Source organism: Fundulus heteroclitus, chromosome 6, assembly GCF_011125445.2.
Source record: "Fundulus heteroclitus isolate FHET01 chromosome 6, MU-UCD_Fhet_4.1, whole genome shotgun sequence".
Taxonomy (NCBI): domain Eukaryota; kingdom Metazoa; phylum Chordata; class Actinopteri; order Cyprinodontiformes; family Fundulidae; genus Fundulus; species Fundulus heteroclitus.
In genome coordinates this window covers 13,662,259-13,775,734 of record NC_046366.1, presented here as the reverse complement: position 1 = coordinate 13,775,734, position 113,476 = coordinate 13,662,259, and the positions used below count along the sequence as shown (strand labels likewise).

At 40.5% G+C, this 113,476-nt stretch overlaps 5 protein-coding genes across 9 annotated transcripts; all 5 read left to right on the top strand.

Annotated features, from left to right (window-relative positions):
- Positions 1-11,446: 11,446 nt before the first annotated feature.
- Positions 11,447-63,781, top strand: kcnab1b (potassium voltage-gated channel, shaker-related subfamily, beta member 1 b). 4 transcript variants are annotated; one of them, XM_036138101.1, is made up of 16 exons: positions 11,447-11,937; positions 19,593-19,742; positions 20,323-20,859; positions 37,392-37,435; positions 42,261-42,298; positions 42,966-43,045; positions 43,771-43,815; positions 45,371-45,415; positions 48,705-48,748; positions 54,202-54,288; positions 59,630-59,715; positions 60,171-60,291; positions 60,383-60,477; positions 62,687-62,807; positions 62,972-63,060; positions 63,173-63,781. In XM_036138101.1, the coding sequence occupies exons 3-16, from the start codon at positions 20,645-20,647 to the stop codon at positions 63,260-63,262; spliced, it is 1,200 nt and encodes a 399-aa protein (XP_035993994.1). In that variant the 5' UTR covers positions 11,447-11,937; positions 19,593-19,742; positions 20,323-20,644; the 3' UTR covers positions 63,263-63,781. The 4 variants fall into 4 exon arrangements, with proteins under 4 accessions (XP_035993994.1, XP_035993995.1, XP_035993993.1 ...); XM_036138102.1 differs by lacking the exon at positions 19,593-19,742; XM_036138100.1 differs by lacking the exon at positions 11,447-11,937 and having other exon boundaries at positions 19,305-19,742.
- Positions 63,782-65,260: 1,479 nt separating this feature from the next.
- On the top strand, positions 65,261-78,660 carry pask (PAS domain containing serine/threonine kinase). Of its 2 annotated transcripts, XM_021311187.2 has the most exons (21): positions 65,262-65,605; positions 65,714-65,882; positions 66,047-66,261; positions 66,355-66,525; positions 66,888-67,022; positions 67,964-68,098; positions 68,277-68,499; positions 70,674-70,846; positions 70,937-71,066; positions 71,194-71,365; positions 72,192-72,424; positions 72,564-72,681; positions 72,791-73,347; positions 73,461-73,603; positions 74,837-75,004; positions 75,098-75,223; positions 75,329-75,463; positions 75,556-75,755; positions 77,580-77,713; positions 77,796-77,945; positions 78,023-78,180. In XM_021311187.2, the coding sequence occupies exons 3-21, from the start codon at positions 66,073-66,075 to the stop codon at positions 78,178-78,180; spliced, it is 3,450 nt and encodes a 1,149-aa protein (XP_021166862.2). In that variant the 5' UTR covers positions 65,262-65,605; positions 65,714-65,882; positions 66,047-66,072. The 2 variants fall into 2 exon arrangements, with proteins under 2 accessions (XP_012709105.2, XP_021166862.2); XM_012853651.3 differs by having other exon boundaries at positions 65,261-65,882; positions 78,023-78,660.
- Positions 78,661-80,210: 1,550 nt separating this feature from the next.
- On the top strand, positions 80,211-87,177 carry mterf4 (mitochondrial transcription termination factor 4). The gene is made up of 4 exons (XM_012853649.3): positions 80,211-80,353; positions 80,611-81,028; positions 83,476-83,660; positions 86,668-87,177. The coding sequence occupies exons 1-4, from the start codon at positions 80,327-80,329 to the stop codon at positions 87,082-87,084; spliced, it is 1,047 nt and encodes a 348-aa protein (XP_012709103.2). The 5' UTR covers positions 80,211-80,326; the 3' UTR covers positions 87,085-87,177.
- A 96-nt stretch (positions 87,178-87,273) lies between these two features.
- LOC105918540 (probable G-protein coupled receptor 148) lies at positions 87,274-92,601 on the top strand. Its single transcript, XM_012853650.3, has 2 exons — positions 87,274-87,735; positions 90,150-92,601. The coding sequence occupies exon 2, from the start codon at positions 90,232-90,234 to the stop codon at positions 91,186-91,188; it is 957 nt and encodes a 318-aa protein (XP_012709104.2). The 5' UTR covers positions 87,274-87,735; positions 90,150-90,231; the 3' UTR covers positions 91,189-92,601.
- A 1,480-nt stretch (positions 92,602-94,081) lies between these two features.
- klhl24a (kelch-like family member 24a) lies at positions 94,082-109,082 on the top strand. Its single transcript, XM_012853647.3, has 8 exons — positions 94,082-94,466; positions 96,046-96,137; positions 96,224-97,059; positions 98,423-98,607; positions 101,308-101,426; positions 105,146-105,334; positions 106,875-107,063; positions 107,159-109,082. The coding sequence occupies exons 2-8, from the start codon at positions 96,090-96,092 to the stop codon at positions 107,381-107,383; spliced, it is 1,791 nt and encodes a 596-aa protein (XP_012709101.2). The 5' UTR covers positions 94,082-94,466; positions 96,046-96,089; the 3' UTR covers positions 107,384-109,082.
- The last annotated feature ends 4,394 nt before the right edge of the window (positions 109,083-113,476 follow it).

The following is a 113,476-nucleotide window of genomic DNA, read 5'->3' as shown; positions in this document are numbered from 1 at the left end:
CTTGTGACAGTCCACAGTTATTCTGTCGAAATTGTCGTCCAGTGCTGCCCGTCCTGCTCACTGCTCCTGGGTCGGTGCACAACATCCCGTTGACTGGCAGAAATAGGCACCAGTGACCCTGCAAGGATTAAGCGATTATAAAACAGACGCTGGTCATTGCTTTCAAAGCAGTTGAAATCATGACATTTTCATCTGCTTGTTGTGTAAAATGTAACAAAATCAGTCAGCTTAGCATCCATGGATTCATATTGGCAGAATGAAACACTTCTTTAATCACTGATAAAAGAAGTCAAATATAACTTCCTTATTTCTTGAACATACATCAGATTACTTCAGATTTATGGCAAACAAAAATTTAAACCTGATCCCTTACCGCTAAAACTGTTTGATCAATCAAATAATCATGAAGCCAATTAAAGTTTCCAGTTAATCATTTTTGTGCTTTTCCAGCCTGCCTTTTATAAAATGGTTGTAGAGACACATATGTACATATCTCCTATTTTGTTTTCTCTGAGCCCTATATATGGGTACTTAATGTCTGTATCCTGGATGTGAAACCAAACTCCTTGTTTGACTTTTGGTTTGATTCCGACTGACATAGAGATGATACGTTGTGAGCAGAGGGACTGAAGTAATGGACTGCTTTGAGAGGAGCAGGAACCAGTTTCATTGTTAAGTTAATTATTAGACAAAAAACACATTTTTTATCCTTTTTTTTCCACAAATATGAAATAAATATGAGAGTAATTAAGTATTAATTCTCTCATTATAAAATGTTGATTTTTGTCTTTGTTCTTGAACCTAAACAAAAATAAAACAAAATAAAATAATTGTTCTTTATCTACAAAACAAAAAATGTATAATGAGCTAGAATTTTTTTCTGGGTCATGTAGGTTTTGTGGGTCTGGACAAATTCTATTCAGCAGGAGTAAGGGCGAAAATGACAAAATGGTTTGCAAAGGTTGCTGACCCCTGATTTAGAGACTCTTAAAGGAGCAATAAGCGATATTTCTCCACTAGGTGGTGCTTGAGCGCTGTCTGTAGTCCAAAACAAAAGCCCTCCTTTCCTCTCTCACCTGTGGTGTTCTATGCGTCTATTTGTAAAGGACAAAAACACAGCAAAATAGCATCATCTTTCGGAGGAACATTTCTAGTGAAGAAGTAAGTAACTCATAACTTTATAATGCTGTTAGTAAGATAACATTTTGATCTGCTGGTTGCTCTCCGCCATGTTGCTCCAACACTGCACTGCTCTGATAGTGGTATTTTAGGGCAGGGAGGGGCTAAGCCCTAAGTGGCAGCTGTTCACATGTACGTACACGCACGCGCACACATGTACACGCACGGTCCGGCCCGGCTATGTAAACAAGAGACTGGAGAACATCGCAGAGAGCTGCGGTGTGCCGTCATACCATAGTCCATTTGAAACATTACCTTTAGTTCTTCACATCATTATTTTTTAGTTCTTTCTATTTAAAATATTGAAATTTGGCTCATACCTTTAAAGGTATAGCCACATTATATGCTTAGGAAAAGACCAAAAACCATTTGATTATGATAAAATAAGGTTATATACACAAAGCTTCCAGTATGTACATCCGTTAAAATCGTAAATAAATACTAAAGGCTTTATTCACTAACAAATTGAGCAAAAACAAAGCATAAAACACCAAAATACCAACTAATGTGCAAGCAGGAGGTGATAATCTTTCATAAAAACTTTGTCTGACGTATACATTTAAAAAAAGTCAAATAACGTGGCTATGCACCTTTAAGTTATTAAACTGATTAGTACACTGAAACGTCAACCTCGTGGAGGCTGTGAAGGAAAAAGATGGACCACGAAAACAAGCAACCATGTAAAACACTGCTTGCCTCTTGGAAGAAAGAAACTCAATCCTTTGTATATTTCATGCTTTTGCCTTCTGGCTGCTCTGAAAGCTAAAAGATGCCAGCCAGATATGACAGTGTGGCGGATCATTTTGTTACAAGCGTTAAAATATGAGTGATATTTCCGTTTGTGAGAAAATCAGTTATTAACTGCAGAGATGTTCTACACTGAAGGGCCTGTTTTTTCTTTTTTTTCCTGTTTCTTTTGCCTTTCTGCCTGCAGACAAGTGCGGATGAGTCACTCTGGTCTTGATGGGAGCAGTGAAGAAAAGACCTCACATTTCATGGACCAGAATAGAATAAACGCTCAGCCTCCACACTGCTTGCTGAGTAGGAGGACACAGACAGACAGAGGTGCTCTCAGCTTCCCCCCCCCCCCTACATTCATCGACACCTCTTCTCCATTTTCTGTCTCCAAACTTGTATACTTAGACGTGTGAATGAACAATGAGTGCAGCTCGGAAGGTTTTTGTCTCAGAGCTTATGCGAACAAACCAACAATTATTATTGGCTGTGACAAGGCATTTGAGTCTTAAAGATTGTATCATTTTCTTTCTGTTTTGGACCTACTCTTTCTTCTCCGTCCACAAGAGGGCAGACACGTGCAGCTAAGAGACAACAAGGGCCTGCTCGAAAGCCTGGTTATTCTTTGTTGCTCAAAAGCTGTTTATCAGCTCCACAGAAACACACACACAAAAATTAACAGATTATATTCAATATACAATTAGACAGTTTGCATTTTTATTTTAAATCACATTATGTTTGATTGTACAGTACATTCCTCTCCAGGATTCTCACTGTGCTCATATAATGTGCTGCTTTGCCCAAACAATATGCTCCAAAAGTTAAGAATATATTGTTGTGGAGTTTTTTCCCCAAAGGTGCATGGCCTCCTTTTCTTGTGTGTTTTGTACCAGTTTTATTTTCTGTTATATTCTGTTTTGTACAGATGTAGCACTTGCTAGTTGAAACTTCAGCCAGTTCAGTTACAGCTATTGACTGGAACGCCGCGCTGTGGCCTTAACCACTTTATTCATCAGATGTATCGCGTTAATTCTGTTTGCAGCTTTCAGATTGACTTCTTTACATGTAAATATATGGAGAGCAAATATGGGTAAAAAAAATCAAGTGGGAATATCAGGTTTTATATCTTAATCTGGATAAGACAGTCATGCCAGTCCGTCTTTCAAAAAATTGGGGGAACGACTTGAAGACATGGACTCTGATTGCATATTGCTATTTTTTTTGTGTATGCATATTTATCCGGCTTGTCAACTGCCTTGCTTTTGATGTGATTTCTATGCTTTTAAATCCCTGAGAGCACTTTAGTTTTGTACTTCACTATCTTAAGTGCTAATTTTCTGCATTCAATTGAGAACATGGTCAGGGATAGAACGACCTGGATGTGGGTGTCGTGCATAAATAAATTGTTACCGATCATAAAAAGACATCATTATGTTGGGAAATTTCTGAAAACCTAAAACTAAAGCTGATCTGCTCTCAGACGTCAAACGTTTGGTGGAGCACAAGCACAAGTGGGGTAAGAATGTTCATCCATCTTGTGATTTAGTTTACAAGATAAAAGCATGTGGGGCTTTCGGTGGTCAGTTTAGATTAACATTATTCAGCTGCATTGATCTTGATTCCTCATCTGTTGGTAATTGTTGGAAAATAATTCACTGATTGAAGGAATAATTCAAGTTCCCTTGGAATAATTCAACTCTGCGGTCACATCTGAGCCTCGGCAGGTTTAGCATCCGCTTCAGTGAACACCTACATTCGTACTGTATTCCCAGCAACATTCCAGTCTTTTCCCTCTTGGAATCACACATTTCTTTGCGTTTTTTTTTTTTTTTTTTTTTTACTAGATCTTGGACCTTTGTTCATTGTTTTCACTGGGAGATGCTAATAGCCGTTAGCCGCTTCTTTGTCTTAACCCCTGCTGCGCATGCGCAGTTTGTACTTCTGTTAAAACTGTAAATAAACACGAAAGGCTTTCTTTACTAACAAATTGAACACAAAGCATAAAACACCAAAACAACAATTTTTCATAAAAACGTTGTATGCAACCAGAGTGAGTTACTGACGTATAATTTTGAAAATAAGTCAAATAATGTGACTGTGCACCTTTAAGCTTCAAAAATACAGCTGACCATGTGCCAAGAAGAACCGCTTCACTGCAGCTGTCCCTATACACAATAATGGGTGAGACAATCAATCCAAACACAGCACTGGTAGGAATAACGTGGATAGAGTTTCTCAGTTAGTTACACTGTGCTAAAAACTGCATGACTACTGACAATCTTATATGTGGTACTCGTTAAGAAATGCCGCTTTCTCCTACACTCGCTTAATGGTAGAGTGTATGATTTTTCCAGAAATATAGGTGAGAAACGCAAAAAACTCACTTTGAATAACTGCGCATGTGCAAAGCCATCAAACATTATCTTCAGCACATTGCAAAAAGGGGACTAAAAGTAAGTAAAATCTTCTTGAAATTAGTTCATTTGTTCTTGATTTGAGCAGGTAAATAAAATTATCTGCCAATAGAATGGGTGTTTTGACCCCTAAAAAAGATAATTAGATATACTACACTTAAATAAGATGACAGAGGTGAGTTTTTCCTATTTTAGGTGCAAAAATCTTATTCCATTGGCAGATCATTTAAACTTGCCTGTGCAAATCAAGGACAAATACACTCCTTTCGAGAAAATTGTACTTAATTTTAGTATATTTTTTGCAGTGGCTCCTAGCGGGGATTTCTTGAAAGAATCTCCTGAATACACTCTGGTCTTATTTTTTTCTGCCAAGGCCTTCCTCTTCTCCTCACAAACCTGTAAGTCAGTTTTCTTCTTGCAACTCTTAACCATTTTCAAAGTATACAGTGAGAGCAGCGGCGTTAGAATGAACGGCTAAGTCTGCAGTTAACTGAATACATAACCACTAGAAGTATGCATGCACAGCAAGAAGAAATCAACATCAAAAGAATACGTGGTCTGGTGTTAAGTGAGCATGTCACAATTACTGGAATATGGAACAATAGATAAGGCGATCCCCCTTGAACTCGAAGCTGAAAGAAGATCACCTGCTGTACCTTTAATTACCAACATATCAGGCAGTCGGCTACTCAAGTTCTGATGTTGGAAAGGGGCAGAGGTACACTTAGCTTTGATTCTGCCTACGTAAGAGAGAGTTCTCCGAACTTCAGTCGGATCCTCTGCAGAGAAAGGTGAGTGTTCTCCTGCTAAGGCAGTCAGGCGGCCTGAAGTATTGGAAACTTGTGCCATGGCTGATGAGCATTTGTGTTGTCTGAATCTCACCTAATACTAATGTTGCGGTGATGCCATTTTTTGGCCCCGATACCGATACCTGGCTGTGCAGTATTGGCCGATACCGATACCATACCAATACCATCTGTTTGATATTTATGTGTGTGTGTGTGTGTGTGTGTGTGTGTGTGTGTGTGTGTGTGTGTGTGTGTGTGTGTGTGTGTGTGTGTGTGTGTGTGTGTGTGTGTGTGTGTGTGTGTGTGTGTGTGTGTGTATATGAAAAACTGCTTACTACTTAGGGTAGTAGAACTTTTTATTGCCTACCTGGAATGGGTGACAATAGTTGAAAAAACTTTTGGCTCTCAAAAGCCAAAATAGTGCAACATTCATTAAATGTATAATAGTAGTGCAACAGTAAGACAGTAAAATTACATTAATAATTGAATAATCTCTTTTAAACCCTGAGTTTTGGCTCTCAAATGCCAAAATAGTGCAACTTTCATGAACTTATATAACATGTAAAATACTAGTCGGGAGAGAGAAGGCTGCGTTCAAGTGACATACAAACATCAAGATGGTATCGGTGCCCTATTTGTTGGTACTCGCCGATACCGATACCACCATTTTAGTGCTGGATCGGGGCTCCGTCCTATACCGGTATCGGTGCAACACTACCTAATCCATTTATTTTTAGAGGATTTGAACTGAGTCAAGCGGAAGGCACAATAGAAGTAGTTATTTTTTGCAGCAGGCTAATCTAAGAGTGCTGACAAACTCACCAGAGTGGAGTGTGGAGGAGCAGAACAATCTTGAAGTAAAACTGAAGGTAACTTAGCTCTTGATGAATTGTTCACTAAACGCTGGGATAGTCATACGTCCACGCTTGGAAGTAATCATTGTTAAGCTTCTAATTTTTGACATACTGTAGTTTAAAAGTAACTACTTTTTTTGTTTCAATATTTATGTGTTCTTCATATTTACTTAGTTTTACCAACAGCCCAAGTTCTATCACATATTTGTTTATTGAACAAATCCGCTCAGATCATAGACATGCAAAAAAAATATGTCAAACCCTAGAATTCACTTTCTAATTATGACTGTACTGGAGAATAAAAGAATCAATCAAACTTGAACATGAACATAAAACACAGGGAATGTTGTCTTCTTTTTTCAGTTTTAGTCAGAAAGTTAAGGTATTTGCAACCCTTGCTGTGTGTGTTTGATCTTCAGGCAGCGTTGCTTTCTACCTGCAGAAGTCACACTCTGTGGATGAATCACTCTAGTCTAAGAGGAAACAGAGAAGAAAGGACCGCTCATATCCAGCCACTGAAATAGACCAGAAGCTCTGATTCAGTCTCTCACTGAGTGGGAGGACACAGTGAATACAGAGGTGCTCGCTGCTCCCACACAGTTTTCCAGCATGTTATCTTCTTTCTCACCACATGTGCTCAAATGCTCAGGCCTGACACATTTATGTGCCTCACAGTTTGTTGGCTGGTTTTGCAGATGTGTTTCTAGAAAGCTTCAGGTTTCAGGTTTCAAATTTTGGATCATAAATTGTAAAATGATACTAATGTAACATTATTTGTGTCTTTAGACTGGATACCCAGATGTGGCACAAATATTTGATTTGCTAATACATGCCTTATTCTCCCTATCTGTCCACAAGATGGCAGTCAGATACAACACATAAGTGCCTGGCAGCCTGGGGTTTGGGGGAGGGGGGGAAGCGGCAGAGAAAGTACATCATCTGTCAGTTAGAGAAAAATTTGGATAAATTAACATTTAAATTAATATAAAATGAAAATATATTTTCTTTACTGGTCTCTAAAAGCATTTAAATCCAACCTCGGGTGACTAAAAACACAGATTCAAAACTGTCATTAAAGAATCAAAACAAAGCTAATATGGAAAGGCTGTGGTGGGGGGGGGGGGAGGACAATTTCTTTTTTCTTTTTTAGATATTGCTAAAAAAATGCACTCTTAGAATTTATGAGAATTAGAGTCACCATCTCAATAAAAACATAAGGTTGCAGACTGCCTCTCTGGAGCACGCAGGTGTGTCCTAACACAATGCCAGGAAAGACATACATCAGCAATGACTTCTCTGATCAGAAGTTACCTACTGACACAAAGAAATCCCTGTTCTCTAGGCAGGATTTGAACCAATTGTGTGCCGTACCAGGGAGTCCGACCCAGCTCTCCAGTCGCTTTAATAATATATCATGGTCAACTGTAATAACTTAGAAGCTAGAGACCTGATAATTCAGCCAAACAGGAATGGTTTAAAAGGTTTATTGAGAAACTGGTGTAGCAGGAAATAAAACTGTCTGGAATGCACTCTGGAACCACTGCAAGGGAGAGAAAAAGGTCAGTGCCTGAGACCAACTCAGTGGGATATAAAGTGCACTGAATGAAAGCCACTAACATTTTCAGAAGCCGGAACGTTGCACTGGTCCTGATAGGTGGATCCAAGGGCTCCGTTCGAGTGAGCAAACAAATCACTGAGTGAATGATTCAGGCAGGTCGGGTGTGGGGCAAAGACAGAAAGGGAATCCATGGTCCAGGCTTTGGTCAAAGTAAGGCAGTGTGTGACCCAGATTCAGATCCTTATTCCCAAGGCGGTAGAGGCAGACAGGTTTGGTCATGACACGGTGTCCAGAAATCCGAGGCCAATAGGAGTGTGCAACAGGGGCAAGCCAAAAAGGCAGGAATCCACAGAACAGAACTGGCCGATATCAGGTAGGCAATCAAAAAAACGCCGGATGGTTTACTCACACTATGGTTTTCAAGGATCTGGCAGAGACTGACTGTGAGAGGCAGGAATATTTAGACATATCCACAGGTACAGCTCCTCAGAGTTAATGAGCTCGTGCAGGTGGTGCTGCCTAACCAATTAGTGTGACTGAGGACAGGAGAGTAACACGGCCAGTGAAAACAAACAAGAATGCACACGGTTGCAGAAACATTACATCAACAGTGTCAAACGCTGCAACAGAGGTCAGCAGAACCAGCACTGTGTTTCCTCCACGGTCTATGTTTAGGTGGATGTCATTGAACACTTTGACGAAGGCAGTTTGAGAACTGTGGTGAGCATGGAAACTGGACTGAAAACATCAAAGTGGTTGGTCATTATGAGGAAGCCATTTAACTCTTGAAACACAGCTTTTTCAGTAACTTTACTGATAAATGGCAGGTTGGATATTGGCCTGTAATTCTGCAGATGTGATTTGTCCAGATTGCTTCTTTTTTTTATCAGTGGTTTAATAACTACTGTTTTTAAAGCCTGGTGGGAAACACCTGATGAGAGATGAATTTACTATTTTGATCAGGTCAGATGCAATGACTGGCCAGAGTTTTTTTAAGGAAGGTTGTAGGTAGGATATCAAAACAGCAGGAGGAGGAGGAGCTTAACTGATTTATCATTTCTTCTAAGCTTTTATAGTTGGGTAATTGAAATGTAGTCATTTTCACTGCATTTTAAACATTTGAGTTTTAGCATGACACAAAACTCCAGCTTGTCACTTCTGCAACTATTTAATGTTGTCCCCCTCGAGGAAGAAGACCCAGATGCAGATCCTTATTCCCAAAGCAACAAGACAGAGAGGCAGATTTTAAAGCGCAGAGGTCATACAGACACATGGCATCAGCAATGAAGGCAGGATGTCACCAAGGGCAGGACAGGAGAATGTGACATAGTAGCTCCTAATGGGCCGGACAGGATGTGGATGAAGGTAGAGCAGCAATGACAAGACGGAAGGTCAGGCAAAGGAAGCCCCACTGGGGGCCGAGTTAGAGACACCATGACCAAGACAGACAATTTCTGTGCTGGCAGTGACTGAAGAGACTGGCTGCCATGAGGCAAACCTGTGCTGCAGTCCAGCTTTTAGGCCATTAAAGAGAAACTGAATGACAGATTCCATATGTGGAAATCAATAAAGACTAGAGCACCTGAGGAGAGATTATATAGAACCTGCCAGGACTGGGGATGTCAGCCGACCAGACCTGGTTAACTAACTGAAAATCATTGCAAAAGCATCGACTGTGGAAGGGAAAACCACTGAAAGACATTGATAAATCCAACAGGACCATTGCTTTCGGTCATTTATATAAACTACAACTACAGTACCTCTGTCTGCCTATTTTGATACAAAATGCAAGCACATACAGAAAACCCCTATTATTATCTTCAGCTGTCACTTTATAAATTGTGTCTTAAATAATACTGTATATTCTTCAGTAATGGTATCAAGGAGTTAGTTGTTTGTACGTGTAAAACTTTATAAGTTGGTTTTGATGTTCTTTTTATATATCTCTTTGCAGGTGTACAAGCAGACTCCGGGGATGTTATCTTGTTCTCTCCCTTTTCTCTCCTCTTTCACTTTCACCTTTTCTCCCTTTTGGCATTTTTTCTAATCTGTTTCTCTCCTTTTTTTCATCTCTTACCTTACTGTTTCAGTGTCCATTTAACATGAAATAGTCACAGCAAAAAATATAATAAAACTTTTTGCATATACAGTATAAATCAAGCGGTGCACTATGGAGAAAGCAGTAAGGCTCCACTTGTGAAAGTAAAATCTGTTGGGCTCTTTTTGGCATTAAGACATAAATTCTTATTGCCACATTGCCAGACAGGTTACAAAACAATTGAAGCACAATACAGCAACAGATAAACCAATTCAATAAATTAAAATCTTAATTTAAAAAAATTATTTCAATAAGTGGATTCCCTAAGTGAAACACATTACATAGTTATTTACACACCGATCTATGCCAGCTTTTATTTCTAATTATGGTGATTTCCCACTTAAGGCTAGTGAAAACTTGATATTTAAGATTCTTATTTTATATCAGGCCAACAAATAAACATTTATAAGGCAGAAAGTACATTTGTTCTTAATTAAAAGTCAGTTTGAAAAAAATATTAATGGTTGGTATTTTCAAAATCTGACAAAATCTGAACTATGACTTTATATATATATATATATATATATATATATATATATATATATATATATATATATATATATATATATATATATATATATATATATATATATATATATAGTTAAGGTGGTGATTCTACCAGTCAACTCCTCTAAGTCTGGAGCCTTGGTATTCACCTGGAGGAAGGTTTTTTCTTGGTGTCCTGGGATGGAGAGGGAGATAAATAGACAGACTGGCATCTCATCCAGGCTAAACTGAACAACAAAGCTCTCAATTTGTTGTTTCCAAATCCCAAAACACCCCCACCCCCAAAACAATGTTGCCAAATTCAGTTATACGCACAGAGGATGAGAAGCTCCATCAACCAGGTGAGTTTGGAACAGCTGCTTCTCTGCATCTTAAGGTTTGGGTGGTTTGAATATTTGATCAGCTTGATTACTGCTTCACTTTCTCAGCAGACAGGAGCCCCCAAGACATACTCAGAACATGCTGGAGGAACCATACATCTCTTCTGGCCTGGGAACTCCTTAGGAACGGCTTTTGCTGGGGAAAGCGATATCCATCTGGGTTTCCCTCCTGGACCTGTTACCCCCATATCTTGATCTTGTATAAGCACAAAACAACAGAAGGATAAATATTTGAACTTATTTACATTTAACATTAAACTGTGTCTCTTTACAACATGACTACTATATTTTGCTTGTAACTTTTGAACAGATTTGTTCTTTGCTGAGCTTTTTTCGTCTATTCAGAATTTAGTCATCCCCCCACCTTTAGTGCATATTCACAGAAATCCATCTTCAGTATCTCCTAATTCTTTCATTAAAGCAAAAAAAAAAAAAAAACTGTACCACTGAGCAAAGCTTCTTTAGGGAGCAACAAGGGACATAAATGTACGCCGACCTGAAGAAAATTATATTTAGATTTGATCTTTAGATCCTCGAAAAAAGGTCCTAAAATGTGTGTGTTCACAGACCTAAATACCTTGAACCGAGTTTCTGTCATCGCCTAATGAATCACTCAAGGGAGAACACAGGGTTGGATCAGGTTTTGTCCTATTATAACACCTGTATCATGAAGATATATTTGACAAGTAAACATAAATATCCATGTGGCTTTGCTCAGCTTCCATTACAGCTGAGCAGCATTGTCTAGCTGGACCCGGCATGAGATCAAACACAAGCCTTTGTCTGTTAAACGTTCGTCTAAGAATAAAGTCGGCATCACAGGTATGGCATGCAGCATGGCATGTCCCTGGCCTCCTCTCGCTTAGATCCTTTTCGTGACGTTTGTCGGTCAAGTTTATTTGTGTGCTCGTGTTAAGCATGTGTCGGACTGGCTTCACCGGGACACATGTGCATGCTGTGATGCGTGCAAACAGCGTGTCAGGATAATACTCTAAATCGCTTCATTAGTCCCTGTGCATTGCAGGAACAACGCAGCAAAGCAAACGCAGGTAGCCTGTCCTGTCTTGCACAGCCGGCGTCGTGCTGTGCTCACTCAGAGACGTGCGAAGGGCGACGTATATAGAACGGGATTTGCTGTCTGAAGCAGGGGTCCCATCAGCCTGCCCGGAACGTGTATCTTAAGGCAGCCTGTGGTGAGATCCTGGAGGCTGAGAGAGGGGCCAGGCGAGAATCGCTGCCCTAGTTTCATCCTGGAGAGGCGAGGGGGCGGGGGCCAGGTCGCCCACCTCAAACCCCGCCAGCTGGTCTTCAGAAGGTTTAGGAGCAAACGCTCCTCAGGAGCGGCAGAGGGTTGAGGACCATTTCCACCAACACACTGGTTTGTTTCTGGCATCTACTCATCCTCATGACTGCAAGGTCTACAGGTAGGACACCGTGTTCCTTGTTGGGGATCTAAAAACAGATGTTTTTTTGTTTTTTAATCCTTTGTAAATCCTAAAACTTTACACCATTATTCCCAACTTATCTTAACATGATCGACAAGTTTCAAAGTAGAGTCCCCAAGATTTGCTTGAATTAGATCCACATGACTTCTCTTTTCTTCCTCTGAGAAAAATAAATCCAATCAGAATCAGGATCAGAATAGATTTATTTTTCTCAGAGGAAGAAAAGGGAAGTCAAGCATGTTTGTGTAGGCTCCCTCCTTGTTTTCCGTTATTTATGTAGAAGTTAAACATCGATTCTGCTCAGCATCCTGATAAATGCCTAATGCTCTCATTAAGTTCCCGTCTAGCTCAGTGAGAGCCCCTAATTCTCCTGGATTATAAAGCTGCTGTTTAATGCATCACGCCGCCAGCAGTCCGCCTAACTTTAGCAGGTTTCAGCACCTGCAAGCAAATTAAAGTGCTTTGGAACATTATGTTTCATAAGAGGTGGTTATCAAAGCAAATAGATTATCCTAATAATCCGCCACACTATTAAAGTAAAGTAAGTTGATTCCAAACTGTTGCATTTCTTTGAAAAAGGTTAGATTTCAGATTTATTTGGAGGGAAAACATGCATGCTAAAGGCCGTAAAAAGCCGAGTGTTAGAGAAGTCAGGGAAACTTCTTTTCCAGGAGAAGGGGAGCTTCAATTATCCTTGAGTGTGTAGCAGTAACATCCACATGGATGGGAGGACCCAAGGGTTTTCAGCAGAACTTTGGCCAAATCATCACACTGCCTACACCGCCTTGCCCTGTTTCCATTGTGCACCTGCTTGCCTTATGTTCCCCAGGTAGTCCATTAATGAGAGCTTTACTTGCTTATGTCTTTGATGCCGGTTCACCATTGTTCCTCTCTGGGACCACTTTTGATAGATAGTGATTTCTGCAGAACACTGTGGAGCAGCACACAGAAGATGCGGTTTTGAAGATGCTCTGACCCAGGTGGCCCTTGTGGAATCTGCTGAAATTCTAAACTTTCTCATTTTTACAGTTTACATGAGCTTTGAGGAAAGACTTTGCTGCCTAGCGCATCCCATCCACTGAATGGCGCACCCCTGATGAAAGGATAATCAGTTCTTTTTGGCCATAATGTTATGCCTGGTTAGTGTAAATGCTTTAGTGTATGAGCTGCATTTCTTGTTGGATTTTACCTAATGTGATTTTAATTTAGCCTGCTCCGGCTTGTCACATCAGTTTATTTAATCTGCAGAAATAAACAGAGTTTAAGTGTTAAAGCTGAAAAAGAAACTAAAATATGTTTTGTAAGGTTGGAAAACTTGACTTTTAGCTTCGATTAAATGTACCGCAAGTCAAAGAGATGTCGTAAGACTGACATTCGGGTTTGTTACACCGAACTGTTCAAAATGCCAAATTTCTAAATCACTGATTATTATGGATTATAAGATTACCAACAGGATTGTTTTAACTTTATACAGGATGGAGATAAATTATTCTTCTTTTAGACCTCAGACTGTTTTAATCCCCAATAGCAAACATCCACAGAGAAAAATAATGTTGTTTTTTTTATATATAAATTGGTGAAACATTTGTCATATTTCACTCTTTCTTCCTCTTAAATACATGCAGGCATTAACAAAACTGGAATAGAAATAACAAAACATCCCGCTTTACTTTTAAATGCATTCACTGACCAGCACACACCTTATTAACAAGTTTACAAACTGAGATTGTTGGGTTAACAAACTTTGAGATTCCAAACAGTTTTCAGAATCTCAAGGTTTTCTTCTGGTTAATGAACTGATGAGGTCAGACGAAGCCAGGTCATGCCTCGTAAAAACTTTGGTTTCAAGGACCGTTGCAGGTGTTTGCTGTGTCCTTAGCATTCTGCCTTGTTGCAAACTATCACCCCTACAAGCGCTAATGTTGTTCAGGGCTGAAAGTGGCAGGAGTGGAGAAGAGATTGGGTACACCCTCAGCAGGCTGGCATTGAGCCAATCCAGAGACGCACGTCAAACCCGGCTGAACTTCCGGAGTCACTCCAAGGATCGGTTAACATAGCCTGCTGGTTCCTAGACTGTATGAGGAAACCAGATCACTTGCATGTGTGAAAATCAAGTTCATCCAGACACTAGTAGGACATGCACACAACAGGCAGAAAAGGCCCCAGTCAAGACTCCAACTGAGACCTTCTGGTTGTGAGAGCACGGTGCCAGCACACCACTTTGCAGCTACCAAAGTATTATTTTAATTAAATGTATAATCAATGACCTACTAACTAGGTTTTTCAGTATCAACTGACTGCAACAAGGGGTTTAAAACCGCCCTGTTAAGATGTCATCAACATATCGATTTCCTTACATTATAAAAACCAAAAAGGCTTTTCTTTCACTCACAACACATAGTGTCACTGTTCTTTATTCAAAACTAAGATGAAATGCAGAAAAAAAAAACATAGCATTTGGGAAAGTAGGCGGAGCCTCATTGCTTTTCAGTGATGTACAGGTAGCAATCATGGGCCGCTGATTAAACGAGCCTTATCAGCAGATGATCAGTAGCTGTGAGCACTTCCATAGGCTGAGGACTGGGCTCGTTACGTTAACATGTAGTCAAGACACAAGCACAAAGGCAACAATCACAGAGAAGCAGTTGACACTTGAAATGAATGTGAGTTCCGCAAATGTTTGATATGAACGGCATATTCCTCTGCATGTCCTTGAAAATTCCCCAGCTGCTCACCTCCTAACAGCATTTCCAAAGCGCTATAAGAAGCTACGAAGACAAAAAAAAAAATCTATTCACGTCCCTAGTGTTATCTAATGTACCACCAAGAGGCCATTTGCAAGCTGGAGATGCACGTGGCCCACACATGACAGGTTCCATCTGCAGGGACTGACACTGAGAAGACGTCGACGTTCGTCAGCGTCGTTACAGCGGATTCTAAGTGACAGACGGCGATGACAGAAGTGACGCTTCTGACGCCGCCGTTGAAAGACGGCTGCCCTTGCCTTTTCTGTCGAAGGCTCATAAAGCATTCTGCCTGCGTATCTGACTCGGAGTGAACATTCTTCACCAGCGCTTCACGCAGCGCGATCCATAGAGCTCCATAAATCTGGCAATTATGCCTTCACGCTGTCACAGTATAGGGACAGATGAAACAACCGAGGCTCCCTCTGTTGTGCTCTACGCGTAATGCATCCCAATGACCTGCACTCATCAAATAACAAGATTATGGACTTGTGATAGTGTACTGCTGTGGGGATGCCTATATTAGGGGGGGGGAATAATGTGAAAAAGATATGAGCCAAAGTTGAGTGGGAGAAGAATATTAAAAATGATCCTGCAGAGAGGAGGTGTGGCGCAGGAGTGACTTTGTGGACTGCTTGGAAGGATATCCCTCCTCATCAGATTTCAGCTTGCGTGACAGGAAGTCTCTAATGCTGCTCTGGCAACTGTTGGTGCTGCAGCGACTAGAGAAGATCCCTGCAATAATATAAGTGAGTTCATTAATGTGATGAGCCACAGGCGGTGCTATCAAGCGACGCTGACAGATGCTGTACCTGTTGGAAATGCACGGTTCACTCCTCCACAAAAGGCGTTCATCGCTCTCTGTTGTGCAGAGTCATGACAGCTCATTTCAACATCTGCACACTCACCTTATGGCTGCATCCAGCGGAGTTTTCAGTGAAACCCCTGAGGCAGAGCACACATGGCTTCAGGTAACTCTGTTTGCTGAGGCTTCGTGGTTTCAAGCAGGAGCATGAGAACTCCAGCTTTTCGTCGGCACACTTTTAGAACTGGATCAACAGAAGAAAACAGAGAGCTCGGAGGCAGCTCGTGACATTAAAAGTGTGTTTGCAGCCTCGTCCACGCTACGCAGTTACCCCTCCGCGGGCACTGAGGAATTACACCGTCGGGCCAAAGCTGGGTTCGCTGCGGGCAAAAATAGCCACACGAAGATAAAGTACCCGGCGAGGTGAAGCTGATGCAGCTTCTTTCTGTTTATTCTCAGAGGGTTGTGGGATTTTTAAAAGAGGCGCACGCTCATAGCACTTTTACACATCACAGCGAGTTTACGCATCCAGAGGATGCAAACAGTCGTGGGAGCAGTTTGCTGGGAGCCCTGGGGAGAGTTCTCCACCCCGTCTGCAAAAATCCTCCTTGATGTCTTTGGAGTTATTCCTGCTCTGACGTTGAGACCTACCATCCGTCAAAGTTCATGAAACGCTCGTGCAAACAACCTACAGCGAGCTGCAACAAACAGCGCTGTCAAGTTTGATTTGGGCCGGGCTGTGAGAGAGAGAGAGAGAGAGTTTCAGAGTCTGGGTGACTTGTAAAGGACTAAGATTGGCACATTTATGGCACTTTTGTTCAGACTTTAAGCTTTTTTATAGGTAGAGGATGCAATATGGAATGAATACAAACAAGAAAGTTTTTTTTGTGTGTTTAAATTCTCTTGACTCAGTAGCAAATTATTTTAGTGAGATCTAGAGCAGGGGTTCCCAGAGCAGGGGTTCCCAGAGCAGGGGTTGGAAACCCCAGTGGGTTGCGAGATGATCTCATGTTGATGATCTCATATTTCCTGCATTTTTTGTAAGAGTCCTTAAAATATGACTTTATTCTCATAATTTCACGACTTTGTTCTCGTATTATCGCAGTTATTTTGGGGGGTCGCAGGCCAAGAGGTTTGGGAACCCTTGATCTAGAGAACTCACAGGAACTGAAAATTGTTATGAAGAAAGCTCACAGAAGACACATTTTAGATTTCATTTCAGAACATCCAGTTGTTCTTCAACATGCTTTTATTTATTTTATTTTTTATTATTTGGCATGAGACAGCTGTTGTCCCGGAGCTGCTAACATGTGCAATTCATCGCTATAGCACAGAGACATGAGTCACACCATGCAGCTGCATGTAGAGTGCCCGGTGCAAAGAGCATTTGTTGTGTACAAGATGCAGATTCATAACGAGCTGGTAATGAGATCGCGTTTGCTGTAAATTAAGCACAAAACTTTGCCCTATTATTTAGCACGTTGCTGATGTTTTTGTTTTTTTTTCTTTATAAAGAAGGTAAACTGAACAGACAAGTCATTGAATAATTACATCATTGTATGAGCCTCTATTCTTCCAGACAGCTTTTGTTTTAATTTATGGATGCTTCTCATCCTCCTACTTCCTGTTTGCCCCCCATGTGTGTAATATGTAAGCACTTACCTCTGTTCACTTCCTGTCTGCAACAGTTTAGCGCTCACTCAGAAAATACTGGCAGTGTAAATGTGCTGATATACTATATTTGGTTGACTAGAAAATTGTAAAGCTTTAAATGTGAGGGTTTTTGAAATCACACATTTTTCAAAGGTTCATTAACTTGTTTATAACTTTCCGGTTTGGGTTCAGCCGGGCCAAATACTGAGGTTTTAATTCTTACCTGAACTTGATCCTGATACCAACGAACCTATAAAAATGTCCCATTTATGTCTTCTGAAGTGGAATCAAGCTTTGATGACTCTCAAACTGTGAGCTGGAATTGTTTCCAGCTAGCAGTTCGTAAACTATGTTTTGAATCAATTTAAGCATTTCGAACCATTCTTAAAGGTTAGAGTGATGTGGTAGGAAAATCAAATGATGAGGAAAACGATGAAGTGGTCAAGTTCCAGCACTTTATTGAGGAACAGAGCAGAGGTTGCATAGATGGAAGTAATCACACCCAACAGTCCATCTGCAGACTCCGTCCGCCCTGTCTCTGTCTGGCCCTCGTTCTCACCTCTTACTAATGCCTGACCGCAGCCTTGCTGTGAGACGAAACAAAGACAGTCACATCCTATTCATTATCCCGCAGAGCAAATATGCCAACATTGACCTTGGCAATCAGCAGATAGTAGAGCTGATGTGCAGTTCTCGTGTCTCCAGTGCTCACATGTTTGAAGTGGCTTCAGGTCCCAGTGACTTTAGGATAATAATCCAGTAACAGGTGACCAGATGACCACCAGATGGATGTTGCTGACTCGCTCAGCTCCACTGCTTCTCCTTGTTCCAGACCCGTATTAAGACAATGTGGTGCCCCTGGGCACTATACCTTAAAGCCCCCCCCCTTACCCGTGCTGTCCTCCGGTCAAAAACATCAGACATAATCAAGGGGATTTCTGTAATGTAATTTACTATTTACTAACTTACACAACTACATGTAGGCATATGAGCAGTGAGCAATATTCAAATATATCATTTTAAAATGTTGAAATCAAAAAAATCTTGATTTATTTATCATTTATTATTATTGCGACATCAGTGTTCACAAAACGAATAATGCATGGTCTTTCAACAATTTCAAGTAAATAATATAACAATTCATGAAAAATATATTTTTAAAGCATGTGTCATGAGGTGCCCCCCCCCCCCCATGGTTGGTGCCCCTGGGCACTGGCCCTTATGGATAATCCGGCCCTGCTTGTTCACTCATTGTGTGCACGCAAAATATCATACTTCTGGTCAGGTGGTCTTGTTATGGTAAATATACCCTAACAAATAGAGCCAAAGCAAAGAGTACAACACAGAAATACAATATAATAAGCCAACAGGGTGCGATAGTTTGATCGGAAAACGTTTGTATGCAATCAGAGCGAGCGACTGGCGTAGAAATTGGTAAAGTCATAGTCTATGACTAGGCCCCTTTTAAAAATCAGCAATATAAATAAACGTGTTTGAGCACAATTTAGGCTCCCTGGGATGAGTTTTTTTTTACCAGTGTCGACTCTATCAAACAGCATCACAACGATCTAAATAAAGCTGGGGGAGCCTCGAGGTGTGCGGATGTCCAATGAACCGTGAGATCTGCCATTGTCACATTACTGCTACATGGGGGAAGAAAGTAAGGCGCTGCTCTGCTCAGTGGCTCTCATGCTTTATTACTCTATCCCACTCTAACTTCTCCACGCTCAACATCTGCTCCGACAACTCGCTGGAAATTCTCATTTGCAAGACTGCGATGAATTTTGAAGCAGGTTGCCTTTTGTAGATCAAAGACTGGAACGGCATGATTTTATATGATTGAAGCTGCGCTCTGAGGAGGGGATTTGAGATGAAAGCGTACGTTTGGGGTTGAAATGTACAGCGAGGCGAACCGTGCTCAAGATAATGTGTAATTAACCAGCTTAATCCACCTTGACACGATGCCTAAGGTGGATGCCTTCAGACAACAGAGCACACACACACACACACACACGCACACACACATCGTTATTCCCATTCACATGGAGCTCTCTCTCTCTCTCTCTCTATGTGGCGCCATAGTGTAAAACACTGCAGCTCTTCCAGACACAGAGTCAGCGCCAGTTGCCTATAACACACACACACGCACACACACACACGCACGCACAGAGCCGTCCTCATTCGGCGACCGGCTCACTTTCTCACCACACGCTGCTCCTCGCCTCCTCACTGCATCTGCCTCCTTCTGAAGTGAGGTACCATGCATCCTCCTCTGCGTGCCTCCTCCTCGCTGGCTGTCCGTTACATCTCCAGGGTCACTTCCTCGTCCAGGGCTGTCATGCTGCAGGGATCATAGAAAAGCTCAGCGGCTTCCACCAGGATTCTGGACACGGGACAAAGCTTCTTTTTTTTTTTTTCTTCGTCGCTTCTAGGGGGAAACGCCGCGTGTGCTGGGATGCAGATCCGCACGGGACTTCTGCTCTCCGTGAACGCAGACCGGTCCTTCTCAAAGTTGTGAGGGAGTCATAAGACATCCATCCTCCTTTGTGCATCTCTCTTGTTGATCACCAGCAACTCGCTGTGTAAGAACACTTGCCTCGGTCGGGGCTCGGTTTTTTTTGCCTGCCGCTGTTTACCAGAAAACATGTTTTGCATGCACAGTTTTAACCCGAGAGCCTGAGCCGCTCTCTGAAAGCATGCCGTTTATTGTTAGGATGTGTGCTGGGGGAAGTGAGTCTCTGTAAATGTGTTGCATGCTCTATAACAGTGTCAGCAGCCCAGTCTGCTGGTGCAGTGTTACTCTCCTCACATTAAGTGCTTGGCTAAAGGTTTAGCTGCAGTTGGAGGGTGCAAGGGACTGGTATCCTAACACAACCTTTTGAAGAATTCTGCATCGAGCGAGACAAGCAGAAGGGATGTCGTTCCACAGGGAGCTAAATATGCATTTGAAAAGTGGCAAAACGTTAAAAGACGTGTTGAAAATAGGACTGCAGAGACAACAAAAGCTGTGGCATGTTTAAACGTGTTTTACATTGGGAAGAAATATAAAGCAGACAACAAACAAAACGCCTTCCTCCTATAATCAAGTCTTTCTTCTGACTGAGTCCTTATTGGTGTGACTCATTCTTCTCCCTTCATCTCCATCCTTTCTTCAATCACCAGGTGCAGTGAGACCGGCTCTGGATCCCCACCGCAGCTCCTCACACCCTGACCAAGACCGCCGGCATGCCCAGCTGCGAGAGGCTGCATAAGACAACGATTCCTCTCTAAAAAAATAAACTGAATAACCTCATCATTGCCTGCTGCAATTTCCATATGAGATTGAGCAGAATTAGGCTGGGTTGGCCCAGACCCCCTCGCATTCAACTTCACTCAGTCTGAGTTCTAGCCTCTACAGACAGGAAGGAAGAATCTCAAGGACTTTGAGGACACCAACGGGGGTGTTATTTGTCTCGGAGCAGCTAGTGGGCTTGCGCCAGCAGCCATGCAGGTGTCCTTTGCATGTACGGACCACGGCCTCAAGGCCCCTCGCAATGGGGAGCACAGCAAGCAGAACGCCACCAGCCCCAACACGACCAGCCACGCCCGAGCCCGCTTCCGCACGGTGGCCCTGATCGCCCGCAGCCTGGGCTCCTTCACCCACCGCTACCACCACAACCTGAAGGAGTCCACCGCCAAGCTGACCGGCATGAAATACCGGTATGTAAGATGGTGACTGACTTTTTTTTTTATGAGTAGTATTTAAACAGAAGAAACAGGTGGTGAAAAGGGCATGACAAAAAGTTAAAGGGGGTGGGGGGGAAACGACGACGATGCATGAGCAGTGAGTTGAAATTGTTTGAGTTTGACGTTTTGTCACAGCCACTGATTTATCTTGACAGAGTAAAACATGTCAATTTAAAAGGTTTGATCTATTTTGGAGAAACACATTGAACTGACAGTGCCTTGGAAAAAGAAAAAAAAAACTCATTCTTCCTTTAAATCTTTCACACTTTGTCACAGAAAAGCCTCAAGCTTCACTTTATGTTGCTGGGATTTGATCAGCATAATCGGGAAGGGGAATAAAGATGGTACATTGTTTTCTAAATATTTAAATGAATTCTGACAGTGTGGCTTGCATGGGTCATGCTTATGCTGAGTGAAGCGGGTCCACCATTCTATCGTACTTCTGGATCGGCACGGATCTCCGCTCCAGTCCTTTGCAGCTGGCAACAGATTTTCTCTCAGTACTGCCATGCATTTATCTCCTTCCATCTCCTCATAAACTCAGACCAGCCTCTCTGTCCCTGGTTGCGAAACAAAAAAAACCTTCCCACAGCATGACGCTACTACTGCCATGCTTTGATACTGTAGGGTGATGTTAGTTCTCAGCCACAGGTGATGTTTGGCATGAAGGTCAAAAAGTTTGATTTGGCTTCGTCTGACCAGAGCACGTGAGGCAACTCAATCAATCAATCAATCAATCAATCAATCGATCGATCAATCAATCAATCAATCAATCAATCAATCAATCGATCGATCGATCGATCGATCGATCGATCGATCGATCAATCAATCAATCAATCAATCAATCAATCGATCGATCGATCAATCGATCGATCGATCGATCAATCAATCAATTTTATTGTCAACTACAATTTGCATTGCGGTCGAAAATTCAGTTCCACCGTCCATCAACTCCCACTTTGCAGCTTTTTTTTCTTGCCACCTTTTCATCAAAAGCCAAATCGCACAACTCACAATCTCCGCGGCTCCTCCAGATTGATCGTGAACCTGCAGGATGCTTCACTCACCTCCTTGCCCGCACTGTCCTTTTAAGGCGGAGGGCCACGACCTGGTAGCTTTTCAGTTAATACACTTTCCATTTTCAGACGCCGCATTAAACAGCGCTGCGTTAGAGAAGCCTAACCCTGTCTGAAACTTCCCTACAACGTTATAGCCTTTTACACAGCAGCTCAGGTATGGTGAGGTTAAATCACATACCTGTGGACTGTATTTACTAATTAGGTGACCTCTTTAGGCAAAAGGCTGCTTTTATTTAGGGGAGAAAACATAAAGGGTCCAAATAGAAATGCATGCCATCTATTTATTTGCCTCCCACTTCAATAATAATTACATTGTATTAAGGGAACTAAAAGTAAGTAAAATTTTCTTCAAATGAGTGTAGTTGTCCTGGATTTGCTCTGGTAAATAAGATTATCTGCAAAGTATTTTTACCCCTAAAGTGAGATAATTAGAAATACTGCACTTGAAATAAGATGACGGAGATGAGTTGTTCCTATTTTAATTGCAAAAATCTTATTCCAATGGGAGATCATTTAAACTTGCCCGCTCAAGTCAAGGACAAATGCACTCATTTCAAGAAAGTTGTACTTACTTTTAGTTCGGTTTTTGCAGTGTAGGCACTGCTTTGTGTTGGTCTATCCCATAAGATTCCACTAAACATCGTTGAACTTTGTGGCTGTAATGAGAAAATGTGCTCCAATGTTTAAACAGTATGAATAAATTAGTGAGGCGCCGTATTATTAGACAGGATACACCACTTACCGATTTGCACTGGCACCAAAAATGCAGTCAGAAAAAGAAAAAAAAAAATACCCCAGATAAAGATTACAGCAAATGTGATTTTACAGCACGCTGAACTGAAATTAGCCGTCCACTGTTTGTGCCTCCATGTCAACGCTGGGTTTGATCTTTCAGGTCTTAGTTTAACACTGCGACTATTCTGCATGCAGTTCCCCCTAATGACTTGCCACCATCGCACCGCGCATTCTGGAAAGTGTGACAGTAAAGCTGTGCAGCGCGGGTGGCGAAGCTCTCCGTGTGTGCCTGTGTGGGAGTTGTAACAAAGCCGGGCCAAGTAAACAATGCGCTCTTATCTACACCGATGGGCTCTTAACCCAGACCGTGGGAGCAAAGCAGGAGTTTTGACCTCTCCGCGGCACGTGGCATCGCAGTTTACCGAGTCAGGATCAAGAGAGAGACGAGAAAGGATGGAGTTAGAGATGGAGAAAAAGGAAGGCGAGGCAAGGCAAGGCAAGTTTATTCAGGAAGCACTCTTCGGTAACGAGACCATTCGAAAGTGCCGAAGGACGGAGCCAAAGAGTTCACACTAAAAGAGGCAATCAGCAGACCATTGGCGGGTTTTATGCACGGCGGCTAACGTGTGATAAGTGCCTGTCACGCGTTCTTGTCTCGTTTCCATGACGGCGATAATATAGCCAACGTCTGCCAGCTCTCGAGGAAAGCCCGTCGATCGCTGTTGTTTAAAACAGCTCAGAATCTGTTCAGCTGTTTTTGTCTTAGGAGTTACCTCTGGACTTTGATCGTCCCTGCGGAAGAGAAAAGAGCTTAGACTACTTTCACCTCAAAGAATCAAGCCGTGTACAGTAACACACATCCCTCCTCCCTCTTCAAACACCCGAATCAAAGCGTTCAGCAGATATTTTTTTTGTTCTTTCGGATGCTACCTGACAGGGAATCTCTCCCTTCTTTTTTTTTTTTTGCTTGAACTGAAGGCAAGTTCACAACCAACCAAACCCGTGTTCTACAAGTTCTTTGAAGCTCTATATTGGGTTTGACAAATCTCACGGAGATTTCGTTCGCTCAAAGACGAGAGTTGTGGGCGTACGCTTTCTGGCACATTTGGTTCAAGCAAACCAGTACATGTGTACGCGTTTGATGCGTGCGGCATTGAGCTTTCACACTGAGAACATCTGAAGGCGTAGCAAGTCGAAGCAGAAGAGTGCAGTGCACAGCAAGCAGGCCTAAACTAATAATACCACCACCCCCAGCAATCTTGCTGTCATGGTGATCCAAATATAGTGTACTTCTAATTGCAGTGTTCCCTGGTTGCAACTTTTCAAGGTTTTTTTTCCTCTTAAAAAAAAAAAAAGCAGAATAACGTATTGGCAGCCCAAATATAGATCTAATGTAAGATGGATCACAGGTGAAGTGTCTTGCAAATACACTTGTACCTCTAACTTTTAACGTCACATTACAGCCATAAAATCAAATTCACTTTCTTGCCATAGTATGTAGTGTATTATTGAGAAGTGGACGAAAAATTAATGTGGTTTTAATTTATTTATTTTTTATTAACTACAAGTCTGAGGAACGGTCATATTCAATATTCAAATGTAAATGTCAATGTTTTGAGTCAATACTTTGCAAAACCATGCATCTTCTCCCCCCCCCCCATAGAGAACCAATCCCTCATCTGTGTAGCATCCAGTCATCAAGCTCCTCAGTATATCTCCCTGTTTAATTCCTCCTTGTCAGACCTGCCTGTTTCCTTCGATTCTTGTTAGTTCTTGGTGCGTTGCTTGGTGTCCTTGCTTTCCATGCTCCTCATCCTATGGATTTTGATCTTTAGAACATATCTTTTGTGGTACTTTTGGTCTTTATTCACATTAATCAGATAGAAAATGGGCAAAGAGAGAAACAACAGAGGTCTTAAGGTTGAATCGAACCCCAGTCGAGTTGCATCTGGAAAAACAGCTTTCGTTCAAAGAAGGCACACTCTACCTCTACGACATGAACGATCCATGTTGCTCTTTGTTCACTAATGTTCTCTAACAAACCTTTGAAGCTTACAAAAAAACTGCTGAATCTCTACAGAGATCAAATTACACAAATTAAGTCAACTGCTCAGCAATTAAGTGACTTCTGAAAGGGGCTGGATTCAAATACATGCCACTTCTTAGATTTATTTCTAAGATATATGTTGGTCTGTTGCATAAAATCCCACCAAAATACATTGATATTAGTGGCTGCAATGTGGGGGAAAAAAATAGATAGCTTGAAGGGGTATTAAATGGATTTGCAAGGCGCTTTACTTTGTTGTTAATTATAGGGATGTCCTGGTTGCCTTGACTGAGGCCTTTTGACAGTGAAAGGGGCTTGACGATGAGTCTGCTTGGATGGTTTAAAGTTGTCCTGCAGAATGACACGTGAAAACCCCCCTCTGTTGAGGCTTATCAGCAACCAGCAGAGAGTGAGTCTCCTCGAGACGTGCCTACATTCGTGTGAGCGGACTCATTTTCCGTGTTAGCCAGGAAATGTGTTTGGTGCTGCTCATTCAAAGGTTTTGGCTACACTAAAGCTCACAAGTAAGCCGAATAAAACTTTCTTTTAAAAAACTGAACCCTAGTAGTTTCTGTCCTATTTGTTAGACAGACTCAGCCCGAGAGTGAAAATCACTCTCGCATCCATGGATGCGTCTCCAGCGCCTCCTCTCTTATCGTTTTAATTAGTTTCAATATTTCCCTCCTTGGAGTCCCCTTTATTTAATAGAGCAATGAACTATCAGGCCTTGCAGGGAAATTACCAGGGAAAGTGAATTGTGCTAAACAGTCTGATTTCTCCCCCAAGTCCCGAGTTTTTAGGTGGGATCTCATCAGCGGAGACCCCGAAAATCCTCGATTTGCATTGCGCTGCTATCATACAGCCAGCTTTGTTGAAGAAGTTAGTCAAGGACATTTTCAGCACATTCTACTGTAGAGTATTTTTACATTTTAAGCAGCAAGTCAGCAAGAAATCTGCTGCTGTTCTTTGGTTGGCAGCTCATTTATATAAACCGTTTGAATCCCTGGGATTGCACAGCATGCAGATTGTTCTGGTATTTCTGACCACAAACATAAGAGAAAAAAAACTCCCAGACGTTCTGCTCTTCTTGGTTGCCTGCTACTCTGTATTCACTTTGTGTTTTTGTTACATAGCAAACATAGAGGGATCATTCATGTGTATGTGTGTGTGCGCAAATTTGCATGACTTCATGCCCGTCTGCTCTTATGTAACCAATCATGATGTTTTCAGGGCTGTGATTCCCCCTTTTATCTCTGTCAACCCTTGATACATGAAATTAGTTTTTTTTGTTCCAGCACCACCAACCTCAGTGTTTATCTCAGCTGTTATGTGAATTGCTAATAATCTGAGCCAACACCGTTGCACAACAGGAGCCCTCTAGCATGGAATTGCACTCTGCCTAAAGACCAAATAGGCCCCCAAGGATAGTCCTCCTGCTTAAACCGCCAGGAAGTTGCATGAGCCAGCCTCATTTTAATTAAAGGTCAAAAGCAAAATTGTTTTTCTACAAGCCTAATGTTTGTTTCAAGCGTATAAGGAATGCTCTCTTTTTTCACGTCTTTCTTCTTAATCGGCCTCCAAACAGGCTGTAAACACAGAGATAATTAGGGGCGATAAAACAGAAAGAAAGCCTTTGTGCATGCCTGTAATCCTTGCTGTAAACCATGACTGTAAAGTGGAAAACAATGCTTGCCGGCTGTGTTGAAAAGATTGAATATTCTGATAGAGACGCCCTGAAATAAATCAGAGCCTTAGTCTGACTTCTTAGCAGAAAACTGGCAAAAGGTCACAGAAACACAAGGTGTGTTGGTTCAAAAGAATTGCCTGGGTAAATAAGTTGTGGCAATAGTATTTAATGTATATCTTTTGCTGCAGTTACCAAACAATAAGGATTTGATGTGAAGAACAAAATTAAATGTTCCCTAGTTTATCTTGCTCTCCCAAACATTAGCAGTATGCTCAATACACTACTACAGATCTGCTCAAATGTTGAAATGCAGGTTTAGTTAAGCAGACGCGCCGATTATATGTTTCCTCCTGACAAAAGTTACAACACCCTCCCCAAATCGGCTGATTGTCGAGTTGAGTTTGTGACCCCAAGATGCCACTGTTTGCTGTCCTTTTCTAATAGTGATCCTTTTCGAGATTTTTTTACACTCCTACCATCATCCTCACTTTATCCACAGTTTCAAGACAAATTTGTGTCCCGATGCAGTCTTCTTGGACCTGGTGACTGTTCCCGTTGTATTACACTTTTTTAATTCTCTCTCACTGTTGCCAGGGGCAAGTTTTGGTGTTTTTCTTGTAGCCATTTCTTAAAGGAGCAACAAGCGAAATGTCACTATTTTAGATAGAACTAAAGATTAGTAATGTGAAGAGCTAAGGTGATATTTCAGATGGACTATGTACTTACATCACACCACAGCTCTCTGCATTGTTCTCCAGTCTCTTGTTTACGAAGCCTGGCCAGGCCGCGCATGCATGTACGTGCATGTGAACAGCTGCTTAGCAGGGCTTAGCCCCCTTGCCCTAAAATACCACCATCAGAGCAGTGCAGCAATGGAGCAAAATGGCGGAGAGCACTCCCAGTAGATCAAAATGTTCTCTTGCTTACAGCATTATAAAGTTATGACTTACTTACTTCTTCACAAGAAATGTTCTTCTAAAAGGTGAAGCTATTTTGCTGTGTTTTTGTCTTTTACAAATATGCACATAGGAGGCAACGGTTGAGAAGGGAATGAAAGGGGCTTGTCGCAGATGTTGTTTTGGTCTACAGACAGTGCTCAAGCACCACCTAGTGGTGGAATATCGCTTATTGTTCCTTTAAGTTATGAAAATCAACACACACCTAACTATCTTGAATGGTGTGTTCTCCTTTCTTTTCCATTTTGAAGAGTGGCTTGAGGAAACAGGCCTTGGTACCTTGCCATATTTATAGGGAACCAGAATGTTATGGATTGCTAAATGAAAGTCCCTAGACTTATTTTAAAAAAAAGTAAAGATGCAGTAAAATTTATTATACTTACATCATTTATTTTATTAAAATTGTTTTGGGCACCAATAGTGATTTTATAAGAAATAATGATTTCACGACTCCACTGGCCTGCTTGTCAAAACCTAAAACAGTGCATTCTAAAAACCTGCATTTGTGCCAACAGGTTTAGACTCATGGGTAACACCAGATGTCCCAATAATAATAGAGAGGTGCTGTGAGTTAATTAAAAGTGGGTAAATTGAAAAATATATAGAAACATATTTTTTGCACTATTCTAAAGTGCATCAGAGCATACTATAACTTTCATAAAGTTATGACGTTATGGACCTTCAGACAAAACGTCTGTTTAATTGGAGGCATACGAATGTCACTGAAAGAAAACATTAGAACTATTTCTGTAATCATTTTATTTGGACAATCTACCTCATGGAATAATCCAACCACAGGTGTCCAAAATCTGGTCTTTGAGGAACACCCCAGACACCTTTTTATTTAAATCTTTTACATTTAGTGCTTTCAATAAACATGGGCAATACAAACCATTTTGCTCTTGCATTAGATACTTATGAATTCAAATTTTCCTTTGCTTTTTTTCCCCCTGCTTGACAACTTTTATGTGTCACTGATATAAGAACTCCAGAACACCCAAAGGGTAAATGAGTAATGGTAATGAACATAACATTTAGGTTGAGACTCATCTCTACTTCTGTCAAATGGCATTTATTTTATAGGAACTGCTGAGGTTGATTAAAGGGTAGATACAATTAGAGTTGCCTTAACATTTGATCACTTTGGGATTGTGTTTGATAAGAGGATTGTTTCTTCTCCTTTTTTATACCATCTGACCAAAATAAAAAATATATATAAGGAAAATTAAATGTGGAAAGCTGATTTCATTTAAAAAGAAATTTCTAACTGCCTGTTTTTCTCGCTGCCTACAGAATAAATATACTGGAATCAAAGGTTCAGTTTTTCAAAATTGTTCCAGTTTGATATCATGCTTCTGGAATAATAGATTAATTAATTTAAAGGCCGTACCGTCTTTCATGTTTCTTTGGGATTAAATTACAGGAAATGCCAAAAGTCTGTACAAAAAAAGCAGTGTGCAAATGTAAATCTGTGTAGGTTCATGTCTACTGCATTAAAATGAAAAGACAATGTTGACTTTGACCCTGTGGAAAAACTAAACAAAGAGTCATGTTCAAGCTCTTCACCACAAACACTGTCACACACACAAACCCAGTATACAGATATTTTCATTGTGCAGGGCGCTGTGGGGAACTTGCTGTCATTTCCAATCTCTTATTCTGTGTCACAGAGATTTCTTTTTCTTTGGAGGGTGTCTGCAGGGTCCCGGGGCTTGGACTTTGAATTGTGCAACCTTTTCAGATGTCTCTTTGTTTCTGCATTCCTCCCTTCATCATCAACTCCACTTTACTTCCCTCGGCTACTTCCTTCACGCATCCTACTGAATTCGTATGTGCTTAATATTATCATGATTTCAAAACATTTCCCTTAACGTTGCTTCGTTTAGCATGCACAGCGTTTTCCAACCACGCATCCTTTTAGATCTTATTATGTTCACAGTATAATTTGCCAAACTCTCTCCACTGAATTATTTTGATAACAACGTTATGGTTGCCACCAAGACAGCCGTGGGAACCGAGGAGGTAGGTGGTGTCTAATCCCTTTGCCTAACAAGGTTGGTTTGTGTGGGTTTGCTTAGGTTACGTTAATCCCCTGCGAGGAAGAAGTTTCTTCCATTTATTCCAGACCTTGGCAGGAGAGTTTGTTGACAATATTGGTTTAAAACAAAATTATAAGACATCCTCCAATGCACCTTGGGACCAGCAAAAGTGCTTTTCTAGGAAACCAAATTAATTTCTCCACAGCAAGAGACCTTTCCTCCTATGGCTTAGCCCCGATATTAAACGTAATATATCAGATCGACTAAGAATAGAAGTGCATCCAGCTTAGCAGCTCGCAGCAGGATGCTCATAAGTGGTGACACGTTTGTGTGAGTGGGCGTTATCAAATGAATCATTTGTCATTTTACTTTAAGGGCTCTTTTGGCCACCATCCAAGCGTGAGAGGCCATGCCGTACTGTGGATGTGTATGTTTGTGCAGACAAACTCTCAGGTTCCTTATAGGTTTATGTTCCCAGACAGAACCCGAGGTACGGCAGCCCTTTGTTTTCACCCATCTCCAACATGCACTTGTGCTACAAAAATCACAACAAATCAAAACAAAGCACCACAATTTCTAGTCAATAGCACAGGCGTGTCCAAAGTGCAGCCCGGGGGGCATTTGCAGCCCCTGTGCTGATTTTGTCCACCCCCCCGACTGCATTTCGAGAATGATTTGGCTGACCAGCACTGGTGGCTGGTGCAGATGTGAACATTTTGATTTTTGATTTGGACAAAATTAACACAGACAAGTTCAAATCTTAGTTCAATCTGAAAAACTCACAGAGAAAGAAATAGCAATTAGAAGGATTTTATTGACACAATATTTTAAGTCTTTGGCGCTCAGACCTCGGCAGGAACATTAATGCTGAATTATACTTTAATATGCATAAGTAGATGTATGAGAACAGGGATGTTCCCCCAGATCTGAAACTGGTGGTGGAGTGGAGATAAAAGAAGTTAGTTCAGTCCATATGATGATCTGTTTAAGATAGATGTCCAACTTGATAAACACAGGTTTGCATGAACTGTCCATGATGAGCAAGCTTGAAGCGACTGTGGAGAGGAAAAACTCCCCTTTGGGAAGAAACCTCTGGCAGAACCGGGCCCAACATGGTGGTCTTCTGCCGGACCAATAACGGGGTGATAGGGAGTGATGAAGACTGAAGGGAGAAAACACTCTGATGGGTTGAGGATGGAGGAACGTCTTGGAAGCTAGATGAACTCAGCTATGATGGTGGAGAAGGGGTTGGGGGTGGGTTGAATCGGACATCTGATTCGTAATCCGACATGCAATCCGTTTGCGCTTGCTGGTTAGCAGGCTGAGACGTGGATTTGAAGTTGCTTTTAAGATGAGCGTGGTATGCTGATTGGGCTTCATGGAGGTGCGGTTCGTAGCTGATTGGCTCACATTAGAGGCGGATCGGACTCTGAATGGAGGCAGGCGATGAGTTTCTTCGATTGAACTTGCGCTTCAGCTTCATAACAATAATTTGTCTTTTAATAACCATACATTTTACATGCTTTTTAATTCAACTTGTAAACAGGATTACATTTATCCAATGACTTTTACTCAAATGCAGACTTGGTGTGTGTTAAAATTTGATTGGTATTCATTTATTAAAATTGCGTAAATACAGATAGTCTAATTTGTTTATTTAAATATATAATCATATTTTTGTAGATCAGGTAAAAATAAATTCACAGCAAATGTTTGATTATGTTATTTTTATTTTTATTTTTTTTGGCCCTCGAGTGCTTTTGACGCGACCATTTTGGCCCACTAGCTGAAAAGTTTGGACCCCCCCCAATAGCATAACTAGCATAGGAGAAAAAGCAAGTTAACTCATAAAAATTAATAAAACACTTCAGCATCAGCATCCAGTCATCTTCTAAACCTATTATCAACAGGCCCTGAGACGCCTCCTGCATTCTAGCTCATCTCTCTTTTTAAAAAAAATCATTAACGAGGTTCATAAACAGAAGGACGAATGAATGTTTATATCGATGGTGTTTACAGAGTAGTACCCTGTACCATCTTTCTGACTTCAAGAAGTCATTTTCAATATATTCTGAGCTCTAAGCGTGTGCGGTATCTAACATCGTGTTAGCTGCTTGACTGAGAGAAGAGCTCAGGTGACTGGAGGGCCTGCGTGCCATTGATCTTACCAGAGTGTTGATCTGAGATTTGGATTCAACGGTTACATTTCCACACCAGCTGGTTAAACCGTATTCTATTGTTGCTTTGTGAAACATTAGTGTGATCGCTTTGGAGAAACCAAACAATCGGAGTTTCCAGATATGATGAAGGCGCCGATGAATCTACGCAGAAACCTTTGCAACTCAACTTACTGTCTACTGTCTATTGTCCTGGTGATATAAGGTGAATACAAGCAGAGGTGGATAGAGTAGCTAAAAGTTGTTCTCACATAAGAGTAGAACCACATTTTTTACTCAAGTAACAGTAAAAAGTTGCCAACCAAAAAGTTACTCAAACGTAAAAAAAAAAAAAATAAAGTATTAGGTAAGAAGGCTACTTAAGTACCTATTAGCTATCAAGAATAGCTAATCGTAACAGCTGATTAATTTTATTTAAAAATTATGAAATTGGCCGGGCAAACATAATAGGTTTTGTACAAATTCTGGTAGTTTTAAAGATTAAAATAAAATGAAAATAAAATAAAACTTATGAAATCAGTACTTAGAGCAGTTAATGTTTATGCAGTATTTTTATGCATAATACTTCCAATGACAATATCTACTGTTTACTGTATGTTCACTTGACCTCCAAATGGCTCAATGAGCTAGGCATAAAAAAAAAAAAAACATTAAAATAATGAAGCTTGTGTGCCAACAAGAAGTCACACTTCAGCATAAACTGTATGTGTCTCTCTGGTGCATTTTTGATTAAAACAAGCCTGTTTTTTATTCAACGAAGTTCCTCATGGTGGGTAGAGTAGACAAAAATGTGACTCAAGTAAGAGTAGTAATGTTTTTTTTAATAATGTTGCTCAAGTAAAAGTAAAAAATACAGTGCAGTAAATCTACCCATAAAAGTAAAAGTTGTTGAAAAAGTTAGTCAAGGAAATGTAACTGAGTAAATTTGACTAGCGACTACCCACCTCTTAATACAAGGTAGTGTCAGCTATACCACAGCAATTAGGTTGTGTCAATATTCACTAAACTAATATTTATGTAATGAGCCTCAGAATGATCCTTTCATGTCTGTATAAAGCTGCTACATCTGAACTTGGGGGGTGGGGGGGTCGGTTGTTTTAAAAAGGCTGCTGCCAGCTCTGTAAATGTTAGTTCAAGAAGCTTTTGTGGTTATATATTTTTAATGAATGAGGCCATAACTTTATAAGAAAGACTTGAAAATGAGGTAAAACACAAAAGTGGTTGTAGTGAACACTTAATATTTGTACTTATTTTTGAAATACCTTTATTTTTACCTCAATAAACATTTTAAATCATCTGTTCTGACCACTTTCACACATGAAGATCACTGGTGGCGAATCTCTTTCTACCTGAATTTCCCATGTTAATATTTATTGTAATTAGCTAAACAATGCACATGTGACTGATTTAAAGGTTGAAATAAAGCAGAATGAAGTTTTGAGCATGGAACTAACCCTAAGATTATAAAATTCTTTTATTGCATTGGCTCCTTTTAGAATAGCCGTTTGCTTTGACCTTCAATGGACCAACTAATCTAAATTTATACTAAATAAATATGTTAATACCTATCTATTCTGGGTAGTATTTCACCTTTTACCACAATCTCAGTCCCAAAATGTTGAACAATCCCTTTAAGCAACAACACTGAAACACAAAACTGCAATACAGCACAGCTTTCCAAACACAGCCAACCTCATTATAAAATCTACAAAGTAATTTTTTTTTTTTTTAAATTGCTGGACCGTTGCGGTTCAAGTAATTCTGCAAACATTAAAAGAGACTCAATCAATCTCCATCCGTTTCAACAATTAAACAAATGCTTTATGAAGGGCCATTAGCAACAAATTCAGCAATGAACATTCCTGGACACAGCTCAGCCTTACCCTTAAAAAACCCCAACCAAACCCACTCAGACTGGCTCTAACGAACAGCCCCGCCCTTCCCTCCACTCTACCATGGATCAGCGCTCTCATTCTATAATACATCACAGAGGCAGAGGCTGCAATTTCCAAACTTCTCTGCCGATTTACAGACAGGAACCAATCCCTGCTGGGAGAGCTGTCGCTCGGTACTGGTTACCTAATTACACACTTAGGTGTTCACATGTAAATCCTCTTATTTCATAATTTCGCCTCTCTTCCCTTTACGGTTCACTTGAAATGAACTTTATGCGTCTTAGCTTTGAGCAGCTAATTGAACTGGCTGATGGCAGTGTTAGCACAGGCTTTGAATCACCTTCGGTTCGACAGGCGCCGTTTCGGGGCACAGGAAAATGACTGCTGTCGGTGTTTTACAGCCTCGTTTGTCGTAATGAGTTAGTGCCTGCAAAGCGTAGCAGACGGCAGAGTGCCTTATACCATAATTGGACATTTTATTTTCGTGCTTGCCGTGTGTTTGTGCTCTCAAATTAAAGTGTCTTGCTTATGATAGTTCTGAGTATGGTCGTCTGGCTTTGGAATATGAACGTTTCCATGGATGGATGACAGACACTGGCCTTTTAGCTTTGCCGATCTCCCTCTCGCAGTTTTCTTCCTCTTCAGTCCCCATCCGTCACACTGCGTGAAGACACCTGTGGCGGCCGCAGGGAGAACCATTGGCTCCTGCGGTCGCTCTCTGTGCTACACGATTAAAAGCCTGCGTCACATTAGCTTCTCTCTCTGTTGGACCTAATGGGCCACAGATTCTAAAACCTGAAACGCAATGTGAAACTGAATAAAAAGGCAGCTACGAAAAGAGTCTGATGCAATGGGAGACGAATCAGCAGGAGCTAAATTAACTGTAATCAGGCAGGCAGATGTTTGATGTAAAGTTCGTGGGTTTAAAGACGCAGCAAAGAAAGAAGCTGAGGAAGAGCAAAAGCTGACATGATGCAACACGAGTGAACGGCTGCAACTTGTTTGTAAAGACAACAACAGCAAAGAGCCTCAGGACTTACGTGCTTCCTGTTGCGGGAGGATGTCAAATACTCAGAGGATAAGACCCAATCATGTGAGGGAGGTTTGGAGAAGAAAAGGGCAACATCTGTCAAAAAGCGGTACACCAAATCACTATCTGGTATAAAGCATGTGATGCTACTGTCTAAGACAATGTCTTACAAAACTATTCCTACCCATTTTCACATTTTCATGCTACAACCACATACTGTTATGTATTTTATTAAAAGATCTCACACAGTAGAGCTTAATCATGAAGTGGAAGTAAAAGGGTATGTGCTTTACAACTTTTGTACAACAAAAAAATCTGAAAACTATGCTTAGACTTAGACTTAGACAACTTCATTTGTCATTTTGTATGCACAGAGTGCGTACAGAACGAAATTCCGTTGCATACAGCTTTGTAAATTGCAATAAAAGTTAGATTGCTGTGTGTTCGTATTCAGCCCTCATGAATAGGCAAGGCACGATAACTTTATTTGTATTGCACATTTCAGTAACAAGATCATTTAAAGTGCTGTACATGAAGAGAACAAATAAAAGAAAGCTTTACAGGAGAGGAACATTGCAGTGGAATAGTAGCAGCAAGTCAAGAATAAATGAATACTGTTTAGAACCATCACGTTGCTGCAATTACAGCCATAAGTCTTTTGGGGTATGTCTTTACCAACCAGGATTAGAGACTCAGCTCATTGCTTGAGATACAAAGAGGCGGCCCGTTGAACAGATTGTCCCTTTATGTCGATGACTTCCTCCTTTTTCTTTCAAAACCCAGTTCTACAATCCCAATTGCCCTCAATCTTATCAAACAATTAGGGCAAGTATCTAGATACAGACTAAATTTATCCAAAAATGTTTTATTCCCAATTAATGGGAAAGCTTGACAAATTACTTTAAATAGCTTCCCCTTTGCAGTCAACAAAGATAGCTTTGACTATTTAGGTGTTTGTGTAACATATAATTACAATTGCTTGATTAATAATTTTTTTACTAAAGCACTAAACAAGGCCAAACGGGATATGGAAAGGTGGTGAAAGATCCCTCTTTCTCTTGTAGAAAGAATCAATTTGGTAAAGATGACAAGTATGCCAAGGTTCTTATATTTGTTTCAGACTCTCCCAGTCTTATTTCTCAAAATGTTTTTAAAAATATATATATATATCTCTATATAAACATATAAAGAATTTAAATATATTTATATGTTCATCTAGAACAGAAAGAACACTTGGAAAGACAGAAAGAGGATGGTGGGCTAATCATTATTTGGCAACTAAAATCCATAAGTTGTGCCACTGGTTTACAGACTCATGGGAAATTTGGGTCCACCAGGAACAACACTCTAGCAATCCGGTCTCACTTAGCTCTTTCACATGTGGTCCAATGCTCTTTGAAAATACGGTTCAAATTTGACCTTGCTGACCTCAGTCATATGTTTTGGCTTTGCCACAAACTTCAAATCTTTTGTTAGGTGGTTTTTAGTACAATATAATCCCCCACCCCCCGGTATATCAATACCAGTGCACCAGGCCAATGCAATAGCCTTCATTACACTGCTTATAAGACACTTAATATTGCTCAGCTGGAAAAATAGCTGCCCCCAACTCATAAACGGTGCATAGATGTTCTGTCCCTTCTAAAGCTTGAAATTTTGAAACATACTGACAGTGACCAAATTCTTTTAAGAATAACATCTTCTTCAAGCCCCCCTATTTTTCCCTCCTTGTTTAACCAGATTTCTGTCAGCACCTGCTGTTGTGATTGTATTGACCTGTGTATTATGTTGTTTTCTTCTGAATCTTAAAATCAATAAAAAATATTTGATTATAAATGTTGTCAAATTAGATAGAGAGCACAGGTGGGCATCTGTTTGTTAATCTTTTCACATAGACTCAGTTGAATTTCAACCCTTAGTTTCACTAGGCCAATATTGAATGCACATGCATTGAAATGAAAAGGCTGGTCCCCTGATTGCCCTTCTCTTATTTTGTTTTCTTGTTTGTTCTTTTGTTCAAATGTTCATGGAAATCTTGCCTCTTCCTACGAGCCAGTACTTGGGGAAGATCACAGCATGTTTCTTGATGTTAACAAGTGGTCACGGAGAAGATCGTTCGCAAAACAGGGCACGTTGCGATGTTATAAACGATTGCAGGCTGTATATAGTAGTCACCCTATCTGGAAAGGTCATGATTTAACTGCATTTAGAAAGGTGGTTGAAACTGATTTAATTAACAGGTATCAGAGAAAGGGGTTGCTGAATATATTCATGCCTCACATTTTTAATTGTGAAACAAATGAAAGCCATGTATATGTTTTTTTTCATATCCATATATGTAATATTCACATGTTTTTTCATATATGTCGTTCTAACACATTCAATTTGTTACAAATTCCTTAGGAAATTCTGGTCTGATGTAAAAAGTTACACGGAAAGGTTAAAGGGGAATCAATACTTGTCAGAGGTGCTATACCTAAAACATTTTTTAAAAATCAAAGTCCTCAGAGGTCTTTGCCTTCATTCCAACCTGTATAAATCAGGTGTCCTCTAACCATTTAATCTCTCAACTATGATTCATGGTTGCAAATAAAAACAGGTGAGATTCAGGGAATCTCTGCTCTACAAAGCATGAGAAGAAAACCAAACGCTATTATTAGGCATTGATTTTATTTATTTTTTTTCCCTACTAAAGTTTACAAATGCTTTGTTATATTGTAGCTGTGGCTTTTAAGCAAAGGTTTAAAGAAAGAAAACAGCATATTAAGGGGCAGCATAGTAATTACAATCACAATTTAATGATGGCATGTAGAGATATAGTTTGCTATTTTTCTAAATCAAGCTTTGATTTATTTCACAGGAACCTGGGGAAATCTGGTTTGCGTGTCTCCTGTCTGGGTCTCGGTGAGTGCATTTAATTAGAATTAGTAAATGTCTAATGACTTCGTAAACATTCAGGTGCAACCCAGCATTAATTATTTGTATGTGAATGATTGATGTGGAGGCCAGCAAATCAGAACCAGACAGCCTCTAAATAAATCATATCATTTACTTCATTCTAAAACTCATGCATTTTTAATTTTTATGGAATGCCATGAGACACAAAACAGCCATTCAGAGAACATCAACAGTGTCCCTGTTAAATTTTAATTGACAAAGGGGTTTTTGGTAAATAGAAACCTCTATCAAAACCAAACCTTCAGGGGAAGTCTCTCCTCCGTCCTCATTCATTCACTAAAACACTCGTGGGATTTTGTGTGTACTTCGCCCCAGTATATGTGTGTGTATCACACTTCTTTAGGGGGCTGTAGCCCACACGAAAAAATATCTTTACAAGGCACAAAAATGAGGCAGTGTTGCCTTGGTTCCCCAACAAAAGAGGAAACAGTTCAAATGAAACAGTTAATCATTGCTTTTGTGATTTTTTTTTCTCAAAGATTTCTTCCACAGCACACCGAGCAACAGATGAATATCCAGAAAGAACCTCCAGCCGCTACAACAGATTGCTTACTATCATGCTACAGTGCCCATGAGCAAAATATTCTTTTTTGTCATCCATAAAGAAAGAAAAGCAACATTAAATATGAAGCATGAAATAGTTATGTGGCATCCTAAGCTCAGCAGTATATATATATATATATATATATATATATATATATATATATATATATATATATATATATATATATATATATATATATATATTCTAGGATAACTCAGAAACTGTCTTTCCTGAATATTTGTTCATCGGCGATTGCCTGGTGGCTGAGCTTTGGCTCCCGAGGCTCAGCTGGGCTCAGCCCAAAGAGGGGATGCCCCCTTTATGTTAGCATCAGGATCAGGTGCAAGGCAGATGGGTGGCAGGCACAGGCGAAGTTTTTGCGTAATAATCCCTGGTCTCATAGACTGATTTAGTGAAGTGGAATGTCACCTCACTGGTGGGTAAGGAGCTGGAGTTGTTGTGAGGTTGAGCCATACCAGCTTAAAATAGTTGGACTTGCTTCTATTCACAGCTTGAGCTCTGGAACCCAGCTCCTTTTGAAGGGCCGGACTTCCTCCTACTCCAGAGTTACTGAGGCAGCAAGGCATCGGGAAGGAGGAGAGATACTCACAAGCTAGGCGCCTGCAACTTCTTTGCAACTTCATTTTGAAAGAAGAAAGGTTCTGACTGTTGTCTGTGCCTATGCACGGAACAGCATTTCATATTACCTACCGTTCTTTGGATCCTTGAATGTTGTCCTGGAAGGGGTGCAATATGGGGATTCAGTGGTGCTTCTGGGGGATTCCAAAGTTCATATGGGCAATGATGGCGTTACCTGGAGGGATCTGTTCAGGAGAAATGGCCTACCTGATCTGAACTCAAGCTGTGTTATGTTGTTGGAGTTCTGTCCAAGGCATGGAATGTGAAAAGCTTCACATGTTTGAGCACAAGGTGGCCCATGAGTGCAATTGCTCCCTGCAACCTTGGGCCAAACGTTGATCGATTTTGTAATCAAATATTAAATAGCGATAATTATTGGACAGTCCGATGAAGAGAGGGGGACTGCTATTAACTGATCACCACCTAGTAATGTGTCTGAGGAGAAGCTGTCAGATAGACCTGGTAAACACAAACAAGTGGTGACAGTGAGCTGGAAACATCTGGATGAGGAACCTTTCTGAGTGATCTTCAATTCACACCTCAGGGAGAATTGCTCATGTACCAAGGGAGGTTGGGGACATGGAAATGACCGTGTTCAGGACCTCCATTGTGGATGCAGCTTCCAGGAGCTGTGTCCTAAAGGTTATCAGTGGCCACAAGAACTGCAGTTGTGGAAACTAAAACTCAGGCACGGGGGGAATTCAGAGAGAATATGGGGAGAGACTTTTGGTTGGCCTTAAGGAGATTCTTGAAAACTCTTGGGCGACATAGAAAAAGGGAAACAGGAAACATCCCAAGCTGTGTATGCTTTGGGAGGGAAACTGCGGACCCTGACTGAGGATAAAGTCACCATGTCCTCCTGTCCACCTTTCATCATGGCCATGGAACAGTGGACCACACCTTTACCCTTGCAGACTTACTCAGGACATCATTGGAGTTTCCTTCTACACTCTACATGTATTTTGTGGATCTGGAGAAGGTCTATGACTGTGTCCCCTGAAGTATTTTGAGTGGGGCTACAGCAAGAGTATGTGGTATCTGGGTGCTTTTAAGGGCCGTCCAATCCTTATATATCCAAAGTAAGAGCTGTGTATGCATTCTTCGGCACAAAGGTGAGTCTGTTCCTAGTGTTTGTTGGACTCTGCTGGGGATACCCCTTGTAACTAATCCTGTTTGTGGTGTTCATGAGATACAAGACATTTAGATGGAGAATAGGGTGTCTTTTTTGGCAACTTCGGTATCTCACCTTTGCTTTTTGCAGATGATGTGGTTCTGTTGGCCATAACCTCCAGCATGCACTGAAGTGGTTCCCTGCTGAGTGTGAAATGGCTATGTTGAGAGTCACCTCCTTTAAGTCTGAGTCTGTGGTCCTCAACCAGAAAGGTTGAGGATTTGTCTCTTTGTCAAGTGGAAGAGTTGAAGTATCTTGGTACACTTCAACCGAGGAATGTGAAATGGACAGGTGAATTAGGGCTTCATCTGTGTAATGATCTGAACAGGCAGGAGACCTGTAATTCAAGTTGGAATTACAAGGTTATCGTAAAGTGACCCAAAGACAGAGATCCTACACAGGAGCAAGCAGGCAAACTGGCATTGAAGAGAGTATGCTTACTCTCCACAGAGGTGTCAGGGAACATGGCTAAGGCTAGATCAGAGTCTGGGGATAGGCTTGGGTTGTCCATGGTAGAGCAGAGAAGGGTAGACAAATTCAGGTGCTAGTCAAAAGTTGTGGTACAAATTTAGGTCATGGTCCAGAAAGCAAAAACTTATATATGTATACTTATGTATAAGACCAACAAGGGCAAGGCAGGGAAAGCCAAGTAGCATGAACAAAGTCTTGACATGGTAAAGAGGCAAAAAGGAACGCTGTGCTTCTACTCACAAGAGCTTTCAACAATCTGCTGCTCATCTGCTGTTTGCAGTAGAGCTTAAAAAGAACAGAAAATAGGTGTATGGTACGAAGGGCACTAGTCCCACCTAGATGGGTGGTTGACTCCCCCTTGTGGTCTGGTGCACTTTTATTTCTATAGAGCAAGTTTGCAACTTCTTTAGGTTGCTGACTACTTTCTGTGATTGCAGCATTTTTCTTTTGCAGCGTTTTTCTGTTATATTTGTTTTGTTCTTTATGAGTGTTTTGGAGTTTGCATCCTTCTATTTTTTGTGCAGAGGATTTGGCTGTCTGTGGCGTGTTCAACTGTTTGCTGCACATTTAAACCTGTCGAACACCATATTTAAGGCTTTCAAACAAACCATATTGGGGAAATAAAAGAACTTTAGGATGCCCTAATGGGAGATGCAGCTTTTAAATGACACCATGACTGTGGAATTCAACTCAATTATCTATTATCACTGCTAAGAAGGTGGAAAGTAGTCTTTTGGTTTAGCTTTAGAAAAATGCCCTTGAAACCTGATCTCACTAGTAAGAACATTGCGAAATAAAATGTCCCCTATTACCAGTTAAAAGCCCTGTTTCTGTCAGGCAGTCTTGTAAATTAAGCAGATTGTGTTTTTGCCATTGCCAGCTGGGAAAACTCAGACTTCGCCTACACCAATCTGCTGCACAGTTGGTTGATGATTTAACACCAAATTCTCCATTATTTTTTATTAGTGAAACATGGTAATGAGCTTTGTGTCACATGTTCAGACAGCTCAACATTAACAAGACACAATGAATTAATCAAAAGCTCTTATATCATTAAATTAATGTGGAAAGTAAAGAGGACATGGATCTACACCCAGGTAGCCCTTCTAACGGGGTCAACATGAAAACAAAACAAACAAAAAAACAAAGTACCAGTCAGTTGCACCTTGAACAACTTGTTGTTTGCTTGCACTTTCAGCCAATAGAAAGTGGGCACTCCCTTGTGCAGTGACAGTGTATTAATTAAGACATCAGGTTTACAGCTACCAACTCAGATCTATTTTTTTATTTATTTTTTTGTGTGTATGTTATCAGGAATTATGACTGTATCTGATCATTGCTACCAAACAAAAGTACAAACCTTTGATTTGGATTTGTTCAACACTGAACAAAGATTTGTTAAAACGCAATTTGAGATTCACAAAACCTTTCTTTGTTAAAACAAAATAAGGCATATTTTGTAACACTTATACTGGCAGGAGCAACAAAACTGCTACACACAGCAATTGTTAATTGGATATGTTCAGATACCCTGTAAATATATGCATACATTTAATGAATTTAGCAACACTTTCAATTCATATGTTTAAGTTTCATTCTGCTCCCAAAAGCATTAATGTCTACTGGATTTTAATGGAACCGCCAGGCAGATGGTAATGATCTGCCAAGTGATTCTACACATCATATTGCTGCTGTGGAAGCTCTGTATGCTTTAATGTGAGACGAAATAAATAAAGAAATATTCCTTTCAATGAATAAAAAAGCATGTTTTTCTTGAAGGAATGTTTAGCTGACATTTGGCATTTTTGTCATGAGTCTGTCCCAAAAATGTCAAAGTATTAATTAAATTGCAAATGGAAACCAACTGATTTTACATACACAGTCTCGTATATGTTTTTGTCTTTCTCTGTTGTCAGAGATTTGACATTTGGTGTTTCGTTCAACAGGAACATGGGTAACATTTGGAGGTCAGATCTCCGATGAGGTAAGGCTTTGTGTCACTTCCATTACTCAGATGTTGCAGCTCGAGAGCAGATGCTGGCTTTCGTTCTTTTAAATCCAGCTAGGTCAAGTAAATGGTGTGCAGTTCGCAACATATGGAAGCAATTTGTTTGACCTGCATATAAAATGGTGTGGGTGTGTGTAGACCACCGTTATCGTCTTGCTATCAGTCCCAGTGGACTGTTAGGTGTCCATCAAGGCCAAGTGCTCAGGTGTAATCTTTCACCGTCAAAAGATGTGTTTTAATGGTCTGACTGGGCCTTGAAGGAAAGGGGTTATCATAAAAAGGGCACTGAATTGGGGGCAATTTATTATTGATGGATAGCAACTGGGAGAAACCAACACATGAAGCATGAATACAAGTAGAAGTTGAGGAAAGTTTTTTAAAAATAATTTAATCTGTTCTTCCCGACTGGGTAAAGTAAAGGCACAAGAATTGGGTCAGAAATGTCTGAGGAAGTATTCTGTGTAGTAAACAACTTCAACCCACAAGCAGCCGATGGTGGTTTTTATTTCTGAAGCAAACAAATTTGCAATTCCCATCATGCTTTTGGGAATTAATTTCCCCCTTTGAAGTGAAATTTGAGTCACTATTTGCTGGAGTTCAACATGAACTTCCTGAACCCAGACTTCTCTCACCTGTGTCTCAGGTGGCAGAGCAGCTTATGACCATCGCCTATGAGAGTGGGGTCAACCTGTTCGATACGGCCGAGGTCTACTCCGGGGGAAAGTGAGTGTTGTCTCCCATTTTAATCATCCTAACACTTTTATGGTATCATCTATTGTTGTTTTTTTTTCCTCATAAAGCATCAATTAATAGCAACTTGTAGTCTCCTACGTATGGACGACAAGAGTTAGGGTTAAACTACCCTAATCTAACCTATCTTAACCCCCAACCCTAACCCTTTTTATATACTCCGTTCCTTGTTATTACTTTGTTTTTATGAAAAATTAACCAATCTTAATGTTTTTATGCCAATGTTTCTTTGATTGTTTTTTTCCCTAAAGCAATGAGATGTGTTTCATATATATTTTTTTCTTATCTATTAGTTATTAATGCATTTTCTCTCTCCTTTTTGTCCCTATGTCCAATATTTCCACGTGTAAGGCTCTAATTGGAAATAGCTATTCCTTTTTCACCGCTGCCGTCTCACTTATATGTCCACAGCTCAATTGAACCCCTGTCGGGGCATCATCTTGGTGAATAACGGGGGACAAGTAGCAGATAAAAATTAATTTCAAGGTTGCTGTTGGAATTCATGCATGCAGTCCAAGAGTCATTTATCTGCTCTCTTGTACTCTGGTTTTTAATCAGGCTGTAGATGTGGAGCTGATACCTTTCATGTTCTGGCTGTGCTAGGGCAATATGTCTGATCTAATCTAATCTCATCATTCCTTAGGTTTATTGTTTTTGGTTTTGTGTTTAATGTTTTTTTATGTAATCTTTTACCACAGAGCAGAGATAATCCTGGGAAACATAATCAAGAAGAAGTGCTGGAGGTAAAGTGGCGACACCAGGCAAACAACTATAATGGATTTGATGTAAATTTTAACCTGATGTAAATGTCTAACTTGTTTATTTCCATTTGGAACATCTTCAGAATCAAAGCGTTCGGTTTTGTGCAATGTTGTGCAAAGCTTTTGAAACATTCAAATTAGAAATCATGTCCACTTTGTGAAGACGCTTAGGTAGAAAAATCAGTGTCTCACTAAAATGCAATGATCCTAATAACATACATTCATAAAAGTGTTACTTACCAACCCCCGTATGACCATGCTGGCAAATCCTTCAGCATCATTAAAACTGCACAGAAACCACTCAAGAATCACAACAGTAAGGCCAAGGCAATGAGACGGCCTCTAAACTCCCGAGGTCCCAGGCACATTTAACATTCTCAACATGTGCCTGAACAAGCACAATACATCTGCAAACCCACACAGCCCAGAGGAGTTGCTGCTGACCTCCCAGAGTCACACAACCAGGACAATCTCAGAGGCTGTGTGACCAAAGATGAAGGGTTAGGCGTCGATCCGATTCCCAACACAGACGGCCATTTTTTAAGATTTTGGTACTTTGGCTAGGGAGGTAATTGACACATTTAAGCATATATATATATATATATATAGATATATAGATATAGATAGATAGATAGATAGATAGATAGATAGATAGATAGATAGATAGATAGATAGATAGATAGATAGATAGATAGATAGATAGATAGATAGATAGATAGATAGATAGATAGATAGATAGATAGATAGATAGATAGATAGATAGATAGATAGATAGATAGATAGATAGATAGATTGATTGATTGATTGATCCATACCTGACCCAGTAGTATTGGTTAAAAAAAACAGCAACTGTGTTGCTGCTGACCCATGAAGGAAGGTCAAAGGCTCATGAAACCATATGTGCTGCAATTATTAATTGCAATTATGAACTGCAATTAATAATATGCATTTATCATGTAGCCATTAAAAAAGGCCAACAATCCTTTTACAATATTTCTGTTTTTGCTTTCAAGCATCTATGTGGTTGGCTGAAATAAGGGAAGGTGCAGAGGTCGCGGTTACAGTATGTCACCTCATGTATTATATGTGTAAAATAAGCACGAAACCAAGGAATCACATTTCCACAACAATCTGCATGTTACATTAAGCAGGTTCAGCAGAGCAATTTGTAAACTAATCACTGAAAACCTGAGTTTTTATAGCCTTTTATACGTATGTTGCACTTTTACACTACAAGGTTTATCAGTTTGTTTCACCTTGACTCTGTATGCATTTAAATTATTGATCAATTGAAGCATGGAAGAATATGTGGGATTTTGTTTGTTAGAGACTCCTTAATGTGTTTTCTCAAACTTGATGAGAAATGAGCAAAATCTGTCTGCCACTTCCCTCATCAGGATCACTGAACAACACTGCTGTCATTCAGATTTGATTGCTTCACCTGCTTGATTATACACACAGTGGTGGCAGATGCACTTTTATGATTTTTTTTTTACGTTTATTTATTTATTTATTTCTCTATGTCTCTATGCCTCAGGAGATCCAGCCTCGTGATCACCACCAAGCTCTACTGGGGAGGAAAGTAAGTGTATTTGTGCATGTGTGTGTGTGTACATGTATGTATGCAGCACGGCAGTTTTCCAACTCAGATGCTCAGGCTATATGACTAATGACCGGCTAGACTTAAAACTTTTGCCTCCAGCTCCAGGGAGCATGGCGTTGAATCACACATTCTGGGAAACCCACAGGTGCACACACAGGAAACAAAATAACAGCAAGCTCCCATCTTGCTTCTGTTTCCATGTTGTATTTAACATCAATATCCCTCGGGCAAAATGTCATATTTGCTCCTGCTGTCATGCTGAAATATTGTGAGTTCAGTCCACATTAGTCACATCCCCCTCCCTTCCAAAAAGCCTTCGGGTTATCACCGGAGAAAGTCGGGTATCCACCAGTGCATTCCCATTCTTCTTTTGGTTTTCTTCAAATGTAATTTTAGTCACTGCAGAGGGTAAAAAGATGGATTGTACAAATTTTGTAATAAATCTGTCTCTTGGGCAATTGCCTATGTATTTAAAATGTCTTTCCATCCTAGATGCATTACTGTACATCTGAGCATCTTGCCGAGTATCTCTGCTCTATTTATAATATTTGCATATTTGATGCATGCCTCTTACATATTTGTGCAAATGTAAAATTAACGATAATATGGTGGAAGGAAAGCACATCCAAAGTTTGCGTCACAAGCAAGTCAACACAATATAGAAATGAGTAAGGCCAACACAGAAAGTGTAAAATAATTGAAACTGAGCAACATGTATGACCAGCTTTCATTAATATAGCACTAATTCACAACAAATTTAATCCTGAGGCACCTGAATAGGACAAACAGGTCCAATTCAGCCCAGTAATAGCTCCATCAATGTCTAAGCACAGATCCTGCGACTTATATTCAGCTGCAACTTATATATCAAATTTAAATGGTATTTCATCTTGACCAGCATGAACCAAGGAGTAAACATTACCATCTATAGCCACAAGATGGCTCGCTAGGCTTGTGAAAACTATCCTGCTCCAGTATCACTTAAAAATGTATTGACACATTAACATATAGACAATAAAGACTAAACACATGGCAGGGGAGAGTTGCGTGGTGTAGCTCGAAGGGCCCAGACCGCGATATAACCCTGTTATTGGGCTGTCTGTGAAGCTAATAACAGCTAGCACTAGTTTACAGTTCTGTTCTGCGTTTTACAACTTGGATGATGATGCGTGTGAGCTTTATGTTGCTCTGAAACATCCGCGTCGTACTGTTAGCTTAGCATGTGGCACCTTTACTCTCACGATCTAATTTAGGTGGAATTTTGACAACATTCAGCATAACGGGCCGTTACACTGAAATGCGCTGGATAAAACCTTGCTGGTTGTAGTTGCTAATTTACCCCGTTCACCCTCCCAGGTATGTTCCGTGTTATTCAGTCGGATCTGGACGCAGCACTGTAATTTAAATTTAAATTGTAACTGTGATTTAAATTTAAATTGATTTATTAGTTTAAATGTCAGTTTTTAGTCTTGGATTATATTAAATTAATGTCTACAGAAATGTTTATAGTCTGATGCAACGACGCATAGTCCGGTGCAATTTAAATATGTTTTTTTCCTCTTTATGATGCAATTTTTGGCTGATGCGATTTATATTCTGGAGTGACTTATAGTCCGAAAAATACGGTATAGAGTGAGAGCAGCAGGGCTACAATGAAGGGCTAACACCGAAGCTAACCGCTAGGGTAACCAAATTCATAAACACTAGAACTATGCATGCACAGTCAGCAAGCAGAAACGAATAAGGAATGTACGTTATGTTGTTATGTGGGCGCGTCTGAATGATTGGCATGTGGGACAACCAATAGATAAGGCGATACCCCCCAGACGAACAGAGGGAGGTGAAAGCAGCAACAAAACCCTGACAGATCCCTGGACCCTGCCCTTGGTGCAAATAGCAGGGATCGGTTAGAGTTTTTACAGGCCTGCAGCTCCCACAGAGATCGATTATTTTAACCTCCTTTTTCTGTATACATAATGTATTGACTACTTTCAGGTGGAAGGACCATTGTACCCAGTGTAACAAAAAGTGTTTCTGAACAGGATTACCAACTGCAGGTTTAAATGGCTGACAACCTGTACAGTTAGCTCCCCGTTAACAGCAAGTATTTTCATAAAAAACCATCACTGCAATAATGCCCTGAGAAACACTGAGCTATATGTCAAATCACATTTAGCAACTACACAGCCAGGAGTCTCCCCATGGGACTGTGTGGGAAACACAGCTGAAGGGAAATTGGATATCTGACTTGTCGCAGCGCCACACACAATAACTTATTGGTTATTGAGTTGTTGTTTTTTTCATTTTCTCATGTAATACCATCATCCTTTCTGTGTAAGACAAAAATCTGTAAAGTAACAATGGTGAAAGTCCAAATTAAAGACAGTAGTTCAGCCCTACAGAAGACACAGCCCCTGGCATGCCTGAATTACCTAGCTCATTTGCCAGACTTTCTCTTTCATTTATACAACATAAGACAAGCTGAGAGGAGCGTGGACATACTGGATGTAGAAAAAAGAAAACGTGTCCTTCCTGGCTCAGGCTTTTTTCGAATGTACCCTCAGAAGTTTCAGGAGGTTCTAGAAAGGACAAACGCAAGTATATGTTCTGGCAGACAGTGGCAAAAGTTTCTTTAACAGAAATAACGATATAGACAGATAGACGGTGGGGTTAAAAGATATCATTATATCTACATTGTCTGTAGCAAATCTTAAAAGCAATTTCATTCTTTCTCTCACCAATGGCCGCTCCCCCAGAGTGACCAAGGGCCTCTGGGCAGTTGCAGCATACTCTTTTAGGGGAACGGTAGTGCTCCAGATGTTCATAGCGTTGGGTATTGTTTTATGCATTTTAGAGAATCGCAGGTGACATATTTTGCAGGATCTTCTCTGGCTGTCATAAGCTGGTGTCATTGAGGACCCAAAGTGCGACAGGGACGATGCAGAGCCATGATGAGGTGAGGAAGATTTGATGAATAAAAAAATAGAGAACTTACAAAATACGGCGAAAGGCACGGGGAAAACACAGGAGTCAGGAAGGAACGGAGAAAATGAAACCAGGTAGTTAAATACAACGGGGAAATAATCAACTACGTGACAAACAAGGAAGAACCGAGGGAGGCACAAAAACAGAGGATATAACTACAAACAAAAGAGAACCGGACCAAAACAGACACTACTGACTGGCAGGTTTAACTGCTTAAGCTTTTACAGTTGTGGCGTTCATGCGTGTTTCTCATCTTTTTTAATTTTTTTTCCTCCTGCTTTAGAGCTGAGACTGAGAGAGGCCTCAACCGAAAACACATCATCGAAGGTAAGCAGTCAGCATCCTGCCCTTTGTTTTACCCTTAAAACTGCACCATCCCTCTCAGCCCTCTTCCACTCCTGCAGCACCGCCTTCTTTTATCTCATGTTCTCCTTATTCCTCTCCGTGTCCCTTCGCACGTCTCCGGTGTCGACGAAGCAGAATTTAAAAATGGCCAGCAGTGAATCACACTTTGACATCTTTTGCCCTATATTACTCTAACATGTTTATTTCTCATACATTAACACCTTTCAGATCACTAGAGTCAATTGCAACTTCTGCTCTTCTTATGTTTTTTTTTCTTCCTCTGACAGGCTCTTTATTCCAAAATTGTCACTTTACTCCAGTTTATGGTGCAAAACTTCCTCACTTCCCCACAAACAACTCGCCACTCCAAAGCGCAATGCACCTCTCGCCGTGACTCAGTCCTCCTCGACATTATTAGCATTCACCGAGGCTTCTGCAGCGTTCCCCACCAAACGAGAGATTAGTGGCGTGGAGGAAAGGTGAAACGAGAGGGGACGGGGATTCGCGGGGGACAAGGTCACATTCGAGGGAGACGGAGCGAAAGTCTCATCATGGGTTAGTTTAACCCCGCTTTATTGTACATGACGGAGTTGTGAGAGAAACCCGTGTGACACACGCCATTACAGACTGATGTGCTGGCTGAGCGAACCATCTGATGATGCTCTGTTCTGCACTAAAGCCCCTCAATGTCACTAGGCGGAGTGAGATAACTCACAGATCCATAACGAAGGTCATCCCGGTTTGACCTTGAGGTGACCAGGCTTCTAACAACAACAACCTGAAAGCGTGTTGAACATTCATCCTAAAATTCCCCGGACTACTTTTCAGAGAAGCTAGCATTCGGTTTTGCGTCCTTCTGCCGCAGACGCCGGCAGAGTTTGCTTTGTTGTTCGCCGTGTTTCCCCGCTTCCAAAAATAGACTCCTTTCATGGCCCTTTAAACTCCAGCTAATCCAGGCGACAGCGGCAGCGGCGGCAGCGGCGATGACGGTGCAAACGCAGATTAGAATCCGTGTAGAAAGTGGTTGGGAGATTGTGTGGGAGCAGATGACGGGGGGAAGGTATAAGGAGTTCTATCGGCGCTAGGATGTGGTGTATCTCTCAGCTGGGATTAGTGGGTGATGAAGAAGCCTCTGGCGTTAATCTGCCTCACACACACACACACACACACTCACACTCGTACTTTCTCCGTGTCTCCATTACTCCGCCGTCCTCCTTTGTTGCGGTCTCCTGTGAACGCTTTTCATTTCTCATCTGGTCTATGCTTGAGCAGACGCTGAGAGTGACCTTTCTTGTTTCCATGTCTTCTTTCATCTTTGAATGTTTGGTTCACCCCCCCCACCTCACAGCATTATTTACATAACAGGGAAAGGGCTTTTTTTTTGCAGGTGCAAGGTTTTCTTTCACCTCACAGTGGTTTTTCTTGTAGGAGTGTGAGCTCAGTTTCAGAGAGATTACGTTTAAGACCTGTGGCATATTTAAAGAACGCTTACTTTAAATCAAAGCTGGAGATCGCTGTTAAAGCTTTCAACGGGAATGTTTTTCATTAATTTTGACGCACCAGCCTGTTCAGGGTCTTTTACTGCTAGTTGAGCAAATTCACCAGCAATAAAGCAAATGTAAATGTATCTCTTTCAAATCTGAATGTCTTGTTTTAAGTCACGTATGGATAATAATACCCCATTTGGGGTATTATTATCCATTTGGAAGGCTCATTTTCTCCCAAGCATTAACTTCCTGGCTGATACCTAGAGGTTTTTCACAAATGTTATTTCTTTAGGATGCTGTGCATTTCGCAAAAAGTACAAGTCCCTCCTGCAGTAAAACAGCCACACAATGTGATGCTGCCAGTCTTGCAAACTACTCTCTTTTTTCTTCCAGCTGTTACTATGTCATTTTCTATTTTTTGATGAAGACAAAAGCGAATGTATTTCATTTGGTGGCAGTGTTACCACTGATGTTGGTTTTGTGCAAATGCTCAGTTATCCAGGTCATCACAAAAGCAAACAGGCTTCAATCTGTTTGCTTTTGTGAGTTTTACTTAACCAGTTCTGATAAGAAGTGGGGAGTAATATTTTACAAAGATTTTAAACTCCATAAGCAAAAAATCAAGCTTTTTCATTCATGTCTTCTGGCCAAACTTAAACCTTTCTAAGAAGTCTTGACCTAGAGAAAGCCATTCATGCCTTCGGTGGATAATTATTGTCCTTTATTTCAGTCTCTCATCCCTCAGTCGCCTTGTCTGACCTTTATTTAAATTCAGCTGCCCGTCTTCTAACCGACACCTCCAAACGTAATTGCATCACCCATGTTCTTTCTTCTTTACATCAGCTTCCTGTCAATTTTTAGAACAGATTTAAAACTTTTATTGCTTTTTTTTTTTTTTTTTTTTTTTTTTTTACTGAGACTTCCTGGTAGTCTAGTGGTTAGGATTTGATGGTCTCACCGTTGAAGCCCAGGTTTGATTCCTGGTCAGGGAAAGGATAGAATCACAACAGTAAGACTGTTAACTACTAGGCTGTTAACTACTAGGTTACCACTCCCCTGGGGGAGTGGTAACCTAGTAGTTACAGCATTGAACCATGTGTCCCAGAGGTACTGGGTTCAACTCCCACAGACTGCCACTCTGGGTCCCTGAGCAAGACCCTTAACCCCAGATTGCTCCTTGGATACTGCACAGCGGCAGCCCGCAGCTCCCCAAGGGGATGGGTTAAATACAGAGAACAAATTTATTTGGAATATATGTTGCAATAACAATAAAGATTATTACTAGGTCCAAACAATGAGGTGATCATAATTTCTCAGTGGCAGCACCCAGACTCTGGATGCAGCTCCCTCGAGTCTTTTTAAATCGAGTGTCAAAATCGATATATTCAGGCTGGCTGTTAATAGCAAGAAGCACCACGACATTCTAGTTATGATTTTTATTATTTTTGCCTGTTCTTATAGATCTATGCTTTGTTTTGTTTACCTCTGTTTTGTTTTTATTATAATGCATTTGGTTGCCTTCATTGGCTGTGTAAACGGCTGTAGAAATAAATGATTGACTGGTTAGTTACGGCTTAAAACCTCAGGACATGTCTCCAAAAAACATAGTCTTTCTCTATGTTTGCCTTTGTAAACTGGAATCTGGATTTATTTTTTATTTTTTATTGCTTTTGGAGAGATGGCTTCCTCTGTGTTGCGTGGCCCTTTAGTTCATTTCCCTGTTGATAATAAATGTATTTTAATTCTTTCAGCCACCATCTGTTCTAGGGTTGAAGTGCACATTTTGCACCAAAACATGCTCTGTGGGACAATGAACCCATCTCCTTCCTGAGCAGTACAGTGGCTGTGTATTTCCATGGTGTTTATATTTGCATATGTTTGTTTTAATAGACGAATGTGGCACCTTCAGGCATCTGGAGGGACCAGACTTGTTGAGATCCCCCATAATCTCATATCTTACCTGATTTATTTTGATTTTTCCATGAATTCATACAAGGACCCAGTATAAGTGTGGCTTAAAGCACGCGTTCACATGCGGCGCACCTTTTGAACTCAAGTGTGTTATTACAAAGCCAGAGCTTAGAGGACATTCTAGCATTTCTGACTGGGACCTTAAAAGATCTTACTTCCAGGTACGAATAAGAGTCATAATTACTTCCTCCTGTCTATGCTTTGCCCACAGGCACATTCATAGTACCATAAAACCACTGTGTGCTCTCGAGAGCAAACAGCCAACAATGTTAACTTGATCACACATTTATTCTCACGTTCTGTGTCTTTCAAAACCGTGCATAAAGTCGACTGATTCAATAAATAAGCGCATAGCTGAGTTTGTTTAAAAACAGAATAATTACATTAGACACAGTGTAATTCATATATTTTGTTCAATTCTGATTTTAATCTGCCAACAAGGAGGTATATTTTGTAAATTATGAAAAAAGAAATGAACCATTTCAAATTTAACAGTGCCCACAACGACGCGCAATACTAGATGAGTCTGTGAATACGCTGGTGTTGATACATGTGTGAATATGATGGGTAACTGAGGCAAAATCTCAGCTTTTTTTTATCTATTATACTGAACGTGACACTTCTTAATGGATGCCCCTGTCCTCTGTGCTGGAGAAGAGAGTGATGACAGTTTATCAGACTGCATCAGTGCCCCCATAAATGATGGTTTGCATAATTGCACATGGCACCGCCAACATGCAAATTTGAGGAGTTTGTTTAATAAATATCAAGTACTGGGCTAAACTTGAGAGTCATTGGTTATTTCTCTATATTTTGCTTTCATGAAACCAGACTTTTTTTTTTAGCATTATGAGAAAGTAGTTTTTGTTAGTAAAGTACCAGTATTTGTTCAAGCTTTTTAAGATCTATATCTGGTCATTTTCAAAATAATGTTTTTTTTTTTGTTTGTTTGTTTTTTTTTTTTTGACTTGGTCATTGAATCATTCAGGCCTAAACTTAACCTAACTCACTGTTGTGTCTGTGCATAGTAGACCAACATTAAAATGGATGTTTTCTTTCATTTATAATTAGCAGCCTGTCACAGAGAATTGACTCTTAACATGTTGTCTTGGCATTAGTTTTTTTACCAAAGGTTTGGGTTAAATTACACCATTTAAGATTCCAGTTAGTTTTAATCCACATTTTACAAAATATGCCAGCTGCAATATTGTGGGAGTGGTAGCCTAGTGGTTTGAGAGCCAGGAGTGTCTTGGAGAGGCCCCAAAGGTCGGCTGTCTGCCACTCTGTGTCCCTTAACCATACTGCACCCCATGTGCCACTCCTTATTGGCAGCACGCCCCTCCCTATGGGACGGGTAAAAAGCAGAGACAAAATGTTCCCCGCCTGTGGGACTATAAAGGGAAACATTATTTTATTAATTTACAATGTTTTCTGTATAATTGATTGCATCTCCCCCCTTCTGGTTGCTACTATCATCAGCAATCCTAGCATCCATAAGAAGAACAGCCTTATTAGGTATCCAAGAATTAGTTTTGCTTGAAGACCAAACCGGATCAAAAGATATGGCTGGCTTGGTGCAGCTGAAATGTTTTAAGAAATTAGCTGGCATGTTCTGACATCAAGTCCCCCGGGGTTTCAAAGGCTCTATTTAAATTTTGTTTAGGCTTTTTCGACATGTCTCTTTGTTGTTGTCACAGTAATGAGGACAACACCAGGGATCAAAAAGTGAATAAAGCTGTACGAAGATTTTCATTTTGGATCAACTGTACTTGGAGAACTGGGAAATATGACACACTCTGTCATATGCGCAAAATGGAGACATATTTTAACCAGGATCTTTTTTCTTAAATGCCTGTTTCTGCTTCAGTTGTGGAACATGAATATGCATAAGCAAAGTCTTACTGAATGCTTGGTACTTCACTTCATTTTCAAACCATTATCCTTCCTTAACATATTTAACGACTCTTCTCACCTCAGGTTTAAAAGGTTCCCTACAGAGGATGCAGCTGGAATATGTGGATGTGGTCTTTGCTAACCGGACGGACAGCAACACTCCTATGGAGGGTAAGTGATTTCTGATCAAACTGTTGGAGTGCGGGGCGGGGGGGGGGACAGAACGAGGGCCTCTGTAACACGAGAAGGTGAGAAAATACTACTGAGACCGCTGCCTTTGCTAGACTGATGGCTTGGGTCTGCTCAGTCGAGTAGAAGTGAATTCCTCTGACCCACACAGACATAAGTTAATATGACAATCTTGCCTCATTTCTTGTCCTCTTGTCCTCTATTTTAGTCTCTCAGTCTCCCTCTATTTCTCTACGGTCTCTGTGGGATTGCTATCTTCCACAGGGTCTCTGAGCTGCACCGCTCCCAGCCCTCCCTGCTCGTCAGAAGCAGGATTATCTGCCTCCTTCGGGAGCGGCTGGTATATTTTTGGGTTGGTCTCTCTTGCCACAAGCCCCGCTGCGCACTTGCACTTGATTTCTACTTCTCAAAGCTTTAGTGATGCCTTTCTTGCATCCGCCGTATGGTGCTATTCAATTCTTAAAGACATTGCCAGAGTTTTCCTCAATGACTTTTCTCCTAATGTGACAAGATGCTTTAGATTCTTTTTTGTCGCTTCGCACAAAACCTTCTCCAGAGGTGGTATCTGCCTGAAGGCTTGATGTCGCATTGATCTCCTAAAAATATTTTCTATGCACTCCTCGTTTCCTTCCTCTTTGCCTCCTCCCTTGACAAGCGGCTGTGGGAGGCCAGTCTGTCATACTCATTGTTCCAGAGGCCCGGCTGTCATTATTAGCTGTGATGACTGGCAGGTAAACCCCACAGTCTCCCCCGTCAAATCAGATTTGATCCTTCAGATAGTTTCACTCCTTGATTTGCAATTGATGTCACAAAATCCCACTGTCAAGCCGACTCACTCAGAGTCAGACAACGAGTCAGGAAAGTTGTTTGACGGGTGAAATCAAAATGGGGTGAATGTGTGGGAGATTAAGTAATATATGAAGGAACCAAAGTCAACCAAATTTGGTTTTACACAGCCAAAGAGTTATGGAAAAGGAGCAAATTTTGTGAAAATAATTATGAAAACATGTGTTGCAAGATCCCAAGTGCTTTAAAGCCCCAGTGACACTGGCGCACCATCTAGTGGTCCACTAAATTAATTACAAAACGACCTCACCGTTGAGCGCGTAACAACTACTACAGAAGCCGTGGGGTGCCAAAAATGTGACAATGTCAACATGTCCTCCATCTTTTAGCTTCTGCTAATAGCTAATAGCTACGGTCATTATGTGAAATGGGTTTTGGCACTGTTGCCAAGTCCGCTTGTTTTTGTTTTTTTCTAAAGTCGCTTGTAAATTCTGTGAGTCGCGTTTGTTTTTGGGCTCGTAGTTTATTTGGGGTCTAAAATAAGCGACTATAAACACGTGTAAAGAGACAGGCTTTTGTGCTACAGAAAGCAATAACCAGCCGGCTGAAACATCGCTCCGCGTACACACATAGAGGACGAACGAAACGAGCCGTCTCCACCGGGAGGACGGAGTTGTTGCTGCTCTACACTGTTTTTGACATAAAGCTAAAATAAACTTCACTGTTATAATGAATCAACTTACCTGTCCAGCAGAAAGCCTGCAACCTTCACATCCCTTTTAAATCCTTGCTCCCTCATGAATTATTTCCACCTGGAAATAATAGCCTACATAGACTCTCGTTTTCCCCCTGGTTATTACTTCTTTTTCTTGTGTTGGTTACTTTCTCTTCCGTCTCGCTGGGCAAAGTATGGATGGTCTTCCATTTCAATAGAAAACAGCAAATAGAATGATCTACGGTCGTCTTTGCTTGTTTAAACTCCTCCTCCACCAACAGCACATGTTCACATACAGGTAAACGCGTGTGGCTGACAAGTTTGGCCCCTTTCATGTGCTGAATTCAGAAATAGAGACGAAACATGGCGCCTCCCTGTGCACCGCCGCTTATGTATTTATAAACTACTAATTCTAAGTTATGAGAACGCTTTCATTTTTGATGTGAGGTTATTAGCCAGAATATGTATTTACAAAAGCAATACTTGCTTTTTGCTAATTAAAAGCCAAATTAGTTACACACTGTCCCTTATAGGGTCAAATATGTCAGTGGTATATAAACTCTTTCAACCTCATCGCAACAATCACCAGCGAAATTATACTTCAAAGTTAAAGCCAGGAAAAGTTTACAACAGTTTAAATAGCGGGAAAGACTAAACAATCTTCTAAATAGGATAAAAAAAAGACAAAACAAAACCTGTGTTTGACAGCCAAAGACCTTTGCAGCAACATCACACTGTTGCAGGATTGAGTTTGCATTTCGGCAATGTACCAGTTGAGACAAATAGCTTGAAGGACGTAACAATTCAGCATTGCCTTTCTATGCACCTCTATGCACCTTCCTATACAGCATAAATTCAACGACTGGTTATCGTATTTTGAAAAGAATATCTTGATTTATGGAAAGAGCTCCCTTACTCCCAAGTAACTCAGTACTTGGTGGTAATAAAACTAATTACAAATTATATCAACCAAGGTGGTATTAACCGTGGGGTAGTGCATACATTTGTGCTTTGGTTGTTAGTTTAATTTTTTTATCAAATAATTTAAAAAAGATAAACAGCAAGAGGGTTAAAACCAATTTATTGTAAAATATTCTAGATGTTCTTCGTGCTCAAATGCATGTCCTTTGGAAACCAGGGAAAATTCTTAATTTGTTGTGCTCCTTAGAGGAAAGGCTCCTCAGCTTCTGCCCACTGTTGCATAATTACAATATTAAATACAGATGCATCTATATTAATGTACTGAAGCCAGCGACATAAATCATTGAGTAGAAAATCATTTTAACTGGATTTTGGCGTCTTGTAGCCACTCTAAGATTATCATCATGCATTAGTTCTGTGATGTGCCCTAAATACTTTCCACCGGTTGCTCTTTACTCTTGGGACCTGAGCTGCATGGTGAACTTGTTATGCACACATTCAAGAGATTGTTTCAATATAAACCGGCGTAACAACATCAGTTACAGGAGGGAGCATGGTAGCATTGAAAAAAAAAAAAGGAAATCTAGTGTTAAATAACAGGTGCTTATGCTTGCCTGTGTTTGTTTTTTGACCCTAACTACTCACGACCTTGCGCGATACAACTTGCGTCCCCTTGGGGACGGAAAGTGATGTCATGGCAGCAAAGTCTGTCTTTGTTAGCATCACTGCTTCCCTTATTCCGTGGCCTCGTTTCTTCTTTTACACTTTCCAGCCCCTTTGATGTTCTTCGCTGGTTTTGTGTTGCTTTTTTTTTTTCTTTTCTTTACTAAGCATCGTTCCCCGTAAGACTCCGACTCCTGTTTTATTTCCTCTCTTTACTGTCGCACCTGTCAGTTGCAAAGCTGGTGCTGCATAGACGGTGTCCCCCAAGGTGGAATTTCATCTAACATGCCATCGAAATGTGTCATTTACAAGAATCGTTATACTGCGTGCGCAACGAGATTTTTGCCTCGCGGAGCAGAATGTATGTCAATTCATTGTATTAATAGGTTCACCAAGACCTGATAAGCAAATAGCTCAAGGCTCCGAATCCTGTTGCAAGCCACTCGTTCAGCATCGGATTCAGCATGCTGAAGGGCACAAACGTTCCATCAATAAAATCCTTTCATGGCAATCCCAGCATGCGAGCGCGCTTCTCAGGAGAACAGCTCCGACACCTGCCTCCTTCTTCACCAAATCCTTCATTCCAACAACCATAAAGCTTCGATGTGGCTTTCCAAGGCGTGGAAATTCTCTCGCAATGTGGGATATTGATGACCACCCTGTCTGTGTGTGTGTGTGTGCAGGAAGTATAGAAATAAAGCTTCAAACAGCAGAAACATATCAGGAAAAAATCTGACAAAGACACACTGACATACACAGAGACAGCTGTCCAGACATCTACAGCGATCAGTGCCTGTGTGTTGAGGGCCTTCTCGCGCTCTTATTGCTGCGCTGTTCAGAAGGGGCACTGTCATACCTGCTGTCTGGAGCTCGCCAAAACTCCCAGACTCTGTGGCGTATACTGCAGCTGGGCGAGGACTCAAGGACAGATGGACACTGGCTAACAGCCAAGCAATAATGGAGCTTTTTGGAGGAGCAAGCAAGTGGAGTTTGTTGCCCAAATGAACAGAATTTCTTCTTTTTTTTGTGTGTGCCTCTGGTTGCAAGCATTTCTACATTAAAGGGAATGTAGAAATGGAATGTACATTAACCCAAATAAACTTTCATACAAACTCTGTTTTAATGTAGCCAACCGCTGCAAAAAATAGCTCTCTTTTAAATATTTATTTTCTATTTTAGTCGTGAAATCTTGATAATTTGCCAATTATTACATTTTTCATCGAGTAAACTCCTAATTCTCCGCAGGGCTGGTTTTCCTCTAGGATAAAATGCTGATTGTGTTTTAAGCATGTCATCTGACAAACTGGTGCGGTTTCTTTTTGCTTCACAGTTTGTTTTCCTTTCTGTCCCCGCATCTGTCCAAGTCCTGCCATCCCTCCCTTCCTCCACTTTGGAGCAGGACCATAACCCTCCCTCCTGCTTCGACCCCGCTCACGTACACTTGCTCTCCGTCTCTCACTGAAGCACACTTTGGTTCCAAGAAAGATCCAATAATGAAAGGAAATCATTCAATTTCTTTTTCATTATCTTATGTGGATAAAAAATCTCTTCCTATTTCTCACCCTCTTAACTTCACACACCCAGCATTTGAATTGTGCAAACGGACAGAAGTTTCATTAATATAAAAATGTATTCAATTTACACATACAGTATTTACTTCTGATTTACAATGATATGTGTATAGTGAGATATTTGTGCGACGTAACAATAGCGGATTTCCCCGATTTTAAAAACTCTTTGGAAGTTCTTCACAAAGGTTTTCATAAATAAAATAGTTTTGCCTAGCATTTAAACCCCCTAGCAGGGCGCCTCTGCTGCTCTCTGTGTCATAGTGACACAGACCCCTGAAGGCCACGGCTGACTTCTGCCCCTTCAGTTTCACCTTGCTAATATATTTGCACAGCACAAGCTGCATTTTGTCAAGGTAATTCTTTTCATCTGGCGCCCCCCAGCATTTATGGTATTAACTACGTGACCCCAGCAAATCACATGTGCCCACATACGAGTTATAAGTGAACCTTGGACATGCCAGTAAAATACAGTACAAACTGTAAGTTTCCTTAGACATCATGTTGTTGTTTTTTTTACAAATAAAGTTATACAACAACTTTTAGTCATGAAGGTGATAATTCATATTCTTTAGTTTATAATGGTCTTCTAGCCTCCAATCGCAGCCTCATCTGATGTTCAAATGCCAAAAATGTACTTATTTGCTGTTCTATATTTTTGTTTTTATAGAAATTGTGAGAGCCATGACTCACGTCATCAACCAAGGCATGGCCATGTATTGGGGAACATCTCGCTGGTCTGCCATGGAGATCATGGTAAGTCATTGCAAAAGAAATTGCACACTTTTTATCAATCCTTAGTGTTACTGTCATGTGGTCATCTATAGAAATTCCAAAGCCCGATTCTCTCTTATTCAGAATAAAAGCAATCACCCCATGTATTGAGTGGTAAAGTTTGTTCAGCATATTCATTTTCTGTTGAATGTCTTTGCGAATGACTTTCAGCACATAAGGAGGGGGTGGCATGTAAGAAGTAAAGATGTTTATATGTTTTATCATTGCTGTAAAATATGCCCACTTTTCATTAAAAAGTTAAAAGTAATAATGAGTCCAAAATCAATCCAATTCCAATCAAAGACAAAAACGGTGCTAATGTGCTAAAAGACCTTAGCAAATGCAGCCCTGGAAATAGATAAAAGTAATGAAGCATAAAGGTCAGCGGTGCATGCTTCCTTATCTCTTGATTTCCTTTTTTTTCCCTTTCTAATCAGGAAGCCTACTCTGTGGCCAGACAGTTTAATCTGATTCCGCCGGTGTGCGAGCAGGCAGAGTATCATTTTTTCCAGCGGGAGAAGGTTGAAACTCATCTTCCCGAGCTCTACCATAAAATAGGTAAGTGTGCTAAGTTTCCACTTATCACCAAGGTTTTCAGTGAGGGCAGTCAGACACCGTCAGCATCACGTATGTCTCTGTGCTTTCACAGGTGTGGGTGTGGTCTCGTGGTCTCCTTTGGCCTGCGGAATAATCACTGGAAAGTATGAAAATGGCATCCCAGAAACCTCCAGGGCTGCGATGAAGGTAGTTGTGATAATTAGAAGATAGGTAGTGATTGTATTTGGTCAGTCTTCAGACCCTTTCCCTTTAATGCAGAATAAAGTGTTTAATAGTGAAACTACGAGCATTTCCACACGCGCAATGCGAAGGGAACTCAAGGGATTGCGTCTGAGCAGCTGTGTAGCCTCAAGAAAACCACTGATCGTTGAGGCTAACCGGGGAAAAAAAAGGCTTCAATTTGTTAGGGAGCATAAAGATTGGACTCCGGAGCAATGGAAGAAGGTCATATGGTCTGATGAGTCCAGATTTACCCTGTTCCAGAGTGATGGGCGCATCAGGGTAAGAAGAGAGGCAGGTGAAGTGATTTACCCATCATGCCTAGTGCCTGCTGTACAAGCCTGTGGGGGCAGTGCTTTGATCAGTTGGTCAGGTCTTGGTTCAGCAACAGTATGAGCTCAACAAAGGAGGTCAGCTGACTACCTGAATATACTAAATGACCAGGTTATTCCATCAATTATTTTTTTTTCTTCCCTGATGGCACGGGCATTTTCTAAGATGACAATGCCAGGATTCGGGCTCGAATTGTGAAAGAGGGGTTCAGGATCGGCCACCTAAGAGTCAAGACCTTAACCCCATTGAGAATCTGTGGGATGTGCTGGAGAAGGCTTTGCGCAGCGGGCTGACTCTACCATCATCAATGCAAGATCTTGGTGGAAAAATGAATGCTACACTGGGTGGAAATAAATCTTGTGACATTGCAGAAGCTTATCGAAACAATGCCACAGTGAATGTGCGCCGTAATCCAAGCTAAAGGCGGTCCAATGAAATATTAGAGTGCGACCTTTTTTTTTTTGGTGGTGACTTTTTTTTTATTTGGCCAGGCAGTGCTTAAGTTTGTAAATTTCTCCACTTTTTATTCAAGACTATTCAATATTTTTCCTATCATGTATTTATCCCCAATAAAATTACGCTACTAGAGTCTCGCCTTTAACCCGTCTGGGTGCTGAAACTAATTAATTTCCCTTTATGTAGATAACATTTATATTATCAACATATTAATAATCGTATGATTGTGATAGAAGTTTATGTGTATATTTCTTCCACTGTTTAGGTGGTGGATCAGCCAATCATCTCTCTCTCTTTCAATCATCTTCTCTGCTTAAGACACTCTTAGGCCCACTAAAAGTTCTCCTCACTACTGCTAACATTTTGCCTCTTTAGGAGATTTCTTGAGGCCTAAAATGCTTTGTGAATAGCTTTTATCTTACCGAGGTAGAATTATTATATTTTTCCTAAAATGACGTCACTAACAGCTACTTTTAGTTTTAGGAATCTTTGTGAATATGGGTACTGGCATTTATGTGAGACTAACAAGAAGAAAAATCATTCCTGAAAGAAGAACACCATAAAGAAAAAAAAACTGCTTGTGTCAGATGAGACCAAAATGTAACTTTTAGGCCTGAACACAAAATGCTCTGTGGGGTCAAACTTACACTGGACATTACTCCGAATGCACTATCCCCAATGTGAAACATGGTGTTGGCAGCATCATGCTGAGGGAATCTTTTTGTTCAGCAAAGAGAGAGAAATGAATCAGGTCTGCTGAGGGGATGGATGGAGCTAAATTAAAAAAAAATCCTGGAAGAAAATGTATGTATGTATGTATGTATGGGGCTTCAAAAGATCTAAGACTAGGAGAGTTTGTCTTCCACATCTACAATTGAGTGGTTTAAATTAGAGCACATTCATGTGTTTGAATGGCCTGGTCAAAGCCTGGGTCTAAAACCTGTGGAAATCTGAAGTACAGCTTGTAAATTGCTGTTGACCAATCCTCTTTTTTTAATCTGACTGCAGTTGAACTATTCTGCAAAGATGAACAGACAAAGATGGCAGTATTTTGATGTGCAAAAACGGTGATGGCAAAACGAATTAGAGCTGTGATTGCAGCAAAAGGTGGTATAAAGAACGGGGGGGGGGGGGGGGGTTAACATGAATGCATTATTTTTTCAGACTTTTGTTTATTTAAAAAATGTTTGAAAACCACTAATCACATATTCTTCCTGTTCACAATTTTGCACAACTTTGTTGAGTGGCCAATCAAATGCAATTCTAAAGTTTATTTTTGTGATGTGACAAAATTAAACAATCACTTTTGCAGGAACATACCAGTTGAAGTTTTTCTTTTCCTTGTCTTTAAGGTTTAATGCTGTTTATGCTTCTTTTGTTTCTCTAGCCATATCAGTGGTTGAGAGAGAAGATAACAAGCGAGGATGGAAGAAAACAGCAATCCAAACTAAAAGAACTGACTCATATCGCAGAAAAACTAGGATGCACCTTGCCACAGTTAGCCATAGGTACATTTAAAAAAAAAAGCAGAACCTGAATCAACTCTTTATTTTTGTCAAAGTTAATTTTTGCCTCCTGAAGCCAACGTTTTCATTGTTTGCATTGTTAAGCGTGTTTTAATTAAAGCACCAGAAGTCCTGTTAGACTCACATTCTGTTGTCCTTATCTTCAGCCTGGTGCTTGAGGAATGAGGGAGTCAGCTCAGTGCTTTTAGGGGCCTCCAATCCCACGCAGCTGACAGAAAACCTGGGAGCCATTCAGGTACACATTCAAGCCTTTTCTGCCCTTAGTAATCCCTCGATTTCTTTGTGTTGTTCGCCATGCATTGTCAACATCTTATGATGCTCTGTTGCTTTTCTTCTGCATATTTTAGGTAATTCCAAAGATTACAGCAGGTCTTGCCTCAGAGATGGACCATATCCTGGGCAACCGTCCACACAGTAAAAAGGACTACCACCATTAGGATGGACACTTTCGACTACACTATGCTCATAAGGCTTTTCAAAGCTCACGTTTCACAGCCATGGCACCATAAGTGCGTGCCCACGACTGCGTGTATCTGTGGAGGACTGTGTGATTGTACTTGGCTCTTTCAACTCATAATTGTGAAGTGGGCTACATGACGACAAAAGCGTGCATGCAAAAGCAGCCAGTAACCCGAGTGAACACGATCTGGAGGATCCATCGAGACAATTTCCTGCATTGAAAAAAAACAAAAAAAAAAACTCTCATCTACAGCAGACTTTGCAGAAGGTGCTGAACCATGTAGTGCTGGAAAACTAATACATGTAGTTGTTGAAATATTCTGCATAACATGGCTGTCAATGCATGTCGAGAAAACCACAGAGGACTTACTTACCTCTTAGCATCCAATTAAGTATACCAGAGCACTATGATAAAGAAAAAGATTATTTGCATCAAAATGGACCTAATGCTAGAGAGATCTATTTTGCTTAGTGTATTTATTGTGAAAACAGTAATAATAATAAAAAAAATTGTGATTATGAATGAGCCATATTTCAGCAGCTTGGATGAACATTCCCCAATGCAGCTGGAGCTTGCTTATCTATGTGATTGCTTCAAAGTTGAAGATCTAAATGTCAGCTAAACAAGTTATTTTATTTTACTTTACTTTTTTTTTTTTTTTTGCTATTGCCATGATAAACAGACAATTAGAGAAATATTATATATATATATATATATATATATATATATATATATATATATATATATATATATATATATATATATATATAAATAAACATATATATATATATATATATATATATAAACATATATATATATAAACATGTAATGACTGTTACATAAGTCTATTTCTTTAATGAGCAGTTACGTAGTTCTGTTCTCTTTTTCACTTATGCAACAACACCGCAGAGTGTACTTTCCTACTGTGCCCTTTCAACCCATTTTAGTTTGTACTCTGGCAGAGTTTCTGTCAGTAGGAATTGTATCTGATTCATTTCATTTCAGTCGGTGCTGCAGATAGAAAAGTGTCTCATTGAAGTTGGGGCGATGATCTTCCTACAGAGGAGCTTGTGGATAACAAATAAAGCCATGTGGCTAATGAAGAGACTCATCGGAGGGGAAAAAAAGAACACCATATGGACCCTTGCAGTAATTGCACCTGGAACAAGTAGAATTTTACCCAACTTCTACCAGATGGCCGTTTTATGTGATGAGTCAATCTTTGCTATGTTTTCTTTGTTCAGATATGTATTGTGGTGTTGTTCATCAAATTTGTACATGACAATTAAAGAAACGCTTAGAGTCCCATGTCTCCTTCTATGACTCAGGAAATTAAATTAATTGACATCCATAAGAGAGAGTTATAGTCAAACTGACAATGCAATCAAGGAAGAAAGGAATGTTTAAACACCTTTATATAATGGACCCTGTTTGCATTTACTGTTCGTATTATAAACAACATATTGTAAATTGTTATTATGAATGTTTTTTTTTAATCAAATCTTAATATAGGTGCCTGGCCCAGGGCAAAATTCCAGAAAATGGTGTCTGAAGTTTCTTCAAAGTTAGCACATTATTTGTCCCAATTCTTACAGTTTTAAAGCAAATTTTACCAAATATTAAGGAGACGTATGTAAACTTCTGAATTTGAAGAAAGTAAAAAAAAAACACACTCTAAAAATGAATAGTTTGGGTTATTGACAGTGATTATTATTATTATTATTATTATTATTATTATTATTATTATTATTATTTCGTTCTGACACCTTACGGATATTTGTCGCTAAATTCCTCCACGCTTCTGTTTTCTTTTCTTTCTTCTTTTTTTTTTTTTTGTATTTTATTTTGCTTGGTTTCCGTGGGAACGTTTCCACGGACACAAAGGCGGGTTTTTCGGCTAATTATCCAATAGAATTCCCGCGACAGCCAGCAGGCCCTCCCATTGGTTAGAAGAGTGGCGTCTGTCCTTTGCCTGAAGCCCGCGGTTTCCAAAATGACGCTGGAGGAGTGCGAGTCAGTCGCAGGCCTAATGTCAGTAACGACACCGAGGCCTGCTTTTTAACTAAGAGTAACCTTGTCTGGGAGGTCATGGGGCTGCGCTCACTACCCGGAAACCTCGTCTAAGAAAGCTGCTGTTCAGGGGAAACGAGTCACAAAAGCAAGAGCTGAGCGGAGCGGAGTTGTTTGTTTGCAGTAGCCATTAGCACAGGGGCTAGCAGGCAGGAATCTCAGCGGAGGCTCCGTTGCCTTGTCAACTAAGCAACGGAGAGGCTGCCTCCTGACAACGAGGAGACACACAAGCCGCCGTTCTCGGGTTGAGGTGGGTGTGGAGAGAGGCTGCTGATGAGCCGTCCACTAAAACCACTCCAGTGTGCTGACTTCTATCCCAGATGGTGAAACAATAATGTCGACTGATGTTGGCTCACAGATAAGCTCGGCTGATAAGCGACGCAGCATTTGCGCGCTGCCCGAGCCCTCCTGGGATCAGCTGGGGGATGATTTAGACCTGAATAAGTCCTTTCCGTGCTCTCGGAGACAGAGCAACAGGAAGAGTTTCCTCGGTTTGCACCATCGTGATTATCCCGATTTCATAACAGGTAAGATTGCTTTCTACACCTGGCAAATGTGATAGGAAAAAAAAAAAAAAAACAAGTGCTGAAGTTTGAAATGCACCCAAACCGTAACTTGAAGCATAACCAACTAGTGTCGTGATTAGGAAGTGGGTCATTTAGTGCTGAAAGTGTCCGTTTTCTGCTCACAGGTGGGGCTTTGGATGTCTGCGCCACAATGTCAGCAAACAAATCGTGCCTACTTCTTGGCTCCCAAGTTTCTGCCGACTCCTTGCCAAACCCTTCTCCTGAATCTGAGGACAGCCTCATCCATCGGTTCATTTCTGAGGACTTCGCCCTATCTGGAGCCCCTTCCGCCATCAACCCCAACAAAGTGGTCCTCACAGTCTCCTGTAAAACAACAGAGGTACACTCACCGACAGGGCTTCATATTTGGAAACTAACTACTTGATTATGTCCCTTTTTTTGTTTTTTTGACACTCTTTTGTTCTCCTTTCAGATTTTATCAGCAAACGAGCAGGCCTGCAAGCTGTTCGAGTGCTCCGCCGAGGAACTGGTGGGAAAGAAGTTGTCGTCCGTCTTAAAAAAAACGAATCAGGTCCTGGAAGAAGCGCTGGAAGAAGAGTATCAGCTTGCAGACGGAGCTGTTGCTGTTGTGTCTGGGAAAGTGGTATGAAGTGCTCTGAGCTGAAATTGATCTGCGGGTTTTATGGAGCTCACCGTGCAAGCAGCTGGGCCGCATAATGTGAAGAAAACATAACTTTAGCCTCTTGCTCCTTTTTAAAGATGTATCACACGCAGACCTAAAGTTGAGCTAAAAATCCAATCTGCTGGTAAAATGCATTATTGGCAAGCAGGGTTTCAACGCAAGGCCCCTGAGGAATCACGAATATTGCATCAACACAGTCCTCTGCATTCACAATTGCATATATTGCTCCGCTCTCTTGTATTCGTACTGCTGCTGCGTATCATTCTCTACTCTCCTGTGTACCTTTTTTTTCCATGCATGTTTGTCGTGACTTTGTTTTCAAGGCGGATGCGGTGACGTTATCTGGAGAGGTACCGGTATCGGTGTGCACTCACAGGCACTCGGAGCATGAAGACCAGTGGCTTGTCATGATGGAACGTGTGGAGAGGATCTCATCCTTTGTGTCCTTTTACCAAGATGTGCGTTTGCCACTACTCACCTTCATGTGTTTGCTTTTATTTATTTACTTTTTGTTTATGCACTGCAGATATACTCTGAAAAAAAAAATTCAGAACCCTATTTTTGCCTGTCAACCATGCCGGCTTTAGGTCACTTAGGATTACCAACAGCTAGCTTTAATTTGGTGAAAGCCAAAATAGTAAGAGGAAGATTATTTTAGCCTTTTTCCTACATTTCTATCAAATTCACTAGTGTACATACAGTTCAGGTGTGTTTGTCAGACTTGTCCTTTAAAACGTGTGGCTTGGTCCAGCTGGGTTGTGCATCTTTCCATAAGATTCTCACAGTCGTTTTCTAGAATTTAGGCCCATCACTCCTGGTCCAGTGTAACAGTCAGTTAGTCAGGCTACCTTGCTCAAACACACCTATTCTGTACAAATATTGCAGAAGAGAGATCAGTTTTTTTTTTTTTTACTTTAGGCTTCTTTTTCCCAAATGCTTGATGTCCTTGAACATTCGGAAGATGCTAGACGGATAAACCAGACTTGTGAAGGTCCGCTATTCCCTCTCTGATCGCTGATTTCTTAGGATTTTCTAATGATTTCACTCAAGAAAGCCGTGTTTCTGGAGCTGGCTTAATATAAATTCTGGGGAGTTCCCTTAATTAACTCGGGAGTTGTGAATTAATAATAATCAGGAGCTCACACAGCCATGACATCATCATCTTGGCTTTCCCGCAGTGTTTTAAATGTGTATGTAAACTTTTAAATTTAAGGCAAGTAATGAAGTATATACGGTTTTCTCTCATTATTCTGGTATTTAGCAAATAGAAATAATTTTGGGGATCCTAACCGACTGACAGTGCAGAAAAGGGGATTTATCTTTTTTTTTTTTTTTTTTTTTTTTTTAATGGTGTGAGAAAATATCTGGTCTCAGCTGCATGTGTGATGTCATTTTGAAGGGCTCTATCCTAAGCTGTGACTCGGCTTTTGCTCATCTCCATGGATATCACCACCCTGAGGACTTGAAAGGGTTGTCTATGAAGGCGCTAATCCCATCTTTACAAATCCCCCTCTACAGTCATGCCTTGCCAAAAGTAAGCACACAATACTGTTCAACTCATGACATCTGTCTAGTTTTTTTTTTTTTTTTTTTTTACGTTTGCTAAATATTTCCAGGATATAACTAATGTCCATCAGCTTTTTGAGCAGGAAGTGCTTTATTCTTCTGCTTCTGACGGCATTTTCTCCCCTTTTTTTTTTCTCGACTTTTAGATGCTGAGGATTCAGAGGGTTTGTGGGAAAAGCAGAGGGGGTGCACCCGTCCCACTCTGTGTGAAACTTCAGGGGGCGGCGCTGTGTGGAAAAGCCCAACACCGCAATGACGACTTCTGCACCGTGACAAGAGACGGCTCCCGTCTCATCTCTCCTGTGGGCAAACCTAGACTTTCAGATCATAGGAACCTCGAAGAAGCTGTCTCTAACGAGCCGTCATCAGGTAGGTTATGTTAGATTATTCAGGCTTAGTCACAATTTCATTGGACAAAGTGAAACATGATTCATTTTGCTCCAGCCTTTATATTATGTATACATAAGTCTTGCAGCACAAAGATATATATATATATATATATATATATATATATATATATATATATATATATATATATATATATATATATATATATATATATATATATATATATATATATATATATATATATATATATATATATATCTTTGTATATATATATATATATCTTTGTATATATATATATATCTTTGTGCTGCAAGACTTATGTATACATAATATAAAGGCTGGAGCAAAATGAATCATGTTTCACTTTGTCCAATGAAATTGTGATATATATATATATATATATATATATATATATTATATATATATATATATATATATAAAAAATAACATCAGGCTTGTGTGCTGCTGACTTGTCGATACAAGTCAGCAGACTCCTTGAGAAAAAACAGTTTTAAGATTGTTGAATAAAGTTATGCATTCTTAATGAGTGTTTGTCATTTCTGGGCTTTACCCATTAATTTATTTTTGCAGCTTTGGTGTCATTTTTTAATGTTCTATAATCTGTTAGTCCACTGAATGGAAATGTTTTTGTTTGGGTTTTTTTGGCTACAATAAATGATAGTTACCAGCAGAAAGGTGCCCAAATGGGCATGAGAATCGAAATAAATGTAAATTGGGTGTAATAATAAAGTTTTCACAAAAACATAGAATTATATTAAGTTATACGTGGGAAGTGAATATTTGTATGACTTCTTTATTGAGATGCAAAGTTTCTGGCCCAACTTCACCAACTTTCAAGGTGCATAACAAGGTGTCAGGCTCAAACACCTAGAATATTCCTAAAACAACATAAGGGGGGGAAAAAAGGGAACAGCTGTTAGTTTTTATTTGAATCTTTTAAGGAGAAGCAGAGAGAGCTACATCTCTCCTACTCCTCTGAAACATTCTCTGCTTTAGCCTCTCTCTTTATTATCACAGAAGAGCCTAGTTACAGAACACATTGCAGGGCTTAAGGAAGGGGGGAGAGATGCAATGTGACCTTTGACATAATAAACTAGCAGTTCAGTTCGGCAGAACAACCTTCAGAGTTAATCATTCAGTTCTCAGGGAAAGAAGTAATCACAGATGGCTAGGTGTAATTCGTCACGGTTACGGATAATGCGTGCAAAAACAACGTTCATTATGAGTCTGTCTCTTGCCCAAGGCCTTACTCTGTAACATTGGAGAGAGAGATATCAGTCATTAGAAAAACACTTTAATATCTGAATAAGCTTAAACCTTTTTTAACAATAATGAGTAAATATGTGATAAATGCAATGAACAGAGTAAATAAAATAAAACACAGAGAATAGTAAAAATAATTCTAACACGAACTGGTAAGATAAAAACCTCAGCAACACTTGAAGCATAAGAAGCAGACTTCATTTGCCGACCAACACATATCGAAATCTGCAGATAAAGTCTGCTCCGTATGCTTCATATGTTGCTGAAGTTTTCATCTTACTTATGACTTATTTATAACTATAAATTATGAAAACTAGTCTTATGCTGCGTTTTAGGTCAGTGGTGTCAAAATTCACTGCCATGCAGTCCAAAACCACCAGTTTGAAAAACTCATAGCCCATTATTTTTTTTCTTTTCTTTTTTTTCTAATTAAAACCAAAAAAAAGCTTAGTTTCTTAATTTGTTGGTCTATGCTCAACTGCAAGAACGTGATGTGGATCATTAATTCTTCACAAATACTAACTGTATTTAGTCAAATTTGATGAATGCATTCAGTAAAAGTTGCTGGAGGTTTCTGGTCCTTTTTTTTAATACACGTTGTTGTACCTAACATTTTTTATTTTAAGGACATTCTAATTTAGAAGATTAAATCTCACTTTTTTTAAAAAAGGAATGTTAAAACGAGGCCAAGAGCATCTGCCGGCGGGCCAAATTTGTCTCATTCATGAGTTGCAGTTGGAGGCCACACAGTTATTCCAAGTGAGGTTTTAGTAAATGGTCAAATTTACCTGAAGGCGTTTTTAGGTTTGCCTTGCATCCTTCATAAAGCATATACGCACTGCTAATCGGTTTAAAAAGTAGGAGCTCCTTGAATGTGCAAACTGATCTTTTGGATTCTTTTTTTCCCAAAGGCGAAGTGGACGGCGCCGTCCCCACACCAACACCAGAATACTCTGGAACAGTCTGGGCGTTTGCTCCTTTGAGCGGCCTTCTCCTCCTTTGGCCGGATGGTTCAATCTTCAGCATTCACAACCATCTGGCCCTCCGTTTGTTTGGGTACAGCAAGGACGAGCTTCTGGGGAAGGTTAGCCAAGTTTAGCAGCCCAACGAGGGGCGGCTCAAACTCAGACTCGGGCCAGCTCTCACTGTCGCTTTTTTTTTTTTTTGTCAACAGAGCGCTGCTTTTCTGATGCCTGGCTTCTACGAATGGATGTCTGACTCGGACAGAAAGGCTGCCCCAGTTTCTGACTTCCACGTTGAGATGGGCAAAAGCCCGGCCATGTCCAAAATATCGGTAAATTCTGGTGAGTGCTTCTGTTTTAATTAAAAGGACACCGTTTGTTCTTTGCCTTGTCCAGCAGCGTCGTTCATGTTTGCCGAGCATTTTGCGACATAGATCATTCGGGTGTGTTTTGCCCGTCCCCCCCTCAGATCCGTCTTCCCTGGTGGCGGGAGACATGGGTATGGTGCAGCAGGCTATCCTGAAAACGAGCTCCACAGGAAGAGGCAGGATCTTCACTGGAACCGGCTCCGGGCTGGAGAATCAGGCCAGCGCTCTGTCTGCGTTCTCTCTTCCTGCAGTCACCTCCACACATCTGGCTATGTAAGTTACCAGCCACTATCTGCTTATTTTCTCACTAAAGAATTGTTTGTTCCAAAACCAAAACTTGGCAGATATTGGTCAGGTTTCTCCTAAATACTGGAAAGACGAATGCAGCTGGAGCAGCAAGCTTGGAATTATTTAATTCATGTATATTTAATGTGCTTTGCAGGGAATCTGAACACAAGGCAGCTCTGTTGTCAAACTTGATATCTTCTGTCTCTGGCCAGGAATCACTCTGCTTGCATCCTCTGTCTAATCCATGGTTATTTAGTCAAAGCTGTAGACTTTATGAGATAGAAATATAAGAAATGTGTATATCAAAATGTATTTATACATAATTGGTCTAAATACACACAATTAAATACATGATTTTTTAGTATCTATTGGACACTCCAGTGAGTGCAGTAGGTAGCTCTTCATTTTCATTAGTCAGCGAGTATTATTACTTACATTTCCATCACTGATGTGTTCTTGAGTTAATCAAATAGTATTTGATTTTAACCATTTATCTACCATAAGATTTATTTTGCTTTTTAAAAACATCAAAACGTGCAAATATTCAGCTTTCTATCTTTTTTTTTTTCTTTTTTTTTTTTTTTACAGAAGAGCTTAATGACACCATGTATGCCTCAAACATGGAACTGCTGTTTTGTTCGTTTTATCTATGTCGGTTTGTGTCTGTCCCTACCAAATAAACATAAAAAGATAAAAAAAACAGATCAGTACTTTTGCAAGGCACCATACCAATATTTTCATATTCAGCTGAACCTCAGGTTTCATATTTTTATTCAACCTAATGGGCAGCATGAATAAAATGTCTCCCCAGGGCCAATGATACCACGGAGCTGACTGAGGAAGCGGCCCGGGCGGCTCCCCACAGCGGCCCGCTGGATAGTGCAGATAGCACCCAGGCTCTCCTCAAGACATTCGCCTGGGTGGAAACTCCGGATGCAGACGCCTGCTGCTCGGTTACCGCTGAACCGGCCACCCAGAACCGAGACCAGCGGCCGCTCAATGTGATTCAGGAAAATATCGCACCTGCTATCAAGATTACAGCAGGTGCAACATCACTTCTTTCTTTTTAAATGAGCTTGTTTCTTAACTCAAGCATTTGTTCATCGCGTTTGTTCTACTTCAGTGAAATGAATGGAAAGGCGTTTTAATGTTATTCTGAAGCCTTTTCCTCGTCGACCTGCAGACACTCCTGGTCAGCGAGGCAGGGCAGGTGGCGGCTGTAATGAGGCGAGAACGGATAATCACTCATGTGCCTCTGTGCACCAAGAGTCGAGCTTCGAGATCATCTCAATGGAGAGCAGGTAGTTCGGGTGTGGCAACGATTTATTCACAAAAGTCCTGAGGGTGCAGACTTCTTGGATAGTTGTTGAAAAGAGATGTGATGGTTGCATTCAAACTTTCATTTCTCAGATCGTCCTCCGGCTCCTGCGAGACGTTTGCTGGCCAGGGTGGTCCTGATGCAGCTCGGGTAGACGAGTCGGGTTTAGTCCATCTAGAGGACTCGGCCAGCTGCTTCGTGGACATCGACAGCAATGGCGACGCGGTGACCCGCGCTCTCGCAGAGCTGAACCTGAGCAAAAGCCTGGAGCTGCTCAGCATGCGAGAGTACGCCAACGACTGCCAGCCCTCCGTCATATCCTGCGATACAGCCGAGCTTCTACGGGCGACCCCTCTGGGCGCGGTGGAACCGGACCGGAAAGCAGAAACCGCGTGTGCTGCGGTGGAGGCTAAGGTTGGTGTGGGTGAGGAGCAGGATCAGTGGGGAGCGCTCTCTTTGATTCATAAAGGAAAGGGCCAAGAGTGTGCGGTCCAAACGCCTGGTGAGAGACGGTCTGTTACAGACATGCCGGCCACGTCAACACCTAAAAAACCGAAGGCGAATAAACACGTCCCGACCTCAAACACAACACAGATACTAGAGGGACAATTTGAAGGGAGCGGCTACCACAGAGATGGCACAAGAGTAGGTTGGTATAAAAAAAAAAAAAAAAAAAAAAAAAAGTTTTACTGCAGGTCAGCTTTTCTCCTTCTAGCCGTCAAAACACACGTTCACCGGGTTTTTCTTTCTGCTTTCCTCCAGATGTGCAGTGTGACGTTTGCAGGGTTACCCTCTCTGACGGAAGCTCGATGGTCTGCGTGTGGATACAGAGATCAAACCAGCAGGGGGCGTTGTTACAAACAGAACCTTCCCTTCACAACCAGTCAGGGGTCAGTCCAGGAAAGGTTGGTAGCAGCTGAGTTTGTTTTTTTTTTTTTTTTTTTTTTTTTTTTTAAGCTGGTTTAGTAAAATGCTTGACTGTCTAATAAATCTACATTAAATGGAAACTTCTGTTGGGAATCCAGCAAGAAAGGATCAAGCAAATAAATCCTAAAAAGCACAAAGCTAAAATACATAAAACTTGCGTGCAGAGAATTCACATGTCCTCAATGTACACATAGACTTAACCATGCACACAAAGATCAATGCATATATAAAAAACAGGATTTAAAAAGAGGATTTCTCTGTGATTGGTGAACATGTTTCTGTAGTTAAAAATATTAAAGCTAGACAATTTCCTATTGCAGTTTTTCATGCTAGTGGAACTGACTGAAAAAATGGCTCTGATAACATGCCCACAATTCTTTGATCAGATTGAAATGTGATAATCCGCAGACATTGTTTAAATTAATAAAAATCTGACTTATCTTTACATGCACCAGGTTTTATTCAGAATACACGCGTGAGTCCTCAAATTTCCCTAAAAAAAACACAGTTCTACCACAGTCTGTGCAGAAGAAAAATCTGAAGTTTTTTATACTTGATTTTATTATATAACAATATCATATACAAACACGGAAAAGGAACAATTACTATATACAATATGTTCAGTCTGTGTCTTTGAGTCTAGTGTTCCAAGCACAGGCACATATGTGCCGTCAGGGCAGTTTGACCCAATCACATGATCAGAACAAGTGCTTAGATTGACGCTGTTCGGTTTGAGGATTGTCATAAACCAGCCGTTTCATTCAGAATACGTCATTCTGATTGAGCTTAATCCGAACGCAATATTCTGATGACTGTGATCACATGATGTGTGTTTATTTCGATCGGCCCTTTATTCCCATTATGTCCGTGTAAACATAGCTTATGAGTGGCGAAGATTAGGAGTCATTATAGAGCTTAGCTTTCTTATGCATAGACCAATCAGACAATTTCTGGAGTTTTTAAGATGGTTTATCTTGGAGACCTGATTTTAGTTTTGTTACAATATTTAAGGTTAATGTACTAAATAGTAAACGGCCTGTACTTGTATAGCGTTTTATCAAGTCAGAGGACCCCAAAACACTTTACACTACATTTCATACAGTCATTCGCTCATTCATTAACACACAAACAGTAGGAAGCTACACTGCAGCCTCAGCTGCCCTGGGGCAGACTGAGGCTGCTAGCTGATCTTTTTGTGTTCCCTCCATCAGAGGGCCGGCGAGGCCGGCCAAGGAGAAGCGCTGCGCTCCACTCTGGATCTGGAGCATTCTCGAGCTTGTGATGGGCAGTTTGAAGAAGAATACCAGCCAATCAAAGCAGTGGGGAAAGGAGCGTTTGGTTTTGTCTGGAAGGCTATAAGGCGCTGCGACGGGCGAGAAGTAGGAAACTTGGTGTTTGATGTAGAACTGTGGTAACTGTGGCGCATTTCCTTATGTGTATTTATTTTTTTCCCCCTAATTTGAATTGTGCAGGTTGTTGTGAAGTTTATTAGCAAAACAAGAATAATGAGTGACTGCTGGGTAGATGACCCGTTGTTGGGAAGAGTGAGCCAGGAGATTGCCATATTGACCAGAGTCCAACACCATAACATTGTCAAGGTAACATTGTTGTTTTACAGCACTTACGTCAATCAGCCCCCTTCATGACGAAGAAGCTAAATTCCTTTGGTCCCCTCATATGAGTGTATGTGTTCGTACCTCCAGGTGGCAGAGGTGTTTGAGAATGGGAGTTATTTCCAGATGGTGATGGAGAAACACGGAGAAGGATTGGATCTTTTTGAATTCATAGACATGCAGCCAAGGCTGGATGAGCCGCTGGCCAGCTACATCTTCAGACAGGTGTAACAATAATAACCAGCAATGATGCTGATGGAAGGTGACAGGAAGGGTTTTACTAAGTGGATGTTCTGTTTTGTTTGTTTGTTTTTCAGATTGTGGCAGCTGTGTTCTACCTGAGGACAAAGAACATCATTCACAGGGACATAAAAGATGAGAACATCATAATAGACAAGTGCTTTCACATCCGATTGATAGACTTCGGCTCTGCGGCCATACTGGCTCCTGGGAAGCTGTTCCACAATTTCTGTGGCACGCTGGAGTACTGTTCCCCAGAGGTGCTTCAGGGAAATCCGTGAGTGTCTCATCCTTCTGAAAAATGAATCATGTGTACTGCTTTGATAGGTTTAGAAATTAGACTAAAACATTGCTGTCCCTTTTTTATATATGAATTTTAAAAAGATGAGAAAATTTGCCCTTTCATATTGCAGCTACTTGCAAAGGTGTTTGAATCATTTTGTCACGTTGCTTTTATTTGATATATTAATACAATGTGTAGCAGAAATATGAGGAGAAAATCTAAGGATATGGATTTTTTCCATTTTTCTTTTCTAAATAAAACCTAAAGAGTCTGCACATTGCAGAGCCACGGTTTGCCACAGTTACCAGCTCTGCTCATTAGGGGACTGGAATTTCTTTCCTCATTCTTCATTACACAAAAGCTCAGGCTCAGTCTGGCTGGGTGGAGAACATATGCGAAGAAGGATTTTTCAACTGTTGCCCTAGTTTTTTCTGTTGGATTTACATCTTGGCTTTGACTGGATCATCCTAGCCCATGTAGACTTTTTTTTTTATATCAATACTTAATACTTATTTAATTTTAAGTTTTAATGTTTGTTAGAACAGCATTTTGGGGTTCAGGTATGCGGTAATAGATTTTTTTTTTTTTTTTTTTTTTTTTTTTCAGGCAAAACACACTTTTTATTTTTTTATATATCTTGTTGTCACAGTAAATGCCACAAAACCTCATCAAATTTTAAGTCCTTAACAACCGTCCAAGTTAGAATCTTTATTTTGTTCTTCACAATTCTTTGCTACATTTCACTGGATCTAAGTTACATGAATCCCAGTGAAGTGCATTAAAAAACACTGCACATCCTGTGTATTTTCCTTCTTTGTTGCCCAGAAAAGTTCCCACTGGGTAACGATCCCATGGGCTGCTCATTACAACAAAGTTTGTTGTAATGAGCAGCCCAAGAGAAAAGCGGTGTTAAAAAGTGATATCCCACTTGGTAAATGGTACCCTTTTTAGAATTGCAACAAGTTTAGAGGACAAATAAGTAAAAAAAATAAACAATCATTCTCATTTGTCACCCGGGATGGACGTAACATTCCCTATAAACACAGTCTTCTCCATTGACAATGTCTTAGTCAAGTTTTTCTCCTTTCAAAATTAGAGGTAGGGTCTGGAACTACGCCAATGCAGTGTGTGGCTTGTGTTTACTTCCTGGTTCCTGAGCCAATAATATGAGAGTTCCCAGGGTTACCAAAACAGAGCGCAGCTTTTGGTATTTTATTTTGACAAAATAGCCGCAGTCTGTAAACATGGAAGCCAGTTAAGAAAAAAGGTGCTATCTGTTTTGTGTGGTACGATTTGAAACACTGGGTGTCATTACTTATTTCTTCTTTAATTTTGCTTCTTATTTAATATACAGGTGCTCTGAAAAGTTTAACTGTGTTGCCTTGGGTATATTTTAAGAGCTGTCTTTAGGTTTCATCAGGAAAATGAGAAAACTCAATAGGATCTGCATGATGGGAAAGAAATAATGACATCAGTGTTTGGCTCTTTTATGACAAAGTATGTAATAAAGGGTATACTGAGATGTCTGTTTATGAAGCAACTAATAGTTGATTAGTTTATGAAATTAAACATGTTAGTAGTATTAAAATGAGTTGGAGGCTCTGCTCCTATGATCATCCTGATTACAGCCTCTGTTAAAGAAGAATAACATCATCCACGCAGAATCTGGGTCAGCAGGTAGTCAAATACAGCCCTACATGATCCATTAAGCTTTATAATGTTTACAGAAACCATGCAGTGTTAAGAACACGCCACTTGTTCGGCTAGAAGAACTAGTGCCAGACGCAGCATTAACGGATGATTGTGCTCCTCTTCAAGCTATGAGGGTCCGGAGCTGGAGATGTGGTCTCTGGGGGTCTTGCTCTACACCCTGCTGTTCAGTGAGAACCCGTTCTGTGATGTGGGTGAAATCCTCGATGCCAAACTAAGGCCTCCGTTCCCCCTGTCTCCAGGTATAATAATGTTCTTTAGTCCTGTTTATTAGCTCTGCCTTTTACAATTCAGTTATGCAAATGTGTGTGTTCTCCCTGTCAGAGCTGCATGGTGTTCTGCGAGGCCTGCTGCACTATAACCCTAAAAAGAGGATGACTTTAGACCAGCTGCTGTTGCAGTCGTGGATCAGCCAGCCCATTTCCCTGGCAGAATACAGCTGGACTGAGGTGGTTTCTGCGTGTCAGAGCCCCTGTAAGTACGTCACCACGCTTAGACCAGCAATGGCCTGGCATGCTTTAATCTACAGACTTATTGTCTTCCTCTAACAGGTTTGTCACAGAATCAGGAACCCAGTCCCACCGCTTGCGTCAGACCGAGTTTGTTCCAAGACTGTGGCGATGAGACTCTGTCGGAGGAAGATGATGATGAGAATCAGTCAATAATAGCACTGGAAACGGAGCTCAAAAAGTACCTCTTTGGGGATTGAACACGAAATTTAAAGTGATACAAGCAAAAAAAACAGTCGCTCTGACATTTGGTAACTTGGAAGATCTCAGTTACAAAACCGTAATAGAGGAGCTTTTTAAGGCAAAAATTAGTTTTTGTATTGTAGATCAAGTTTTGAATGTACTTTTTTTTTTTTTTTATCAGCTTGTCAGTTTTCCTCTAGTCATATATTTTATGATCCACTACAGGGAATTGGGAGAAGATGTAAGCAGGAGGTCAAATCTCCCTTTGGTGGCTCATTTGATTTGATTATTTTGAAGTTGTTTTACAAAATACCTGTACCGTTGTATTGATATATTCCCAGTTTTCTATTTTTTTTAATTTATTTATTTTTTTGAACTGCAGCTTTTTTATCCTGTGTTTTAATCTTGATGTTTAGATATTTTGATTACATGTAAAAACATAGAACACTTTTAATATTTATTTTTATGCATCAATAAATGTCTTCCCTCAAACGGCATCCTGCTGAACATTAATTGAGAAATTGCCACTCGAGTAGCACTAAAGGCTGCTACTCTTAAAGCATTTACTGTTTATACTGTACATTTTTCACATTTAATTTTAAATAACAGTAATTTGTACAATAATAAATCTAAATAAATGCAGTAGTTGTAAATTATTCAGAAAGGGTGTCCTTTTGTCACATTAAATTTGAATGAAATGAATTTCTTTTTAGTTTAAAAAAAAAACAAAAAAAACAACTATTGAGATGAGCAGTGGTGCTATTCCAGTTATGCTGGGATGTTACTGATGCCTATTGGCTTGAACAAGGTGAACAATATGCTGTTTTCTGCAGCTCCAGCCTCTGTGATCCCATAATCCTTAACATGCATAGTCTGTTTTGTGGTTTACTTGAGCTGACTAATGCCATTAAGGAGCCTTTCTTTGCTGTCACAAGTCGGCATCATTCTGAAATATTGAGGTATACTGAAAGTGATTTGCCTGATTTCAAATGGAAGCACACACAAGTTGAAGGTACAGTATGGAGATCTTTAAAAGGAAGAAACTAACATTGCTAACATCAAGGAGGTGATTTTGTATTGGAGGACATGTTGGACACAACGCCACGTGTTGACCATCAGAGATCCGAAATGGGAGTCAACGAGTGAGGAAGTTCAACCTGAATCATCTGAAGCAGATTCTACAGCTTCATCTTGTCTGATAGTCACTATAGAGCTGAGGCAGCAACATTAAACTGATCAGAATTGTCTTGGTAGTGGTGTCTGTGTGCTGAATGCTAAATGATCATAAATACCTTAGCAGTGTGGAGTAATTGTTTTTCGTTTTTTAAGTGCAAATGCTTTTCTTATTGGAGGGGGAATTTATCTGGGTCAAGTGAGAAAGTGATGAGGGCCAAGGTTCCACTCCAGAAGAGTAACACTTGTTAAACCTGTAAATTTTACACCAAGTATTACATCACCCATGCAAAGCATTGGATTTTATTGCTCCTATCAATAAACCACATCCATGGTCACAGATGTATAAAATCAAGGTAGACCGTTTCTGCAAAGAGTGCAGACAGAAGACAGGTTCTCTTGGATGATGAATCATGCCCCTTAGTGGGTAAGTTTGAATTTGGCATTTGCCAGAAGAACCGCACATGGCTGACTACATTATGTGAAGGTTAAAGTGTGAGGCTGTTGTTCTGGAGCTTGGCTTCCTATCAGTTTTAGGGAAACATATAATTAAACTCTCCAAACTTTGGTAACTGTTTGAGGATGACCCTTTCCACTTCCAACATTATTGGGCAACAAAAGGTTCAAAAAGACAGGGGTGAGTTTGATGGGGAAGATGCTGCTAGGCTACAATTCAACACAACATTTTGGGTTGAATTGAGGGGGGACTAAATGGCCCCTTGGATTAAAAAGCGGGTTGTCCCTCAATTTCACGTGTGTGTAAAAACACATGGGTGGCAATATCGTATGTAATCTGAGCAATCAGAACAACGGTTAATTTCCCAGTTTGTAAGAAAATGTAAATCGCGTATTTATTCGTGACAATTATATTAAATGAAATTGGGAACTCCAACTCAGTTTTCCTATCGATTTCTTGCGGCGTGAACTAACCGGAACGTTGCAGGCGCTCTTCTTGGTTTCCAATCGGTAGCTCATTAACGACGGACCACCATGGGGACCCGTGTTATTGTGCGGCAGGTGAGTTAAAATGCCTTGTAACATTTCGTATTTTATCACAATTTCATTTGAATATCGTTGCATTTTGATGTAGTGACCCAAATAGCTCAGAAGTATTGCTAAAAAAATAAATAAGGCTGGAGATAAAGTTAATGAAACAGTCATAACCTTCGTGTTTGTTATACAAGGGTAGCAGCACCTGAAGTTTATTGGCATGCAGTGAGATAAATACGGACAGTGTCTTTAGAGAGTTATTTTTTTTTTCTTCCCCTATGCAGATTCTTCGACAGACTGTAAAAAATGCCCCCCGCTCCGATTTCACGCGTGTCCAGTTTAAGAGACCCCACCTTCCGTCCCTGTGCCTCGGCTGCAGACTGCTCTGCTCCGCCTCGGATCACACGGCTCCCCCGTTACCGCGTCGCAACCGCTCCGTCTCTCCCGAGCTGTCCCTGCCCTCTTTGCTCGACATGGGATTCACGGAGCTCCAGGCAGAGCAGCTCTACGACTGCGTGTCCAGGGTGAAAGGGGCGAACGCCGCCACGCACGTCTTGTCGACGCTCTCGGCGCTGTTCGTCCTGGGGCTTAATCCCGCCAGCGTGCACAAGCTGCTGGACAGATGCCCCGAGCTCTGCGCGGTGAAGGAGGCGCAGCTTCAGCAGCGGATAAATCATCTACGGAAGCTGGGTTTGGTTGAAGGTGAGGTTGTTCTCGAACACGACTGAAGAATTAATCAAACGCTCCTTGAACTTTTCCCACATTTTGTCACGTTGCGACTTCAAGATCATTTGTTGGATTTTGATATTTTCTACAAAAAAACAAAAAAAAAACAGAAAAGAGTAGTGTCTAGGTATATATTCATAGACATAAAGCCTAGGGCTGAACAATTAATCGCATTTTTAATATAATCGCGATTTAAAAAAACGCAATTTCCAAATCGCAGAGTCTGCAATTTTTGGCTATGTAACAATTAGGGAATTAGACCCGTCCATTAGGTGTCCGTAATATGCTTAAAGTGGGTTTGCCTCCACATGGAAGGGAAGACAGTTGCAGCAGTGAGATAATCTAATTGTATTACTTGTTTTAGAGTTTATATAATCATATATAGCATTAAGTACAGGTCAATCAGTTTAATACATAGACTTGCTTGTTGGTTGCACTTTATGTTCAACAAGGATTGATGTCCAAATCAACTAAAAGCTGTTCTCTTGAACAATATTCTGATTAATAGAAACATTAAAAGTTCTTGTTTTAAATAGTCCTTGTTTACAAACATCTTTATTTAGAGGCCATTTTTGTTGCTTGTGGTTAATGCAGAGAAAAGTCAAAATTGCAATTTTGGTTGAAATATATCGTAGGCAGAACGCAATCATTTCTGCACCGAGTTTAGATGCTGTGGGTCTTTTAGCAACTAATCTGCACAGCGAGGAAACAAATTGATTTGTTGTTTGTATATGTTTAAAAAGACATGATAAATTAAACTGGGGGGGAAAAAATCGCATTAAATCGCAATATTAAGAAAAAAAAATCGCAATTAGATTATTTTCCAAAATCGTTCAGCCCTAATAAAGCCCTTAATAAAATCCAGATGGCTGAAGGAACATGACAGATAGGTCAAGGATACAGTTGTAGGAAATATTTAAGGCAGAGTTGGGACATAAAACCAAAATCCAAGGCTTTGAGCAGTAGTAGTGGTAGAACTGTAACCCTACCGAGACGTGGCCGTTCAGGTAAAATCTAAAACCAGCCCAGCAGAGCATTAATCAAAGATTTTAACTCTGGAGGAGCTGCATAGAGCCACAGCTCTGGTTGAAGAATTCCTGTTTTTTCCTGTTAGCTGTGACATCATTTAAGGGGATTCTTGCCGTATTTGCCAAAAAATACTGGGCAAATAAAGCTGATATGACATGGAAAGGATTCCTGGATCAATGTGTGCTTCTGCGCTTTTGTGTCTCCGCTCTGTCTTCTCTAACTCCCAGTCGGTCGAGGCAGATGACCGTTCACACTGAGCCTGGTTCTGCTGGAGGTTTCCCTGCGTATTCCTCCCTGTTAAATGTCGCTTCATGCATGCTCAGTATGAGGGATTGCTGCAAAGCCATCAGCAATGCAGACGACTGGCCGCTGTGCTGCTTGTCAAGACTCGACGCAATCTGCTGGGTTTCCTTAGATAGGAAACTTTTTGACCAATCTGTCTGTATGATTTGATTGAAATTGAGTTTGTAAAGTACCTTGAGACGTCATGTGTTGTAAAATGGCGCTATATAAATATAATTTAATTGAACTGAAATTAACTTTAAAGCCCAAGTTTAAATGCACAACTTATAACCCAATTTAAAGTATATATTAGTAACTTAAAAATAGTAACTGCAGACTGCAGTAGATAATTTCACGTTGCCATCAAGCTTTCCATGGCAAGACTTTACAGTGAAATTCTGTATTAGGAGTACAAGTTTTACTTTACGCTTGCCTATAAAAAGCTTTGAGCAAAATCGAAGTCCTGTTAACTGATCATAGGGGACAGAGACTCAACGAATGCAACCAGAAGTTGCAACACACAGATATCCAGAACACACAAAACACAGCGGAACTAGCGATAAGCATTACCCCATAATCTAACCATTAACAATGCAATATAATTATGAACAACAATGGAGTTACCTTCATACAGACAAACACGCGGTAGATCACTGCTGTTTTCAGCTTCTCAAGGTCAGCTGCATCTTTTGCATTTTTCTAGACTCCTTTTAGGTTTTGGTAAAGGAATAAACTGTACCCCACCTTCTAAACACTTGGGTAATTGTACTTACCCCACTGACAACGTTTAACCATTTTTACCAATGTTTATTTTAATGAAAACCTTTGGTGGTAAGGGGGGGGAGGTAAAGGGCATGCAGCTCCACCAGCTAAGGGCCGTTTGACATTGGGACAATGTTGTCCCATTCGTCCCATTATCTTTAATAATGCCGACTTCTCCTCTCCTGTAGCCACCTCAGCCAAATACTGGAGGTTGTCCTCTTTCATTTTCAAATAAAAATAAAAAGTATTTGATTGTAATACAGTACAAATGTGAAGAAGTTCAAGGGGTTTGAATAGTTTTGAATAGGGCAGTGTGCTTATATCAAACATTTCCTTCATCTTTCCCGTAGGGAGTCTTCAGAGAACCGTGGTCCACTACCCACAGATCTTAACCGTGCCTGTGAAGTCTATAAAAACTGTGGTGCAGTTCCTCAGGGAAAAGTGTCTGTTTACCACCCAGCAGGTGACAGAAATCCTCCGAGACAGTCCAGCTGTGGTGTTGGAGGACCTGGCCCAGCTGGAGTACAAGTTTCAGGTCAGTATTAAGAAGTGAGACACAGGAGGCGTCATATTGTAAAATGTATTGTCAGGGGCTTGCCCACCCACCACCAACCCGAACCCCAACATCTCTTATTAATCCTCCTAGTTTGATTGTTTGTGCATTTAGCACCCCTGTTTTCATGAATAAGCCAACAATTACCTGCCGTATTTGCTGATTAAATGGACCAGGTCACAAAATGTGTTTTTCTTGTCTGTAAAATTTGTGCAGCGTTTTATTGGAGACCCAGCAGAACATGGATTGGTCAGGAGGTCAAGTATGTTTAGTTCTGCAAGAAGACATTACAGAGAATGATCACTTGTTGAAATTTACAGAGTGCATGAGAGGAGATTGCTGCACAGATGTAAGCAGAAGAAATTATTAATTTGACCTTTTCGTATAACTATGAAGATTTTCTTCAGTATTGTCACAATTGGTACATTCCTCGCTTCTTTTAAACCAGAAAAGTATCGAAATGTTTGACATGAAAATACTTTTAAATTATTACAAATTTCATTAGAAACCAGATTAGGTTGCTCATACATTGAACCGTTGTTCTGACGGTTCATCATACCCATCAGAACGGCATACCTCGGTTAATGCATTTCTGCTGCAATTAAACCTTCATAATTCCTTTCATCATTTCAGCAAACGTCAGACTGCGAGTGGTTTATGTGTATTATATTTCACATTAATCACACATTACTTAATTGCATGCCTTGTAAGAAATGTACACTGACGTTTTCTATTTTCTACAATTCTAATTTTAGCAAGTGGAGACATAAAATCGTTTAATCTCGTGTTAAATCGTTCATTATGGTGTTAGATCAAGTTATTATTATTTAGCAGCTTCCCCCAAACTGATTGAGAATAAACAAAATATGTCGAAACAACATTCCCCTTCATTAACTGTACTTTCTAACAAGCACCATCAGCATAGCGCTTCACAAATGTATGTTGTTTCAATAAAATAGTCTACACTGACAGACAGATATCTAAAAATCAACTATTGATCAACTATTTTGGCAGAGTATGCCACATGGACAGAACACCGGCCACAGGTTGAAGCAATATGAGAACATCTGTAGCAGGTCGTCTTTGATATTTATTTAAATAAGAAGAAACTTGTATTTGTATTTTTTAAATGAATTACCCATTGAAATGTGGCATCATCTGTGCTTTATCTCAGATATAAAATGGATAATAGAACATACACCCATAGATAGGCATGTCCAGAGTGCAGCCCGGGGGCCATTTGTGGCCCCTGTACTGACTTTGGGGGGACCCCCAACTGCGTTTCAAGAAAGATTTGGTCCACCAGCGCAGGTGGCTGTTGCAGATGGAAGCTTTTAGTTTTATACTAGTGCAAAATTATTACAGAAAGTTAAAATCCTACAATTGAACATGTTAAGTAACAATGTTTATCCATCTCTTTAATTTCATAGTAACATCTATCCAATGACATTTAATTACTCAAATGCAGACTTTGGTGCATTCAAATCTGCTTTGAATTCAATTATTAAAATTGGCTAATTACAGCAAGTGTTTTCAAAGAACAACTGACCCAAATACTGTTCTTATATTGCCAGACCAAAAAGAGTAAAGTTTATTATTGTTAAGAGGCAAACTGTATGACCATCTTTTAATACAACAAATGAGCAATACCTGTAAATACAATTATTTACACATTCATTTCCTACAACAAAATCTGACTTATTTGTTTAAAATTATCATATGTTGTAGAGCATGTAAAAAATTAACATAATTTTTTGTGTTCATTTTTTGGCCCTCGAGTTCCTTTGACTTGACAATAGTGGCCCATGTCCCAAAAAGTTTGGACACCCCTGCCTTAGGATGTTACATGTCAGGAAATAATGAACATTTTCTTCATTTTTGAGGTCAGTTCTCTCAATGTTGTGAGAATGTATGTTCTTAAATTATTTAATTTTAAGTGTAGCTGTGTATAAATGACTTAAAGATTACAGTTAGAAAAAAGATTAAACCAAAATGGAGAACCTTTGTTTTGGTTTGGGTTGTTGTTTTGTATTTTGCTATTTTAATTTGACCTCCAGGTTTCTCCGTAAGTGGCTGTTTTCCCAAGTGATGCATAAAATGAGCACAATAAAATGTTCCAACGTGCAGAATTTGAATTTATTGACTTCTGCAAACCACATCTAAACATTTTGAACAGAGACGCAGTTGAAAAAGTTTAAAGCCCCAGTTCGGGCTCTAGTTTTGTAGCCGATATGCAGAAACTGACTGCAATGTAAGTACACCCCTGAGTCGAAATTGAGACATTATGTTGCTTTTTTTTGTCAAGGTCACTGACAGTTTGAATGTTGTGTGACACTGACGCAGCAGTGGTACTCCCCCTGGTGGCTACAGTGTTAATGAATCATTATTACAAGTGTATGGTTAAAAACAGCTTTTTACTATAGAATCAGATAGGCCAGCCAATAAACATTAGCTCTGTGCCACACTTCTACATTAATTGACTTACTTTATACTTTTGGTATTCTCTGATTATGTTAGGGTTATTAAAGACCCCTTTTATCCTAGAACTAAAACGACACAACACAAGTTTAGACTGTTCTTTAGAAAAGGACAGAGGATAAACCCAAACGTAGAACTTCTACTCCCTGACAGTCTGGGATCGTCTGCGCCGGGCCATCTCTGTCCATTTGCCTTTATTGTCACACATCAAAAAAGGGTCAGAAGGATTCAGGAATTTACAACATGGGGGTTGAAAACAAACAAGGGAGCAAGCTTTTGTTGCGGATGGTGATCAGTCACCAGTTTCATGCACAGCTGGATAAGGCAAGGCATTCCTTATCTGGGAGGACCATTTGTTCTCCCTGTCTAAGGTTAAAAACATCAGAACCTTCCTGAAAGCAAACTCTTAAAACAAACCAAATGCCTGAAACTTGATAGAAATAAAATGATTACATTCATAATTCTCCAACAGATTATGTTTTGGCTTCTTGTTCCTCCACTCTCTCCACAGTACGTTTACTTCCGAATGGGCGTCAAACAGGCAGAGATGGTGAAGTGCAGGTTGTTCCGTAGCACTGTGGACGAGGTGCGCTGTCGGCACACTTTCCTGGAGCGACGGGGCCTGTACCAAACCCCGGACAAGAAAGGACAGACCACCATCATGAACCCCAAACTGGACAGCGTCCTCAACCTGGACCGGGAGGCGTTTGTTGCTGATGTTGCCCAGGCGTCGGCAGAGGAGTATGATGTGTTTCAGAAACTCCTGGCAAGAGAGTGGAAGGAGGAAGAGTTGGAGCGTGGCAACATTGAGGCTGATAGTGATGATGACGATGATGATGGTGAGGAGGAGGAGGAGGATGAAGAAGAAGAAGAGGAGGAGGAGACCAGAGGAAAAAGTGGATACAAGAAAAAGAGGAAAAATAAATAATGGGGAACTATGAAAACCAAGCAATAGCATAACTAAGTTGCAGTGTTGAATGAATTTATGCATCCAATGTAATAAACAATACACTTTATATTGCTTCCTCTGTCTCTTCATACCTGTTTATCAGTAGGTCTCAGAGCATGTTATTTTAACCATACATGGACCTGTTGTGTCTGTTGGTACCCAGTTTTTTTCTCAATCTGCTGATGAGGAACTAATTTTTGTGTTTGTTTAGATGGCGTCATTATCCTGATGACGTTGGTGCGACCTTAGCTTAACTCACTCAGGCCGTATATATGTGTACAAAGCGTCAGACATGGACGATGCAGTTAGCTGTCTTGTTGATTTGTGTTTTTTTTGTTTTATAAATTACAGCAAATGGGATGTTTGCTATTATGTAATTAAATCAGGCCAAAATCCTGAGAGCCGAATCAGATTTAAATCTTAAAGATGAAAAGATTTATTTTATTTTATTTTTAATCTATACAGGGAACGGGTTCCACCCTGTTACTATGTGAGCGACAAGTGGCTGCGGCTTTTTGCATCTCTTATCACTGAGTCAACAAAGAATCTATGAGATAGAGGCAGCGTGTGAGAGAAGCCGGACGATCATTGATTTGTGCAGCACAAGCGGCATTTTCTCTTCAAAATAAGGTAAGATGCGCGAGTTAAATCAATACAGTCTCACGGTTTGTTATTGACAAGATTGAATTTAGCCAGTTCAGTTTGTGTCAGATCTATCGGTAAGGTGGTGGCATTTACACCGGGCTTGTGCTCTGAACATTGAAATTTATCACTCATAAGTGGTGCCCTATAAAATTTATGAAGTAGCTAGCTTGAAAACACACTTAATAGCATTGTTGTTTAATTTAAAAATCTATATATATTTTTAATTCTTTATACTGGAAACCTAGAAGGCACAGAGTCCCCAACTGTGTAGATTTTATATTTGAATAGCGCCAAGAAGGTACCGAATGCTAATTTCCATAAACATCTACATTTGCCTAGTTTTATGGACTATGAAGTTAGATGACCTATAAAAACTGGAACGCGTTTAGTACTTCCAAAACACATGAGAGTTGTTCAATAAAGTCACGTTTATTTATATAGCACATTTCAGCAGCAACGAGGTTCAAAGGGCTTTAGATCATGAAAACATAAAACTTGTCATAACAGTCACTGGTTGTGAGACCAGTAATAAACATTAAACTGTATCAGGTGAAAACGTCGATACACATCATATATTTATTTCAATGTTCCTGCTATTATGGGCCGAAAGCAACTCTGAACAGGTGGGTTTTCAGTCTTGATTTACAGGAACTCAGTGTTTCAGCTGATTTCACAGTTTTCTGGAAGTTTGTTCCAGATTTGTATAAACTAACAGAAGTATTTTAAAGTCTATTCTCTGAGCTACAGGGAGCCAGTGTACGGACTTTAGGAACAGGTGATGGTTAAGGTAGGAGAGCTTTGTGGATTCTTCCCTGTGAAGTTCAATTGTAATTGCAACAGTTAATAGGGAGGGAAAAACACTATACGTGCCCAATACAACATTTTTAATAATATAGATTAGAAAAGAGAAGAAGTTGCATTTAAAAACAAAACATTGCAAAGTAGATTTATGTGGTTGAAGTTCAGAATTCTGTGCCAAAATCTTTGAAAATGGCGTGTCGATTTTAGCGAAACACCTCTCACCTGGTACGATTCCACTGCATCCTACAAATGTTTAACGGCCGTCAGGTTTGAGCCCTCACACACAACTTCGCCCACTTAAATGTGACATAATGGGCTTGGCATTTTGCTTGAATTTTTTTTTTTTTAAGAAATCGTTACCAGTGAAAATTTAAACACGCTACATGTGGTAGTGTGAGGGTTCACTGAGGCCTTGAACATGAATAACCTGCATTGGGGAAGGCACCTTTAATGAAGAGGTGTTCATATATATCAGAATTAAACACAGTGAACACTTTGCTGGAAAGCAGTACCTGTCACATCTCTTAGGACACCCAAGCAGCAGGGGGAATTGCCTCCAAGTCAGCAATATTTTTAGATTTTAGATCAGATTAGATTTAACTTTATTGTCATTACACAGGTACAGGTACAAGGCAACGAAATGCAGTTTAGGTCTAACCAGAAGTGCAATAGCAGGTGGATATTACTGTGAAAAGATATAATATTGTGTGTCCATCTATATTCGGCGTCCATCCTAACCAGCCGTTACATGTGCTGATGAGTGGTGGTCTCCATTACTCCCATTAATTGCTCTGGGTTTTCCAGCTGAGCAACGGATCAGAATTTGTGTGCATCTACGAGCAAATAAGTATAGGCAACAATGGCAAAAATGACAAAATACAAGTTCCAGTTTATGTACTGTTGGATGGAAACAGCACATTGTAATCTAAATAGTGAGTGAAGCATGAATCTTGATTAGACCTATGTTCGTCTTTCAAACAGACCACCTCAGTCAATTCTGAAATTCACCTGAGCATTAGAATAACTCAAAGCAAACCCTTTGCTTTGCTCTCTGGACGGATGAATGTAAATGAGTGCCGGCCGCTGGTACGTCCGGTCCGGGTTAAACTCGCACATGTTGCTCCGGAGATGGTCACAAACACAGCAGTCTCCACCGTGGATGTTGGTATAAACAGTGCATCCTGTTACCAGGAGGATGAACACCAACAGGAGAAAGCAGTGATACGGTTGCTTGGTTGGTTCCAGCAGCAAGGCTCTAAAGCCATCCACGGCGAACACATCTGCTGAACAGTAGATTTGCTGTATTTCTTAGCCGGATGTTTTTATTTTATTTTTTATTTTTTTTGTCTGACTGGCACATTGGATTTAAAATAAAAGAACAAATTACACATTGAACTGACAACATGGGTCAAAAAAGCACATCTTCACATTCATTTGATGTCTATTATTTCTTACAGGATTTTCTTCGTGGTTGCCTAACTCAATCACATATGTTGCATGACAACAAAAATGTACTCGTGCACTGGACTTACAACATGCTCATAATCTAAAGAGGTTGCACTCTGTTTGCGGTAATTTATGGTGTTTTTCTTTCACAGGACGTTGCCAGAGGAAGTACAGGAGCCTCACAAAAATCCCCTCTGTCATCCATCTATGTTTCCTCGCTGAGTCCGAATCACAATGGCACAGGTTGCGCTGTTTTCTAACCTCACTCAGGACTGGGTCGAAAGCGTGGAGCGCTGGCATCTTCAGCTGTTCTGCATCCCCACGGCCGTCATCACGTTCGCCACCTTCATAGCCAACCCTGTTCTGCTGGTGTGCATCTTCCTCTCCCGCGCTCTGTGCAGGGAGACCCGCTACCTGCTGGTGGCCAACACCCTGGCCGCGGACATGCTCTTCCTCCTCCTCAACCTGGTCACGTTGATCAGTAACGCCGTGGGAGCCCAGATACCCTGGGTTGTTTGCGAGCTCTTCACGGTGGTCCTCGTCACGGCCTACAGCTGCGCCATCCTCACGGTGACTCTCATGGTGGTCGACACCTTCGCCGCCGTCCGCTGGCCCCTCCGTTACCATAACCTTCTCTCGCCGGCCCACACCCTCACCGTACTGGGGGTGGTGTGGATCCTGTGCTCCATATATCCTCTCACCTTGATGATCCTGATGCAGGAAGAAGACATTCCCCGCGAGAAGGTACCCGTGTGTCTGGCTCTCATCTCCCTCGGTTTCTTTCAGGTCAACACTGTCGGGTGGATCTACATGTACTTCTTTGTCGCGGCGCTGATCTGCACCTTTCTCATTTTATACTGCTACATCCGTCTGTACATGGTGACAAGGACGCAAGGAATCTGGCACAGCCGCTTCTCCAGGGCCCGGGTCACGGTGCTGGTCCACGGGGTTCTGCTCCTGCTCTACTTTGCCCCCGGTTTCGTCTTCACCCTGGAGCTCTACATGTTGCAGAAGGAAGGCATCAGTCCGGATCTCCGGGTGTGGATCAGCACGGTCAACGCTAATGTTTTAATGCTGCTGCCCAGGGCGTGTGCTCCTTACCTGTACGGGCTGCGGTACCGGGAGATCGCCGAAAGCCTCACCCTTCTGCTGCATTGGCGCCGAAGAAACAGAGAAAACACCTCATCATGAAGACCCTTGAGAGCTGCCTTCATTTCAGACTCATTACCACTTGGCGTCCATTATATCTAGTCATTTATACATAAAACGACTAGATATGTATGGTGCGGTCAGACCTAGTTTATTTTTATTTTTAATTTTTTTTTGGTAACTGGTTGCCTGAAGGTCTATTTTGTTCAGGTATCGTTCAAGCATATTATCTAACTATTGTGTGTAAATATATCTCAGTAGAGACGTTTTGCAATATGTGATGCCTACAGGATCAGATTAACTGCATATGATGTTCTGAGATTCATTTTGGAAATGTTATTTCTGTAGGACCAATATATTGTCATGTGTTGTACATTTTCAGAAAATCTATGGTTGTGAGATAATGGAACGCTTTCACTACAAAAGAAATCCCAGCAGACTTCTTTGATTTTCAGTTTTAAGATGAAGGTTCATTAATCTGTCATATATTTGAGCACCCAAAAACAAATCTGTGTATTTTTTTTTTGTAAATAACCCAGGTATAGCTTTCCTCTCTTTTTTTAATTTCCAGAAAAAAAATATTCTCTTGAGTTTGATTTTTTTCTAAACCACTGACTTCCAGAAACTGCAAGCAGCTTTCTAAGCTGAATAGCTGACATCCCACCTTCTCTATAATTGCCTATACCAGCACTTACTCCACCTTCCTTGGACTGGACCTGAGGTGCAATGTGTTGTGCTTTTTCCTTCTGACCCACGTAGAAGTACACGTCTCTGAACTTTAGCTTGTAAATTCTGTTTTGTAGTGTTAATGTTGCTGCCTTTGCACACCTGGAGAGCTTGTTGCCTCATTAATTTAAATGAAAAGGTTATTTTGATCACATCGTCCCCAGTTCATTTGCCTACTTATCTGATATGTTTTCTAATAAAAGCAGTAGGATTTCTGGGCGCTGCACCATGGAGCAATTCTTAGCCCGGCTGCCTTGCAGGAAAAAAATTTTTTAATAAACGTTTTATTTGCCAGCTGAGGTGCTTCCATTCTGGGTTTAAATGTTCTCCCCTGTGCATGTTTGGGTTAACCTGCAAACCAAAAACATGCATGTCAGATTAGGTTAGTTGAACGTACGCTAACACTGCTGTTAGGTCTGACTGTGTGAGTGCATAGTTGTTTGACCCGTTTGTCTATGTTCACCTGTGATGGATCTGTCCACGGTCTATGCTGCAGGTGACCCGCATGGCCCTGCGTAGATAAAGAATGGATAGAGAGGAGATGGAAGGGGGTTTCATTTTCCGATGATCTCACTTCAGTGGTTATGCATTTTAGCCGTCTTGCGCTCTCGACGCTTTAAATCTTTATTTTTATTACACTGCTGAATGAGTCACAAACACAAACGATCACCTCTACTTTGTCAAACGCATCCCACACTCTTGAACTAAAGGACAAGCCATGCTATTCAAAGAGTCCATTAAAGTCTGTTTGTTATATGCTGACAGACATTGAATTTCAAGCAAGAATACAACATCCCTGCAGCTTTTCGTTAATTCTTACATTTGTGTCTTTTGTTTTGACATTTAAAGAGCCCGGTTTATTTATTTGACCTATTGTTACCACGAATGGCAATTAGGCAACACTAAACGTGCTTGATTTGTGTGTTTATGTCTGGAGATTTACCAATTTCTCTCATTGAAACATCCAGCCTAATGTCGTATAAAGTCCTGTAAAACATGTTGATGGACTACATAGTTCATCAACTATATTTGCTTTCAAAGCCTTGTTTGTCTAAAACTGGGTGTGCAAATAGATCATCGACATGGCAATTTATGGCCCGGGAAGCGGAGTGCGTACTGGCAACGGTCCAGGCACCGTTTAATGGAGGGCCTGATCCATTTGTGTGTTACAGCGGCTCGACAGCAGAGGGACACATTTGTCTGCCTAACAGCTTCTCCGCTATTTTTTTTTTTGCAACAAAAAAGAACAGCAAAAGTGTTTCCTAACACCTGAGTACATAACCTGCAGTGCTGTCTGGCACATTCTGTGCACACTGACATCCACCAGCATCTGTAGCTCTGTAACTACAAACTCTTATTTATTCAGCAATAATGCCTAACTTGTTTTTTTTTTTTTTTTTTTTTTTTTTTTTTCAAAACAACTGTGTTTGCAAGAAAAACGTTTTGTCCTCTCAGATGAAGTGGTTTGGTTTTGTGCAAAATGGCCAGCAGGTGTTGTGGACCCAACGTAACCCACTGTCTTGTGTTCTCACCTTCTACTAATTTTCTCTGCATCTTGATCTTGGCAACTGATCGGTTAATACTGACTTCCCTATTTTTATTTTTTTTTAAGTAGCAAGATTTGGAAAATTGATAAACACCTGTCTTCTTCTTGTTTAGTTTACATTATGAAGCAATTGAATTAAGGGTTTTTCCAGGTTGTTCAAAATAATCTCAGTCAGTATCATTGTTTACTTCTTTGGAAGTGGAAGGTTGTCAAGTTTAAACCTCTTAAAAGGTATTTTGTAACATTGGCAGGAAGTTATGACATCCTTTGTTCCTCCTTCCTTCTTACCTGCAGGGGGAAAATGAGGAGGGGGAGGGGGGGCTAGTTGCGGGGGAGGGAAACGAACACACTTTGTTTTGACGGGTCGATAAATTGAATATTAGCGTTTCAACTTGTGGTATCCGTTTTAATGCTTCACACTATTTAAATGTGTAAACTCTGAAAGTCTTTAAAAAAAGTTCTAGTTTTAACACGGCGAAACGTCTAGCGGTCGCCAGCATTCATTTTTATACAAAAGTGTCTTGAATAGAAAAGAAATCGGTTGTTTTCGAGGGTTTTTTTTTTAATCGCAACCACTTCTTGTTATTGATGTTTTTTCTCCCTCCGTTAAAAGTGTCGTTTGTTTGCAAACAAAGAGAAGCCACGAGGAGAACTGGAGCCTCTTGGGAAGTGTAGGTGTTTAGCCAGACAAACCTACGTCGCGAGATGGAATACCAGACTCCTTTTCCCAGCATGCATTGGCAAAGCCTGCGCAGGCCGAATGGAACGGATTTTTTTTCCCCGACTTGACAAGTATATATAAAGGATTCTGTTTACCACAGAGTCAGGCAGTTCTTTGTTTTTGTCGCTGGAAGACGTCAGAAATGAGTGTGTGTCACGACCAGGCCAATTTCTCATAACACTTCTAAGGAAGATGTTCTAAAGATAGTGGCGAACTTTTTCAAGATAGTGTTATAGTTTTTTCCTAACCCCCCCCCCTCCCCTATCTTTGTTTTTCCTGGAACTTGTAACAGAAGAAAGAGGCCCCGTCTGGAAACGTCTGACAAAGGTAACACTTTTGTTTATTTGTTGTTGTTTTTTTGTACTACTGTATTTTTTGCAGATATTTGGTGGGCTTACTTCTCGCTTTATTTTAATTATTTATTTATTTATTTGTGTTATAAGGATTCCTGGTAACTTTCTTCCTGTCGCCTCGCGCCAGAGGCAGCTTTGCTTTGTCCATCCGCCAGGTAGCTTATCTGTCCACGCAGCTGCAGCCACTTTGCTTAATTAGCAGTAATAACAGATTGCAGCCCTATTATTAAAAACAAAAAACTACGCATTCAGCTTGACACTTCTAAATGCAAACATAAACCAGAGGCAATAAGTCCAGTGGGTTTTTTTAATTATTATTGTGTAACTGTGCTTGTGTTGGCTCAGTGTTTCTATAGACGTGATGTTTTTCTTTGTTTCCCTTCGAGGTATAGCTCCTTCACAAAGCAAACGTCAGACGCCTCCTGGCTAAACCTGTCTTGTTTTCTTCCTGAGTTCGGTGACCCGCTTTTGGCAACACGTGAATGGGTTGAGTCTAAAAAGTTAAAAATAACAAGAGATAAATGACCTCACTGGAACCAAGGCTTGTCTTGTTTTTAACTGTAAACGAGGCTGTATAGCCATAGGCATAATTTTTCTCTCTCTCTCTCTCTCTGTCTTTCTCTCTAAAGCAAATTAAGGGTTTTTCCCAAAGGGGGTAAAAACACTTTGTCTTGGTTAAGGAGTTTTTACTGTGATATGACAGGGTGTTTCTTTCTTATATGTATAAATATTATAAAAAGAGACAATAGCAAAAGACTATAGATTTAAAAAAAAAAAAAATTCAAGGAAATCAAAATAATTACACTAGGTTACTTGTAAGCAGTCCGGTCTTACTCGTTGAAGCACTTTTTAAATGGTGCCTGATAGCATCCCTCATTACCGGTCTCTTTCAAAAACAAACCTGCCGTGTAGGTTTGAACAACCGTCTCTCTCCTCCCTTCTGCCTCTGTCATCCTCTGTCTAATACCAGCCATTGTGCTCCAGGGCACAACTGTTTTGCACAGGTGCTGAGCACGCAAGTGATGTTTATTTATGCTGCTTGTTTTTACGTCATCGAAGCATCTTCCTTTTTTCTTTTTTATTGCAAGGTTCTTGTATTTTGTCGTATTCTTGAAAGATAATTAACATTGATTTTAATTTGATTCCGTTCATGTAGTTCTCACCGCTCTACTCTAACTTGGCCTCCTTTGGCTCTTTACAAGACGAACAAGTCCAATTCATATACATTATTATTAGAAAAAACGGATATTACAGTCTTATTATATTGACTGCTTCAAATTACAACACATAGGCCTACGTTCCTTTTCGATACCTGCAGTGCAATAGACTCAAATTTAGGTTTCCGTTGGTAAAAAGTTAGCTTTCCAATGACACCCATGCAGCTTTAGTTTTAGGTTGTGCTGACTGATCCAGTTGGGGTACCATTTATCCTTTTATGCCCCTTCCTCATTCTTCACTCTGTGCCCTGACCAAAAGCTACATGAATCTTTTTTATATGAACATTTATTTTTTATTTTTAATACTGTGTTACCATTGACTTGTTGTCTACCCAGATTGCCCAGAAGTCCAAGGAGCGTTCCTGTTAAAGGTTGCAGCCATGGGGTTGTTTCGGGAGCAGACTATAATCCACACTACTGGGTTCAGGGTACTACGTTTTCTCATTTTAAGTCTGTTTTTATGTAAACCACAATGTAGGACGTATTAATGAATGTGGTTTCTCCCCCCCTCAAGGTTAAGACAGTTGAAATGAGGCCAGAAGATGCCTTTGACTTCTGCTCTGGTTCTTTACATTCAGAGGAAATTCTCAAGATGTTCGATGAGTTCCGCCAGACCAGGCTTTTCACCGATGTGACCCTGAGTGTGCAGGGCCACGAGTTTCCCTGCCACCGTGCTCTTCTCTCTGCCTACTCTTCCTACTTTAGAGCCATGTTCTCCTGTAATCTCCGTGAGAGCAGGGAGATGATGGTTAGAATCAGCGGTGTCGGGCACGAGGGGGTGAGGGTCTTCATCAACTATGTTTACACCGGCTGTGCCAGGATCACAACTAGGAATGTCGAGTCCGTCTTTGAAACCGCCTGCCTCTTCCAGAGCAACACACTGCGGGATGCTTGTGCAAAGTACCTAGAGGACCAGCTGGACCCATGCAACTGTCTTGGACTCCAGCGCTTTGCCGAAACTCACTTCCTCAGTCAGCTTGCCAGCCGCTGCAAGAGTTACGCCCTGGCCAACTTCATAGAAGTGTCAGCCCACGAGGAGTTCCTCGACCTGGGGGTCGAAGAGCTGAAGAAATACATCAGCAGCGAACAGTTGTACGTTAGCAGGGAGGAGTCGGTGTTTGAGGCGGTGATGAGATGGGTGCACCACAATAAGGAGCAGAGGAAAACCATGCTGGAGAGTTTGCTGCAGAACGTTCGGTTGCCCCTGATGCACCCCACGTACTTTGTCCAGCACGTGGAGGCAGATGACATCATCCAGAAGTCGCCAGACATCTACCACCTTCTCCACGAGGCGAGGCGCTACCACGTGTTTGGAAACGAAGTGAGGTCACCCAGAACCTGTCCTCGCAGGTAACATGAATGCTAGCATTCCTTGGTATGAGGAAGATTGCAGGCAACTTAAATATGAAAGGAAGTGGAAAGACTTTTTGTGACTAATCCTTCCTCAGAAAAAGATATTTTTTCATCTTAGGGTTGTTGTTTTTTTTTTAAGGGGGGGGGGGGGGCGGGGTTGATGACAACTTACTGATAAACTCTGCGTCCCTGCAGGCTGTAGTGGTGGAGTTATTGTTCTACATTGATGGGGAGTATTATTGTGCTGACAGGTGTAGCATTTGCCTGCCTTTGTTGTAATGGAGACGATGGAGGGAAGCCAGGCATGTTCAAACATAGACGGATGTTCAACAGGGAAAAAAATATGAAGGAATAAATGGTAAAACTGTTAAGTCTTGCTATCATAGCACTGGAATAGCTCACGTCACAGGGTTTGCTCCCGCCGTGTTCCTGTTTAACTTTTCACCAATCTACCAAACTTTCGTTTATTTCTGGTGGTTGCTTCCATTGTGGCTCAAAGATCATCCGATCGGACTCCTTTGTAACGGACCAAGGGAGGAGCCGAGTGATGCTCTCTGCACACGATACCAAAAACGAGCATACGGTGGGCTGCCACCCAGCAAACACCAGTGCAGCTGCTTCTGTAATTTGAACTGCTCAACGGGTGGAAATGGGACCACTGCCAGCTGTCAGTTATTAAGGCTGTGTAACATGTATTTCAGGTGCATTGTTACCATTCAGGCTGAGCTGTTCATATCAGCCAACCAGTTCCACAGTTGGCCCCTACCGTTATTGTGTTCCTCATTTGGCTAGTGGGCCAAAACTGTGGTCCAAACAGGTGCTTAATTGTCTGGCTTGTGTGTTCCCCAGGGTGTCTCCTTTCTTCAGAGGTGCCAGGGATATAATTGATCTGGTGCGCACGCACTCACACAGATGTAGCCTAAGCGCTTGTGGGCAACAATAGTCTTTTAGTTGTTTAGACAGTTAAGCACATGGCTGAAGCTTTTTGTGTGTATTCATCAGCCAGAGAGCAAACCTTTGTGTTCATTCAGGTTCAGCTGAAGTCTTCCTTCCAAGCGTGTCCTGGGTTGCATTCATGTTTGTGTTTGTAATGAGGCAAACTTTGCTCTGAAGACAGGTTCAGGTGCTCAGGTGAAAGTTAGCTGTGCTCTCCAGCAGCAGCTATGAATTCTCTCATTTAGTTAGAAGTCTTGCCCTTTAAGGTGTGTTGAAGTTGTACCCAAACTGCCTTCACAGGCCGAGAGGAGAGAGCGTATTTACTCTAGTTAAAACTGAAACGGAAAACATTCGTCCTGTGTTTGTATTGTTGCTTTACCTGTCCTATTTCTCAGTGGTTCTCTGTCTGCTCTCCTCCACGCAGGTCGACTGGCTTCTCAGAGGTGATTGTTGTGGTCGGGGGCTGTGAGCGACTGGGGGGCTTCAACCTGCCCTACAACGATTGCTATGATCCAGTCACAGAAGACTGGTCGTCGCTGAACAAACTGCCCGAGTTCACCAAGTCAGAGTACGCCGTCTGTGCCCTGCGCAATGACATCATTGTGTCTGGTAATGTCCTGCTAAATTTGTTACAAGCTCTTTGTTAGCTATGCTTTATGAAGTCTTTAAATCGATCAAACCAAAGTGGGAAGCCATCAGTTCAGATTGGTCAACAGGTTCTCCTTACTCTCTCACCTTAGCTTAACTTTTTGCCTTTGTCGTTGAGCTGAAGTCACAAGTAGAGCAAGAGTTATCTACTTAGTCACCTGTTGTTAATGCTTACACTTACTCAGCAATTTCTCAGAGACTGGATGGATAATTTAAAAAAATGGGTGTTTGAAGAAACATTTATTAAAAGTTTCTGATCTCAGTCTTGGTGTTGACAAGTCAAGTTGATTTTAGTTCTTTGGATGGACAATGTTGTTACTAAAATGTATAGCATGAGCGCGCCCTTAAAGCTAATGCTCTGCTTGGCTTTCTTCAGGAAAGGGTCAGCATTGCCCTCATTTTTACAGCCCTGGCATGTTTCTGTTGAGCAAAGAAAATGGGGAACATCTGGATGAACTCTCAAGATTCAGCACTAAGAGACGACTTTGTTTGTCAGCTCAACCTTCCCGTTGGCTAATTGTTTAGTTTATCCCCCCTTAAAAAGCTTTCATAGAGCCTTTTGATGGGGCCTAGACAGACCTTTTTACAGTGAAATGTTTAAAACAAACCCCAACCTTTCTCATCTCTTAAGGTAACCGTGTGCCAGCAGAGCATTAAGCTTTCTCTGAGGGGGGAAAGAGATTTAGGTTATGTAAGACATTTCTATGACCTAATTTGTTTTAGCAAATCAATTCAGAATGCAGTTGTTGTCAAACTACGGCAACTTAGGTTTTGCTTACAAAGTACAGCGTGTACAGTAGTTGAACTTAAACCAATTTTTTATGAGTTTATGCATTTTATTCATGTTTGTATGACTATCTGTTAGAAACCTTTATGACTGTGAAGTGCCTATACCTATTGCTTGTGTTAAGACTTGCTTTTAAAAAGACAAATGCAACAATAAAACAAAAACTGCTGTCATCAGAAGAGAGAGGGGGGACAGGTCAAAATAAGAGAAAAAGAAAATTGTCCTCCACTGCAAACACTGTGCTTTATTTTGCTCATGTGCCAGCTCCTCCCATGTGAGCCATGAATCAGTACTCCTCCCTCCTCCCTCCTCCCTCATGTATGTGTGTTTTATGCCTGACACACATACATGTTTAGAGCCTTATGAACCTCTTTTTTTCTGTGTAGTAAACATTAGATTTTTTTTTTTTACTGACTGTATTTTGCCCTCCATGCTTTGTACTACATTGCAGTTATGTACATACCTCCTGTCTGTGTCAGACCTTCTTCTCACAGGAAACTGGTACAGATCCAGGCTCCATACCCACAGTGCAGCTGCAGCCTGTGTTTGGCTCAGCTGCACACACACACACACACACACACACACACACACACACACACACACACACACACACACACACACACACACACACACACACACACACAGCATTTTCCCCACTGTCCGCAGATAGGAAGCATGCCAACATTTGAACAAAAGTTTATTAAGTGTTTCCAATCAGGCCTCTAGACGAGCGTTTTCTCCTGGTCCAAAGGCAAAGCCAAATGCTTACCTCCTACACGGTTACAAGTTGCAGCCAAATGCGAGTAAATGCGAGTAAAAGCTAATTATTGATGACATAATTAATTGATTGCTATCTTACAAACCTTATTGGGACATCTATGACTCAGGGTTTGACTTGGTTTATCTTTCTAGATTCCTTCGTGTCTTTTAAGTAGCTCCTCGTCCATTAACATGTTCCCTCTTAAAATGTTGAAGAGCAGAAACCTCGAGGGCAGCAGACTGTCTGGCTCTTTGCTATGTGCCAGATTATTGAGTAGGCACATGCTGAGACTGTCTTCCGTCTCACATCTCTGTCTTTTTGCTTCCGGTGTGACTTTAAACGACTGAATCAAACAGATAATATAGGAGCTTGGTATGTACGGTCAGATATTTTCACAACTGGATAGGCCTGAAGAAAAGTTGGCGGATAGTTATATTTTGAAGAAAACAACTTTCCCATATATCTATAGTCGCCCATATAGACTGTCTTCATAATTGTACAATGCAGTAAAACTATTGTTTTGTCAGGAATTTAAATCTTACCACCCGGTTTGACGGCACCGCTTTCACTGAAACGTCATCTTTGCAATTAACCGTGAAAATATTAACGATAGTTGTGTGTTGCTGTAAAACATAAAGACACAGCAATGATTCCTGCAGGCATGACTAAAACATAATAGCATGGACTGAAAATATCTAATGATCATGTGACACCCTGTATTTAGACAAGATCCTGCGCCTCTGTTGGCACATGTTGGAGCTTGTTGAAAACATGCCTGTGTGATGCAGTCACATAATTATTATTGCTCTTTTTATTTTTTAGTTCAAACAAGCAGATTTCTTTTCTAGTTTGAATCACTACAATTTTAAATATGCTTTATGTAATTGAAGTCTGTCTTTCGATATTAGTAATCAGCTAATAGATGTGGGTAGGGTATGCATCTATTATTTTAATCTGTGCTGGAGGCTTCTATTTAAAATAATACATGGCGCTTGGGGAAACTCTGCATGTGTGTCTGATTTAGCGGTTTCCCTGACAGACTCGTATTGTTGCTGCTCCTCTGTTGCACAAAGTTGTCACATCTGGATTACTAATGTTTCCGTTGGGCCTGCAGGAGGCCGCATTAACAGCAGGGATGTGTGGATGTACAACTCCCAGCTCAACCACTGGATCAAAGTGGCCTCTCTCCTCAAGGGCCGCTGGAGACACAAGATGTGCACCCTGCTGGGCAAGGTGAGAAAAACAAAGCCTCACGTGTCAGTGTATGATTTCAACCCGTTTCCACGTATTCTGACTGTAGCTTGCACTACCTACTGTGCCAGGCGTGTGGCCGACTCGAGTTGCAACGTTGCGCAATCCCGCATGCACTCCGGGGGGATTCTTTGTGTGAGAGGCAACAACTTTAAATGGGGCTTTTGGGAAACAATGTTAAACATGGCCTGTTCTGCATGCAAACCATCTGGATGCCAGTAGGAGCTGGCGCATGTACCGTAGTAGTACAGTGATCATGTGTAATGGAGAGACTGTAATCCTTGTTTACAGAGAAGACGGTGAAGGTTTCTTCAGAGGGATAGGAGGGAAGGGCCTACTAGCATCACACTTATTGCCGTGCACTCATAAAGTTACCGAGGTGGTTTGATGCTGGGCACCCACGTATGAATCAGTTCTAAGTAACCTGCTAAGAGTATGAGGATGTTCGATTGAACTATTTAACTGCTTTCGTTTCTTTAATCTATGAAGGTAAAAGGCTTAACTTGTGGACATGCTTGTTTCTTGTACCTTTGTTCAAGAAGTGATGACTAAGAGGGCTGCTCTTTGGAGGGACTTTATATTTCCTTAGAATGAAAGCTGTATGTCACAGACAAGACAAGATTTGGATGAAGTTCCCGTACGAAGAAATATTCACTTCCTTGGAGCACTCAGCATCAGACAAGCCTAGTTTTCCTGTCTCCTCACCCATTTTTGCCACAACGCTGCACACTCATGTTAACGAATTAGATGTTGTAGCAATTTTTTTTGACCGATCTGTTTGTGGACTTTGTGTGAAGAAACAGTTGATCTCAGATCAGCCGATCTGAGACAATTGCTCAGATATTTCAGAATTACCAGAGATTCAGCACAGAGAGAAGTTAACATGAATATAAATGAGCCACTCCGATTCAATTATCACCTCAGTTTTCATATTACATTTGCATCCATACAAAAACTGTTTTGTTTTTTAAATCACACTTCGCATTAGATGTTTTTGTTATACACGGCTTCATACTTGAAAGGTGGATATTGTTCTGTGACAGCTGTGAGTTTGCTGGATGGGTGTCAGCGATTCATGCCTCCACGTTAAGGAGCCGCTGAATACGTTTGTCTCTATCGCGCTTCATGCACCTGAAGATCGTCTTTCAAGAGAGGAAAATGGAGAGTAGGAGGTGGTATGTGGGCCTGTAAAAATGCAAAAACAGGTTTAAAACAGATGGCGTGTATAGCTCATGCAACGTACTGTGTTTTTAAAATCAAGTATTGAATAACGGTAATAGGCATGCCATAACTAAGTGAGCATAGATAAGCATGCACACAATGTACAGACATGATTTATATCTCTAGCTCTCTCGCAGACAGACGCGCACATGCTGCAGCAAACATATTGAAACATAAACATGCTAGACATGGGACAAGGGCACATATTCCCTGACACCGAGCTCAGTTTGATTTAACAAGTCCTGGCTCTTTTGTTACGTTTTCAGAGATTGGTTTGTTAATGCCTGCGTTTTGTTTATCTCCTATGACCTCAAGACAACACCTAAAATACCTAATCGCCTTATCACAGCAAAGGTTGATTTCTGCTTCCACACAATTTGCTTATCAGCTGGCTGTCATAATGTGGCTATAAACACATAGTAATTATCTTTGAAAAGGGTTATTAAAGTCTGAGCCCTATTAGTTTAAACACATTTTTAATTATTCATTAACATAGCAAAACATTTCTTTGTATGAATATTATAAACAATATGTTAATTTGGAAGTACACAACACGTATCCTGGGCATTATAGTACATATGTATTCCATAAGAATATAGTTAAAATATTTATTGCCTCATCCTTGGCATTTATTGTGTGCTACTTCCTTGTATTCTCGTGACTGAATAATGCCTTTTTTTATGGTCTTACTCCAGATCCTATCTGGGTTTTTTCTTTCATCTTTAACATGCAGGATGTTTCTTTAGGATGTTTGTCCCTGATGTTTTTCCAGAGAATTAGTTCCCCCTCCTCCTGAGTTTTTTTTTCCCCAGTTATTTCCTCATTCAGTCTGTAATTTTCTCTTTTGATGTATAGCTCTGTTGCAAGCCCACATGCTGTAAACGAGATGCCATCATCACCATATGTTTGTGCTTTTATGCTAAAACATTCCAGTAGAAATCCCAAGCCTGCTCATTTCTAGTGTAGGAAATCAAATATGCTTTTGCATGCCTAAATATGTTTTACTGTATTTTTTTTTTTTATTCCTATGTGCACTGTAGTTTGAACTTCTGATGATGATTCTCCTGTTGGACTGGTTTCACATTAAGTGTTTACTTAAATAGATCACTTTTGGTTTGTGTTTTGTTTTGTTTTTTTCCCCCCTCCAGCAATGGATGGATCGTGGGTTTTATGTCTATCATCAGTGTCACATAACAATTACTTTTTTTTAAGGAAGTGGTTAATTGCTCAGCCGTTATTAAGCTTTTGGTTTTCATTTTGGTTGGTTTCTTTGTCGCATTCCTCTCCACCAAATATACTGCCGCTGTCGTCATTAAGCAATGCAGTTTCTGGAAAAAAAAAATTCTGAAGCATTAAACTGACAGTCTATTGAAAATATATAAAACAATGCCTTTTATAGTCTCTATGACTGGGAGTTATCTATAGCCTCACATGCATTAGTTTGTCTGTTTTTTGTAACACAGAGTAGCTCTGGTAAAGCTAAATCTTACATGTTTCATTGCTTCTAAGACACAAAAATCCTAAGTCTCACTGAAGCTTACAGGTTAAATATTTCAACATTAGATTTATTCGGGACAACCTTAAAAATGGTTTGTCATTAGAAATTTGGGCGATAAAACGGTAACAGCATCTAATCACAGTGTATCAATCTCTAGGTACCATAAGTTCCTGTCTTATCTTTTATTTTTTTATATATATTTTTAGCAATCAACCAATGTTTTTACAAACCACCGACAGTGATAAACAATCTGGATTTGGCCAAAGTTATCATGGTCCTATTTAGTACTTCAAAGTGTAGCAGCTGCTTTACAGCAATGTTGTTGTTGTGGGATTGTTAACAGAAATGGCTCCGTATGGAAAAAACACTTTTGATGAGCGTCAAAGAACGTTATTTCAGTTGGAAAAAAGCAGTAGTAACACAGCCACCAGGAGATAAAATGCAAATATGTGAGGCCTAATATGTCAGATTTACTCATTTATTTGTTCTTACCTTCATGACTTTGTTTCCTGTTTTGAGAGTCATGAACTGCCTGGAGGGTTTCTGTTGAAAAAAGGCTGGTCTGTTGTTGCATAGTTTAAGCCCAATGCCTCCTCTGCTCAGGTTGGCAGCGTGTTATCTCTTTCAAGGCCATTATGTTGCCACATTGAAAATCCTTCTAAAAGAATGTAAATGAAAAACAAACTTATCTCCCATTTTTCTAAGTACCCACAAGTATTACAAATGTCCTTAATTTACATAAATGTTTAATATGCTCAATGAGCTCACTGCTAAGAATAATTTCTTTTTTTAAAAGCAAAATGTTGTTTTTCCTAAGTACTCATGTGAGAAACTATTGTTTCTTTAAACATTTTCATTATATTGTGTAACATTTTTGTTTAATAACTCCATAAACCATAATCCTACCATGTGGGAAAGCTGTTATTATGCATGAAAAATATGACTTCAGTGCTTCAATGGTTTCCTGCGTTCCTGTCTTCAGGTCTATGCTTTGGGGGGCTATGACGGGCAGACCCGCCTGAAAAGTGTGGAGTGGTACGACTGCTTCGCCAACCGCTGGACAGAAGTAGCTCCGATGACAGAGGCTGTCAGCTCACCAGCAGTGGCCAGCTGCTTTGGCAGGCTCTACGTTATCGGAGGCGAGACAAAAGACGAAACCTGTTCAGACAAGGTGAGCTCTCCCTCCCACACAGTAAACACCAGAAGTATCTGCCATGGCTTTTATCCATGATGAGATAACTTCGGTTGTAACATTTTGTCTGACGTCTCTGAGCAATAGTTTACTGCTAAACTTTGAGTTGTGTTTGAAAAAACCTAAAATGTACATCAGTTACTCTATTTTTATTTTGGTTAAATGTGTAAAAGGAAGAAAGATAAGTTGTGCTCTTTTTTTCTGTATAGTAATGTATCTTAACACAGGCCATATTTGCAGGTCTGCTCTGGTTCAGAGACTCTTGATAGCATCAAGATCCATATCTTACATAAAAATGTAGCCATAAATCTTTCCAAATCGCTGTTATATGCCACAGAACTAGATAAATGCCTTCATTTCTTAGTGGGTGAAAAACATGGATGCTCATTCTGCTAAATTTTGACTGTTGCAAAAAAGACTTTTGTAACTGAACAAGAAATCCATCTATTCAGTGAAACGGGGGGAGGTGCTGTAGGAGATGGCACTTAAAGGGGTGGGTGTTGGTGGGAGGGCTGGTTCCTGTCTCCAGCTCCAGAGCGTAAGGATCCTAAATTCCCTAGAAGTCGTTATGTTACTCAAAGGAGTTGCTGGATGTTTGCTCACATTAGAAGCACACACATGAGAGCAGAGTGGCATTCTGGGAGTCTGATAAATGATAAGACAAAGATTGGCGCCTGTCTGGCTGCGTGGATCTCTGTCTTGTACGTGATGTTGAGGAATCAGAAGTTTAGGCCAACTTTTACTTCATTCAAGCAACTGCACGCAAAGTGCTGCAATAATTTTTCATATCAGACATAGACAGAGTGAATGTGGATGTTATGTTGAATAATTGGTTCCTTGCCAAACTATTTCCACTATTCATAGTTTTTCACATAAAAACCACAAGCATCCATGGTTTTAGATCAAAATCCCAAGAGATCTGTTAATTTCATCATTTAAAAATAGAAGGCGTATGGCACAATTGCAGACAAAGATCCACTGCTTAGCCTGGAGCGTCTTTACAACTCGTAGTCATTCCCTTCACAAATCTAGATTTTATAGATGAGTATCAGGGAGAAAGTCCAGTTTAGTTTGCCCCAAAGCATGTAGAGGACAGCAAACATGTGAAAGATGGTGCCCTGTTCTAGGAGAATGTCCAATTATCAGTTTGTGACCTTAAACTCAAGCAGAGTATGTTTGTATCCCCAAAAATATCCAAATCACAGCAGCAGCTCCAGCTTTAAATGGCTCAAGAAGAAACAAAATCAGTGTTTTGGAGTGTCCTAGTCAAAGTCTATATTTCAAGACAATTTAGATGTTGTGGTGTGAAAAATGTAAAAGCGTATTGAACACTTTCTCAAGTCGCTTCCCAAATAAATCATTATGATCTATGCAAAATGTATCAATGCAGAAGTTTGTCAGCTCACATGGTCCATAAACTCACATATCACATTCTTATAATTTTGTATCTTAAATTTGCTGTTTATATTATGAGTGAGTATAAATTATTTTTTACCAATCATGCAACTCTACGCCACAGGTTCAGTGCTATAATCCAGACACGAACCAGTGGACGCTACAGGCCAAAAACCCCATCCCTAGGCGCTGTATCTCAGCGGTGTCCCTCAACAACATGATCTATGTCTGCGGCGGGTTCTCTGAATCCATTTACTGCTACGACCCACAGCAAAACAACTGGCTCTGTGCGTTCCAGATTTCCGACAGACTGGTGAGTGATTGGATTCAGATCGTTTAGCCGTCACATAGTGACGCTTACAGTCTGAAGCAGCCTTTTTTGAAACTTTTGTTTTGGTGTCTTTACAGGAGAGTTGTGGCATGGCGGCGATTAACGACAACATCTACATCCTCGGCGGCCAAAGGCAAGGTGGCGACGCCTCAGATAAAATCATATGTTTCAACCCAGCAACAGGCATCGTGGACACAGAAAAACCACGTATGCCACGGCCCATTTGCTCCCACGGATGTGTCACAATCCACCGCTACTCTGAAAAGACCAAGCCATACGCCACACAGACAGGCGACATGTGAGGACGCACCAAGAGAGCCAAAGTCTCCGCGTACGTCCCACAGACTCTTGTTTCAGCTTTCTTCCCACATCACAGGCTTGTTTCCCCTCACCTGCCCCGCGATGTGTCATCACCTCAATGTGTTTTCTACATTATGTTTTCTCCATTGCAGTAATTAATTTTCACATGTTTTTCTTACTTTTTATATATATATATATATAATGTTATTATTTACATCATTGGTGTGTAAGATTAGTATTACTGTCAGCTCTTTGGTATATGTGGGCATGTTGGTGGTTTTAGCTAGAAACCTTTGTGGATCAAACTCCAGGAATCCTCTGAACAGCTGATGTCAGTACGTGGTAAGCATGGATGTTACACTTTTTGACTCGATCTACACAGGTCGGACCCCGGCAGGTGTGCCATCAAGTTGTAGCGTAAGCAGGACACGATTGCTGACTATTATCTGAGGGTGGCTCCTCCCACTGAAAGGTTTTCATGGATACATGGCTGTGTGACTGGTGGATGAGAGCGTGCCGCAGTGGTGTACCTCACACAGTTCAGCTAAGGGTTTACGACTTTCTGGCTCACAATCTAAGGTTTTACTACAGGTTTGTATCGATGGACCAGAGAAATTGCTGTGAAAATAAGTTTAATGAGTTTGTTTTGTATGTAAATTAATTTCTTATTTTTGTTGCATATTGTGTTTATAACTAAGAGCCCCAATTGTGCACTTTAAGAAAACCTTTTTTAAATGGAGAGAGAAAGATGATTTCTGATTTTGTCTTTCTTTCTTTTTGCTTTTGTTCAAAATGCATCAGCAAAATAACTTTTATTCTCTTATGTTTTTACAAAAATGACAAACTGAACAAATACAGTGAGATTTATTTTTTTTTTTTTACTTTTTTCAGGATGACAAAAACAACCTGTGGGTTTATTACCATCTAGAAAAGCAAAACTTACTGCATGGGAAGCAAATGTCCTGCATATATTTATCTCAGAAAACCAACAAAACCGGTGGGGTTATTTAGCTTTATTGCATCACAGATACATCGAGACAGCTTAACTTGGTGTCGGGCCTTGTTGGTGTTTATTATGTTCTCCACAGTTTTGCGTTAGGCCAGCTGAAAGGGTTAAAGGAGGAAGGCTGCAAAGATTAGAGTGAGAGCGAGAAACAATAAGTGTGCCTACATTTGAGATTTTACTGAGTACATTTACAATGGGACAGAAACACTGACCTGATTCAATTGTTTTGCAGTAGACTTCAATTTATTGGCTCCCTGTGAAAAGCCTATTCACTGTTATTCTGTTTAATCAAATGTATTTTTTTTTTTTGTTGTGTTGAGGTGTGGATTTGTGTGCCGTTAAGATATGGTAATTTTAGCAGTTTAAAAGTTATTTTATTGCAAATTCTAACTGGGAAGATTTGAGCAACGAAAGCTCGATTAACCATTCTTTATAAACGCAGATATCAACCAAAGTTAATTTGATTTTGTCCCAGTTGCTATTTGTTGGAAAATAACTGATTGTGCCTGCATGCAAGACAAATACTTTGAACATGTTAAATGCTGTGCAGTATGCCTTACCAAACAACTGAAAAAATCTTGACCTTTTTAATATAATTATTTTATGCATGATGTAAGGAGGCGAACAGTCTGGATCTTGGTAATGTATTAAATGTAACGGTTGTAAGAGGAACATCAATAAACTCTCTCTATTAATGCTTGGTCCTTTTTTGTTATTGACGTACACAGTTCTAAATGTAATCAAGAGGAACAAAAACAACATGAACACATAATTAAGAATTATAATTCAATTTTATTTATATAGCGCCAATTCATGAAACATGTCATCTCAAGGCACTTTACAAAGTCAAATTCAATCATATACAGATTGGTCAACAATGTCCTATATAAGGAAACCAGTTGATTGCATCAAAGTCCCGACAAGCAGCATTCACTCCTGGAGAACCGTAGAGCCACAGGGAGAGCCGTCTGCATTGTCCGTGGCTTTGCAGCAATCCCTCATACTGAGCAAGCATGAAGCGACAGTGGAAAGAAAACCTCCAGCAGAACAGGGCTCAGTATGAACAGTCATCTGCCTCGACCGACTGGGGGTTACAGAAGACAGAGCAGAGACACAACAAGAGAGACAAAAAGCACAGAAGCACACATTGATCCAGTAATCTGTTCTACATTAGATGATAATAGTGGGTGATCTGTCTTCCCTGGATGATGTCACAGTTAACAGAACATCAGACCAGGTGTACCTACTATGAAGAAAAAGAGAGAGAGCAAAAAGTTAAAAGCTGATATGACAACATTCATTTCAATGTAATGCAAAACTGGAGAACAGTAGAAATCAGTAGAGTGAGAAAAATAGGCCCTGATGTCCTCCAGTAGCCTAAGCCTATAGCAGCATAACTATAGAGATAGCTCAGGGTAACATGAGCCACTCTAACTATAAGCTTTGTCAAAAAGGAAAGTTTTAAGATTAGTCTTAAAAGTAGATAGGATGTCTGCCTCACGGACCAAAACTGGGAGTTGGTTCCACAGGAGAGGAGCCTGATAGCTAAAGGATCTGCCTCCCATTCTACTTTTAGAGACTCTAGGAACCACCAGCAGACCTGCAGTCTGAGAGCGAAGTGCTCTGTTAGGAACATACAGGGTAATCAGAGCTCTGATATATGATGGAGCTTGATTATTAAGGGCTTTATACGTTAGAAGGAGAATTTTAAATTCTATTCTTGATTTAACAGGAATCCAATGAAGGGATAACCTGACAACAGCCAGGTTAATGAAGGGAAGCTAAAATAGGAGAAATATGATCCCTCTTGTTGATTTTCATCAAAACTCTTGCTGCAGCATTTTGGATCAGCTGAAGGCTTTGAACTGCATTTTGTGGACTTCCTGATAGTAAAGAATTACAATAGTCCAGCCTTGAAGTAACAAATGCATGGACCAGTTTTTCAGCATCACTCCTGGACAGAATGTTTCTAATTTTGGCGATATTCCGGAGGTGAAAAACGGAAACTCTGGAAACCTGTTTAATATTGGATTTAAATGACATGTCTTGATCGAAAATAACACCAAGATTTTTTACTTTATTACCAGAGGTCAAGTTAATGGCATCCAGATTAAGTGATTGGTTAAGAAGTTTATTTTTTGAGGACTCTGGTCCAAAGATTACAACTTCTGTCTTGTCAGAATTTAAGTGCAGGAAATTTAAAGTCATCCAGCTTTTGATGTCATCAAGACATGACTGCAGTCAAAGTAATTGATTGGATTCATCAGGATTTCTGGATAAATATAGCTGAGTATCATCAGCATAACAGTGGAAATTAATCCCATGCTGTCTGATAATTTTGCCAATCGGAAGCATATATATAGTAAATAAAATTGGTCCAAGGACTGAACCCTGTGGTACTCCACAGGTGACCCTAAAGTTTGAGGAAGATTTATTATTAACATGAACAAACTAGAATCTGTCCGTCAGATAAGATTTAAACAAGCCTAATGCTTTCCCCTTAATCCCTACAGTATGTTCAAGTCTTTGTAGGAGAATATTGTGATCAATAAAGTAGAAATATTCTATTTTGTGTCGGCTGGTCAGACAGGACAGGGGTGTCCAAAGTGTGGCCCCTGGGGCCAAATGCATCCCTTGGAGTACCTTGACAGCAGCTCACTGATGGTACAAACTTAGCCCTACAGCAAATGGAGCCGATGCAGATGAAAAAAAAAAGCAACTACTGTAGGTGAGCTCTAGTATTACTGACAAGAGTGTTTTAAAACCAGACGGAGATATGCCAGTACATTGCTCAGATAGTACGTGGTTTTTCTGCCAATTTATAAAGGAAATAAAGCCATTATCAGGCGTGTGTTTATACAGCATGTGTGCATCAGTGTTAACCTGTGTAGATCAGACAACATTCACACTCAACTCTTTTCTTTAGCACATAATTCTGTACAGGCACTATAAGTCGACTGTGGTAGAGGCTGCATCCAGAAATATACCAGAAATTTCCATGGAGATGCCACAGATTTTTATTTTTTTGTCAACCAGGAAGACAGAGACTCCACAATGGGCAGTCGTTGACAGTCTCCTCGTTATGGCCGCTGACGTTTTTGACTCCATCGGGGGACAAATCAATCACTCCGGTGACATTTTAATGAGCCATTGTGTCCGACAAGGGGAGATGAGATGGCCCGGAACCAGCTGCACAGTTTACAAGTCAAATTGAGCAACTCGGGCTCCAGCAGACATTCCCGGGGCTTCTTTTATGTCAGTATACATTCCACATTATGGCCTGACAAAACCGCCGCTGCATTTCTTTCTCACAGAGTTTTATAGCGATAGCCGATTATTGCCGAGCAACTCGGAAAGACCCGGAGAACCTCTTCCTCATTGGTTTTTGTTTAATTCCAGAAGAGTCTATGACAGATGCACACTTCACAGACCTGAGAAAGGCAGCGTCAAAGGTTATTTTTATATGATAAATGGACGTTTGGCGCCATGCTGTCAACCGTCATCCTGCTAGACAGAGAAACAGCCGTGACATAGTGAAAGGCCTGAATCGCTTGATTTGGAAAATGTTATGAAAAAAGATCTACTGTGGTATCTCACAGGAAATGCCATCTTATGTAGAACCAGGCAGCCTTAGGATGGCAAAAAAATGTGGCAGGGGGTGTTTTAAAAACATGAAGGTACACTATAGCAGTCAGAAAATGAGGTTCACATGAACACACCACAGAAAAAGGACGGGGGGGACAATAAGAAAAGAGACAAAAAGGCTTAGATTAGATCTTTATTCAAACTAAAGAAAAAAACATTTCCACATCTCTCATGGAGTCATGCTTTTGACAGACCTACAATGTTGTTGAATACCAATGTATGGTTCAAGAACAAACCATGACTTCATAGAGGGCAAAGAAGGATGCTTGACAGAGAAGGAAGCAAAAAAGACAGAAGAAGATAATAGGCATGTGGAACTGATGTTATCCTGATAACCTTAAGTATCATAAGTAAGTAATCTCAAGTATCTTCAGAAATATTCCATCCTTGTCTAATGTGGGCCCTGGGGCATTTTCAACACCTGCGGGATGCTTAAAAGATTCAAGAGATGCTATCCAGTGTCTGCATTACAGCGCTGAAGGACATCTGCTTTCATATTCCTACGAAAGCTCAGCATTTTCAGTGGTAAACTGTAAACAGGGAAGCTTTCATTTCAGCGCTAACTGGAATTTTGTTTTTAAAAACTCAGCTGTGCTTTAAACTTCTCCAATAACTTTATCCCTGACCTGTCTTCTGGGTGCCTTGGTCTTCATGATGCTCTTTGCTCATCAATCACAATCAACTTTATTTGGAAAATTGTGGGCACCAACAGGGAATTTGAGTTCGGATTCCAACGCCTGCATCGTGAAAAACAGACAGACAAGCAGAACAGCAAACTAAAATCTATACCAATGAAAAATAAAACTTGTTTTTTTGAAAATGGTAAGAACAGGGGCACTATGTACTATATATATATATATATATATATATATATATATATATATATATATATATATATATATATATATATACTTAGGCCTTAAAGGGACTGCAGTGGCTTACTGAGATCAACCTACACATAGGCATACACGGCTTATAAATGAGAGGACTACCAAAGCCTTTAAGTAGGCTTTGGTTTTACTGGATTTTCTTTAAGGTATCAGAGTAAAGGGGGCTGAATATAATTACACACCCCTCATTTAAAAATAAAAACCACTTCAAAATTATGAGCTAGTCTGTGTTGGTCTACCACATAAAACCCAAATAAAATACAGTTGATGCTTGTGGTTGTCATGGGACAAATCTGAAACGTTGGAGGAGAAAGAATACTCTTGCAAGTTCACTGTGTGTCACAAAACCGTATCTGTGAAAGAAGCAGCACATTTCGCTGTAAATTATTTTATTTATTATTCTAAGACAGCTATTTGAGATCTCTCTCTCTCTCTACATATTATATATATATATATATATATATATATATATATATATATATATATATATAAGTAGAGAAACTAGAAACTTTGGTTTGTCATTCAGAATAAAAATACAAAATATACTTGAGAAG

Excerpts from the sequence above, each read along its gene's own strand:
- mterf4 (XM_012853649.3), top strand. The coding sequence starts at position 80,327 with ATGGGGACCCGTGTTATTGTGCGGCAG. Across the intron at positions 81,029-83,475 it reads GAAGCTGGGTTTGGTTGAAG|GGAGTCTTCAGAGAACCGTG; the intron begins GTGAGGTTGTTC and ends TCTTTCCCGTAG. Across the intron at positions 83,661-86,667 it reads AGCTGGAGTACAAGTTTCAG|TACGTTTACTTCCGAATGGG; the intron begins GTCAGTATTAAG and ends CTCTCTCCACAG.
- pask (XM_012853651.3), top strand. The coding sequence starts at position 65,690 with ATGTCGACTGATGTTGGCTCACAGATAAGCTCGGCTGATAAGCGACGC. Across the intron at positions 68,099-68,276 it reads ACAGTCATGCCTTGCCAAAA|ATGCTGAGGATTCAGAGGGT; the intron begins GTAAGCACACAA and ends CTCGACTTTTAG. Across the intron at positions 73,604-74,836 it reads CAGGGGTCAGTCCAGGAAAG|AGGGCCGGCGAGGCCGGCCA; the intron begins GTTGGTAGCAGC and ends TCCCTCCATCAG.
- klhl24a (XM_012853647.3), top strand. The coding sequence starts at position 96,090 with ATGGGGTTGTTTCGGGAGCAGACTATAATCCACACTACTGGGTTCAGG. Across the intron at positions 97,060-98,422 it reads CCCAGAACCTGTCCTCGCAG|GTCGACTGGCTTCTCAGAGG; the intron begins GTAACATGAATG and ends TCCTCCACGCAG. Across the intron at positions 101,427-105,145 it reads TGTGCACCCTGCTGGGCAAG|GTCTATGCTTTGGGGGGCTA; the intron begins GTGAGAAAAACA and ends TCCTGTCTTCAG.
- LOC105918540 (XM_012853650.3), top strand. The coding sequence starts at position 90,232 with ATGGCACAGGTTGCGCTGTTTTCTAACCTCACTCAGGACTGGGTCGAA.
- kcnab1b (XM_036138102.1), top strand. The coding sequence starts at position 20,645 with ATGCAGGTGTCCTTTGCATGTACGGACCACGGCCTCAAGGCCCCTCGC. Across the intron at positions 43,046-43,770 it reads GAGGTCTACTCCGGGGGAAA|AGCAGAGATAATCCTGGGAA; the intron begins GTGAGTGTTGTC and ends CTTTTACCACAG. Across the intron at positions 62,808-62,971 it reads CTTGCCACAGTTAGCCATAG|CCTGGTGCTTGAGGAATGAG; the intron begins GTACATTTAAAA and ends CCTTATCTTCAG.